The following is a 142752-nucleotide window of genomic DNA, read 5'->3' on the forward strand; positions in this document are numbered from 1 at the left end:
GCAACAGAACAAACAGCGAAATATAACAGGTTGGATCAAGCCAGCTTTTCAGCTCACCCTTTCCCTGCTCTCCTCCTTATTGCAACTCCCATCCCACATAGCTTTGGCCACGCAGGTTCCATGATCCCAACACAGGCTTTTGGTGGATTCTCTCTCTGCCCATTTTTACCTCCAGAAAAGCTGGTTGGATTAATTTTCCAAAACTTGTTGACAGGCCTTTAGCTGAACCACACCACTTCAGACCGCAGGTGGGGACTCACGTGATGGCATGTTCCTCCGTACGAAATCAAAATCCCAGTATGAGATATCAGAGAGAAGGCTCTAGCTTACCTTTCTCTCTATTGGGTTAATTTTTTATGAGAATGATTTTTCTAATTGTTTTATGGGCAAATATGCCCTCGTGCTGAGTTCTCACATGAAGTCTAAAGTGACGTTGGCTGCTTCCTCATAGGGATGATCCTCCATTGAGCATTCATTGCTCCTGCCCGTGTAAAGACATCCACAGTAGCAGCAGAGTGTGTGCTGAGTTTTCTCCTACTTCCTAGCATCTGCAAGCCTCCCCTGTACTGCCAGAGTAGTTTTTAAAAATGATAATCACCAGGGCGTTTTTCTGGGAAAAGAGGTGGTGGAACTCGGGACCACACAATGATGTCTCTTTGGGTCAGCTGGAACAAGCAGGGGAGTTTGTTAAAGTTTAATTTGCCCTCGGCAAAAATGGTCTTTCGATTCAACATTGCCTGACACATGAAATCTGTTAGGATAATGAATTCATCTCCTAGCCCAGCTATGATGCAAGAGTTGAATGATCTGCACTCAGCAGTGAGCCACTTTCCTCTCTGCACCTCTCCTGCCACCTGTCTTTGTGCCCTTCCCTACTTAGAGCCAAGCTACAAGTGACGCCTGACACAGGTTGGACACTTGTCAGCTTCCCTCAAATTTTGATGGGAAATGTAGGCATCCTGGTCTGGTCTTGCAGCTGTAATTAAGAGCCAAGCTGTAAAACCAGGACGCCTACATTTCCCATCAAAACTTGAAGTAAGCTGACAAGTGTCCAACCTGTGTAAGGCGTCACTTGTAGCTTGGCTCACAGTGGCAGCTACTTTCTCAGTGGCTGCCACCCTACTCCACTGTGAGCTTTCCCAATATTAGTGCAGTTCTGCTCCAGCAACTGTAACTTTTTTTATGAATAACCTTCTGGATCCAGGACACAGTACAACATAAGATTAACTTACATAACTTAGAAAGAACAAGTAACTTGCTATCACAACCAGATCTCCCTGCTCGTTTTGCAAAACCCTCTGGGATGTGTAGACCCTGGCAAGCACCACCCACTTAAAATCACAGTGTGCTCACAGCAACATCTAACATCTAACATGGCTTCAAGTGGAGGAGTGGGGAATCAAACCCGCCTTCCAGATTAGAGTCCCACGCTCTTAACCACTACATCAAACTGGCTCCAAACTCTGTGTTTCTGAGAGAAAATAGAGATTCTGTGCAAAACAGGCAACCTGTGTGGAAGGCTGAAAGGTGTCTCATTCTGCCACGTTCAGGGGATCCGTGTAGAGTTCTGAGAAATTCTGTCTGAGTCAGGCAAACTCTGTGTGAGCCTGGGCCAGTCTGTGTGAAACTCAGAGACAGCTTATTCTGTCCAGATCAGGCAAGCTGTGTGGAAAGGCCTGAGTGAATCAATGTCAGTGTAGATGAGAAAACCATTTAGTCTGCTAGAGAAGACCTGTGTGGAAAATTTCTTTGTGTGGTTGAGTCTGTGAATATACCTTCAAGAAGATGATTATTTTTGAAACCATCAAGCTTAAGAAGTATTCTGAAACCAATACATGTATCAAAAATGCAACCATCAAACTTAAGGACTTATAAATAAATTCTACTTTTGTTTAAGAAAAAAAAAGATTCTTTCCCCCCCCACAACCATCCTTATGTGCTGAGTGACCATTCTATCAAACTACCAACTATAACAAGCCTTCCTATATACCACTTACACCAAGGAGGTCTAGAGCAAAATGCTTTGATGGCAGCAAAAACCTTTCGAGGGAGTCAGGGAGGCAGCGCTATGAAGGTCACTCAAACCTCCAGGCGAAGGGTGTTCTTGAGGTAAAATCCTGGGTAAAGTAGCAAACACCTGAAGCTCTGTGTGTGGAAATAAAAAAACCATAAGTTGTGACCACAGCTCTCATGTGGTAGAAGTTTAAGGTAAAGTCAGGAGGAGCTGGACTAAAGGTTGAAAGAGAAAGGTTTTTAAAAGTTTTTAAAACAGGGCAAATTATTACAAGGAGGTTTAAAATTAAGGAAATCATTATAGGCTGTAAAGGCAGACTGTGGGATGGCTTTTTAGGAGGAGGAGGTACACAGTGGAGGGGGGAACATGCACTAGGATGGGTGGAGAGGGAGGAATAAGGGGGGGTGTATAGAGGGGAGCTCCTCCTGGGCACTGTCTGCCCAGCCCCCCCCCCCAAGCCAATAAGTGGCAGTGTCTAGCAATAACATGAGATTGAGAGCGGAATTATCGGGGGAGAGAAAGTGAATTCATGAAAAGAACTACATGATTCTGATCTGCTATTACCAGATGCCACTTATTTGTATGCAGAGCCTTAGCCACATAGGCCTAATCCCATCCCAAGGATATTTCAGGCCCCTCCCCTGAATTTTCATCTCCTTTTAAAAAAAGTGTAAAGATCCAATATAGCAAAACCTAACCACTTCTCAGGGGAGCAACTTAATTGTGCGCTTCACTTTCTCCCACTGAAATCAGTGGAATTCAATGGTGCTTACCTTGTGCTGGATTCCCCACTACCTCTCTAATCTCTTTGCTTACTAAGGTACAAGACAAAGCACACGCAAAAAAGTGCCTGGTAAGAAGCAGCTCTGCTCTTCTCTCCTATGCTTCTGGCCAATGAATGCAAAAATATTGAAACCATTGACAAGCACTTGGCATTATTTTTTAATTTATATTTAAATAAGGTGTGTCATTAACATTAATTAACAAATTAAATATTACTAAACACAATTAAACATACATACAATTATTAAACATACTTGTATTTACATTTTTTATATTACACATTGATTTATGATCCCATACACACTCCTGTGTCACAGAAAACAAGCCTACACTAGCTTATTATTATATCCACCTTTTTCCAACTTGGGACTCAAGGTCTGCTTACATAAATCCTTTTCACATGTTACAGTGAATGCATGTACAATCCATGCACAGTGTACACTTGATTTTTTTAAATACATATTTTATGTAATTCTCATGTTATTTTCAATGCACATACAGTTGAAAGTCTTATGCTTCCTATTTATCCAGGTACTGGTCCTTGGCTTCAATTGCAAAGTGAATTGAATGCAAATTGGCTTTTTCTTACAGATATACACACGTATTGTTCTGGATGACTGGTCAGGCCTGATTCAGATATAGGACTGCACTTAAAAAGCTCTAAGCATCTAGTTAGTTTCCTTTATCAAATCATGTAACTACTGGCAAGAGACACACTTCAATAAGGTTTTAAGTTAATTATCAGGTATAGTACACAAGTAATACTATTACAGAATCCCTGCTTCTATTTTAAGCCTTAATTAAAACATGATTATTCAATATTCTTAATATTAGCTCAAACAGAAAATCATACCTTCAATTATAACTACATAGATCATTAAAGGAGAGCAATTACATGAGTCTAAGAAAGTATACTACCCAAAATTAACCAGGTCACACAGGCAAGGAGCCCCTTCTAAGAATAAGTTCCCTATCAGTAACTTCTTATATTTATAGGATTTCAGAACCATTTCCTAACAATAATTCACTGTCCCATATCCAAAGGAGGGAACTTTGACTCTTGAAAGTTTATTCCCTGAAAAATCTTGTTGTTCTCTAAGGTGCCACTGGACTCAGATCCTACTGTCCCTCTTGAAGAGGGTTCACATTCTTGGCTAACTACGTAACTTTTTAACTTCAAACACCATAAAAGGTTATATATATACTTGAAATGTCTTCTCAAAGTTTATACAAATTAATTCATTCTTGCTATATTTCATCTTAACAAAGTTAATGTAAAATTAGTATCTGAAGAAGGGAACTCTGACTCTCAAAAGCTTACACTCTGAAAATCTTGTTGGAATCGATGGTGCCACTGAACTGAAATCCTTTCTTGGTTACAAGTTTCTCATACATAAAAATAACTTCTGGCCCTCAACCGATACACTCATCCTTGAATTAGATCTTCAGCTTCTGTGCAGTTGTATATTCCTGACATTCTCAGACACTCTCTGCACCTGAGCCTCAACACACAGTATCTACTGATATGAGTTAGATAGCAATTCTAAACTACACAAAGCTATACTACTGTGTTACTCATCTGTTTTATGCCCTTCTCCAAGGTTGTTCTATTCCAGACTCCCTTCTTGGCATGTCTAGCTGAAGGGCCAGGATAGCCCTGTTTCTCTGTGTAAAAACATCTTCTATGATCTTCTTAGTCAAATCCAGCAACAGTTCTCCTATATTTCTAGGTATATCCATGACAGTAACGCGTGAACAGGATTAGAGCAATCTCCAATACTGGCACCAACCAGACCCAGACTAGCTTCACTTCAACAAGACTGCTATATAATATACAATGCATCTTCAGCCATACCTTGAGATTACAAGGTGAGCTACCTGTCAAATGTCAAGTGCCGCATCCATTCCCAATCTATGATGCTACCTTGGAGGAACAGAAAGACTTTGGGGGTGCTCAAATGCAAAATAAGTTTACTATGATTGAAACTATTCCTTTCCTCATACCATTTCCTCAATAAGCTGTCTTGGAGCAGCCAATTTTCTTGTCCAAAATAACCATTCATGCCCCTTCCATTTCTTCTTCCTGCTACACTGAGAAAGTTGTGAGAAGAGAAAGTGACAGCATTGTGCTTAGTATCTTCTCACTCTTCCTCCTAATTGCTTGGCCCAGCCTTAAATAGCAGAAGGATGATGGTAGAGGTCACAGAGGCAGCACAGCTAGCAATGAAACAAAAAGTCAACCTAAACCATGCAAGCCTAAGAGTTGTCTATTTGTTCAGATTTCTGTTCCTATGTTGCTGGCCAGCTTAAACAAATTCATATGATTTTACATTTGAAAAAAGGGGGAAATGAACCAAGAAACAGACTCTCTCCCCCTGTCCCCACCCCATTAACTAAAGCCTTGACTGGCAATCATGATGAAGTGCTTGACAGGGTACAGATGGCAGCTTTTGGTGAATGGTCATCTTCCCTTGCTGGTGGAGTTCTTCCAGGAAGGGAAGTTTACCAAAGCGCTCAGCGATTCTAGCTGGTGATGGAGCCAATCTAAGCTTCTCACTAGTAGAAAGGGAGATGTCGGAATGCAGAAGAGGAGACATTGAGATATTGCTGAGGACAGGGGATGCATAGAGGTGCAGTAGATCATTGACAGGAAGCCATACAGACTGAAAAGACATTAGGTGGATGTAAGAATGTAGCTAACCTGACTGCATCTCTTGCTACTGAAGATTAATCTGGCTCCAGGCAAGCCTGTCCTAATTTATCTGAGCAACTATAACCGGCAATTATAGTGTTTGGGCAATACAAGCTTTTCTCCTCACAAAACTTCAGATTCCGGTCCTATAACCCAGAGCCCAACCAAGCCTTCCTTATTGTAAACTCTACAGCAACTTGAAATTACAAGTGTCTGCCTTCAGAGGCAGTGATGCAAACCAACTACACCAGGGGCATTCTGGACACAGTCATTATATGGAAGTTAAGGCCATTAAAACTTAATAGAACTAACTTCTGGACTTTCCAATGGCCTCTAACTGACCTCTGTTGAAAATGTGCTATTCCACTGAATAGATCCTTAGTCTGATGTGCATAGCAGTATGTGCATAATGATCAAGTAATGCGTTTAGGATCAGAATTATTATAGTTTGTAACAGTCAACCCTTGTTGTTGTTGCTCAAAGTTCATTTTCTTAATCTTTGGCTTCACTATATTTTCCCTTCCAGTAAATTCAGGAATGCTCCCCTTGCATTGCACTAAGGGCCCTCCACTGACACACCGGGGAGTGTTTAGTTCCCTTCCGTTGCTCAACAACACCAGTTGATCTTAGTGGAGCTGTAGCCCAAATAGGCTGGTGGTGGGTGAGAAAAGGCAGTTCCCCCTAGAGCAGGCCATCATTTTAATCAGGGTTGATTTGTAAATGGCGTCTCCCCCTCACCCCCCCTTTGCTTGACTCTCGCTTTTCGACTCAATGGCGCAGATGCTGCTTTGTGCTGTCTGAGACCAGGCAGCTATTAACAGCAAATCCAGCGAGGGAAATTAATGAAGGGGCCTGCTAATAAAAGACAGCTCAGGACAGGCAGACCAAGTTGCTCCAAGCAGTAATTAACTTTTTAAAAAAACCCATGAAGGTAAATATTCTAACGGCAATGGTCCATGCTCTCTTCTTTATTAAAGGTGGGGGCACCCGCTCTGATCTCAAAAAACTATACGACGATCAATTGTCCTTGCCAATAAGAGCGATTTTTAGCTCATTGCTATGATTTCCTTCTCATTCTAAGTCCCTGGCCCAGAAAATGTGGAGCTGTTCACAAGGAGCAAAATGGAGGAATGACCAAGTAAGATCCTCCTGCTGGTTAAAATAATCCAGGAGGGTTTAGTAAAAAAAAAAAACCTCTCTCAAAAGAAACGTATGGTACCAGACCACATTACAAATGGGTTGATCCCTGCCTCCCACCCCAAAATCATTCTCTTTCATTAGGAGTTCGGATTTTGAAACCCGATGTAAGACCTTTTCAAACATCACAGCCACACATTCTAGGTGCCTACCAACACTACAAAACAGTAGTGCTTGCGGTAATCCTCCTAATACGCGTGGTCACCCTGTTGTGTGAACAGGAACATCTTGTGTATTTATCCTGCATGTACAGCTTTGGTATGCACAAACTGACCACTGGATTTTTCAGGGTTTGTGGGCACACCTACTGAGGCTATCCACATATGGCTCTGTTCCCACAACACAGAAACTGCACATATCAGGAGGATACCACCTCCAACCCCACATCTGCAGTGTAGGCATAATAATATTGTCTTGCCTTGTAGGGTTGTTGTAAGAGAGATGATAGGTTGGATCCCATCAGCTTTTTTACTCAGTCTTGCCCAGTACCCAACCTTACTATAGCTCTCATCCCACATGTTTTTCATACATGTAGGTCCCATTTTGCCCAGCATAGCAAGTTTTAGTGGTCAAAGTAGACCACTCTGTCCTTTTTCATCATGGGAAAAGTTGACTGGATCCAACCCAATGTATATGAAGGGTGTTGAGCATTCAGTACACACTATATAAATGCTGAGTACATGAGCTATTTGTGTCAGCAGAGTATTGACTAGCATCTGGGAGACCTCGGTTCAAACCCCATTCCTCAGCGAAGCTCAGGGTCACTCTAAATGTTTCTTCCTTCCTGAGTTCATCACAAAGCCAACCCAGGCTCACATAGATGCACAGCAGCTCTGGGGAATGGCTCATATAAAAAAAGGAGAGCCATCTGCACGAGCCCAGGTTGCTCTGTGGAGAACTCAGGAAGAAAGTAATGTTTAGAGTGACCCTCAGTCATTGGGTTACACTGGGCCATTCACTCTCTCTCACCCAACCTACTTCACAGGGTTGTTGTGAGGATAAAACAGGGGAGGAAAGAATTATGTACACAGCCCTGAGCTTCTTGGAGGAAGGATGGCATTTAAAAATGTACTAAAATTCTCAGACAAAACATTCAGTCTAGGCAGCAGGGTGGATTCAACTATCCTCAAGTAGCGTTTCCTCCAGCCTCTTTCTCCAATGAGAGAGCCTCTTAAATTGGAGAAGGCACCTTAGGTTAGAGGAAAGCTTTGAACTTGATCCGAAAGGAAAGATGGGGGTATAAATATTTTAATTAATAAATAAACTTTGCTCAGTGGAGTGGTAGGATAGGGCTGGGATCCTCCCCAGTGAGATTATAGCCCATATTGGGCCCATGATAGAAGTTCCTCACAGAGCTGAGCTGCATTATGCCCACCTTTAAATAAAATATGACGCCAGGAAAAAAATCCAAGAGAAAACTCAGATTAATCTTTAAAAGATGTTGGGACTTTGGGATATATTTTCATTCAGACATTCCATTCTAATGGAATTTAGCCATACAAGCAAACATTTATTATTTGTGAACACTTTTTTGTATTACTTGTGAACCAGAAAAACTACAGCTTTGAGATTAGGAAAAGCATTTGGTTTTTGTGTGCGTGTGTGAATATATCTCTATATGTGAATACACAGAGAGAGGGGGACACATATATGTGCATGCATGACCATATAAACGTGTGTGTGTGTGAGAGAGAGAGAGAATACGTGCATACCCACTCACACAATTTCTAAAGTATGCCCTTGCTAGTGACTATGTATTATTTAGGTGTTTTGGTCAATGAAACAAGAACATTCAGTTCTCTACGATATTGTTCATACCTATGAAAATCAGATTAGGGGACCCAATTTCTTTCAGTTCTTCAACTGCCTGATTGTCATGTGGAGTGCAGCTGCACTTTGCAGCAGACTCGAAATAAGCCTTCTGCACTTGCCTGGAAAACACAGGCTTATCCTCCATTTAACTGTCAGCCTTGCTTCTGGCTCTGTTTTATTCCTTCACGCTGAGTTTATCTGATTACTTCAATCGAGTGAAACAGAAGGCCTGTTGACACCCTCAAGTGAAGGCCTCAGACTCATGTGTGGCAAAAGATCGTCAGTGATTTAATGAAAAGGCCAATATAAGCTGTAAAGAAACACTGGGACAATTTGAATGTAGCTGGAATTATGCACGTTTCTGTCACTCAAACAAATGGAGAGTGGGGATGTACAATGTGCATTCCCTTTCTAGAGATGCTCGTCTTATGTGCCATGTTCCAGTGGCTGGTGCTGAAAGTTTATATTATAACACAGGGTTTATCTACTGCAACTTTTGTAGTAACTCCCTTTTCCAGCAATAAAAATGCAGTTTTGTGAGGGATTACAAGAGGAAGCCTAGAAATTCCTAATTTGTAGCAAACTACAATTTGCAGCATTCTTTAAGGTAATCCATGACAATCTAAGAGGTATAAGCCAATATGTTTACAGCATTGCTAGGCTCAGAGATTACCAGGTTGCTGAGTTCAGGCCTAATCAAATTGCTCACCCACCAGCTGCAGTATTTGAACTGGGGCTTCACATTTTGTTGTGGCCGGATGAAATACTTGCCTCACTGTGGTCCTTTTCATTTTGAGCTGCTACTGATCACTTATTGATGCACATGCACTTTGGCATTGCCAAGGACGCCAAGCCACCTGATGGGGCCCTAGTCATTGCCCCCCGCTCTGGTCCCTGCCCAGCCATGCTCATGTGGGTGTGAGGGAATGACCTTCCCTGCCCCTGCCCCCATGCCACGCAGAGGATCTCCATATGCAGATGAGAGGGCCATTCTGGCGAGAACTGCTCTCGGTCATGCCCTGTCGGGGAGGTGCTCACAGGAACCTTGCTCTGAAAGCTGTTGTGCCTGCCCTGCCCACCCCCCCAGCTGCTGGCCGGCTTCCCCATGCCGGGGGCAGACAGGCTGCCCACTATGACCCTAAAGCCTCCTTGGAGATGGTTGGGCAGGGAGGTCGGAAGCAAGTGGCTCATCCAGCTCAGGTCGCCTTCCGGCTACCTGGGCCAGTCCGATTGGGACTGTTAACCCTGAGAGTACCACTAGGGAGCTGACACAGACCTGCAGCACCACATGTGTGCTCTCAACTTCCCAGACCCATGTTCCATGTGGAAACACTGATGTAGTGGGGGCCACAGCCATCCTGCCACCTTTTTCTTTTCTTTGGTACTCCTGGGTTAATGGTTCCAGTTGGAATGGCAGAATGATGGGCAGCTGCCTATTCAGACCCCCACTTTCACAAATGAAGGGAATAACACCCTTTTATTTGGTGGGGGAGGTGGGGAGCTCCCTACTCTGGGCGTGTGTGCGCAGCACCTGGACTGAGCCCCCCCCACACACACACACAGAGATCATCCCCACTCCCTAGTCTGCCACCGATATCTGCTGGTGTCTCAGGCCCCACACACACATGATTGAGACCCTGCGTCCCACCCTGTTTACCTCCTCGCCATGTGAGGGGGCTGGGTAAGATGGAGGCAGTGTGCAGCAGCAGCCCCACAGGATCATCAGCCCCCCCCACCCCCGCCCGCTCCATACATGGGCCAAGCCACCCAACGGGGTAGAGGTTCCTAGTGGAACCTCAGGATTGCTGCTTCCCTGGCAGCCCAGGGCCGGGAACCATTACTAGGGTGTGACATGGGAGGCTGGGGTGTGTGGGGGTACTGGTGTTAGCTGGAGGTGGGCAATGAGGTAGAGAGGCACTAGTTGGTTGACACAGACATTATTGAACTGCCAACAGTGAAAAGGATGTCCAACCACATGTTGCCAACTTTCCTTGGCTGGGACTAGAGCTGCTCCTGTTTGTGCGGTGGTCAGAAACACAAGGGCCATTCCTCATGCTGCCTTCTCAGGAGTGGGTTCGAGTCACAGGCTGCCTGGGGAATGGCTCTGTGGGCAGGGCTCAGATGGCAGCCAGGAAGGATCACCATGGGCTGAAACAGCCACACTCCTTGGCCTCCCTGACGGGTAGCAGCCAGCCTGAAAGGGAAACAGAGACACGTGTGGTGAGGGGCCAGGCCTTGGCCGGGTTTGCCACATCCTGGGAGGGAGTCTATAGCTGGGGGTAGCGGCGGCAGCTCCATTGTCACAGATGCTGCCAGTAGCCAGACGAGGAATGCCTCTCTGGCGGGAAAGTGTTCGTCATCTTCACCTGGCTGTTCAGCTCCCATGGCTGCTTGGGGTTCTGATCCTGGGAGGGAGACAGTCATGGGGTTGCATACACACCATTGCAGGGGAGTTATGAGAGCAAGCACCAAGTCACTCCGGCCCACAGCAGTGCTCTCTCCTCTGACCGAGGGGAGAGCCCTGCCAAGGGAATCTGAACAGAGCCCTGAAATGGGCTGCTGGAAACACTCCCTCCTGAAACAGCTGTATTGAGTATGGCTCCCAGGGCAACTGCCTCCATGGCAGGCATGGACCATGGTGGCTCATGGGCTGGGGTCATGCATGCCCCACCCAGTGAGCCTCAACCACAGAGGCTGGTGTTTGGGAGCGGGTAAGGGGAGAGGGGAAGCCCGTGTGAACAAATGAGCAGCTGCCTCCCCAGTTCCTTCTTTCCTGTTGGTGTGCCCTGGCCCCTCCCCAAGCTGAGACTCAGGAGACAAGTAACTTGCCAGTAAACTTGAGTGGTAGCTGTTAGACATTCTGGATGTGGCTCTCCCCCCACATGTGAGTGCAAGGCATGCCCTGGATTTCACAAAGTTCCCCTGAGCACTCTTTCCTCACCACCATAAGCATGTTCTCCCACCTCGCACTCTAAGTCTCCATAGCTGGGGGATCTCAGGCAGAGCCTCTGGCCACCTCCCTACATACCTGGGATCATGGGAGCACAAGCCGAAGGTTATGTAGGGTACCTGGGGAGCTGATTGGGCATGGAAAAGGGGCTCGGCCACCACAGGGGCACAAGAGATTGGTCCCTGTGGTAACAGACATCCTGTGCTCCACCAGGCTGCTTGGGCAGGGCTGGGCGTGGGGGGGAGAAATTGACTTTTCCCATACAAAGGGTGCATATGTGCAATGCTGTCATTTTTCATGGCATAACTTTCCAATGCTGCTGGGGGTGTTCCTATGCCTGAAACGGCTTAGAGAGCTAAGTCATGCCCCACTCCCCAGCCTACCGCCTGGCCTGCCAGTACAGGGACTTACGCTCCAATTATGCCCATGCCCAGCCATCGTGGCCTGGCGGTGGCGGAGGATCCGGGTGGAGTGGGGCCAGGCCGCTGTGCCATCATGGTGGGGGCTTGCACTGGCATAAGTTCAGAATACACCAGTGTAACTTTTGTTTGCTTACAGAATGCTTTCAGCACCCCCCCCCTCCCCCGGGCAAGGATTTCGCTGTTGGGACTGGAAACATTCTGCATTCAGATTTAATTGTTTTTAATCTTTGAGGTTAAAAGCCTCACTTCCCCCACTCCCCCCCCCGCTTTTTATTTTTCAGAGCTTTATAGTGTTTTCTTTGCTAAGGTCACAGAACTTCAACCGTCTGAGTTTCTATTTCTCTGAGGCTTTGGTGTCTGGCTTCTTACGTTCAACTTTGTATTGTGATCAGGGGCAGAAAATGAAGGGAGTCACAGCTGACCAACAACTACCATAGTAATCCATACAGCTTCAGGCTTTGTTATAAGACATTTGTCTAAAAGGGGAGTGGGGAAAATATCTTTGTTTAAGATTACACAGCCAAATTATGGTTGTGTGTCAGGAACACTCTTTTTAATTATGGTGATATGCTGTGAGATGTATGCATTACCAGAAAGAAAGCCTGTGCGGGCCCTTGGGGTTAGGCCTTTGTTACATTGGCACTAGGGTTGGCTTCTGGTTGCTATTCTTATGCCAAGGAGGGCCATAAACCCCCTTGAGAGACATAGAACTGCCAGTTGAGCTTTGACAGCCCGAGAAGCTTTTATACCCAAACCACAATACTCAAAGGGATCATAAAGATGTTTTCAAGGAAGATGACCCCTTTGTCAGGAGAAATTAAGCTTTTACGGCAAGAAGCTGCTATGGAAACAAGCAGCCCCTATTTTTCCTCACTTATTTGGAACTGACAGTTGTCTGTATATATTCCCCTTCACACACTCAAACCAAACCTCATGAACATTCTTGTGGGACAGCAGCCCCTCCCATCTGTAGGTACTTTTACACATGATACTAAGGAGCCCCCTTTGAGCCAATCTTATGGGACTTAGCCTAAGAGTGAGTATGATTAAAGTAGAATCAGAATACTGAAGCAGCATTAATCATATGCACACAACATTATATATATGCACAAGGTTATATATATATATATATGCACACTTATAATAATTGTTTTATATATTTTAACCTCTATGTATCTGTAATCCGCCCTGAGCCTGCTGGAAATGTGGGGAGGGCGGAATATAAACAGACAAACAAACAAACAAACAAACAAATAAATAAATTGTGGGTTGTTCTATCTATTGCCGATGCAGGAGCTCCGTGTGATGGTTTAGAAGGCAGGATGGTGTTACTATGCAATGCAAACCCGCTGAGTTTACATGCTGTAGGAGGACCTGGTGGGTGTCCTTCTGTCATATGTTGCTACATTGCCAGCAGTGGAGACATTTAAACTGAGCAGGTTGGGGGGAGGGGGATGGCCTTAGTCTGCTTTTCTGAAGCCAAAGTAATGAAAAGTTTGAGGGTACCTTAAATGACTTTTCAAAGTAATTCAAGACATAATATTTAGAAAGACTTACATTTCATAATTTGGATATTTCTCTTTAATGACAAATTATTAACCTGGAACAAACAGTCTGATGTAGTAAGTATGTAGGTCTCAGCTCTGTTCTGTTAACTGCATGAAGTCAAGGAGAAGCAGATTTTGTTTTGTTAATGGGAAAAGGCTGGCTGAGGAGCTGGAAACTGCCCTTTCTTACTGCCCTCAGCCCGCCTTTATACCCTGGCTTCATGCAGCACTCCTCCCTTCATCAAACATACAGAAGCCTCACTCAAGTCAATGCAGCAGAAGCACCCTCAGCTGTGCTGCATGCAGCCACTGTGTTTGCTTAGCGTTAGTCTCTTGCCATGAAAATCCCACCAAGGGTTGCCATAATTCAGCTATGACTTGATGGCTCTTTCCACCACCAGCAGCCCACATGGCGTAGTGGTTTCAGTGTGGAATTAATCTCAATGGTTTCATAGTTGTAGATATGCTTATATTTTCATTGTGTTGCATTCAAAACTTATAACTGATGAATTCATTAATGAATGGGTCTTCTTGGCATTATGCTGTATGCAGGCTGTCCCCCTTCCTTTTTTTAGGCCTGTTTTGGAATAAATCAGAGGGACACCCATCATATAAGCCAGCCAAGCCCCTAACTAAGAAAAGAGAACAACACAGACAGCCCCTTGCTTCCCTTTAGCATTCCCAGAGTTTAATCATTCAAAGGGTGTGTGTGTGTGTGTGTTTTAAACCTACAATGTGTAAAGCTGGTCCTGACACACAGCCCCACATGCTGTCACGGCAGTGAAAGATTGGCTCTTGTTTTGTCCCTTCTGGCCAATGGCAAGATTTGGGGGTCTCAGCCTCAGATTGCAGCCCACATCAAAGCAGTGATTATGCAAATACACACTTTAAAAGAGGGGGGAGAGAAAGAATTATTTATCACACAATAAACCCCCTGCTAGGGTGGGAAACAATCGATCTGGCCACAGAGCACTTCTCGCCCAAGGCTCAATAGGTGGGGGTTTACCGGCCTAACCTAATTTCACTAATTCTCTTTTCACACATCCTTTCCCCCACTACTGGCACTGAGTTTTAAGGACCTGTTTTCAGGGCTCCTGGGATCCAGTCCAGTAGATATGGATTCAAGCACAGCATGATTTAATTAATTAATAAGGGAAGTGGAGGATGGGTGCCTGGCTAATGGCTTCCAGGTGCCAATGCCCAAAAGTTAAAAAGCAAAAACACCCTGCTGTGTCATAGGCAAGTGAAAGAAAGAGGAGGGCAGGGAAGAGGCATGAAGATGGTGCTGGTGCTCCGTGGTCCAGATAGTGATCGGATGGGGGCATTCCAGTAAGGACTGTGTTAGTTTTCTGCATGACTATATCCAGAAGAGGAGCCTAAACAGGCAATCAAAAGCACTCCAGTTGCACTCTTTCACTTTAGGGTAGATTGGTTGTGTGCATCATGCTTCTCAAAAGCAAGGATCATTTGGCCATGCATAGGGTCCAAAGGTATCCCAGAATGTGGCAAGCGCATGTCAGCTGTTGCACAGTACTCCAGCAAGTGGCTGTTCAGTGAAATGTGTTGTCATTGCACAAATGAGAGGGTAAAGAGGAGGTGCCTCACTGGTTGGACCGTGTTGTAGCAGAAGAGGCATCCGTTCTTGGTCAGATGGGAAATTCCAAGTAGCAATCTGGTATTCTGATGCCCATTAGCAAATATGATTCAGCCAGAGTGGTGCAGTGGTTGGACTAGGATCTGGGAGCCCCAGGTTCAAATCTGCCATGGAAGCTTGCTGGGTGACCTTGGGCCAGTCCCAGACTCACAGCCCTAACCTGCCTCACTATTGTGAGGATAACATGAAGAAGAGAATGCTGGTACAAGCAGCTTTGGGTCCCCACTGGGGAGAAAGAGGGGAATAAATATCTAGATAGATAGCAGGCTAAGGTGCATTTTCATCAAGAATTCCTCTTCTGTTTTTTCCAGGCTACCAAGACTAAAGGGAAGAGGAGAGGCCCATGTGCGCCCTTTGGAGCTCCTTGCATGACGGTTTGAAAAGAGAAGTGGGAAGGGGAACAAACTGCAAAATAAATGAAAACAGAAAGCAGCAAAGCACTGGTCTGGATACAGGCTCTTGTCCCACGAAATGTGTGAGGATCAGTTAAAGAAACCTTTGAAATGGTGTAATGCGTGTGAATGAAAGCAGGGACAGATCTTAGCCGCAGCATCCCACATAACCTTTGCTCACGGGGGGGGGGTATGTGCAAACATCTGGAAAGAGAAAGGCCTGACATTCTCATCCATTGCTTTGCTTATGCAGGAGTAGAAGCAGAGCTCTGTGTAGTTAATCTTTAACCCCCAAACCAGCAGTGAAAGTACATTTCTTACTAATGTTTTCCAGGGGCTGGGCGGGGGAGGGGGAGCTCAAAGTAGAAGGTTGGAGTTGCCATCTGGACTGCTATTCCCTGCTAGCTCATACCAGTTTACTTTCACCCCGTCCATAACCTATTAGTCATGATGGTTTCTGCCTGTGTTGTAGCCATGAAGGGGGCGTTTTAAAGTCCCATCCTTGCATTTTCAGCCTTCAGGTACTTTCAAAAGGACCTTTCTAGCCCATCTTCCCAGAGAGGACGAGCAGGCTGGAGGTATTCTGCCCAAGTGCTTAGCCCACCACCTGTCCCGGTCTTCTAGAATTCTAGCAAAGGAAGAGAAGCATTTGAGCAGTTGGTGCCAACCTGTATTAATATTGTAATCTTATTAAAATTTCTTCCATAAATTAAACATTTTAAAATATCATACTCATTTATTTGTGATGTCAGAGCAAGTACATCCTTAGGATCCCTGTCCCCCCCATTCCTGGCATGGCTTTCTTAAATCGGTTTCATCTGTAACACAGTGTCAGGTGGCTAGTTGAGTTGGTCTTCAGCAGAACAGCAGGATTTGCATCCAGTAGCACCTTAGAGATCAACAAGATTTTCAGGGTATAATAAGCTTTAGATAGTCAAAGTTCTTGGCATCTGAAGAAAGGAGTTTTGACTCTCAAAAGTTTTTACCCTGAAAATCTTGTTGATTTTCGCTTTATTAGTGATCCCTTCCTTTCTAGTCTTCTAACATTTACATGTGCACTGCCATGGACAGAAAAAAGGGTTCAAGGGCTTGTATGAAAAGCCCCATGTGTGTGTTAAAGATAAACAGGAATCTTGCGGCACCTTAAGAACTAGCCCATTTTTTTATTTCTGCATTCTCTTGCCAGGATTACCGTTTCACCTGGAAAGAATGAGGCTATGAAGTACAGAGGACAATGTAACAGTGTTAAAAGTCATACGTAATCCAACCCCCCCCCCCCAAAAAACCCTACAGAAACCACCCCCGAGTGGTGGTCTTGACTGAGGAGTCCCAGGTTTCGCGAGGTTAACAGCTGGTTCAAACGAGACGCGGGAAGGTAACGTGAAACTTCGGAAGCGTTGGGTTCACGGGTGAATATCATCTTTTTGGATCGTGACCCCTTTGACTCCGTTTCTGCTCTTCTAGCCGTTTGTCCCTGGTGTCATTCCGTAGCCGTGTGAAGCCGGGCGCCGAAACGCCGCTGCGGCGACCTCCAGGAGAATCCGCGCCTGCTGCCAGGAGCTTCCGCACGCCCCTCGGCAGGACTCGCGTGCGGAGACAAGGGCCGGGCTCGGCGCCTACCGCTCGTCACTTGGCCCATTCAGGAGGCAGGCAGGACCCGCGGCTGCGTCCTGATTGGCTCCAGAGGGAAACCAGGGAACGAATCCGAGAGAAGCCGGGCTTCTGCGCCTTCGTCTGCAGCGCTCGCGTGGCTTCGGTTCCACCCGCCCCCCGAAGGCCGCTCTTCCGTTCTAATATTAATCATCCTCAAGTCTCTGCGTTCGGCTCACTCCGTCGTCAACGAGGTTCGTTCTGGAGCGCAGCCTTGCAAGAATGCAGAGACCGACAGCCAAGGACCCGAGGAAAGGCGCTTAGAAGGGATGTGACGAGCGTGTCTGTGGCCGACTTTCCTATTGCAGCCCTGACTTACGCCGAGAAGTAAATAGATCCGTGTCCAATGACTGTTTCATAGAGAATTACAGCCTTGTTGACTTTGATTATCCCATCTTACCTTCACATTGAGGGTGATTCCAGAACCACTTAAAATGTATGTTTGCCTCGGAGTTTTAGCCGTCTTCGAAATTGTATCAGTGGATTCTACTGGGTGAATGAATCTGGATTTTTAAAAATGGCATTTATTTAGACAACGTGTGCTGAAAGGTGAGAGAAATGTTCACACCTGCACCACTCTGCAGCTCCGCGGAGCATGAATGTCTGGCGCTGCAGCTGAAGGTGGGAATGCCGATTTCCCCTCCTACAGTTTCCATACCATAAACAGAGTCTCACGTGTGGCTCCCCCCCCCCCCCCGCCCGTGTGCAATCGCAGGGGGAAACGACAGTGTGAGCAGGTGTGGAGGCAGACCTAGGAGGCCGGGGCAACGGCGCCTCCCCTTCATAGACGGGGCTGAGATGGCCCAGACCTACACACCTCAGGCTCTGGGTGGCATTAACGTTTGCTAGACATCTTTGTGCAAAACTTTCTTCCGCTATGACGCTCGGTGTACTCCGGAATAGGCTCCCGGTTCCAGTGGAGCATGATCTGGGGATGCATCAAGTATGCGCCTGGCCGGGCTGTTTAAAGAGTCGTCCCGTTCAGAGCATCTTAGTTGCCTCTTCGTCACATGATGAAACACTGCGCATGTTCCTAGTCGCGCGCGAGAATGTTTAAAAGAGGGATGACCTGTCCCATATAGTAAAGAGTCCAGTAGCACCTTTAAGACTAACCAACTTTATTGTAGCATAAGCTTTCGAGAGCCACAGCTCTCTTCGTCAGATGCATCTGACGAAGAGAGCTGTGGCTCTCGAAAGCTTATGCTACAATAAAGTTGGTTAGCCTTAAAGGTGCTACTGGACTCTTTATTACTATTTTGCTACTACAGACTAACAGGGCTAACTCCTCTGGATCCTGTCCCATATAAACAGCACAAAGGTGAGCTACCCTCTTGCTGTGACCGCTGCCCAGCGATGTGAGAAAAGGGCATATAAAGTGCAGGGTCGTGGACGCGTAAAGGACTCGGATGTAGTTCAGCCTGGAGCGCAACCCTAAACAGGTCTACTCGGAATCCTACTCTGGTCTATTCAACGGGACTTGCTTCCGCGTGTATTCAACAGTGTATTCTGTAACATTTCTTGATTTTCTTTGTTTACAAGCCAACGCTATGTCTGGTCTACTAAACTGTGGGTTAATATTCGTCAATCACACCCCTGGCCATGTTGTATTCTGGTGGAACTCAGAGGCTGCATTTAAAATGACTTTTCTTTTTAATAGGACTACATCACCGTAGTTCAAGCTATGGTCCCCCTACAGGCTCAGTTTGGCAGGGATCTTACGATGTCCTCAAATCACTGGCAGAGAGGCCCCTGGTTCAAATGCTACTATCTGGAGGGCTGAGCCCGAGGAGGAGAGTTTGACTGAAAGTGCCTACGAATCGGGCACTTTAGTAGAAATTGGCTACAGTCCACAAACAATTCCAATAATTTGCTGTCGGCTGGAATTTACTTCCAGACTATTGTGGATCCGAGTGTAACTTTCACATCAGTTAACTTAAACAGCAGTAACATCGCGATCCATCAATGCTCAAAGTCCAGTGTGGGGAGTAGCCTGGTGTAATGGTTAGAGTATCTGAGCTTCAGCCAGCCCTTCTTTCTCAGCAGAATCTACTTTACTGCCGTGAAGATAAAATTAAAAGGAGGGAGGAAAGAGGGTAGCTCACCTTTGTGCTGTCTATATGGGACAGGATCCAGAGGAGTTAGCCCTGTTAGTCTGTAGTAGCAAAAGAAGTAAGCCGTTTTGGGGAGAAAAGCGGATATAAATAAAATCATAGCTAGTTAGTATAAGTCCTATGGAAGTTCCTAATCTTCTTAAATCAAGTTAAGCTTCTCAGAAGCTGAAATTAAGTGTCTTGTACTTCAGCCCTACCAATAAGTGTACTTAGGTCTGCAGCCTTATTTCAGTTTAATTTATTCTTAGAGGGTACTGAGGATTTTGTTGATTCCCCAATGGGCCAGAGTTTGTTTTTCATTGGACTAGACCGTGTGAAATCCAGCTGAACTGCTTTACTCTGCTCTCAAAGACAGCACTCCAGCCAAGACTTCATCCACCCCGTTTTAGCATTTTAAAGGGAAATCCTGACCCGCATCCTTCCTTCAGTCAGCCAGATAAACACGTGTAAAGCGCGACTCCTTTTACAGAGCCCCAGCTTTCCTTTTGGGCAACGGGACTGCTTTCGAAGCAGAGCAGAAGGAAGAGGGCCCCTTTGACGGCATGCCTGCCACATCTACCAGCCGAAGAATAAAGCCAGGACCGCCAGCGGCCAATCTTATGAAAATTAGATACTTTATTTATAAACTTTTGTTTGACTTCAAGAGCAACCCCTCTTGTTCCGCGGCTGTAAATACATACTAGAATAAACTCTGTGAAATGTACAAAAAATACATTATCCCTCCCCCAATGAAATCTTGTCCTTGGAAATAAATAGAAGCAGAACACGCGTGTGGCTGATTGCGGGTAACGCTCCGTGTCTGCCCAGCTTTCACAGTCTGGTGATAGTTTTCAATCTGGCCACAGAATGGAAGAGTTCCCGGCCCCCTGGAAGGGCCAGATAAATAATACATGAGCCAGTTTCTCCTCCGGGTTCATCCCCCCCGCCCCCCATCGCCACCCCTTCTTCTCCTCTACCTCCCCCGCTTATAATAAAAAAGTTCAGCCTAAATTTCCACGCTCGCATTCAGCTCCGACAAAGCCTACAAATTATACAATGACTTCTAACCTGATCTTCTAACAAACAAACAAACAAACAGGCGCCCCAATCATGTTTTTTTCTTCCCTCCTCTTTCCAAACACCCCCCTCTAGATCAAAGGAGGCAGATGGCAAAACGAGGGGCGGGGGGGGGGGAGAGGTGTGGGCTGAAACAAAAGTCATTGTGCCTGGCCAATGCGGGGGAAAGTGCACATCAGAAAGGGGGAAAGTTTGGCTTGACAGGTGAAATTCCCACAGCCTCCAGGCCGGCGGTGGGAAGGAAAGCAGATGCCGCCACACAGGGCGGGTGAGGCTGCCGAGGTCGCTGGGCGGAGGAGCGGAGGGGGCAGAGCGAGGCAGGAGCGTCTCAGGCAGGCGGCAGGGCGCGGGTGCCAGGGTCAGGGCGCTCCGGGTGCCCCCGGGCTTAGGAAGCGCTCCAGGCCGTCCACACACTACCAAGGTTGCCAACAACCGGGGGGAGGCGAAAAATGCCCTGCCCTGGGTGGAAGGGGCTGGTGACTTTTTTGATAAATAATATCCCCCAGTTCATAAGAGCCCCTGAAGCATCTATTAAGGGGCCGGTTTCAGTTGAGGAGCTGAGCTGGTCTGCAGGACAACAGCAAGATTCGAGGCGGCGGGTGGCGCCTTCGAGACCAACGAGATTTCCAAGGCCGGAGTCAGCTCCCTTCTTCGGAATCCAGCACCCTCCGGGCTTCAGTCGGAGGATCCGAAGAAAAGCGCTTTGGCCCTCGAAATGCGCTTGGTCTCGAAGGTGCCCCTGGGCCCCACCTCTGCTGTTCAGGGGCCAGGTTGTTGCCGGGCCCCGCGCCGCCCTCTCCGGCAGGTCTTCGTCCCCTTCGCCCCCAAATGCCCTGGGACCGGCTGGCAGGCGTCAGATCAAATCCCTGGAGAGCGCGAAGCGCGGCTGGTCCGGCGGCCAGTAGTCCAGCTCCGAGGCGGAGCTGCCGGGGCTGGAGGGCGACAAAGTGCAGCTGTAGGCGGAAGAGGCGGCCGAGGGGGCCGGGCTGGCGGAGCAGCTCCAGGAGGTGGCGGGCGAGGGGCTGCAGTCGGCCTCGGCGAAGACGCCGTGGTCGGCCAGGCGGAGCGTTTCGGTGAGCGCCCAGATGTAGTTGTGGGCGAAGCGCAGCGTCTCGATCTTGGTCAGCTTGGCGTCCTCGGGGAAGGTGGGCAGCACCTCGCGCAGGGCGTCCAGCGCCGCGTTCAGGTTGTGCATGCGGTTGCGCTCGCGGTTGTTGGCCTTCAGGCGCCGGCTCTTCTTCAGCCGCTGCACCGTCTCCGCCGTCTTGGCGGCCCGGGAGCCGCTCCGCGCCCTGCCGGGCCGCCGCTTGCAGCCGTGCCGGCCGAAGCCCAGAGGGGGCAGGGGCGGCTGGTGGCCGCCTCCTCCGGACGCCTCGCCCGCCGCAGGCGACAGGGGCCGGGACGCGGCTTCCTCCTCCTCGTCGTCCTCCCCCTCGGAGCCGGAGGAGAAGGGCGCGAGAGAGGAGGAGGACGACGACGAGGAGGGCGAGGGCCGGGCGGCCAGCAGGAGCGCCTCCGCCTCCTCCTTCAGCTCCAGGCTCTCCGGCTTCACGAACATCCTGAAACGAGAACCGGGAGGGGAGAAACGGGCGGTCAGCCCCAGGAACAGGATCGGGGCCCCACGCCAGGCCCCCTTCGCTGCGCAGAGGAGCCGAGCCAGGCCAGGCATCTCCCTCGGTCTGGGCGCCCGCGGCTGCCTTTCAAACGAATGGAAGCGGCCCCTTGTCAGTTCCGCCACGTGCTCGCTGCCGGCCAAAGCGGAGCCGCTGGTCCGGCGCTCCCGGCTACCCCGGCCCACCCCCTTGCCCTGCCCAGGCGCCCTTGGCCAGCCTTGCGGGCGCTTCCGCTGAGCGCACTTGCTGAAGCTCTTCGAGGAGCTACCCCCCTCGGTCACGTGGCTTGTGGGGGGCCTGCTGCGCGCGCTCTTGCCCCCCGCGCCGCTGCCAGCAGGAGTCCAGCAGCGCAACCCCCCCCCCCCAGGGCCGCTTTCATGGAGCTTTAGGCGAGAACTGCTCGGCGTAGGATCGCTCCGCAGGGCGCTTAGGCGATGCCACATTTGCCTCTAGTGTTTTAGGGGACGAGGACCTGCGGCGGCCCCACAAGAAGAGAAGCTGAGCCGCCCCGTCCACTTTGGGACAACGTGACGGAAACGACCCTCAGCGTCTCGATGAGCGAACGGCCTTTGCGCACTTTTTCCTGCGAGAGGAAGCCGCGGTGGTCACGCAACTAGCCGGAGCCTCCCGAGCAACCCTGGAAGGGGAGGCGAACACGTCCCCGCTTCCATCCAAGCGCCTGGCAGTGAGGCTCGGAGACTTACTTGGCTCTCCTTCCGAGGGCTCCGGGCTGGCTGCTCCCGCTGCTGCACCGCCCCCCGCTGCAAGCTCCCGAGCGCGCTTGGCCGCGCGCCGCTCCCTTCCGGGCTGCTGGAGAGGCTCCCAGCGCCGCTGCCCAGATCCCTCTGCCGAGGGAGGGGGAGCTGGCGGGAGGGCTCCCTGCCTGGACGGGACGGCCGTGCGCAAGAGACGGACAGGCAGGCAGGCGGGCGGGCGGGCGGCCCGGTGGGGCGAGCTGCCGGCACGCGCCCGGATCCTCCGGCTCAGGCGAAGCTGCTCGGGTTTCGAGGCTGTGCGTCTGGCACACGACTCGCCTTAACACCCCTTATATACCCCGCGGGAAACAATCAAATCTACCCCGGGGCGCCCCTCCCCGGGCCGGCTCTTTCTGCGCGATTCATTATCATCACTCATCCCTTTCTCTTTCGAGCCCCCCCCCCCGCGGCCGCTTGTCAGCCCCCCCCCCCGCTCTGATCCCCGGCGAGTGTGTGGCGGCGGCGGGGCGTGATTGGTGCCTCGCGCTCGGCTGGAGCGTGCCGCTAATTTATTAATGAATGGGGGTCGCGAGGCGCAGCTGGCCAATCAGAGGGTCCTGCTAGCCACGCGCGCTGGAACCGGCTCCCATTCAGCAGCTCATTAGGCCCGCGGGCGGCGGGTGGGGGGAAGGGGGTGCAGCAGCCCAGCCCAGCCCAGCCCAGGCCGACGCTGCCAGAAAGACCAGCCGACGGCCCGGCTTCCTCTAGCGGGAGGGAGACCCCGGAGCGCCAGGCCAGCGACTGAGTGGGTGCTGGGCAGACACCCTCCGGACAGAGGCCTGCTCCCGAACTCCTGCACCCCAAACTCCTCTGTCTGTAGTAGGACCGGCAACGACTGGACCCTCGTGGCTTTTCCAGCGGGGCGTCAGGATTGGAGTCCAGGGGCACCTTAGAGACCAACAAGATGTCCAGGATAGAAGCTTTCGAGAATCATGGCTCCCTTCTTCAGATACCTTGGTGGTGCAATAGCATTTAGCTTTGGCTCTGGCAAGCTTACACCCTGAAAACCTTGTTGGTCGCTAAGATGCCCCTGGATGCACTTCCACTGCAGACCAACCCTCTGCCTACCTGAAAGTATCATCGGGGCCTGCTGCTGTTAAAAATGCTGGATCCCTGAAGGGCGGCTGCTCAACGTGTGAAGCGGATGGAGTCATCACTGGGCCCACCAGGGTCAAAACTGTCCACGGGAAAGATCTCAGGGGGAGATTTTTTTACATCGCCTGCTTCCTGATTCTTGTAGCAGGAGATGCTTGAACCCAGGACCTTTTGCATGCAAAGCAGATGCTCTGCCGCTGAGCCATGACCCCTCCCATACAATCTTTTGTAAATATACCTGTGCGATTATAGCACCACTTGACCATGACACTGGGTAACCTACCTTGTAGGGCTGTAATGAGGATAAAACAGAGGAGGGAAGAGCCAGGTAGGCTGCCTTGAGCTCATCAGAGGAAAGGTGGGATCACAACTGCCTTATTTGTATTTGTTCAAAGCCATTGGCCATTATGGGGAAAGTGCCATATAGCCAGACAAGGACCAGCTACCCCAAGGTGGGCAACATCACTAGGGCAGATATTCAAATTAAACTGCCTCTGGAGATCAAATGATCAAGCAAGCAATCAGACAAGTTTGCCAAGGAATATATTTATCCAAATAATAGACTAAAAAAATGTATCTGCACCTATGTTCTTCTGAGCGGGTATTTGGTGACTACTGGACTCCAGTTGGAGTTAGGAAGCAGAGGGACCTTAGGGCCATGAATGTGGTGCCAAGTTTCAGTAGGAACTGCAGGCGCCAAGTGTCAATACGGATTTGTTTATTCCTTACACTATTGGACTATAAAGTCTCAAAGAGGCTTACAGTACTTGGAAAAGTACCGATTCTCTCTCCTCCCCATTCCCAATAGACCAGTCCTCATTGTCAGGAGAATCTTTTTAGCTCTTCCTCCCAGGATAAGAGCTCTTTATGTTCTGAGAGTCCAGGGTGGGAAAGCCAGGTGCTGCTCTGTGTCTGATGCTATAACAGGAACAATGTATTGAGAATTTAAGCCCTATCAGTGCTGCCCTAAGAAGAGGCCTTTGAAGTCGAACAGCTTAGAGGGCTGTAATTCTGTTTAGGACAGCACTGTATGATACCTGCTTTACATGAGAAAGGTGAAACTGGCCAGGTGGTGTGTGGTCTAGTGGTTCGAGTTTCAGGCTAGGATCTGTGAGACCCGGGTTCAAATCCCCACTCTGTCATGGAAGCTTGCTGGGTGACCTTGGGCCAGTCATACATGCTCAACCTAATTTACCTTCACAGGGTTGTTGTAAGGATAAAATGGAGGTGAGGAGATCAACATAAGCCATTTTGGGTCCCCACTAGGGATAAAAGTAGGGTATAAATGAAGTAAAGAAGTAATCAGACTTCTGCCTTAAAAAACCAACATAATCCAAATTCTTAAAGGAAGCCTACAAATCTTTCTTAATCAACACAATTTCAAATAAACTTCTCTTCCTTCTTCCTTCTTCCCCTTATCTTTCAACTTTCTTGAAACTGGATCCCAATAGTTTTTCTCTTTCTTATCTTCCAAGTAGGAAAAGCTGAAGTTTTAAAAAATGTTATAAGCCTTTAAAATATATTTTCTTCTCCCATTAAACTCTGGACCTAATGATGCTGGAAATGCAAGAGGCAGACTTTTGAGCGAATGCAATGAGTAAGAAATGGAGTGCCTTGGATGCCACTGAAAACACTACATGAATGTGTATTACTTGTATATCAGGTGGCTTTTTGCAAAGCAAATTAAAGGGTAGTTCCAACTATCATCATCCAGGTTGACTGAATGGAACCTCCATGTTCAGAGGCAGTTTACCTTTGAATACAGTTGCTAAGGACGAAGAGAAGAATAGAGGAGGGCTGTCGTCTTTGTGCCCTGCTTGTGAACTTCCTGGAGGCATCTGGATGGCCACAGCTGTGTAGCAGGAGGCTGGACTAGATCAACCTGACCAGCAGAGCCCTTCACATATCATTATCTTGCTGCAATCCTTACAGCAACCAAGTAAAGCCAGTCGACATTATCATCTCTAGACTGCAAGAATAGATTGCCTAAGGTCATCTAACACTGGAGACCAATTCAAAGAGATTGAATCAGTCTCCAATTCTCATCCATCTATTCATTATAAAGCAGTGAACAGTTTGCTTCCAGAAGCAGACAATTTTGAATACTATTTGGGTTTCACATCAATGCTTCTCTTTTGAAGAGCTTCCCCAAAGCATCTGCCTGGAAGTCTGCCTGGAACACATCTTAATCCTGATTTCAGGTGGGTATCCATGTTGGTGTTCAGTAGAACAGCAAAGACCTACAATGTTTTCCAGGGTATAAGGTTTCAAGAGTCAAAGCTCCCCTAGGAATAGAGATCCCGGAGCCCATATATAACCAGTCAGAAGGACACAATGACTCAAATAAGAGCTCAGGGATCTCCATTTCTACGAGTATCTGATGAAGGGAACTTTGACTCCGGAAAGCTTTTTCCATGAAAAATCTTTATGGTCTTTAAGGTGCTACTGGGCTCTAATCTTGCTACCCTAATCCTGGTTTCGCTATTTATTCCAAATAACTCTGCCTAATAGAAGAAATAACAAGTTTGTTTTTGTTGTCCCAGCCATTGTTCTATTGATTCACACTGTGTAATCCATCTTAAGTCTCAATGAGAAAGGTGGTCTGTAAGTAATGGAAATAAAATATATGGGAGGAGGTGGGCACGGGGTGCTATAGGTGTCATGAAGAGCTCCTGCACCTCAACATTTATATAGAATTACTCCACTGATTAAACAGTACCAAAAAAGTTACTCTTGGCAAAATATACTAATGTCACTAAATGTTTCCACAAATACTACATGCAAAATGAAACAAGAAACTCGTGGCTTTTGGACTGACTGTCTTGTCTCTCCTGCAGACTGTGTTAGGTCTCAATAGCCTGGCCCGTGACTAGTTTCTGAATAAGCTTGTAGACCTGTGTTGTCAGATGCTGCATGAATCCCTTCACCAAGCATAGCTGCCGCTGCTCTTCTGCATCTCTGCGGCCCTCAGAACCAACCCACAGACACACTAGCAAGCTGCCTCTTCAGTCAGGCAAGAAGTTATACCAATAATCAAAAGTATAGCATCACCTGACAGCCACAGCCCAATGGGAAGAACTCCCAGGGGCTCTGGGACCTCAGGCAACTGGCCCACCTTTCCTTACTGGCACTGAGCCATGGCTAAAGACTATTTCATTTACTGTAGCTTCTATAACACTTGGCTAAATATCTGCTACTTTTATAGATTTTAAACAGACTGTCAACTAACCTAAATTTATAAACAAGTGTTATAAAGGTACCTTTACCTTTATAACACTTGTTTATAAATTTAGGTTAGTTGTCAGTCTGTTTAAAATCTATAAAGGTAGCAGATATTTAGCCATTTTAAATATGATGAAAGCAGTGTGTGCTCGGCTGAGGTGTGCACAAGAGATGGACTTGCCTGTGAAGAAAGTAAGAGTGGGATTCATACCAGAGGTCTGTAGACTGGACCAAAATACCCAGGCGCATGCGCAAGCGCTGCTTCTTCCCTGCGTTGGTTTATAGGCCTGCCCCATTTGAAATATCAGCACTCCTTGTCCAGCTAGTGCAACACATGGAAGGTCCCCTCCCCTTACCTGGGATAATGTCCCATATTTTTCTGCAACCTCATACCTATCCTCCTAGTTTAGGACAGTTTCCTTTATCATTGTCCCTTCAGGCCTCCAGGTGGGAAAAAGCCCTGTGAGTTTAATCAACGTCTCCTCAGTCTTTATGTATTTAGCCTTCGACAATTTATTTATTTACATTTATTTATTACTAGTATTGATGCCATTTTGAAGGAACAAAAGCTCCCCATTCCCGCTTGGGAGTAGCAACGGGGGAAGGGGTGGACTGCTTTGTCAGGCGTTGGTGGAATTGACAGCTTTGTCCGATCTTGTCAGTTTCAGCAGAAAGATTAAAAAGCGAGAAGAAATCAGCAGGAGATGAAATTGACAAAATCCACCACCCTCTCATTTCCCAGTAAGTGGAAGAGGTTAACATGAGAAAAAGTCATCCTACAACAAATTCACCTAGCGGTGCACTAAAACTGCGCTACGGACTGAATGCTCACAGGCGGCACAAAACTGCAGGGCGGTTGAAATGTATGGTAAATCCTCCCTCCTGCCTGGTCATCAACCAAGCCATTTAAAAGTCTGAGGCGAGCGTATTTAAAAGGGCGTTTCTGCCTTTCACCCCAACTTTAGGAGAGAGTCTCAAAAGCGCTGAAAATGTGAAAAAGCTCCCCTTTTTAGGCTGTCCGCAGCACCGTCAGGATTTGTCCTTAAACTATTGTTCTCCTGTGTTTCCCAACATTGTTATCATCTCCATCTCCCAGCAAATGACGCTTCCCCAGCACTCCCTGGCCGGGAGGGGGAAAGCTGCGTCGGTGGCGTTTCTTTCTGCCCCGCAGCCGTTCAGGAGGACTCCAGGGGAGACTCTGTTCTTTAGGAGACAGAAAGGCCGGGGCGGGGAAAGCGGCGTCGGTTGAGGGGCTGCCCTTGCGGAGATTCCCGATTCCCAAAGGCGGAGCTTGTAGCCGTGCATCTGCTCCTACCTGCGGGCAGAGCCGTTTATGCCCGGGCCGTGTGGCTTTCTCTATGGCCGGGTTCGCCGGGAGCGGGAAAGAAAGACGGGAGTTGTCCGTACCTCGTTCTTCTCTGGCCCCCGGGGTCGCCCAGAAGCAGAGCGGATGGGCAGGAATCTTCGGCGATGGGGGCAGGAAAAGAGGGGGCGGCGGGAATGAGGGCCTGATCCCGAGAAGCTGTTTATGAGAGCGCCTCTGGATTGCACGTTGGAAGAGGGTTGCCAACAGGCCCAGAGGAAAATGTTCTGTCCCTCTAGCCGAGGTTAAGGGGGTGTTGCCAGATGAAGTTCCTCCAAGCCATGGAAAGCTCCACAGATTAAACCTCTTTTAAAGGGACAGAACATTTTTTTTCTCCAGGCCGGCTGGCAACCTACTAAGAAAGGAGGGGGGTGTATATTCTCCACCATGTGCTAAAGGGCAACAGTTCCCCACTAATGAAGTTATTTCCCACAGTGGGAACTCAAAGTTTCTCTCTCTCTCTCTCTCTCTCTCTCTCTCTCTCTCTCTCTCTCTCTCTCTCTGAAAGTCAGTGTTGCATACATACAGATAAACAAAGGATCAAAGAGCCTGCGTCCCTAGTAGGGTTGCCAACAGCCTTGAGAAAACAATGTGATGTTATTTACCTTCATTACATTTAAAGCCCCACTTTGCTCCACTGAAATCAGTAGGACCCAGTCGCCTTTTACTTTGGGGAGATCCAATATCCTTCCACACCGGGAAGCCTGATTCTGCACTTGCTTTCTCGGAAGTGGGGCTGGACAAACTTTTAGGAAAGTCCCACGAGGGATAGACTAGGATGGGTAGAAAAATCACAGGGCTCTAAAAGAGTGGTTAATAAAGAATATGTTGTATTGTCGAAGGCTTTCACGGCCGGAGAACGATGGTTGTTGTGGGTTTTCCGGGCTGTATGGCCGTGGTCTTGGCATTGTAGTTCCTGACGTTTCGCCAGCAGCTGTGGCTGGCATCTTCAGAGGTGTAGCACCAAAAGACAGAGATCTCTCAGTGTCACTGATCAGTGTCACTGATCTCTCGTGACACTGAGAGATCTCTGTCTTTTGGTGCTACACCTCTGAAGATGCCAGCCACAGCTGCTGGCGAAACGTCAGGAACTACAATGCCAAGACCACGGCAATACAGCCCGGAAAACCCACAACAACCAAAGAATATGTTCTTCCCGCGGATGTGCCTAGCTAAATATTACCTTGCAGCTCGCCCTAAAGGTAGGGTTGCCAACTGACCTGGAGAAACTTATCTTTTCTCTTAAATAGGTTTCATGGAATATCCATTCCTAGGTAATTAGTTACCTCCTCCTTACCAAAAGTTTCAGCTGCTCAGTTTCACACATTATACTTCTGTTCAAATGACGGGGAATTTGTCTCCAGGCCTGTTGAAAAGTTACCTAAAACGTTTCTAGTGCATTCTTAACTCCTGTTGAAGTAAATGACCTTATGCTCGCATTGTTACAGAAATTAAAGAGCATTACAGGGCAGTGGGACGTTCACAAGTGCTTCGGACTGCTGTTTGGTTGATTTATTTACTTTATATTTAAAATGATGCCAGAGAACAGCCGGGTTAGTCGGTTGAAGCCTGGCGGCACTGCCATTTTAGTCCCGTATCCCTTTCTTCACTCGGGCTCCCCACCCCTGGTCTCTAGCTTCGCGTCACCAGAGCGCGGTCTCTGCATTTCTGCCCGGTGAGACTGGAATTTCGCCTACAGAAACACAAGCCAGTAAGGTGTAGTGGTTAGAGCAACGGACTAAGATCGGGGAAATTCAGGTTCGAATCTCTCTTCTGCCATGGAAATTTGCTGGGTGACTTTGGGCCAGTCACACACACTCAGCTTGACCGACATCACAGGGTTCTTGCGAGGATGAAATGGAAGAGGGAGAATAATGCAAGCGCTTTGGGTCCCCATTGGGGAGAAATGAAACTAAAGGACCTGCTGCGTTTTATCGAGAATCCCTTGACCCTGCTGTTTGTCCCCCCCCCCCCCCGCCGTCCTAAAGCAAAGGGATGCGCGGTGGGGCTGCTGCACTCATTCCCCTTCAAAAGCGGGCCTTTCGCTTCCGTTGGCCTTGCGCCCCACAGCGGACCTTCCCCGGTCGCCCTGCGCTCTCCGCCTCCCGCTCTCTTGGGGCTGGCGGCGGGGCCTGCGTGCTGCGCCGGAGAGCCTGAAAGGGGCAGCCCCCGAGGGATGCACCTGGGAAGCCCGAAACGTGCCCCTCCGCGGGTGCTCCCGGCAGGCTGACCTGGCAAGCAGAGCAGCTGCCCAGCCCCACGCTGGAGGGCCACCGCCAGCTGCCCGCAGTGTCCGGGCGGGCGGGCGGGCTCCGCAAGCAGGCGCGCCGTTTCACAGCCCAGCAGCAGCAGCAGCAGCCGCCGCCGCCCTCCTGCGGGCGCTTCCCCGGGCCCTCCGGCTCCTGTTTGCGCGCCACTTTGCCCGGCCCTGGCGGGAGAGGAGCGCCGCCTTGGGGCCGGCCTCGGTCTGGGAGGCAACCAGAGGCGAGGCGGCCGGAGTGGCATTCCGGAGCCCTTGTGTGGTCTGGCAGGGTCAGGCCAAGCCAGGGCCGCGGCCCGCAGTGTCCGGCCGGGGTCAAGCTGTTCACCCGCAGCCCCTCCGGCTCCGGCCGGGCTCCGGGGGACACGCAGAGGCCGGCCGGGCGGGGCCAGGGGGTGGGCGCGCCGCGACTGGGGGCCGGCCTTGGGGGGCAGCCTTTGTCCGCCCGCGGGAGCCTGGACTGCGGGGCGACCTCCCAGCACGGGCCGCTGAGGGGCGGGCGGAGGGCGGCGGGACCGACAGACCGCGCAAGGGGCGGCGCGGGAGAGTCGCGTCTCGCCGGGCACCGGCCAGGGGGCGCTGCGGAGCACGAATGCAGGAGGCCTGGCCGGCCCGGTTGCTTTGGGGCCCTCCGGCGCCAGCAGTGGCGGCTGAAGGGATGACAAGCGCCGGGACTCAAGCCCAGCCTTTGTGGCACGCTGCAGGTCACCTTGCACGCCGCCCTGAGATCCACTGGTCTTTATTTTTTATTTTATTGACTTCATTTATCCCCCATCTTTCTCCCGAACGGGGACTCAAAGCAGCTCACATCATTCGCCTCTCCTTCATTTTATCCTCACAGCAACCCTGTGAGGTAGGTTAGGCTGAGAATGTGTGACTGGCCCAAAGTCATCCATTGAGCTTCCATGGCAGAGCCGGAATTCGAACCTGGGCCTCCCAGATCCTAGTCTGAAACTCTGCACTACAAGCACCTTCAGTATTGATTTGAACGGGTTACAAAATGGAGGTTGGTTAAACCCCAAATGCCAAACCCATTGGATCTCCCCTCCTGAAAACTGGAACATTTAGCTGGGTGAGGGAAACCTGCCTCAAATGTTTTCTCGGACTTCGAAAAGCATCGTGTGGGAGCATCTCTCTTCCTTCGTGGGCTTAATATACTCACCAAATTTTGAATGTTTAAAAACTAGGTAATGGGCTATATAAGCTCTAGCGGATATGATGGACGATAATTCATTTTTCTGTTTATCTGAAAGATGGCTAGGAGGGCTTCTTCTACTGAGAGGAATGGAGCACTGAAAGAAAGTGTCTGGGTGAAACTTGTAAACATTAGGAAATGATGGGTTGTGTTTCTTCCTCTTTGGCTTGTTATGCTGGCAGAATATTTTTTGTTTACTTCATTTATACACTGCCTTTTTCCCTAATGGGGCTGCTGGTGCCAAAGCAGCTTACATCCTCCTCCTCTCCTCCGTTTTATCCTCACAACAATCCTGTGAGGAAGGTTTGGCAGAGTGTGTAATATAGCCCAAGGTTCTCCAGCAAGCTCCATGGCAGAAGGGAGATTCAAACCTGAGTCTCCAAGATCCTTGTCCAATACGCTAACCACTGCACCACACTGGCTGTCTACACAGGGGTTCTTGTCTCACACTGCTGTGTGTATTCTTTTGAATTCTGTGTGCTAATCTCATAATGTTCAACGATTTTTAATAATAGTGATATCACAAACAATATAATTATTCTATATATAATATAGAACAATATAATAATAATAGAACAATATAATTATTTTTAATAATAGTGATATTACAAACAATGTAGTTATTCTCTTTCACACACACACTGCTGAAGGCAGCCCCACATAGAGTGCATTACAGTAATCTAACTTGCATGTGGTGAGAGCACAGATCTCTGTGGCTAGATGTGCTTTTTGAGGCAAACCTTGCCGAAGCTGATAAAAGGGGCTCCGTGCCATGAAAAAGACCTGAGCTTCCAGCCGTAGGCCAGGATCTAGTAGTATCCTCAAGCGATTACTTTGCTCTTTCAGGAGGAGTTCTGCTCCCCACAAGACAGGCTAACCCTGCACTCTCCTGAGATCAGCAGCACCTCTGTCTTGTCACTTTACACACACTCGTGAACTGCTTATGCTATTTGCTGTGGAGATCGAGGAGATAGCCCTTGAAGGGTTCTGCCTTGGCACCCAAGGTGTTCCTCCGCCCTTAAGCCAGCTCTGCAGGATGCTAGATTGGATAGACCATTGGTCCAATCTAGCAGAGCTGCTCTTATGTTCAGCGGTTTTTTTTTTAAGTCAAATTGTCTGTTTAAAATACAAGGGAATGTGGAGGTCTTGCATGGAAGTTGTATTGGACTTACGCAAAGCACCTGGGAAGCTCAAGCGATGATCTGTTATTACTGGCTGCTTTTGTTGTACCCACATGCAAAAATGTAGTGCTCTGAATTGTGCTGTATGTGTGGAGACCAGCCCCAGACTCCGTTTTCAGTGATGGGGCTCTGCTATTGGATCAAGCTGCCTCTCTTGCTAATCAAAGGAGGGCATCAATGCATGTACAGAGCGTTTTCCTCCATCGAGAAAGTGCTGCCACGACCTCCTCAGTTGAACAAGAACAAATATTATAGCCAGGAGGTTGGAACCGAGTGTCTGCAAACTGCCTTTGTTAAGTTTGGACCCCAAACATTTTTCTTTCTTTCTTTCTTTCTTTGGCATGTTTTGTACTTTAAAATCCCCTTTAAAGAAACACTCCTAAAGATACACAGAAACAGAGAAGATCGTTTCAGGCGAGTAGCCGTGTTGGTTTGCAGTAGAACAGCAGGATGAGAGTCCAGTGGTACCTCAGAGACCAGCAGGGGTTCCGGGGTGTTCGCTTTTGAGGGTCAAAACTCCCTTCTTCGGGTATCTGAAGGGATGCTGAAGAAGGAGGCTCCAGGGGGCGCTGCATTTTCCGGCAGTGTCCTTCGCCCAGCAACCAGCTCGACAGATGGGTGCCCTTCTGGGGTCTCACTGGGAGATGCCTATACCTACGTAGCTCGGAGGCATCTATTGATCGTTGCAACTCTCTCCCCCCGCCCCAATCCTGTGGTTTGGCGCCGCTTGTTTGCTCCGCGATTTGCATGGCAGGTGCAGGCCAGGCCAGGCCGGGCCCTCCCTGCCGGTCCCAGGCCCTTCTCTCCTCCCCTCTCCTTTCCCAGAAACTCGAGCGCTGCGTGACCAAGATGCAGTTTTGCTCCCCCCGCCATGGCTGCGCCCAAAAGAACAGCCGATTGTGAGCCAGCAGAAGCCCCCAAAGAAACGAGCCTGCAAAAAGGGACGTGGGGCGGGCAAGGCAGGCGGAGGGGCGAGCGGGAGCGAGCGAGCTGGAGCACTAATCGCTGAACCGGGAGACAAATACGATTACCAGCTCGGAGCCTTGAGTCAGAAAGTCTCATAGACTTTAAGATGTTAATCCCCAAGCTAATCCTTCCTTTGGCGTGTAGGAATAGTGCAGCCACAAGAGTTGTTTTGTTATTTATATTGGCGTTTAATAAAACTCAGGCAGCGGTGAATGGGCTGCCCACTCTCCAATGGTAATTAATTCCCTATTTCAGTGACCCAATTGTGCTGGGATAGAGCAGCGGGACAGTCCCAATGCCCCAACCCGCCTTTGTACAGCTTACACGGCTCTCGTGCTTCAACAGCCATTGGAAACCCCATTCTTTTGATGTCATTCAAGGAGTTTTCCTTGGGCATCTTCTAAACTTCAAGGACTCTTTTCTCCTCTCCCCCTACCCCACCCCCATGCATGAAAAGCAGGCCTGGCTTGACCACCTCTGTAGAATTTAATGATTTGTTGAAAGGGCCTTTCGGGAGAGGAGGAGGAGGGCGGGGGAGATAGGCAAACATCCCTGGAGAAAGGGGTGGGGTGTGGGGGAGAAAGCTGACAGGTTCATATCAAAATAATATCTATACTGGCCTTGGAGAAGAAACTGTCTGAAAAAGGAAGGGGGGAGGACCCAAATTTTATTATATTTCCTTCTTCACACCAAAAGCATCAGTATAAACAGATCAATGTTTATACTCAAGGAAGGGAAATGAAGACAGAGAAATGCTTTACAGCACAATCTTTAATAAAACAATTAAAAAGCATTGACTTCAGAGGGACTTGCTGCCACCGAATGCTTAGAACTGCCCCTGTTCAATACATACATCTCCACATAAAATGTTGGAAAGCGGTGGGATTTATAGGATATAGATGTAAACAGTTTTCAGCAGCAAAAACTAGTTGCAAGTAAACAGCCGCAGAGTGTAAAATGAACACACGAATATCATGCAGCGCCTTCTGTAAAGTTGTCTCAGCACTAGTGCTACTATGTCTTTATACACTTCCCACCAAAAATCTCTTTGCCAGTCACAGAAACAATTCAGAATTCAACTAAGAAAATACAGAGTGAACCATATGGCCAGGGTATCTCGAGTTGGCTGCATTTTCCCTCAGACAAAGAAGGGATTGAGAGTTGAAGGAAAGGAGGAAAAAAACCCCAACTTTCCGGCTGATGAAGCTGTTGTCTGGAGGCAATGATCCCAAATCTCAAGGCTTTATTCCAAGCTCCGACTGAGACGTGATATGTCATATGATTAGCATCTTTCATATTTACAAGAGAAGTGTAGGCTGCCAGGCTTTAGAGAAAGGCGAGAGAAAGAAGGGGGCATATGCTGAAATGGATTTAGCATTTGAAAGAGAGAAAAGAGATCGGATAAATACACTTAAACGAGGATTTAGTTTTACTCCTGTTGAGTTCTAATGGATTGTTGATTGAGATTTTAGGGAGCTGGGACAGGGGTGTCACCAGTAATTTAAAAGACGCTATTCAGGCCTCTGCTATTTCTTCTTCTTCCACACTTTGCTTATTAGCGTCTTCAGTGACAGCTTTTGCTAAAAGAAACTCTTTGGAGGAAAAAAAAATCAAAATATGATATTGAAGTTTCCCCTTCAGCTCTTATAATGTAGACAGCCTGCAAAGTCTGGAATGCCATGAAGTTTAGTTTCCTTCAACACAACTTCAGTGTCTGCTGGCAACAGACTTGCATTGTATCTGAATAATTATCTTAAATTCATGTGAGATTATGCAAATGTTTCTTTCTTTGCTTTTTTAAAAACTAAATGTAATCTCTAATTCTCTGCAGGCTGGTGCAGGGACAGTAGAGTACGCTGGCACCACCTAATGGACAAGATTTTGCGAGAAACACTTTAAAAAGTCAAAAAAGATCTGTTAAGTTAAATTGTTCTATGCATATGTTCTATAAATACTTCCATTAAATATTTTTACAAACCAGAGGCATGTGTTTAAAAGTCATCTGAAAGAAGATTGTGATGCTATTTAAGAAAGAAGTTTCCCTTTCTTGTAAGAATAATTTATTTTGTGGCATACGAGAAAATAAAAACATAGTAACAGCAACCTACTATAAGTAGGAGTAGAACATTACTGAAGCAGAAGTGTTTGGAGACCCACTGGAAAAAAACATTATCTATGGAGATAATCATGTATGTTATTGGATAAGGGAAGCACAATTACTGAGAAGGTTCATTGAACACTTTCAACACTTAAAATGGTAAGTACAAAGCCTTATTGCCTAAAGATTTTTTTCAGAAGAAACTTTATGGAATTGATTGTAAGGAGAGTGTTGTATAGTGGTTAAAAGTGTTAGACTAGGATCTGGGAGATCCAAGTTTGCATCCCAGCTCTGCCATCGAAGCTCGTTGGGTGAACTTAGGCCAGTCACACACTCTTAGCCTAATCTACCTCGTCAGATTGTTTTGAGGATAAAATGGAGGAGAGGAAAATGATGTAAGCAAGGTATAAATGTTTTAAACCCAACTTTTCTGAAGTTTAAACTGATCCCCTTTCCAAGTATGATTACCAAGGCACTGTAATTCTAAAACACTTTTACTGCATTTAGAAAATCATGTGCTATGTTGGAAAGACAGGCAGTATGATCGGGAAAAAAGTGTTGTTAAACTGCATGGAGGTTTGTGGAACAAGCGCCAGACAATCTGTTATTTGGACAGGAACATTCACGCTGATTCCACAGATCCTCAGGTTATCCATCTAGTGCTTTTTTCACTTGTCTTACAGATGTTGGAAAGGCAACACCCAATTTAAGCATCACTTGTTAAAACAGCTAACATCATTTGAATTGCACAACACTCTTCTAAATAATTATAAGCACGTAAGGTATTTTACAATTTTATATTCACAATCCCAAGCATCTCTGTCATGTCTGGTTTGGAGACAGGCTGCATACATCCCTATAAAGATAACCAAGTTGACAGTCAATATATTATAATTCATATCATATGTATCAATGCGATTAGAAATCTAAAATGGAATCCAGAATCCAGAACAAGGAATTGTGCTTATTGTACAACACTATTACATGCCATGTGACAAAGTAACTTCTTTTTTGAAAGTGAGGAAAATTCTGCAAGATTGTATAGTCCTTTTCAGGAAAGTAAGAAAACAAATGTTCTTAAAATAGAAAGCAAAGAGAAAGTTCAAAACTTTAACTGAAAATGTGTATCTGCACAAACAATATGAGACACAAATATAAGGATGCTGATGTGAAATATGAAAAGCCCCCCCATGATATCACATGATAATCCTATAGAAATTAGATATACTATTGTAGAATATTATATGAAAAGGATCAATAGTTACATAGTCAAAATATCCAATCCGCTCACAGTCTGCATAAAAATTAGCCAACTGCCCAGATACCATCCAGCATATAATTTTGGAATGCCATTTATTTGATAAGTTGCGAAGAATGCTGTTTGAGAGGTTGCCAAAATGTATTGAACACCAGAACAATTTATCCTTTTGTCGTTTTCTGTTAAAGGATAATGATACAGCGATTTCTAAAGTGGTTGCAGAGTTTTTAGTTGGTGTGCTTAAGATTCATACAAGTTTTGTATAAATATATTGACTTCTGATATTTTATGTAACTTTATAGTGATTTGTTTGCTGTCTTAGATCTTAGTATGCCATTAAAGGTATTTGAATTGAATTGCATAAAATTGCCAGTTTAGTCCCCCTATTTGGTTTAAGTAACCATAGAAGCAGTTTTAGATTTTTTATTTTAACAACTTATGAGCTAGAACAATGATAAACACCTACAAATCCTATTCTTTGTTGAAAGATTCACAATAGTTATTTTAAAATTCTTGCTTTATTCTGAGTACTTGGATACCAAGTAGAGTACTTGGATACCAATAGAACAATTAAAACAACCACATTTTAGGAAACAAATTGAATGGTAAATGCCAAATTACTATCTTATAGATATATAATTATTTTACTAACATTTTAATCCATATAACTAAAGTTAGATATACCAGTGAAACATAAAACACTATATGTTTATCAATAATGTTAAAAGATATTTAGCCCAATTTACACAGGAACATTTTTATACATTTGTTTTCTGTGAAAGTGATTTACTTTTAGATTTTTCCTTCTGTTTCTTTTCTTCCTCCTTTTTCATTTCCATATAAGATGTAAGAATGTCATTCAATTTCTGTTCGCATTGGCTAACATGCTGCAATCCATCTTTACATCCTAGAAGTAGCAGAACAATAGAATTATTTCTAAAATATTCAATGTTAAGAAAAATACAATTGCTAGGGTAACTAATTTTCCATCTCTCTACCTTTTGACTACAGTCCCCTGAAAACCTATTCCATATAGAAATGGTGTAAAATGCAGTATGTGTTGGGGGGGGGATTTCTAGTGGGAAGGAGGAAGTGGTGGAAAATTCTTTCCCCTTTTGCATCCATCCTTTGTTTTCTAAATACACTGACCTGAGCCAGTTCCACATACCCCAAAGGAGGAGGTATGGACTTGCCCTACTTGAGTGACATTCCCTCACACCACGTGGCAAACTCATTTGGGAACCAAACAAGTTTCATACGCAGTTGCAGCTGGGAAGAGGGGTCTGTGTAAAGAAAAATCCAATCAGGAGAGTGAAGAGTCATAATTTGTATGGCATTTTGGATAACTGAAAACTTGCAGAATTGAAGCAGTCAGAGAGGAAGGAGATTCTCCTACTCCTCCCACTTCGTTTTGTCAGTTTGCCTCTGTTGGGCCTCTCTGACAGCTATCTTAGAGGAAGTGGCTTGCAGTAGCAGAGAAACTCCTAGGAGGCAGCAGACAGAGGAAAATGGGGTACTGTAAACATCTGCCTTTTCATTCTCCAGTCAGGTTGGGTAGTACAGCTGTTCTCTATACTTCTTTCAAGCAGAAGACAGCCAAAACCAATAAGTATTTTTTGGTCTGGGGACAAATTAGTGCTTGGTGGTGAGTTGTTGGACAACTATTGTCAGCTGCATGGTTTGGCTTCCCCATTACTTTTGGGCAAGGCTATGGGGCCACTCCTCATAAAACACGAAGAGCTATTCACAAACATTGGAATAGTTGTCAAGAAATATGATACAAAGACAGCAAGAAATCATTTGTAGAGAGCAGTGCCTTTCCAAGCACCCACCCTAAAGGCCAAAATATACCACACCACAGGAACTTATTCACCCAAGGGCCTGATTCAGATTGATACAACAGTGCTGGGGGAGGAGGGGCTCCAGCCCCCCCCCCCTTTTTCTGAGCCCAAATGACCAGGGGAGGACACCTTTTGCCCAATAAGTGTTCATTTTGGCTTATGAAATTGGCACTGGGGGGTGCGGTGCTGGCCCCCCCTCCTCTAGCACCATAGTCTTGATCCGAATCTGGGCATGTAGCGCTTGGATAAGAAAGTTTGCCACAGCTCTTGTGTGGCTGCAGGGCAAGTGAGTTGGATCTGGGAAACCCCAGCTCCACTTGCAACCAGATATATTGTCTAGTTTGGCCCTAAGATAAGAAGCCCTGTTGCTGGATTCAGCTAAGGCTGCATTCCTAAAGCATATTTGCTTGGAAAAAGGTTCATTTGAAATCAGTAAGACTTACATCTATATAAACATGATTAGGATTAGCAGGAAAATTACAATATTGAGACGGACACAAAGCACTACAAAAGACACTCCACTACAATGCAGTGCAAGACACCAGAACACGAACTGCGCAACAGATACAAGTACTGACAAATACCAAAACATTAAGCTTTTTATTGCACCAATTCCTTGGGACAATTGTAACAACTCCTCACTATTTTTTTTAAAGTGCTGTTTTACCTGCACAGTGTTGAATCACATTTCCCCATAGCTTGTTCTTTCTCAGACAGTTTAGATTTCCCACTATCAATAAATGCCTCTTCCCTCTGGTCAGTGCCACATTCACTCTCGATTCTGAATCTATGAAGCCAACGTGTCTCGTCCTTACACAAGATAACACAATGATGTCCTTCTCCGCTCCTTGGAAAGCATCCACAGTGGACACCTGGACAGCTTTAACTTGGGAAGCATCTGAGTATACTGCAGCAAGTAAATTACAAATCTGTAGGCAGATCAAAGCAATGCCATTTTACAATTTTATTTATGGACTAATTTTTATCATCTTCCTCCAAGATGGCACACATGCTTCCTCTTCCCCTCCCCCACTGGCCCTATGAGGTAGGGTAGGATAAAGGTGAATGACTACTGAAGGTGGGTTTCAAAATCGTGAGCATTCACATATCTCACCGAAAACATACACCATTCTCTAATTGTTCACAACAGAGGGTACAAACACACACTGGGCTTCTGCCAAATGAGGAGCCCTGTGTAAGATGTTGATGGTCTTCTTAAGCAAACAAAGTAGAACTTTATTCAGAACAGGGAAGTAAAGAAATTTGCTTAGCCGTAAGTAAAAGCTGGTCTGGAACTCCTCCAGATTCTGGCACTCTGGAACTAAAATAAAACATGAAATTGACTTCCAAATAATACTCCCTGGCTCCATCAGAGGAAGGCTCCTCATTTAATCAAAATTAGTCACTGGATCCACCCTCATTAATCAAGAGAGTGTAAAAGCTAAGAGAATGAATTATAAACCAGGATGTCTCTGGTTCAAATTCTGCCTCTGCCATGAACCCTCTCTTTCCCTAGCCTCAGCTCCCATCTGCAGTGGGGGATAATAGAACTTACCATACCATATATGCGAAGCAATTTACCAAGTTCCCAGCTCCCCAGATGAACAACAATAACAGTGTCTTTGGGAGGGAAACAAGTAGGGGAATGGTAAAGTAAATGTAGCGGCTAAATGGGAAAGGCTAAATGTAGCAGCTTAGAGTAAAACATTCTGAACACTTGAAAGCAATATATAGATGCTGATAACAGTACTTAGGCCATTTAAATCATGATTGAATCCCAAAGAAATAAAAACCAATTTAAATTATTGATTTAAATCAACATTTCCATTTATTATTTAGATACTTAATGAAAGTGCATACTAATTAGTTACTATAACGATAAAGCATATTGACTTAACACCGAATAGAGCCCTTATACACCTGCAGAAGATACACTGTACATTTCTTAAACATTTAACTTAATATTTTTACTAAGCTCTTGATTTTACAACCTGCAACCATGGCATTCACTGGTTAGAATCAGCACTAGAAAGGGCTTCTATTTCTCCCTCCAGGCCCTTTTCTGTTTTTGTCTGCCCCTTCCCCTTGGTAGTATACCTGCTCTACTCTACCCCATCCCATAAAAAGCAAAAAATCTCAACCAGAAGCAAGGGCTGGTGGTAGTTACTGGTTGTAACAATTTTGGTTTCAAACTAGTTATATTCTTAAAGGTATATTCGCGGTCTCAGTCGCAAAGACTAATTTTCCACTCAGGTCTTCACTGACAATAAAAACTCCACTCATTCACACAGACATAGATTCCCTCAGGCTTTTCCACACAGCTTGCCTAGACCTAGATAGAATGAGACCCTTTCAGGCTTCCAAACAGAAATAAAACTTGCAAAACATTAGACAGGTCATGAGAGGGGAGATAAGCGTCCATGTCGTTTGGTAGGTAGAGTCATAAATATTTGTAATTAGAGTCCTGAGCCAACTGAAGAGATCTGGTTGTTCTTTGGCATAAAACGTCACCCAGGTGAATCACTGGATGATATCTGAAATGACCTACTGGTCCCTGGCCATCAGTATCAAGCCATGACATAAGTGTATGAACTATAGAGCTCTATGACAATGTTGATTTCCACTGCTCTTTCTTTACAAAGAAAAGCAATTGTTTGTAGGTTCCTAAGAGTGCCGTAGCCTCAATGATAAGTTTCAATTTCATTTTAAATGCTGTTTTTTTTAAAAAAAGAAACATAGTTGAAATGAGACATTTTAAAAAATTCGATTTCAATCAACCAAGTTCAATTAAAATAATTTATACACGCTGATTGTTACACATACTCATAAACTGGATTTTTTTCTATCGGGAAGTAACAACAAATTGAAAACCAAGTCAGACCATTGCCATAACAAAGTGTGACAACTTTTAGTAAAAAGTAGCAAGGTTAGTTTGTCTAAATAAGATTGATTTTTCGGAAATGGGTAGGGAAAAAGCGGGGAAAAGTACATTGAATACTGCACTGATAAATATTGTGTGGATTGTGTGTGTATATAAGAACTCACCTTGCTCATTTGTGATTTATACAGGGTTATTACTCCAATCATGGACCCCTCTATTCCACTGGCAATTAGAGACTGGATCAACTTGACAGTGAAAAAAGATTCTGCCATATTGTAGAAGCTGTTGTCTTTTTCCATCTGGAGAACAAGAAACAGACTTCAAACTACACAATGTATGACAAAGATTGACGTCAATGGACTTAGAAAGATGGAACTGTGTTTAGGATTGCTCCCTGGGACTCAAGAGGATACCATGTGTGTGAAGTAGTTTGTGCACAGGATTAGTTTTTTTTAAACATGTCAGTGCAACTGCTTCAAAGTCAGTGGTCTAGCTGTTCTGGCAAGCTTGACTATGCCCCAACGTGGAAGCCATTCACACACCCAGTTCCCTACATGGCTTGAATCCCATGCAATTTAGCCTCTCAGTGTATCTAAAAGGAACATAATTGGAGCAGGAAACATCACAGAACTCACAGGGAGAGGGGAATTCCTGGCTGCAGTGGTAAGATTTGAATCAAGCTCTAATAATATGCTTTGAGATCCAAAAGCAGGCATCTAGGCAAAGTGTTGCTTGTTTTCCCAATACACAACAAGATTCTAAAGTGGTTAAACTGGAAGGGAAACAAACTCCAGTTTACACAGGTGCCTGCACTTAAATGGAAAATTTGAACTGAGTTCTGTGCATGAGTCAACAAACAAGGGAAAGGACGAAAAATGAAGGAAGCACTGAACACGGTAGCAAGTTGTGCTCATGCTCATCATGGATGAAAACTTCTGTTTGCCGTGATACATGAATGCTGCCATTGCATTTCCCAAGCATTACATTCAGGTGAAGAGGTTTCAAGGTCAAAATACTGTTACATACTCTCCTGGGCAGCAAGATATTCTGAGCACGTTTAAAAAACAATAAAATGCATACCTGCTCTGAGCCATTAACACTGTAGAAACACAGTGTTGGCAACCAGTCCACGAGAGGGTTTCGATCCATGTCAGAAACGCCGTCCAGCAAATTTCCACCATAAAACAAGTTGTTGCTTATGGCACTAATAGCTGGGTGACAACGGTACTGCGTTCGGAGCAGCACCGGCTCATGTCCCTATAAATGTCCAAGGAGAAAAACAACGAATGGATGGAAAGGGTCATTGCTTGTTGTCAGCAATGCGCGCTACACCAACACTGCAAAATATTTAAATGATTATATCACATCATATATTTTGACATATTTCAGCCATTTAATTGAAATTGTTCACACTGGGTTAGACCATATAGCCAGAAACAGTGAGCTCAGGAGGACAGTAGGGTCAATCCCGTCACCCTTTTCACTCAGACTTGCTCAGTTCCTCTCATACTATAGCCCAATCCCACTCAGCATTTGTTCACAAAGATCCCATGATCCTCAGCAGAGACATTTTCAGTGGGCAAAGAGGACCGCTCCTCCTTTTTCACCTGGAGAAAAGCTGTTCCCCATAAGGGAACAGTTGGGTCGGTAGGGATCAAAACAGCAATAAAAATGCTAAAAATCCATATATAGCAAAAATGTCAAAAATCCAGGGCTCATTTTGAGGGGGAACGCACAGGAACGCAGTTCCGGCAGTTCTCCCAAGAGGTCACGTGTCAGGTGGCCCTGCCCACATGATTTTGGCCATTTTGGGCCCATTTTGGCCTGGATTGGGGCTGAAACAGCCCAGATTGCGTCTCTGATGGGTGGTGGATCACTCTCCTGCTCAGCAACATCCCAATCCTGACCATTTTGGGCCCCTTTTTGACCATTTTCAGCCCCTTTTTGCCATTTTGGGCTCAATTTCGGCCCAGAATGGCCAGGATTGGGTCCAAAACAGCCAGAATAGGTGATGTCAGGGGTGTGTGGCACATGCAAATGAGTTATGCTAATGAGTTCCTGCAGCTCTTTTTCTATGAAATGACCCCTGCAAAAATCCAAAGACTTTTGAAGTCTTCTCCATTACATGATGATGTCAGCTGGCAGGACTCCACCCAAGCCTCTCCTTTGTCCTCCATGATGGCAGCAAACAGCCAGGCTATGCTCTGTTGGGATGGCTCCAGCCTGTCCTTCCTTGCTCAGGAGTGAGACTGGCCTGGCACCAACCAATTGAGCCACAGCCCAACCAGGGCACGGCTCGGGTGGCTGGCAAGTTCGCCTCCTCTGATGAGGACTCATCCTCCCACTCTAAACTTGGGCGGTCCATGACAGGTATGATTTTTTACCTGGGGATGACTTCAATTAAATTCCTCCATGCTTAAAATCATCACCATCACCATCTCTTGGATTTATAGCCCCCTCTCCGAGCAAACAGGCTCAGAATGGGTAACATCAAAAACTAAAAGCCACATTAAAACACATTAAAAACATAAAATTCAGCACAAGAAAGTGGCAACTGTACACAGTGGCCCATATGCCAAACCCAACCCAATACATCCCGTGGGGTGGGAGATGGCATACACATTAAGTAAGCTGGCAGAAAAACGGGGGAGGGGGTTACAAAGAAACCAATATACTCCCCAGATGACACAAGTGGACATAGGAGTAAGTCTTCAGCCAAGACAGCATGGATCGTTTGCTCAAGTCCTCAACCCAGAAGCATACAGACCAAAACAAATACTAAAAATAATAAAATGGAGGCTATTTAAGACATTGGTTTGGACCCTCTCAGATTTTTCCACTCTATCTCATCTGATTCTCCTCCTCTCTTCAGTCCCTACCCCACATGACTTTAGCTTTTTTGGTGGGCAAGAAAGACTCTTCCTCCATCTTTTGCCAGTAGAAAAACTGACAGGATTCAGTTCAAAGAATGGAAACAGTTTCCGGTGCTAAAATAAAATGTCTGGGCAAACCAAGGCCTCTTTTCAAGATGACCCTCCTTTGATATATCATCCACTCTCCCTGTGGATTATCCTTGGCCCTGAGGTGCAAATAAGGTAGGAAAGTGCTGAGGTGGTAGAACAGACTGTGCTATGTCAGACTACAGGTGGAGGAGTACCGGAAAACCTAGCACAGCAAATGAAGAAGGGGGGCACAAGCTTTCTCTCTGAGATGTTAGTTTTCTATTTACATGAATTTTTAAAAAGCAAAACAGCATGTAGAACTGGAATCCATCTTCCGCAGAGTGACATTCTATCATCGTAGCCTTGTGCCACCTGATTTCCACCTCTTTTTGCTGCACTCTGTAAATCAAGTTTTAGAAATGTTCTTGAGGATGCATTTGTTCTTTTTTTAAAAAAAAATCACATTGGAACTGATAATACATATTTGATTTTTTTTCCGGGATGATCCTTTAGCAGATGGTGAGAGGAATCTAATGTGAGATTCTTGCTTAAAAACAAGTGACAAATTTAGATACCACATTTGTCAAGATTTATGTTTTTACAGAGTAAGTTTCTACACAGGAAGCATTCCCGCAAAGACAAACATTTGATGGGAACCAACTGTTAACAAAATTCTATTTCAGGGTTGTGTTAACTAGCAAATAATAAGAAACGTCAAGAGGCTGGGCAAAAATTCTTCTCTAAATCAATGTACTGCTCTCTAATAATGCTTGCATCACAGAAGAACATATTTTAAAGATGAACAGTAGTACGTACCATCAAGCAGAGTCGATCAAAAAGCGTTTGCTCCAAACCATTATCATGTGCACTTTCTGACCCTTGAATGGTGGGTGGTAGCTGCTTAGGATCACCAACCAGAATCAGCTTTTCACACCCAAACCTATGAACGTAACCCATAAAATATCACTAACAACACTGACTGCAGGTGCAACAGTATTTTAAAAAATCAGCAGGGTCTAGCCAAAGGCCCATTAACATCAACAGGAGAGAAACAAGCATATTTTAAAACTCCCACTGAAATCAATATGAATTAAATGAGCTGAAGGTTGATTAAAAGTGCCTTGTGCTGCTAGCTTTCAAGGTCTGTACAGTTAGTTTTTCCACTCTGCCCTCTAAAATAACTTTGTATGTTCTACTTCTGTAGTTTCCACTGTCCAGTTCCCAGTGTGAGGCAAAATATTGACAAGAACAGCAACAGCGCAAATTCTGCTTCTGCGAGCTTTCACTTATGGTCATTCACAAAAACTGTTGAAGACCTACACACATCATTCCGGTTACAGAACTTGAGGTTTTTATGTGGATTCCGGTCATTGCTAACCAAACCTTTACCAATTCTTTATCCAAACTTTTATTCAGCACTATCCTACCTCAAAACAACTGTATGAATGGCCACTGTCAATTCCTTCTTTAATGATACTGAAAGGTTAATTATGTTTATTAAATAATTACAGTCACAAACAAGTCTGTAAATAGTCTCTTGCCTGGTTACTGACAGGATGACCAGTTAGGAAAGACTATTTTTCTTGCCTAACTGTTGACTTGCTACAAAGGGCTAACACAGATATTATGACTAAAAGGTAAGTGACCTTTAACTCACAAAAGCTTATACCCTGGTCTTCAAGGTGCTTCTGGGCTCAAATTTTGTTCTGCAACTACAGACTAATACGGCTACCTATCTGAAACAATTAAGCTGCAGTGTCAGTGAGCTAGTTCCTTTTCTGAAGCTCTGAGTACAGTTGCACCGCTAACGTTAAAAGCACTAGGTTAACTGTGACACAAAAAGAGACTGTACCTTGCAATGGGAAGGAGAGATGCAGGTTCTGTCATCTGACTGCATTCATCCAGCACCACTACAGGAAACTTTAGATTTTTCATGCAAGGGAATGGGCAGGCAGCACAGGTAACTCCTACTACCTTCACCTATGTTATTAGTAGAAAAATAACCATAGATTAAATCCATTTGCATAGCCATTTCCATATAGCCATTAACTGTGCTGTAAAAATTCATAGTTCCAACACTTAAACGAGAGGTACAGCTCTCTAACAGGTTTTTTTATGCTGAACTTTCTAGATCAGGGGTCATCAATCTTTAAATAGAGCTACTTCGGAGTAATGAAAAAATCCTGAGCTACTCTCGCCCTCCCCAAGGCTTTGCTCCATGCTGAGGATCTTGACGAGCGCACATGACAGAGAATACTGCTGTTGCTATCGAGAGGGAATTTCTGGACTGGGTAATTGAGGGCAGAGTCACCATGGGGTACATGGTGACTGATGGTGAAGCAAACAAGAAGGCAGCTGCAGCACAAGTGGACCTCAAGCGCTTTTACTGTGCAGCCCACAAACTTCACTTCGTGGTGAAGGACGCATTTGGTCTGGGTTCCTATGAACCCACAGAGGACCCCAGAACTCATGAGTTCCATTGTCTCCTCAGGAAATGCCAATGACTCACAAGTCACTTCTTGCATGCGTGTAAGCAACTCACCAACTGCACTAGAAGCAGGCCAAGACAGGTATGTTGGAGCACCATCTGATCTCTGAAATTGTCACTCGCTGGAACTCCACCCACGCCATGCTTGAGCATTTGGTGGAGCAGCAGGCCGCGACACTTGGAGGGGGGAGGGTGAGTTCAGCCTAGAGGACTGGCTCACCATCTCGTAAACAGTGGAGGTCCTGAGGCCCTTCAAGGAATTCGCTGTTGCAGTCTCGTTTGACACTGCGACCCTGGGTTTGGTCATTCCTCTGGTGCATACGATTCAGAGTGCTATGCCCTCCTTCCTGGATCCTGATGCAGGATGTACAGACCTCACTCCAGGAGTGTGCGTGCTCATGAGAAGACTGCAACAGGGCATCACATCCTGGCTGCAGCCTCTCACCGAGAAGGAGTTGCCCATGTTGGTGACCAAGTGCAGCCCATGCATCAAGGGCACCTTTGCCGAGTGGGCTGGGAACCTCACCAGTGCAAGAAATGCCCTCTCTCTGCAAGTGTGGTGGAGACAGACCAAGAGGGTTTCCTGCCAGTAGAGGGGACAGGGCTCAGCTCTGCTCATTCCTCCCTTTCCCCTTCTCAGCAGGATCTCCCCCAGCACTGGGATGTCCATGGAGATGGCAATAGTCCAGCATGCCCTCAGCCCCTCTGGGAATGGGAAGCACACGAACCAGGATTCAGTGAAGGCAATAGTCAAGGACTACCTTTCAGAGCCCTGCGAGTTGCTTTCTACTGATCTGCTGAACTGGGCCAAGAAAGAGGCGGTCTGGCCGGACTTCTCTCGTGAGGCTCAGAAGCTCCTTTCATGCACTCTGACAAGTGTGGAGGGCATTTCGCAAGCACCACATACCTGCTGATTTTTCTCCATTTATATAACAGACATAGACATGTCCATAACATTAGTGGACAGTTGTGTAACCAGAATTATAAGTGGATAAGGCATTATTATGTGAATGACTTTTCTATAGGTACATTTTGATCCTTTATCAATGCACAATGATCATAGAACTCCTCATGCCTTCTAAACTATCCAATGTATAATTTCATTTTATTAGTACCTGCTGCAGAAGAGACTTGTTGGTGCCCAGCCTGTGGTGTTCAATCGTCTTCCTTACGTAATTTTTTTCTGCTGGGGTTAAATCCTCCTTCATCAGAGCAAGCAACTCTTTCAGTTGCTCACTTTCCGGGCCTGAGCCAGCATGCAAGCTTTCAACACATTGTAAAAGAGGAGAGATCAGTACTGAACATGAACAGTAGAGTTGTGTAGAGTAAACAGTAGAGTAAACAGAAGCCTCTCCTGCTTCTGTTTAAATTTGGTGTTAAATTTCTAAAATGTCCAAGCTTCTCAATCAAGTGGCACAGTACACCATGGATAGACTTTGTGAAATGATAAAATACGCAAAAGGAAGTGGATGTTTGAATGCTCCATGTATTAATCCCCACCCCTGCACATTCAAACCTAGCATATAAGAGGTCCCTGTGCAAGCACTGACCTATGGGGGGACATTGCATCACGACGTTTTCTTGGCAGACTTTGTTACGGGGTGGTTTGCCATTGCCTTCCCCAGTCATCTACACTTTATCCTCAGGAAACTGGGTACTCATTTTACCGACCTCGGAAGGATGGAAGGCTGAGTCAACCTTGAGCCGGCTACCTGAACCCGGCTTCCACCAGGATCGAACTCAGGTTGTGAGCAGGGCTTGGACTGCAGTACTGTAGCTTACCACTCTGCGCCACGGGGCTCCCTTAGCATATAAGAGAGCAGACTAAATTCAAACCTTCTTCCTGACACACTTCTTTTTTTATATGAAGGGACATTTTTATATGAATGAGGATGCAAACATTCTGAAGAATGTCTACCAAGACATACATCATGTAGAATAAATATTCTAATTTAAGCTATCGTGGAGAAATAGGCCTGGTTCTAGCTCAGGTTCTTGACAGCTCCTGTGTGACTCCTGTGGGAGTGTGTGGGGCTCCAGTGGGAACTGCATGGAGGCGCCAGTTGTGAGAATCACATGGGACCTATAAGATTTGTGCAGTTGGGGTGGCTTGCTGTGACTCCACAAACTGTGACCACCACCATCTGTTTAGGCCTCATGTGGAAAAGCTGGGTCATATAATCCATGCTGAACCTGCTGGCAGCCCCACACTTCAGCAAGGAATTCAACAGTGGTGGGGGTCCACAGTCAGGATAAGGTTGCATTACTACACATATTTGTTTGTAAATCCCACTACTCTCTATGGAATTTATTTTCAGATTAAAGATATTTCTATTCAGGTTAAAGTTTATTAGAATCAGACTGGAAGTCTCTTGGCTATGGCCAAGTAGACAAGCAACCATGAAAACCAAAATAAAACTGATGAGTTTTTAGAACTTTTATCCTACATAAAACATATTAATTAAGGGTCAGATCCCAATTTCTTCATGAACAGTTTTCACCCAAGAGGGTTTTATTGGCTTTCCCTTCCACCAGCAGCTTGCAGCACTTCCCTAAAAAGTGCTGCTGAAGACTGAGAGCAGCATGCCATGAGGCATAATTCTGCTCAAATTTCCCTCTCTTATTCTGGCATAATGTTGCTTCCCGGACCCTGACCCTCAGCTGCAGCTTTTCAGAGGAAGCAGGAAACTGTTGGAACAGGAGAAAATTATAACTTCGTTCAGTAAACTTACTCTGTTCATGTACAACCCCCACCCCCCTATACAGCTGGTGATGGCCTTTTAGTGTACATTGGATCTTTTAGTGTACATGGTATTAAATTAATTTTCTAATGACATACAACAAGACAACTATCCAATTAAATAAGGAGAACTATTGAGCTGTGTAAAGATTTTGGGCAAGTTACCTATAAGGAAGTACTGGCTTAGCAATTTTTCTAATACTTCCAACTCTAATAAATTCTTCAAATCCAAGATCCAGGAGGCTGGAAAAAAGCAACAAGGCATGAATTGGGATTTATTTAAAGGACTCAATATTTTCATTTTGATCTCATCTATCCACTGCTTCTTTCTTTTATACTTCTATTGTAATATTTAGGCAGTAGTCCTTGCCTGGTGGGTCAGGGAAACAACCACAGAAAGATGACCTTTTTTTTGGTCTTCAGAACGACTGTGAGAAGGGGGAGGAGGAGTCTCTCTCTCCTTGACTACTTCAAAGACAAAGGGAGCCTGAACCCCCACCCCCTTTGCTCCTAAACAACTGGGGTCTTGGTTGGGAGAACGAGAGAAAAGGAGTTGGACATTTTAAGTTTTCATGAGCTCAGTTCTCCCTCCCACATACACACTAATTTTTTCCAGAAACAAAACACAAAAAATTGATGATAGAAACGGTGGGGGGGTTTCTGTGACTTATTTTTGCCAAGTTATTTTTTAAGGCTACAAACTAATTAGGCACTTTGGACCACAAACAACTATCCCAGACTAATCAGAAACTTTGAAAATAGGGGAATACACCAATGCAAAATGAAAATCATTTGCATTCATTTCTATACATAGAAATCTTTGAAATTAAGTCAAGAAAGTAATTGTTAGATCTCCCTTACAGCCTTTTAGTTTTGTAATCAGAACTAGGAAAGGAGAAAACCAATTGCCTTAGGCTAGTTGATAGATGTGGGGTGTGTGTGTGTGAGAGAGAGAGATAGTAGAGATTTAATAGTGTAAGTACATTATTTTAACAAAGAGGAAAATGAATAATTTTCTAAGCAAAACAGTGAATGTTACTTACCACAGCAGTACTCTGTCCACAGCAACATTAGTGGAAGAAGAGATTAGTATTTTCCATGGTGCTAACCTTTTGCCATCACTTGCTTCAGTGGTTTCAAAGATTTGTACCAGGAATAAGATAACAATGGCTAACAAATAACTTTTTCCAGATCCAAACACACCTATAACAAATTAACAGAAACAAATAAGGATTCTGTGTACTGACTTTTCAGGTAGCTATTTCAGGTACCAGTTCCTGAAGCCTTAATGGATGTAGTGAAACCAGAGACTCAAATGAAAAATGGCACATCATGTGATCTAAACTGGCTGCAACCTATCAGGAAACAGATATCAAGATCACTATTAACTAACAATATTGGCTCTGTGTCCGCAACACTGGCTCAGTTCTGACAATTCCCTCCCCTCTATGTCTCTCTTATATGGGAACGGAAGGGGAATCAAGAGCACCTGTTTTCTCATAGCTCACATGTGGGTGTAATACTTGAGCAAGGTATATGCACATAATAATCCCAAGTGTGTAGACCCACACTGTGTAGTCAGTTCCTGGATTTTATCCAACTGTTATGCCATATTTCTTATTCACATATAGCTAGAGGAATATAGGCATCATTTGAACTGAGCCAATGAAAAAGACAATTCAGTTTAAGGCATTGGAAGTAAAATAAAGTATTAAGCTTTTTGATTATAACACAATATGCTAAGCAATGATTAATACTGGCTAATCGACAAAGTCTGATAAAGACCAAGCATGTAGGAAAACTGGAATCTGAGTTAATGTAATTCAGATTTCAGTTGAAGTGGATTTCAAGAATTTTTTCAGCACTATCTGCGCTAGTGGCATCGCCATCCAAAATATGCATGAAGTCTGCTTATGGGTTCTCAGTCACTGTGCTAGTGGCTGAGAACCCATCAGCAGACTTCATGCATATTTTGGGTGGCGATGCCATGCATCTTATCAAAGAACCAGAGTGGTCATGATCCATAAGTACCTCTGTTCTTTTATGTTATTCAAAGGGGAAGATGAAAAATGTGAACTTGAGTTTATTATAAAGTTAATGCATTAAGTCAGCATTAATGTAAAATTTAATAGGAGAAAGCACAATTCATCTACCCTTAAAGAGGGTAAATGAATTGTGCTCATGATCGGTAAGGCTTGACATTAATGCTAAGAAATCTGGCATCTTAGCAATGTATTTCACATTTCATGGAAGCAGAATTTGTGCAGGCTGCCTGTTTTCAAGCTCCAGTTAAAAGCAGAAGTCTATTTTATTCTGTTAATTTTTTTTTTAAAAAACCTTAAAATCTTTTACACAAAAATTATTCAAGGTGGGAGGTGGAGGGGTGGAGCTTTTCAGTAATAACCATTTCAATGGCCAACTGTAAAACATTTTGATTGGTAGGCATTTTGGTAGCTAAGAACAAATATAAGGTTATTTTAAGCGCAGTTTTGTTTACTGTATGTTTCTTCCTATACTTTTTGCCATAACATTTTTGAAAAGCTTTGCAACACAAATGGTCTCGTGTGTATAACATGAATCAGGAAAAATATTAATAAAGAAGTAATTTACCATGGATTACTGTTATAGGGAGAGGTTGCTGTTTCCCAGTTTCTTTACCCATTGGATGCAATGCCATCATGCTACCTATCTGTAACAGTGCCATGGCCTGATCCTTATTCAACTGAAACGTCTGAATCAACTTGTTTGCCAGACTTATTGTCATTTCAGGACTTAGAAGTCCATAATTTATTGTATTTGTGTTTAACACTGGTGGTTTAAATTTTCGTTTGTTGCCTCTGTTACTACAAGGTACCTCTTTGAAGGGCCTAAAAATACAAAAGAAAGGATTAAGTACATTTCGGAGATACGTTGCTAAATAATTAAGTTATATTTACATTAATGGATTCCAATGAAGAAGGTATCAATGGATTTCCATTCCAATACTTCCTGTACTGTTCCAGCAGCAAGCTGACTATATTAATCAATATCTACCAGACTAGAATGTATGCCTATAGTTTTAAGAGAAGTGCATCTTGGGAGTTGTAGTTCCTGGGGCATTCAAAGCCCGCCAAAACTTGTTAAGGCCATTTCCTCTTTTGTTCATTCACACCTCAGCAGGGAGAGGAGCAAGTCATCTCTCTTTTTTCACCACATTCGCTGGGTCTACAAAGCTCCATCAAGTGCCTTTATGCATAAAAGAGGCACTCTCTCCTTTCATTATTTAGAAGAATTGTGAGTGGAGATTCCTTACGTGTATGAAGAAGTTAAATAAAACTATTTAAGTTTGTAACCCATGCGTGTGCGTTGACACTTGACGACAAAGGGTTGGGATTCCCTCCTCACGTCGGAATACTTCCCATCCATCCATTTACTCTTGTGCTTCTTTTCTAAAAACACACTAATGAGTTCTGTGCTAGCATCCCTCTTTCCAAACATCTCCACAATGCTCGTGATTGTTAAGGCTTGAAATTAACTCTAATAAATCTAGCACCTGTAGATATTTTTTCAGGGTTTTCACCTTTTTCCTCAAATCAATTCAGAAAGCTGGCCAAAAAGTGGGAGAAGAGAATTAGATTTTTTAATTAAAAACATCACCATGAATTAAACATCATGATCAATTTGGAAGATAAAAATGACAACGCATAATTCTCAGAATTGTAGCTATGCAATTTCCTTTGTTTTCCACTTATACGTGCTTAAATATATTTTATAAAATTAAGCACATTTCAATTCAATTTTTCCATATCTTCTTAGGTTTAGGTAGGTGTTCTGTATTCAAAAGTAGGAAATTACAGTAAGTACAAGTTACACTTTTAATAGTATTTCATTTTTCATGTTCACTTTTGCTTGCATATGCATCTGAAAAATTCATTTTAGAATGTTAAAGTTTTCCTTTTCTATTCCAAAACTCTAAAAAATGATGTAATTGAGCCTGTCTGACGGGGAGGGCGGTCTAGAAATGTGATTAAATAAATAAATAATAATTGTTTCAACATGTACAAAAGCTGACATTAATCAAGGAAAAGAAAAAAAATCACACCGTAAGCATTTAAATAACCAAACTCAACATGATGACACATGGTTGATTACCTCATATTCTTTTTATGTTTCAGGTCAATTAGCTCTACCAATGTTGTTTACTATTTCAATAGTTTAGTATAGTTTGCTAATGAGTTAGTGGGGATGGCATCTGTGAGGCATGGCATACTGACTCAAGAAAGAGGTGTCAAGTCATGAAGGAAGGATTCTAGTTTCAGCTGACCCTTGGCCAATTCTAATTGGTGGGTTAGTTTATGGTTCCCAGAATCTTTGTACTGTTCCTGCCAAGTCCTTTCCACAAAACTATAACTATCATCGTGGTAGCTGTCACCATGTGCAACGTTAAATCCTTGAGGAGATTTGAGATTTTTTTTTCCCACCTTTTTCAAACCGTGTTACAATTTAGATAAAAATGCACTGATATAGAAATCAAGACTACATACTTCGTAAGCAGATGTTGCATAATTGGTAGCGTGGCTGAATTGAAGTGTTCCTCTATGTTTCTCAAGGTTGTGAGTTCTGTGCTAGCATTACAAACTAGCAAGGCATGAACAATCACTGGGGGAGGGAAGGAAGAGCAGTTAACAAATTAATTCAGCTACAGGAAAGTCTAGATTGCAAATTATACTGACACAAAGAACAACGGATAGATCCAAAGGGCTACAAATGGATCTCTGACTGTGGAAACAGATCTCTTTCCTGCCTTTCCCTTCTCCACTGCACATAGCGAAATGCTGTTGCTGGGAGCTGGAGAACTGGAATGTGGTGTGTGAGAGTCCAGCAGCTGGAGGAGGGAACTGGAGAAGATTTTCAACTTCATGAATCTTATGGCACCTTATGGATGAATGGACTTTCATCTTACGGCCACAATAAATCTTTCATCTTTTAAAGTGCCATAAGACTCTACTTAATGAGCAAAAACAACAAACATGGAATACAGCTCTGCATATTTGCAGATGTTCTAAACCTCAGAACTATCAACACATGACTGGAAAAGTGGGATCACAAAAACAGACCATGGCCCCATTCTTTATATGTGAATGAGACTTTTGTACAGTTTACATGAACGCACCCAAGTATCTGTTGTTACATGAACGCACCCAAGTATCTGTTGTTGTGACCCCTCTCCCTTCCCCCTGCACAGTTTTACAGGGTCTCAGATTGTGCATTTCAATGTCCCAATGCAGGGTCTGCAGGGAGAATCACGTAATCCTGTTCCTGTCATACCTAGATTCAGGGCTTTTTTCCTGGGAAAAGAGGTGGTGGAACTCAGTGACTTGCCCTCGGAGAAAATGGTCACATGGCTGGTGGCCCCGCCCCCTGATCTCCAGACAGAGGGGAGTTGAGATTGCCCTCCATGCCACTGAGCGGCACCAAGGGCAATCTAAACTCCCCTGTCTGGAGATGAGGGGGCGGGGCCACCAGCCATGTGACCATTTTCAAGAGGTTCCGGAACTCCGTTCCACCGCGTTCCTGCTGAAAAAAAGCCCTGCCTAGATTTAAAATGTCTGTACATAGACAATTGTGCTATATGCAACTATAGCCTTCTATGAAAAAAATTCTATTTCTACTCACTAATTGGAAAAAGTGCAAAGCTATGGATTTTACAAAGATTTTAGATGTTATAAAGTGTTCAGTGCTTTTAAAAATCAATGCTGTCCATACCACTAAAAAAAAAATAACACTGCACCTAGAAAATACTAGCAATGTAAATATGAATAGTAATTGTAGGTTATTTTAGTATCTTCCATCCTGGTTTTTGTGTGTCATGATGGCACTTCCAGAATTACCTGTTATATTAACTACCCAATTTTATTACCTTCCTTATTCTCTTTATTCTTGCATTGCCTTCTGCTAATGCTTAAGTAATGAATATTACAACACTACTATCTTTTCCGCCCATAAGTCCATATGTTGATAACGCAGTAATTGGCATATTAAAGAATTAGAGACTGTGCTGAAATGTTCATTGACTACCACAATACTTAAAAAAAAATTCTCAGGAGAAACTTACTATTTGAGCGCCAATTTGAGGGGCTGTAGCCTTTGAGAGGTTCCAACTCTATTTCATTGCTAGAGGATGGGCCAAAGAAAACACTGCATGCAATGAAAGTATCCAAGGGTTCAAACATTAACGTCTTGGAAACAACCCAAAGATCATCTGTCAAGAAGAAAAACGGTTACTTTATTTAGCTGAATCGGTTGCTAACTTCTGCAATGAGAGAATGAAACCTGGAATAGCTATCTGAAAGAAACTGGGGTGGATCCAACCATCCTCCAGCTCAAGTAGCACTTCTTTTTGCTGGTTTCAAACAGATTTTGTATGCTTTATTCCTGTTTATCCATTGTATTGGGTAGATTTACCTGTTTTTGTGCTAAGTGTGTATTCTTAAAGTTGCTATTTAAGTTGAAGAGTTTTTCCTCCAGTTTATAATATATTTAATTCTTATTTATAATATATTTAATTCTTACATATTTTAGTAACAAATAGGGCCATAAACTATTCTACCACATAAGTGGTAGAATACCATACCATAAACAGAGGATAAATGAATCAGCTGGAAAAAAGTTACTTATGTACAATAATTTTGGAAAAGGGATTTCAAATAATTTGTAATGAAATCATGTATGAAGGACAAAAAAACCCTGTAACAACAGGAACAGATTTTAACATGGTGTCAGCCTTATTCATTCATATGACAAATCTAGGATATCCAGTCCAGTATGCATTTATAGTGATGTAAATGCCTGAAGATTGCTAGACCAATCAGGAAGTTAAAGACTGCTAATTTTGGGTGGTCTGCATTTGCCCCATCAGTTTAGGTAGAAAATGAAAACAGTACCCTTGAGTGCTTGGCTCCTCAAAAGATTGATTAAAGAGCATTTGATGAAAACTATAAAGCCTGGGTTCCTTTGTTACAATTTCTAGCAGAAAAGCCTTGAGGCAGAACCAGGTCAGACAAGTATCTCAGAGGTAAAGTTCAAATTTCCTCCTTTTGTAGCAGAGTGCTAAGGGTCCAGTTTCAAATATTCAGAGGCATCATCTAGAAAACAGGATGCAACTGAAGATGTGCTTCATCAAATGTGGGTTAAAGCTACAAATCCCAGAGTCCTGAAGGCACTACAACTAACAATGCCAACTGCACCAAGGCATAACTAAGTAAAGAGGTTCTTAGCATAGAAGCTTAAATATGTAATTTCTTGCTTTTTCACTGTGAAAGTCACATCTCCTGAAAATGAAGATGTGCGTGCACACACACACACAATATTCATACTTTGAAATAGCACGTTTAATTTATAACAGATACTTCAGATTACTCTTGCATAGTTTCATAGAGGCTCAAGTTCACCAACCTTTGCTGTACATAGAAGAATGCTCCTTTTTGTTCAGCTTCAGATATAATTTGTTTCTAGAATCACAGTCAAACTCGGCATTTACAACATTAAATCTCTTCAGCTTACTAAATTGTTTTCTTTGAATATCATAGGCTTTCCTGGGGGTGGGGTGGGGGAATGAAGAAATGGCAGAACTAAATGCTTATGTTTTTTATAGTTGCTTAGATAAATAACTTTTTTTGTATGTGGTATGTACGTTCCTGCTTTTGCAGCTGTTTTTATTCTTCTCTAGTGCCATTATAAAACCATTACTAACCTGTTCATTAACATCAAGACATTTTGATAAACATCAATTTAACTAATTTCATATATTTGGATACGTTGTCAGACCTTAATCTGTAAGAATTAACCGTGGACTTTGCCAAAGAGGATTGTACTGATAGGTTTGCCTTTTCTCAGTACTGTTTGCAATGATCATGTTGACTCAATGGCTTGGGAAGTGGGGTTCTGATTTTACATTATTATTGTTGTTGTTGTTGTTTATATATAGTCCACCTTTGTCACCGAGATCCAAGGTGGATTACAATGCTCTAAGTAAATACAGTATATTCAATCGCTAGGACATTCACAGAGCAAAATACAACATGATCATCAGTTGAACATTCAATAAAAACAGATATGGGTAGGAAGCTGCAAAAATGAACTAGCAGATAGCAGAAAGCTGAACACATAGAAGAAACCTTTCTGAATTTAAGCATAAGTAACTAACACGACATCTTTAGCAACATTGAACTACTCAGTAGGAGTTTATCTACATCAGCAGATAGTACCCAATAGCCTAGTCTACAGCGCCTGTCCCTAATCAAGGTATCTCTCTGAGCTGTTACTAATGACCCAGCCCTATAATCTGAGTGGAAATCTCTCCTGAATAATTCAGTCTTGCATTGTTTACAGAAAGCCATGAGAGTGGGAGCCTTTCTGACCTCTTCAGGCAGGCCATTCCACAAGGTGGGGGCCACCACAGAGAAAACATAGTGGAGCCCTGTTTCTGGCTATTCTGTTGTTTCTTGAGTAGTGCCCTCTAGGCAGAGGGATATTTTGCTTGCACACACTGATATGTACAGACAGCACTGTATTTCTAGAGGAGGTGGAAGCAAATGTCATACCTCCTCTTCCTTCCTGGCAGAAGACTGCCACTGCCACTACTCGAAAAGAGGCATTTTTTTTTGGCATAGTTCCCCAGTACTACCTTTAGTGGTTTGCTCTCACTACAAGAACCACCAAAGCATGGCGTTCTCCACTCCCAGCCCAGCCAGCCTCTCCAGAAGGATACTACTGTTGATGGTATCATAAGAGGTTCAGGGGAATTCACAGGGATGCCCTCCCCCCGTCATTCTCCTGGCAAAGATCACTCAGGGTGACCAAGGCTGTTTCGGTCCCAAACACAGGCTGGACTGAAATTAGTCTAGATAATCCGTCTCGTCTAAGCAGACTAGAAGCTGTGCAGCCAAGACTGAAGCTGTGCAGCCATTACCTGCTCAAGTACCTTAAGCAAGAATGAAATTTTGGCCATGAGATGGTAGTTATTTATTTATTATTTATAGCTGGGCATGGTGGCGCATGCCTATAATTCCAGCTCTTGGGGGAGGCTGAGGTTGGCAGATCACATGAGCTCAGGAGTTTGGGCCTGCAGTGGCAACAACAGCCGGACGTCGGCATCGGTTTAGTGAGCTGCAGGAAGCCAGGAGAGAGAACCCAGTTCATCTGTGGGGCATGTTGAAGCTCCAATGACCAGCAACAGGATCGTGCTTGTATATTCATTATTTATTGTTCAGTTCCAGGGACTCCTCCTTGAGAAGGGGTTTCATGACCTCCTCTTTCAAAGTGGTCAGAACTACATTTTTCCGATGAGAAGTATTTATCATCATTTGGGCCCAGTCAACTAACCTGCCGTAGCTTGACACTATCAGTCAGGAGGGACAAGGGGCAAATCTAGACATGGAGGGCAGCACACTTATAAGCAGCTTGTTCACAGCTGGGGATAAGTATCAATAGCTATCTATGCCATCTTCATGTAATACAGTAACACAGAAAGATAGGTCAGACAGATTGAACCAGAGGTTACATGAAAGATCCATGATGTGATTGATAGATTTATACATCTTTAATGATTCTTTAAAATGGGTGCAGAAAGGGACTGGATTCCTTCTCCCTCATACCATTTTCTTGTTCAAATGAAACCCACCCACACCTAGCTCCAGATTAGAAAGACAGGAACTCTCCCTTTCATACATGCTGTTTTAAAGCAAATACATAGGTGAAGGTAGATATATTGTACTCCCACCCATACTTTCATTGTTCTGATCTGGTGCTTATATCAATTCCGCCTCCAGCTAGGCTCATTTCCATTCCTATCTGTTTAAAAATAGACCCACGCTTCTGTCTGTATCTTGCTTCACTGAGTGAAGCTTTAGAAATGAATGGGTGGGCTCATAGGGAGGGACTGTTCCCTATTTGCACCCAACAGCTGCTTTCTTTGGTTGCCAAATTTTTGCCTTTTCCCACTGTGCAAGTAAAAATTATAATTGGCAATAAAATGAAGACCCTCTTATTTGTCTAAAATTTGAAGGCAGGATCCCTTGGGTGAAGAATACAGTCCATTCCACTTGAACAAGGAAACAAAGTTACCGCTTCAAATACATTCCTCATTGGAATGAATAGAAATGAACAAAGAACAGAATAAAGGAAACGAACATATGCAATAACTACAATAATCTAATTAAAAATTCATCTGAAAATGAAGGGGGAAAATCCCTAGCTCCAAAAGCCCAAGGGGCTCTAGCCTTATATTTCTTGAACATAAGCTTCCAATGCTTAATGGCTAAGGATTTTGAAAAACAGCTCTTTGAATCTTACCCATTGCCCTGATAGTCTGACTACTTGGACCAAAACCACCCTTCTGATCATGGGAGGAATGTTCTGTCTACAAAAGATCCTTCCATAAGAGGAGGGGTACACTCGGATAACACCATATGGGCAGGGTCTTATGACATGCAAGTGCAACTGAACTCATGGAAGAGAACTTGCTGGTCCCAGCCTGAAGCTGTAGCCTGTCCCCCTCAAATTCTGGATGAATCAATGGACCCCCAGGAGGACCAATAAATGGGTGTCATAAAGACAGAAGTGAATTGGTAACCCCCCTGTCCCCCACTATCTGCTAGCAGACACGTCTTCCATCTGAAAAAAACAAAAAATTCAATCCTGCTGTAATGGATGCTACAATATGATATGAAAAGAAATCAAATTTGTGATTGCACACAACCTTTTAAAATTAAAACGGTAAAAGTACAAGCACCCCTGTGCAAGCACCATTACTGACCCATGGGGGGACGTTGCATCACATTTTCTTGGCAGACTTTTTACGGGTGGTTTTCCATTGCCTTTCCCAGTCATCTACACTTTGCCACCAGGAAACTGGGTACTCATTTTACTGACCTCAGAAGGATGGAAGGCTTGAGCCGGCTATTTGAACCCAGCTTCTGCCAGGATCAAACTCAGGTCATGAGCAGAGCTTGGGCTGCAGTACTGCAGCTTACCAGTCTATGCCACGGTGCTCCATCCTTTTACCCTTTAAAATTACTTCTTATAAATACCCTTGAAACATTTCTCTAAACAAGAAGTCCAAGTATTGTAATACCAACAAGCTCATTTCCAGTCATACATGCATGAACACTTTACTTAATGTTCCAACATACCTTACCAAAAGTTGGCATTCTTCATGGAGAAAAATGTGTTGACTCCTTAAATAGGTTCCAATACTCTTTATATCATGAAATATAACCTTCGGACTAACTTTGATCTGTCCTGGGTTTACATCGTCAAGCCACTTGAAAAAATCACAACGTTCAGCTTTTGGAGCATCACAGGTATAGAAAAGGCGACCCTAAGACAGAACATATACCATTTCAACTACATTTTAAAACACAAAGTTAAGATATGTAGAACATTGTCCATATCCCTGTAACTAGTTAAAACATCAATTTTCACTTTATCCTAGTGATGTAGAATGAAGCAGTTCTTCAAGCACAAGAAAGGTACTATTCCTAGAATGTAGAACTGATCTGCCAGGAAGGTGCAGAATTTGCTTTTACCTTTATGGGTAAGCCTGTAAAATCAGTAAGAATGGGGCAGCCTGGCTAGAATGAAGAGGCCATTCCAGTCACTGCAGTCCAAAAGGTTCATCAGTGAAGCAATCTACCACTTTATCTTATATATAATTCTGAACTGGGCCATACAGTGTGGATCAATAAATAGACCCGGGGGGAGGGTTTCTACAAGCATGGGGAAGTCTCAGATTTGTAGAAAAATATGAAATAAAAATATTTTGGGGGTTAGAAAGTCTGAAATCATCGAAGCAATCTCTGCTTCTTAAAAAAAAGCATTTAACTGAGATTTTGTAAGACTATGTTGTGAGATCACAGAGGCCATGGGGGGGTTGTTGTTACATAACTTGCAACCAACATTACTGAAGATTTCAAACCTCAGTGTCAGAATAGAGAAGGGAGAGGAAGGCCGACTAAAAAAGGTAAAATATAGGAGGTAGGAGCAAAATATGTAAAAAGAGAAAGCTGAAGATGAGGAAGGGGAACAGAAAAAGGTGATTAAGGGGAGGGATGGGGCAGAGGCTGCCAGGGGGAGAAATAGAAGATGGTAGGTAGTTAGCTGGGAGAGAAAGAAAGGGGAGAAGCTCCAGACACTGCCAGTGGAGGGCAGATGAAAAGACCTGATTTAAGCCCACTTGTGTAAACTGTCCCAAATAAATATGAACAGTATTACTGGGTATAGCTATTATGATATAATAGAAACCCCAAAAGACAGTAGTTAAAATTTAATATTTTTGCAGACTGGAATATGTGACAACTGACAAATAAGCAAATGAAAATGTAGCAAATAATCAATGTCAGTTCTCTATCAAACATAAAATATGCTCACATTTATTAAAATGACAGCTATTAATTTGAAGTACAAACCCCCGGAAATTTAAAAAAGCAAGTGTCCAGTAGCACCTATAAGGCTAACATAATTTGTGGTAGGGTATGAGCTTTCGTGAGCCACAGCTCACTTCTTCAGATACAACAGAAATTTAAGTAACTGTGAAGGGTACCTTATTTCGGCCTTGTTTTTTAACCATAACAAGTTTGGCTGCAATCTTGTGGTTGCAGAGTGGTGCAGAATTCTCTTGTGTTTGCTCCTGCCCTTCTTTTGCTGAAGTGTAGAATGATATATCCACTTTTCCAAGAGCTTTATGCAGCCTTTGTGACAGCTCAAAGAGCAATATGTTCAAATGTTCTTTACGAAAAAGAAACAATTAAATTGCAAACAGATAAGCTTGATTTTCAAAAACACCACTTTTAAATGAAGAACCACCAACAGTGAATTCATTACATCAATTGTGAGATACAAAGTATTAGCCATACCTGTCAAAGCTGCAGTGAAAACCTGCTTATAGAGTGCAGAAGATTTAAACTCAGCTGGGATACACATTTGCCTTTTAGGAAGATCGGTGCAGTTGATCATTTCTGCACTGGGAAAGGACAGCTCAGAGACACCCTGAAAAATAAAAGAGTAAAAGAGATTCACGTAAAACCCTGCTTCTTTTTCCTGCAGGCATGCATAATTCATATGTTTTACTGGAACACTGCCTCAAGCAGCAGCATTGATCCTCCTGTGGCTCCAGAACCTGATCAGGGCATTCATGGAAATGGATCTCGGTGCTGAAATAACTGCTTATAAAAATACAGCAGAATGCTCCTGTGGACCCGATTTAATCTCTGAGCATGTATCAATGACTGATGCTGACATCTATCTATCTCACTATCCCACATTTGCAAGTGGGCCTTGCCTGTTTACAGAGATTACTCCCAATAATTTAATACACCGAAATAAATTTCAAACATGTACACAATTTGTTTTAAATGTATAATACTAAATTTGCAGGAACCTCTTCAAAGCCTTACAATAAGTTTCCAAACGCCATTGATAGGGAAGACAACAATGTATCATTTTTATAAATATATCACTAGTCTAACGAACAAGTAGATGAGGACTACTGAATATTCACGGCTATTTTGCTTGCTTTGCCAAGATCTATTTCCCAATACTTTTGAACAGTTACTTACCTTGGCATGTCTCGTAATATCGGGGTGGTTCAGCTGACCTAACACCTTTGGTGCTTCCTCACTGGAAAAAATTGGATTTAAGTGCACCGAAAGTTGCCTTTTTTCTGAAACAGAATCTTGGCTGCTAAAGTTTCTTTGTTGTTTACAAAGCATGCTTTTTATCGTCTGCAGATGCGTAAAGTCTGGAGGGCTTTTACTGAGGGCATCACTCTGATGCTTTCCTGTATCATCAAGTGGCATTCCCAAGACATTCTGAGCTTGGAAGTCATCAGTCATGACCACTTCACTACTGTTTTGAGTTCTCAAGGCACAATGAGACGTGTTTTGGTATTTCTGCCACTTGCTTTGTCTCTTTTGTTCAAGCACATTAGGGAATGCAGACTGTGTAAGCACCCCTTGTCTTTCTTCTAAAAAAAATTCATTCACAAATGATTCACACATCCTGTCCTCAGGCTGTGACATTTTTGACTTGTTGTACATGTGGACTACTGGGAAACCAAGAGGCGGCATTTGCTCACAAGCCATTAGACTGGAATAAACTTCTGAGTCAGGAAGCCCTTCATCAACTGGTGAAGTTACAACTGGAGTTTGTGTTCTAGGAGTAGGGAAGACTGTATGCATGCTATCATCCTCTGAGCAGAGAGAGCTCTCCATTCCTATAAAGCAGAAAGTTTTAGAAAGTTGCAACAAAAGTCCTTATTCAATTCAATGCAAGACTCTATGGGTAGCCTCAGGGGTCATGTCTTAGACAAAGAGATGGAGGAACTCATTAGCATATGCCATGCCCCTGGCCATCACTGGGAGTGTGTCATTAGTGTAACTGATTTGCATATGCCACACCACCTGACATCACCTATCCTGGCTGTTTTGGACCCAATCCTGGCCATTCAGGGCCAAAATTGGGCCCAAAATGGCAAAAAGGGGCCCAAAATGGCTGAAAGTGGCCATTTTGGGCCCTCTTGGGCCCAGATCAGCCCAGATCGGGTTGGTGCTGGGCAGGGAAGGGTTCCAGGCCAAAACGGGGCCAAAATGGCTGGAAGTTAGGTGGGTCGGGCCACCTGATATGTGACCTCTTTGGAGAACTGCTGGAACTGCGTTCCTGCACGTTCCCCCTCAAAATGAGCCCTGGGTAGCATAAATAAAATATATATTTGGCTCTCAGTCATTCCTTAGCCATGAACTTTTAGGAGGTAAAGACTTTATTTATACTTTCATTCCCTTCTAGAACATGTGTTACTCAAAGGTTAAAGCAATGTTAGCATAACAAATTATCTGGAAAAAGTACATGGATCCAGATGGGAATGCAAATGCTAATAATACTATCTAGGGCCACTGAGCACTCTTGCATTACTAGCTGTGCACAATTCTTTTTAAGTGAAGTTCATTCTTTTGCCTTTCTTCTTTACCTTTTGGGGATAACTGCACTTTCGAGAGGAGGATGCAGTGTTATTGGAAAAATAGCACATAGGGAAAGAACTTAACATCCCCTTGCCCAGCCTCTTGGCCCCAATCTGAATACCTCTTTCTCACAGCTACTTTTAAAGATCAAAATCATGTTCCATTTAATGAGTGGTTTAGCCTGTGTTTTTGATTTTCCTGGACAAGTCATATAAAAGGTTGAACATTCAGTATCACTAATATTAAATAGCAACAAAACCACTGAATTCATAGTAAGATCAACAACTTCTTGAGTTAAGAATGCTGAAACGATACATGTTTAACTGTAGGACCATCAAAAGTTTGAATCTTTTGCATCCAGTACTTGTCCTGACTTTTGAGTTTGCTACACTGAAATAATTTGCTGATGCTATTTTTCATAAACAAACTATTATGTACAAAAATTACGAAGAAAACAATCTTACTGAAAAAGCTTTTTGTGTTCAGGGATTCCTGTTTTTCCATGTCTACAGCTGTGTCTATACTGTTTGGACTTGGGAAAAAATGACATTCAGAAGGGTAGGAAGGACTCTGTTGTGTTGATAAAATCTGTACATAAAATAATTTATGAAGTTAAAAAAAGGAGGCAAAAATATGTATGCATCTGTATAACACCCCCCCCCCCCCACTTGCCCATTTTGTATGACAACGGGAGTAAACATAGTAAGAAGAGCATGTTATGTTTTAAAATTAGAGGAATAAATTAACTCTGCTTCTGGTAAAAAAAATATTTCGTTTCCTTAAAAACAGAAGGTTGGACCCAAACAGTGGGATTTGACCACAGAATAGATCTTTCCAGACACTTCTTTCCCATTGCGGTGTTCTCTAAGCCTCTCAAAATGCCATCTTTGGGAGCAACCTGGGATGCAGCACAGGGGCTCGTGTAAGCAGGGAACACCCTGGAAGTGTTGCTCAGGCTCCTGCACTCTGCATCTGTTAAACAAACTAAGGACACTAAGGAGACTTCAATGGACTTAGAAGTCTGTAATTCTGCTCAGGATTGCGTAAGTGTAACAATTAATTTAGTTTTATAGTTTAATTTATTTATAGGTTATACATTTATGTATAGTTTACTTTTATAGTTCAATTTATTTATAGGGTGCTATCAGTGTGCACTTTAGAGAATTCAATAAGCAAAAAATTGACATACATCTTTTAAAGAACGTGCAAATTCACACTTGTTATTTCGATGTGATGTTTTTAGTCTTACAGCATTTAATTATTTTGCATTCCATATTCTTTGGGGCTTGAAGAAATAAGCATTCATTTTCATCATGCAGTCATTGATTTTTTAAAAAATCTCTAAAATAAACCTACATTTACCTTAAGGAAACCTGGGAGCACAGGGCTACTCATCTCCTGAGCTGAGAAAAAGCAATTGTCCCCTGCATTGCTTTCAGACTCTGCCACATCAGCGCATGGATCCCACCTAAGATGTGAACAGGGTTCTCTCATCATGACTTCACTAGCTGCTGATCCTTTCAACTGGTACCCTTGAAATGCTACTGGCTATATAATATTTAATTAAACAAATATTATAAAGGGATAAAGAAATGGATTACTGAGAGAAAACAAACAAAAGAACCAGTTTACCCCTCGTATAAATAAAAAAAAGGAAACTAGAAGCCACCAAGCTAATGAGAACGCTACACAGGCTCCCTTTAATTGCAGTCAACAAATTTAACCAAAGTCTCAAGGATGTTTATTCCCTCCATCCAAGCCCTGCCTCCTTATAACAAATTTTGGTTAAAGTTAAACAGGGCTTCCTTAACACAGAATCAATATCACACTTTGGTTACAGAAACTGTGATTAACCTTGATGTTAGTGCCGATGAACTGCTTCAACTGCAGTTAATGGGAAAAAAGGTTATTTGTTCCAGACAGGAGGGGGCCCGTGGCAAAGGAGTGCATATTCCTAAAGTTGACCCACAATTTTTTAACCATCATTTAACAAAAGCCAGCATTGTGTTTGCACTAGTGTAGTTCCTTCTACTTCTTACATGGTTGCAGAGACTTTAGACTAGAGCGGAGGTTCCCTCCTGTCGAACCTGTGGACAATTTTGGAATTTTGAGAAAAGGGAGTAGGTACCACCATAAAATGGCTGGCACAATAGATGGGGCAAGACACAAAATGGTTGCCATGAGGGAGTTGGGGACCATCACAACATGTTGGGATCCAAGCATTCTCCTACAACAGAGGTAGTTGTTTCTGAATGGGTGTCTCCTAGAATCATAAAGGTGATGATATCTTCTGGGCACTATTGAAACTCTTCTGGTTTCAGTGAGATGGAAGAAAGCCAGAACTCACCTTTTGCTTGGGGAAGGAGCAAATGGGTGCCAGGAAATTGACTGGCTGGTACCTCAGAGTCTACTGATTTGATAATACAATCTGTTTTATTGGTGGCTTTTGAAGGAAAGATCTGCAACTGTCGTTCTGAATTGGTCTTCAGGCTATGACTCTCTCCATTACTTCACTTAGCACAGATCTTTGTGGGCAGGGGTGATAGTAGCAAGTAACAGTGTTGAGCTACTGATATTAACACAAAGCTTTCCTAATTTTTTGCTGTTCCTTTACAGTGCACAGACCAACCACTGTCACCCATTTTTATTTGACTTTTGGGCAGTCTATTATTTGAGCTTTCCTTTCATTGTTAAATATCCCACACTAAAAACTAGCTGATGGAATCAGGCTCATTAAAATGCACTGAAAACAAAATGCAAGTCTTCAACTTTGGAATCTGACGGTTTTGAATTCAAACTTTTACAATGCAAATTTACATTTCCTAATACATTTAAAAATGAGATCTCATTCTGTGTTGCTACTCTACAACTCTATGACCACCTCTGGTTCTATACACAGTTATAAGATTCTTCCAATTATATGTTTCTGTGAATTTGCAATCCCTAAAGAAGAGAGTCAGAAAAAGATTAAATCTTATGAGATGTAGAAAAAAGGGCTTCTGCTGGAGGTTAGGGGGCCCTCAGGAACAACATGCCAGAGAGGATCCAAAGACTGCTGGGTGGGGAGGGGAGATTAGTGCTTGCTGCTGGATCCTAGTGATTGCAGTAGAGTATCTATGAATTAGCATGCCATATCACACATCCCTTTTGAAAATACCCTGAGTTTTAATAGCAGCTTGCACTGGAGGATAGGGCACTGCTATTTTAGAGACAGACACATAGAGCTAGTTACAGCAATATCCCAGGCATTTGATTTATTAAAATCAGCTCTTTATACCTTTGATTGACTTTGAGCCACTGATTGACTTTCAGCCATTCTGATGGGACTTTGGCCATGTAGCACCTTGACTATAGGTGCTGTGTGTTTCTCTTCATCATTGCTTAAAGAAGGAGGCTAGAAATAAATAACCACAAGGTGAACAGAAACATGAGCTGTTCTGTATTTAGCACACATTTACTTTTACATATAGTGAATGAATAAAATCAGGCCATCAAAAATCCCTTCAACAAGATTGCATGGCAATACAATTTGCAAATGAAAAACGTTTGCAAATAACTGTATCTGAACTAAAAACTTTTAACATTTGCGTAGGAAAGATGAATGTAGGAGTTCAGGAGGTCCATGACGTCTTGGCCCTCCCTGTTTGTCTCTGTGGTTTCACCTGAGACCCCCAAGGCCAGCAAAGGTCTCAGATGCAGAAAGGCCTGGTCTCTCCTCTTCAGCATGGAAAAGACCTAGAGCCTCCTCCTTAGTTTGCCATTTAGCACCTTATATAGGCCAAGCACGCTCAACAGCCTTCCCTGACTTCCCACACCTGTTCCCTATTTGCTTGAAAGCCTGGCTGGTCTACCTCAGCTTCAGCTGGCAGATCCTAAAGGAGAGCGCTCAGTGATGTATGTATTGCCTGGTCCAGCAATGCTGGCCCTCTTGCCATCAGGGCAGCAACAGGAACAGTTGGCAGCCTGAAGATCGGGGCCAGGCACATGGCTGCCTGCTATGGCCCAGATAAGTCTGACAGACGGTCCAGTCCCAGACAATGAATTTCAGTATTTCTGTGCAAAAGCTTTACTGATCCTTCAGAACTTTACCTTTTGCATGAAGTTGCTCTTGTGTGTCCACTGACCCACAAGAGCCAAATTTAGAGGGCTGCAGATTGGATGGGGGGAGAGGTCAGAGATACAAACACATGTGCATACACATGAAAGAAAGGGCCTTCAGCTTCTACAGCATTATTATTACTGTTCATTAGTAATCAATATAAAAGTCTTCCCCAAAGTTACCATTTTAGGTGCACCAGAGCATGAAGACGACATCAAGACATCTTCAGAATAAGACACTTCAGCAAACCATTGTTTAGCTACAAAACAGGGGAAAGCACAAAAAACCTCAGTCACAACCTAATTAAATGAGAAAAATGTATAATGGAGTTATCTTGCATTCATGCTGTAACGTAACTCTACTCATAGCAATTAGGCAGGTACAAAAATTGAAAAAGTACCCCATGTTAATTTTATGTCCCAATGTACTTAGAATAGGGTAACTATGCTTAAAACCACAATATAATTTTAGCATACTCAAAGAACCACACATGATATTGCATGGATGTGGTTGTCCGCTCATCTATTATGGCAGAATTTAACTCTTATCCACAACAGCCACCAGGGCAGCTCATTGGTTGCCTTACTTGTTAGTTCCCGATCAGATTGGTGAGAGGAGACATATAAATAAGAATCTTAGCTTTGGTTTGATCTGACCTAAATAACCAATCAGATTAATTTACAACTTGCTTTTTATCTGGATTATTGTACGCATTTGTGATTTTATTCTTCTCTCTCCATTTACAAATCAATAAAACATACATGTTCTCTCGCATACAACTCATAGGGATAATCATCTGAACAACTTTAATTACAACATTAATTACAACTGCTACACTTGCCTAATATTGTACTGACAATGGTATCCATTCATGATCATTAAATTTATGAAGCAACAAATCTTCAGAAATGGAAAATTTCTGTGGAAAAAAAAAGTACTGGAAAATGTTCAGCCCCACATCTTTTGATTCCAGAAACGAATAAAAGAATACAGGTTAAGATTTGGTTTTGACAGTGTAAAGATCCCCAAGACTATAACTGATAAATTGACTATTATTGAAAGATCCCCCTCATGAATCTCCCATACTGACATACCCTGGCCCCATTTTTCAAAACCACAACTCTAGTTAGAAGAGCTTATAATGCCCCAGCTCATACTTCAAATGGTAGCCTCCTTAAGCCAGATGGTAAACTGTTTACCTGAGAGGTTGAAAGCCAGTTACTGTATTTGTGTGGCAAGCTCAGAAGGAATATATACTTGTGAATATCTGTCACAACTGTAGCCACACACAATGATCATTTCAAACCAAGGGATTTGTAAGGTTTTTGAATGAAAGTACATTAAAGTTAACATTCTTATTTTTCACTAATTAATAACAACAGGGCAAGGGTGAGAGAAAATCATAAGACTTTCTGGTGGGTGGGGTGAAACTAAGTTGCCAACAGGCCTGGAGAAAAAGTTCCAATCTTTTAACAGTGGCTTTCTGAGTAGAAATGAGCAGCTGAAACTCTTCATGACATGCAGGTAAATTGAATCACAATAATTTTTGTTTAATATTCAGCGACTTCATTTAGATTTTTACACGTCTTTTTGTTTGATGTTTGAACTGAGACTGGAGGAATTGGCTTACATAATAAATTGTAGATGGACACCTGTCTTTCAGCTGTTTTATCATTAGCTCTTTATAAAGGCCAAGCCTTATAAAGCTGTTAGCTTTAGACTATATGCATTTATATACCTTACAACAGTGATTTTTACAACTCCACTGTTAACCCGACACTGTGAATGGGACGGCTGAGAGCCACTGGATTATCTAAAGCTACCTTGGGAGGCCATGACTGAAGTGATAGTTGAACCCTCCAGCTTCACATCTCAATCATTTAATCCAGTTGTTATACGTTTAAACTACCTTTTGGGACCCAACACTATAACACTGCAGGCTAGGGCATGGCCTGGAGCTGCTGACACTGGTCCAGAAGGCAACAGGCATCACCTGCACCCAGCCACCAGCAATACTGGTTTGGGAGGCAATGGACATGCTGCACCCATTACTGTCTGTACCTTGAATAGTGGGAAGTTAGTTGAGCCCATGACCGCGAGGATAAACAAGAATGCAGAACAAGCACAGCAAGACAACACAAGAGTATGTGCCTGTTCAGTTTCCCATTACATCCCACTCCCGTACATAGAGGCAGTAAAAGCTTCCAACAGCTTGAAGCAGACCGAAGGGGAGGAGGCACCCAAGGATGACATCAGTTGACAGTGCTGGCTGTCAGAAGCCAACAGTTAGAAGCATCAAACTCTCCAACTGGAGAGACATGAGTGGGACACACACATATGCCTGAAGATGCAAGGGTATCAGGGCTGAGGGGGAAGAGCTTACCTTCTGGGTAATGCTGATTAACTGAGATTTCTAAATAATTAATTGCTGAGTAACAAAGCCCTACCCCTATCCTACCACTCCACTGAGCAACGTTTATGTAATTAGCATTTTTAAAAAAAAAATATACCCCCACCTTTCCTTCTGGCTCAAGTTTGAAGCCTTCCTCCAATCTAAGGGGCCTCTTCCCAAATTAAGTGATTCTTCCATTGGAGGAAAAGCCTCTTAAGATAGAAGAAGGTTCCTTTGGTTGGAAGAACACTACATAGAAAATGCCTGGATTCATGCCACTAGGTAGTGCAAATATTTAGAGGAATATTTCAACAAGCTATTTTTGTTATTTTCTGAATACTTCTGCTTAGAGCAATTTATTCATCTGGAGTTGTGAAATGATCGCAGGCCTGCTTTCACAGGCTTCCATGATAATCCTTCTTATAGTTTAATTTAATACACATGCGCACACAGAAAAACTCTTTAAAGATGCTTACTTTACTGCATACTTACTTTAAACCACAAGTACATTTAGCTTAACATTTTATGTATAGTGTTTTGACTGCATTTATTGTAACGATTGCATCTATTTGCAAACATAGTTCCAGCATTTCTGTAACTGGATACATTTTGGTTGATACAAACTATGCAAGGCCCAGTGAGGATGTACCTGACTTCTTGATAATGATTAAATGTGGATGTCAGGCACATCACTGTCAGCTCCGTCACGACGGGCATGTTAATATATACTGAAACAATTGCCTTCAGTTTCAGTGCAAAATATGGTGATTATATTTAAAGCTTCTCATAAGCTTCACATACTTCAAAGATTGCCTTTCTTGCTGTGTACCCATGTGTACTCTTAGACTTGCCCCCAAACTCTTAGATCTGTTGATTATCCTTCTTTGCTACTAGTCTGATTGAAAAGACCCAATTTCCTATACAGGCCATTTGTTGTACAATCACTCTAGAATAGGCAGGAGGCTGTATGCCAAACCCCTTCCCTGCAAACTTTCAAAGGGCCTATAAAACTTTGTTTCAGAGGGCATTTGCTGAAAATTTGCAGTATTCACTATCTGTGAAAATAGCTATTTGAGATATATGTGATGGAATTTTTTTCTATTTGACATGTTTTTATTCAGACTATTGTATATTTTTGTCTTTGTTGTTAGCCAGCTTGTGTTTTTTTCAGAAAGTCTTCACACGCATTTAAATAAAGCAAAGAAAATACATTTGCTCATGTACACTTCTTCCCCCTGTAAGGATTCTATAACTTGCTTTAAAAATACAATCAAGACTATAACAATATTAACACTGGAGGGAGATTACCTAGACTAAAATTATGTACAGGCCACCTAGCAACATTTGCCAGATTTCTCCTTTCACTAGTTTGAAGGCAGCATTTTAAATGGGAAGGAAGAAGTATCTAAGCACCATTTACCTGTTCTCCTACAGCTAGGATACAACCAGTGTAATTGTGTGCAGAGTTACTTCAGTCTAAGCCTGCTCCCCCCCACCCACCCCAATAAACTGGAGTAACTGTGCATAGGAATCCACCATGGACTGTTAAGTCTGCAGCAGGTCAATGTAACACTTACAGCCCTGCCATGACAATACAATACAGAAGAGGTCTAAATGTTACTTTTTTTCTCCAGAACAAACAAGCTTTAGATGTAAACAAGCAAAGGTATACCCAAAGCTACAGAGAGAAAAGCTCTCTATGATTTTTTGATACAACAAATAGATACATGAGTTACTCATAGCTGAACACAGTCTATACATAAGGCACAGTCAACAAAATCTTATGTCATACATGGAAGTTTATCTCCCCAAGAGTATTAAACCTCCACATGGAGAAAAGCAACTAGGTAAAGCAGTAAGAAGTAATATTTCAAAATCTAATAGAATCTAAAAATAAAAGCTAACAACCTTTGGGTCCTCCTCTGGACACATGTTCCTCTGTTACAGCCCCTCTCTGGCATGACATGCCAGTACTTTCCTCAATCATTTGCAAGCTTTCCAAGGCTGTGCTATGTTCCGTAAGTGATCTCAACAGGCTAAAACCATTTATCAACTTGGGAAGGCTGGAAGAATCAGCAGATGAAGATTGCTTTTCATTTTCTTCAGTGGATTTATAAAAAGCATCAGAGGCACTGACTGTATCTCCCAGTTCATCTTTATGTACGTATGTCTCATCTGAAAAAGTCTCACAATCCAAGGGGCGAGTCCTTGGCCTGTAACCCAAGTCATAACTATTCCCTGAAGCAACATACTGCTTATCTGTAATGTACTGAGGAAAGTCACTGGAAGTGTTATTCTTCGCCAGCAATGGACTAGCTAATGTCATGTCATCAGAAATATGTATAGAAGGAAGCTGTGAATTATTCCCTCCAGCCTCTATACCTTTATTATTTTTGTCCATGAAATAAGTATTTGAATGAGGATGAACATATGAAATGACGTTCATTGGAAGCGGAGATGACCGAATAGGATACTTCTCATTCACACCACAGTCTACATCATTCACCTTTAACAAGTCACTGCCAATGCAGTCCAGATCTTTGTGAGCATCTACTTTTAGGGCACCAATTTTCTTTGCCCCTAACATTTCATCTACAACTGTAGCCTCTGAATGTTCACTTGGAAAATTACACTTAGTCATATCCTTCTTAGCATTTTCAGACATTTTGTCACAAGATTGTAAGGCACAATTCACATTATCATCTTGTAGAAAGGCAGACTGAAGGTTATCTTTCCCCTCACTCATGCATGTCTTCTTTTCAACACTGATCTCCCTTACTGCTTTCAAACACACTGAATGTTGTGAAAGTGTGCTATTCACATTACACTCTCCATCCTCTGTGTCACTAAAGTCCTGTACATCCAGAACATCGAAGTTAACTTGTATAAACTGCTTGGCTGGATCATCAAGTTCTCCATAGGTACAGCAACCTGAGAAATTTTCAGAACTTACCACTTGACAAGGTTCATTTTGTGACTGACAACAAAATGTTTCTAAATTATCAGCAGTTGAGTGTTTATTAGATTTAGAAAGATTAGCATCACATGCTTCCAATGCATTTATACAATCTGAATTCTGAATGCTATCAAATGATCCTTCCGTGTCATTCCTTACATTCATGCTGGATTTAATTATAGTAGAGCTGTGTGGCTGTTTTGTGAAAGAACTTTCACTAAAGGGAGAAACACTGATTTCCAAGGAAGCAGGAATTTGAGCAAATTTTTTATTGTCCTTGCTGTACTGGTCCCTATTCGCACTACCACCCTCCTTCAAGTCCTTTATAACTGGCTGCAAGTCACTAACATTATCATTGTGTTCTATAGCATCTTGATCAGGATATTCCTCTGGTACATGTGATGGTAAGTATGCATCCCATCGACTATGTGTCTGCAAATTTTTGGCTGTAGATTGCAGTGCCTGTATGTCTTTAATCGATTTGTTGATAGTGCTGTTTACAGATCCCAATACAGGAGACAACTTCTGTTGAAACAAAACATCTGCGCTTCTTGATGGCTCAGACAGAGGGAGAACTTCTGGATGAAATTCAAACTTCGTCAATGGTTGATTGCTCATGGAAGTAGTATATTCACACTGTGGGGTTCTGGGATGTCTTTGCTCCCTGTTAAGTAGTGCTGTTTTAGTCCTGAGCAGGGCAATAATCTGTCCTGTACTCCTGATGTTCTGCGAAACTGCCACATTATTGTTTGTATGGTGGTTTAAATTAACTGGCCCAGTATCCAGATGAGATTCTGGCGTCAAATGTTCAGTATCTGCACTACTAGCAATACAGCTAACATTCTTTATCACTTTGTGATTGTCGCTATAATGTGTGCAAGCCAAAGAAGTAACCAGCTCAGTGTCTCTACTACTCATGACAGCATCTCCTTTAATGCCTGGAAGTAAGTTGGTCTCTTCCTTCTTCTGATAAGCCACAGAAAATAATGGCGAAGAGGCAAATAACTGAGAAGGAAAGGATGATTCAAGATGTCTGGGTGAAACCACTGCTACAGGTTCTTCCACTGTTGCCATCTTCTTTTCCACATGGCGTGGCCCTTGGAAACCCTAGAAAGAATATTTTCAGTCAAAATTTGTGGCCAATTTAGTGACTGAAATTTTAAATGCAAAGAAGCGGAGTTACAGTGCTTGCTGTCCGTATTTATTGAACAAGATTTCATTGGATCACAAAACAAGATTTTAAATGGTAGGTTTGTTTGGTAGTTAAAAAATTCTGATTGTAAATAACACTTACAGTATCCTCAACACCATACAAGGAGCCCAACAAAATGTTTGACTCAAAACACTGCTGTCAGTCCTATTCCATTAGTTCAGCATATTTCAGCCCCATAGAAAGACGTCATTAGGCATCTGGTCCAGTGAGTTATCTAGCCAACTCAAGGATCTTTATTCCACTCATCTGTCTAAGAATTATTCAGAGAACAATTCCCTAATAGTAATTTCAGCATTCTGAATCAAACACCATATAGATATGCTTCTTTGAGAACAGAATGGTAATTAACTAGATATCAGAGTACCTCCCACATCAGAACTATGGATCCTATGGACAACTCAGAGTTCTGCTGCCCCCAAAATAAGTACTATATTTAGGGACTGGGATGGACTGCATTTGAAAGCAGGTTTCCTAGGTGCAGCAGTCAGAGAGCTGGAAGGGAAAAATTAACTCTTGCTTAGAATGGACAGCTTGAGTGACAGGCTGCTCCCTTCTCTTTGATTGATCAGTTAGAACTTGGCTGAAGGGCTGACAGTTTGTTTCTGACAGGATTGTTTGTGAGTGAGTCTGACACTGTAGGTCAGATAGGTTCCCCTCTGGAGTGAAGGAAGAAGAAACTTTGCCTTAACTGTAACAACACTGTCGTGAAGAATTCTATTTAAGAATTCCTAGTATAAGTGTCAGCAGAAGCTGAAGCCTGCTTGATGCAGACACCATAGAACTGGGGGGGGGGTGTATTTTGGCAAGAGTGATTGGGTAGTAGGTTGGACTTACTTTCAAGCCAAAAGAAGAAGGGTTATATCTCCTTAGGAGAAGAAGATTAATTTGTGCCCAGTTTCTAAAAGGAGTTTGGCTCTGAGGAGGACCCCAGGTCTGTTGTGAAGGGAAACAGTTTAAACTAACTCCAGGAAACCTGAGCAGTATTAGGAAACGCTGTGAAGAAATATTGTTGCTGTAACTAAAGTATTAAGTAAAACACCTCTCACTGCTATGAACCAAGAAATAAGAAAATAAGCTTCAAGGAAACTATTTTGTCTGCTACTCAAAGTGTATTCTGTACTACCTGTCCGGGGTCAGCAGCCCAGCCCCCGGACTTGCTGACAGACAGCGGCAGGGGGCAGCCAGGAGACAGCAGTTCAGCCGCTCTGTCTGGCAAACAGAGCCAGACCCTGCCTACTCCAGGGGGAAGGGGCAAAAGGCCAAAGCCTCAGAAGGCTGGAGGGAGCAGGGAGAAGCCAGCTAGTCCCACCCACCATGGGGGAGAGAGGGGGCTAAGCAGGCTAGAGGAAAAGGGCCAAGGCAAGGGGAATAGGGACACAGCAACAGCCCAGACAGAGCCCTTACCTTCCAAGGAAGAGAAGCAGCCACTACAGCCCAGAGCCACACCCTGGCTAGAGGACAGCAGCCTGGCTCAGGAGGTGCTAGGAGCCAAGCCCCTCCAGGTGGAGCTGCCACAGGCATTCTGGGGGAGGAGATGGGTAGCCCCTCCCGGCATCAATGAACAGGCAGCACAGAAGCTGGCCAGGGCAGCTCCTCGCGAGCAAGGCCAGACAGGCTCAGCAGCACAGAAGCTGGTCAGGGCAGCTCCTCGCGAGCAAGGCCAGGCAGGCTCAGCAGCACAGAAGCCGGCTGGGGCAGCTCCTCGTGAGCAAGGCCAAGGAGACCTCAGCTGGGGATGGCTCGCATTCAACCCCACCCTGCCAGCAAGGCAAGGAAGCCAAGAAGGGATTAGTGGTAGGAGGGAAACACCTGAGGGAAGGCACAGCTGGGCCAAGTCAGGAGAGGGAACAAGCCTAGAAGGAGGGTGGGGCGGGGAAAGGAAGCCCTATATAAGGTGGCTAGGAAGAGCTCTGAGGTGGTGGGTGTGAGTGAGGAGTGATGATGTGGAGTGAGAGCAGTAGGATGCAAGGGTGGTGGCTTGGAGGAGAGTTCTGGAAGGAGGAGATGAAGGAGGATGCAGAGGGTAAGCAGGCCAGGTTGAGCAGGCCAGCGAGTGGACTGAGAGGGAGTCTGGGTGAGGTATACCGCCCCTCCTTCCACAGAGCAGGGTCCTGCAGAGTCCCTGGCCCCCCTGTGATGTCAGGAGCAGACCGCCCAGTGCCACGCCCAGTGGCAGCCGCGGCAAGCCCTGACACTACCAACAAAATTTTACCTCAACACTTGCATTCCCTGACTACACTTATTCAATCCCTGCCTGTTAAATAAAGGTATTTCCTTTTGATCATTATAGTGTCCAGTGCCATTTCCAACAAAAAGGAAGAGGGCTCCTGCTTCTCCACATCAAGTTCCTGGACTGGGCTAAAAAGCCAAAACTATATCTGACTGTCAGGGTGGGGCAGACTTACAAACCACAAAGATTAATAGGCCACTTGGGGCTGACAACAAAAACAGGAAACTGAATTTTGGCAGGAAAATCTGTCTTACAGTGAGGGAGCAGTCTGTTATAGGGACACTATCACTGAATTTGGTGTGTAACATTTGGGAACTCTGTACTGAAGAGGCTGAAAACATAAATCAAATAAGAAACTTGTGTACATTTCAAATAATTTAAGACCAAAGAGTGCATGCTTGCTAACAAAAAATCTTGATAGATTTTTCTACGTTAACCTCAGATGGTAAAATGCAGGCTTTTGAACTTGAGCTGAAGATGAAAAGGGAAAAAAATAATGACCTACAGTAAATTTCCTTTTGAGGCCAATTGGCAAATGCACAGATGAGGCAGACGACTTCAGATTCTTTGTGGTTAACAAGGACACGTCTGTGTTCTTTGGCTGACCAGTACCACCACCAATTCTAGGATTTTTTTCAGTTTCAACTGTTATTAAGTATCGCTCACTTTCTAAGTCATCTCCCGATTTTACCTAAAAAAAAGAGGCAGGGAGGAAATGCAGTAGAAAGGTTATAGGAATTGAAACTATATATATGGTATGCAAGTTGTACAAATTTCATCATTTGTAAGCAAGATCTATCCTGATCTGGATAGCCCAGGTGAGTCTAATCTCGTCAGATCTCAGAAGCTAAGCAGAGTTGGTCTTGGTTAGTACTTGGATGGGAGACCTCCAATGAAGACCAGGATTGCAGGCAGGCAATGGCAAACCACCTCTGATAGTCTCTTGCCATGAAACCTCCACCAGGGGTCACCATACGTCAGCTATGACTTGAGGGCACTCTCCACCACCAAGCAAGCTCTACCTTCACTAAATATCCACAAGGTAAAATGGTTGTGTAAGTATTTATTGCTAGTATTTATATTCTACATTCATGGATTTCTTTTATGCAGTAATCCCTTTTTGCTTTTAAATTATCTTCCAAACACATGGAAATATTACACTATATTCTTCAAAATCTGCCATCTGTGAGAACAATTCTACTTCTTAGTGGCTAACAGTGCAAGTTACAAAGAGAGAGAGGCTTATTTAGCAAGACTGTACCACTATCATAAGCACTCAACAAGTGGACAATGCTATATAGTCCAACTGTATGTCACACTGTTAGGAAACATCAGATTGAATCCATTGAGCTTTTTTGCTCCAGCTCACATAATTTTGCTGCTTATTACAAGCCCTGTCCTACATAGCTTTTGTACATGCAGATCCCATGATCTCCAGCAGGAGACCCCTTCCTCCCATTTTCACCAACAGAAAAGCTGGTTGGATCTAACCCATCAGCTGGAACCATATTAATCATACAAATCCTTCCAAAATGCACTGTGAAGGTCCATACAGGTTTGTTTCCTTTCTCTAATTGTGTAAGATTTCTGTGTGTTTGGAAGTAATTTGAGGACATTTAGAGTATCTAAATATGTCTCATCTAATTTTAGAAGTTGTTTTAGAATTTATAGCAGATGCTTGCTTCATATTTCTAAGCTTAGTTCCACACTGAAGTTTGGTTGGGAAAGTGTTTTAATGCATGAAATGTAGAGTTTTCAAGTACTAAAGGAAGTGCTATAAGTTGTACTGAAAGCACATTTCTATGAATCACAGCACTGTTCTGCAGTTAACTATCATTCCTGATTAGTGTGTTGAATTAGAATCTGGGAGACCAGGGTACAACCCCCTATTCTGACATGAAGCTAGCTGGATGACCTCATACCAGACTCTCTCTCTAAACCTCACCTACCTCAGAGGATTTTCTGAGGAAAAAAATAGGGAATGGAGAACAAAATATAATCCACCAGGTCTTTGGAGGAAGGGTAAAAGACCTGGTGGATTATATTTTGTTCTCCATTCCCTAATGAACAAGATTTTAATTCACAGATTGTATCCCATTTGTAATGAATTCACATAACTCTCACCAACATACCGCTTTTGTCAAATTCTTGTGTCTGACAGTCTCAGTCTTGACACAACTCACAATGTAAATGTTTTTTGCATGATTTTGTCATTGGTCAACTCTTTTCTGATTTGAGGAATCAAATTATTATTTTTGGAAACAAAACACTCATCTGTGCATTTCAGCTGACTGTTACTGTATCTTACACAATGTCTGATATAGGAAAACAGAATTATGTGTAACTTAAGATGAACTACTAAGTAGCAAAAGCATAGACAAACAAAGACCTAGATAAATCAGCATTGCAGATTTTAAGCCACGAGGCCAAGCTAGTTGTTGCAGGAAAAGAAATAGCATATACCTGAAGCTTTACAAAAATACTGTCCAAGACCTGTCCTTTATCATCATATAAGAATGCCTGCATTAAAACAGAAAATGTAATTTGATCAATGGTATTTCATCTAGTAACAAAATAGTAAAACCCTCAGATATTGTCTATTGACACTGCATATGTCACCTTATTTCCACCAACAGTGAACTTCAAAATCCCATCTTGCCATACTTTGGATTTTTTCATCTTCTGGTGTGTGTATAAAACCTATTTAAAAAAAATACATACAATTGACTATGATCGTACTGATGTCTCTGAAATACTGTGGATTTAAATGTAAAAAATATCGTGGAAATATCAAAGACTCACAGTAAACTCCTGGCAAGCCATTTTCAAACTATCTGAAAAAAACATAATATCCTGTTTAGTCAACGGGAATTAAAGGCTGAGATCCAAAGAGATAAATGCATGTTTTTCCTACATTCTACTCCTAAAGTTCAAAAAGCAGTTTAGTGATTTGGCAGGACAGTTGCTCAGGAGAAGCAACAGTCTCTTTTCCTGAAAGAACTTTAGAACCAGGAAAGAATGCTTTCGCGGTTCTAAAAATTCCAGATTAAAGGCATTTTTACATTCAATACCTTCAGTACTATATAACTACCACCAGGTGGCTCACTTACATTTCAAGAAGGTTTTCCAATTGAAAAAGAAAACTTAGTCTGAAACCATTGAATGAGATTAGTGCATTAATTGCAATTCTAAAAGTTGAATAATTGTAGTTTTTTTATTTGAATCAATTTTTAAACAGAAATATTCTCTGAAAAAACATTTAGTGTTAATAGCATTGTTACAGGTAATCCATAAGAACTGGATTCAGGCAATTCATTTTCTCTCTCTCCACTTTTGCTTATATATACACACACAAAAAGCATTTTAAACTATTAAAACATAGCACCTGGAGAGTGACTGTTACCATGGGGCAGAGCTCTTACCATCAGTTCAGCTCCTCTTCTCCAGCCTTAGAAGTCTAAAGGGATCTGCCTCCTGGAAGGAAAGATGCCCTGGAGAGAAACTATGACCATCAGGAGTGGAGCTTTTACCTCCTGCTCTGTTCCCTTTCCCTTCCTTATGGCTCAATTTATTGTTGTCAAATTTGTTGTATTCATAGTCTGTTGTTTTTTCATATTGTAAGCTGCTTTGAACCCACAGTCAGTGAAGAAAATGTAAAGTATCCAAACAAATAAGTATGTATGTGACTATTTTTAGGTGTTTGTTTTTGTTAAGGAGGAGCTCTAACTTAAATTATAAGGGTATTGATTGAGGACCATAGCTTGCCATACATTACATCTGTACTTATGTGCTCTCTCTCTCTATACACATATATAAATGCGTGCACACACTCACACACACATGTATACACACATTAATGTCACTTTTCTTGCTTCCTTAAAACGTTCGGAGGGTATTTCTTCCTACCTTTCAAAATACGTTCCCTATTCGTAGAACCCACCAGATCTACTAATTGCTATCCTCTCTAAATTTCTCATCCCTCCTTTAAAACTAGATAGTCCCATGATGACAGCAGAAGCAATGTCAATAGAAAAAATACATTTTAATTTTAGTTTGCCTTACCTGGTGCTTGCCACTCAGTGTGGTATAAAGTCTAGAGACTAGAGTTTATCTTTCGTACCAGGAAAAAATTCGCTGTTAGCTTCAAGATTCGTGAAGAAGCCAGCCTTTGCAGCAGACAGAAGGCCTGGTCCTCCTCTCTTACTCAAGAAAACAAACTTGTTCCCCCCCACCTCAGCCAACCCTTCTTGGCCATCACTTCAAATCTTTCCCGCTCAACCAGCTGTGGATGACGCCATCTTTATGCGACACAAGAACGTCTTCGGCGAGCTCTGGACAGCACTTCCGCCTTCAAATTGAACCACTTTTCCTTTTCCATTGCAAAGAACTGTCTTCACTATAGAGATGTCGGAGGAAGGAGCGACACCGCTCAGCGACCGTCACAGTAGCCTTTCCATTTTTACCGGAAGTTTAAAATGTGCGTCACTCTAGGGTTCCCCTCCCCATAGTAGAGATCGGGGAAATTACACTCTATGGCTTTCCGGTTACTGTGTGCGCCTGCGCGGAAGCGAGCGCCGCTCTCCAACAACCAATAGGGCTGGTGAAGACCCAAGTCCCTGTGGCCTCGCGCGAGAATTCAATACTAGAAAGACGGAGAGGGGGCCTAGGGAGAGACGCTGGAATGTCGTCGAAGGCTCCTTTCGGCGTGACAGCAATTTAACATTTAAGGCTGGCTCGTAGCGTCAGGTCAGTCACGAAAGAAGAAGCGGGGCGGGGGCGCGAGCGAGACGGGTTTTGATTTTTTTTTTAAAAAAAGTATTGTTTAACCCTTTCTGTTCCTTGGGGGAGGCACAGCCTTAAAGTGGTGCCTACGCTGCGCATGCGTTAACCGTTGTCTAGGAGCCGAAAATGTTGGGGAGCGGCGAAGTAAGAGGGAGTTTGGGTCCGCGGGCATCACTTCACGCCCCCTCAGCTTAGAATGGAGTTTTCAGCTGGCGGTAGGTTCGAAGGCAAGGGTGTTGTGAGGCCTGCCTCGGCTGCTGTCTTTCGACGAGTGCCCAGAAAGGGAGGGCATGTAGACTAATGATAGTCGCCAGCGCATTGGAACTGGTGCCAGGGAGACGGGAAATAATAATAATAATAATAATATATTATTTATTTTAAAAAACTTATTTATTTGTTTCAAAATCAAAAAGAGTGCAGTATCAGGCATCTGACGAAGAGAACTTGATTCTCGAAAGCTTATGCTAAAATAAAATTGGTTAGTCTTAAAGGTGCTACTGGACTCTTTTTGATTTTGCTACCACAGACTAACACGGCTAACTTCTCTGCATCTATTTATTTGTTTGTTTGTCTTATACCCTGCACTACCTGCAAGCTTCCAACAATATTTCAATAAATACAATAAAAACATTAAAACCACTTAATCCAGATAAAGATTACTATTCTCATTATTATTATAAGACTAAAATTATTATTATTAATAATAGTGTACTTATATATCACCCTTCTAGACAGATTAGTGCCCTACTCTGCACTGGTGAGCAAAGTCAGTGTTGTTGTTATTCCCTCAATACAGCTGAGGCACTGGGACTGAAAGGAGTGGCTTGCTCAAGGCCACCTGCAGAGTTTGTGACAGTAATGGGAGTTGAACCAGCCCAACCACAAATATTGAAAACAAGAAGGTATACAGTAGCTAACTTCCTAAAAAAGCTGTGCCTGTAGGCTTCCAGCTCTTTTTAAATAAAAGATTTTGCACAATCCTAGCACAATTAATTGTTGGACCAACACCTGTTGTGTGTGTGTGTGTGTGTGTGACAACACCTGTTGTGCGTGTGCGCGCGCGTGTGTGTATGTGTGTGCGTGCGCGCGCGCGTGTGTGTGTGTATTCAGGTGGACCAACATGACTGGTCTGATCAGGTTTTAAAAGCTGCAATCTCTTCCCCCCCCCTCCAATAGTGTAATGCTTTTGTATTGGGGATAACCAAAATGAGACCAACAACTGTGTAAGTTTTTTAGCTACTCTTCATCAGGCTAGATGTGAATTAGGTTGATGAAGAATTCTGTGGCTCACAAACTTGTTACTTTGGGAGGGAAGGGAGCTTTGACTCTCTTACAACTTACATGATAAAAATCTTAGTCTCTAAGGTGCCACTGGACTCAGATCCTGCTGTTCTACTGCAGATCAGCACTGCTACCTACCTCAAATGTTCATTGCTCTGTGATCATGTGGTTGGTCCTAACAGAAGAAAATGGTGGTTTTACTATTTTGTTGTTTTTGAAGGAAAATGGCCATAAAGAATTGTTGAAATAAGAGAGGAAGGAAAGGCAGGGATGAGTCGTGTTCCAAACAAGACATTAGGGGTGAGACTGAATGAAATAACTATTCCCATAACCAGGATCAGTCAATACAGACTCCACTTACTTGAGACCATTAAGGTATGGACTATATTGTGAAAAGGAGAGGGCCTGAAAAAGGATGTGGGCTTGAAAAAGGGTGTGTCAGGAGCAGCTGTATTCTAGCTGCTAACTAGGCAAGAGGATTGTTAGTGGCAAGATCTTGGAACTTGTTTGGACACAAAGCCAACCACGTGACAGTGCACCAGCAAACCAAGCAGCAGTCCTAAGATTGGACCATGTATGTTTCACTGGACTGTGATGCAAAGGGACCGCTTGCCACCTATTTTCCTATGCCTTTAACAGCAATGTGATGTTCAGATATTAAGCAAACAATGATTTTCCAGATATGATGGGGAAAGCTTTAGCTGCTTACTTGCAGGCTGCTATTAAAAGTTTAGGAACAGAGGCAAAAAGTATCAGCTGTTTCCCAGAGAGCTGAAGAATTCTATGGCTTCATGTTATTGTTGCTTACAAAGCTGCTGTAGAGCTGCTGTAGCATAGTGGTTAAGTGGCTGGGCTGCAAATCAGCACTCTGCTGTTTCAACTCCCAATACTGCTGTGACCTTGCATAAGCCATTCATCTCAGCTCCAGCTCTGTTGTGGGAATAATAACATTGACTTTGTTCACTGCTCTGAGTGGGAACTTACCTGTCCTGAAGGGTGGTATTTAAGCACGTTGTTAAAATGCTGTCGGCATACTTGTGGTCTTGCAGAGTTATTTATTTAAGTACACATTTTCATCTTGCTTTTGCATCCAAGTGCAAAATACTAAAAACACATCACAATATAAACAGGTGAGTTAAAGGGTTAGTTTAGAGCAACACTTTAATAAACAGAAGACTAAATTCTCACAATTCTTAGTAAAATAACTAAGTTAATGTAGAACCTTTATCGGAATTTTTACTGTCCTCTTAATGCTCCCAAGGCAGGGTGCCAGCTGTAAAAATCTCAGGAGCAACATTCAGTGCTGCTACCAAGAAGGTGCTGCTGTATGTTGGCAACTGTCAAGACTCTCTGTGGGTACATGTAGGAGAAGATGATCCTTTGGGTGCATTGGAAGATCAAATCCAACATTTTGAATTGTGCCCAGAAACAAATTGGCTAATTAAGTTGAGTCAAGATTGATGTAACATGATCTTTTCAGGTAGCCCCAGATAAAAGTCAAGCAGTTGCATTTGGGATAAAGCCCCCAGAACATGATGAAATTGAACCACAGGGGAAGCAGATCCCAGTTTCTTTTGCTAAGTGTAACTCATCTCAAAGGTAGTGACTATCACTTTATTATTTGATAATGAACTCCGTAAGTTAATTATGTGATAACCACAAAGTTGACAAAATTCTTTGTGGGTGACTTGAATCTATGTTGCAGTTACATCCTAGAAGACAGACTGTTATCTTGTTTATCCGTGAACTATAATTAGAAGCTTGTTAACCTTAATTATCTTAAATGGTTACTCAGCTTAAAAGCAGGAATAGATACTCTTATGAGGGAGACTTTGTTTTCAGAACAAGCATCACTCTGTTTCCATTTCCATTTACTTCTTTTGCACACTTTTATTCCAAGAGGCTTCTTACTAGAAGGGCAGTGCCAGAGTAATTAAAATTGACTATAGTACTCTCCTACTTTGTGGAGTACAATGTCGTTTGTACAAATGTTTTTAAGTTCATGTAATTTTATCCAATCTTTTTGTTACACTTTTTTCAGTTTTAACAATCTGGATCTATGAAATCTTCAGAGCCTTCATCTTCGTTTAAGTGGATAGATTAATTCAAAAAGGATATAAGTGCTATAGGCTTTATTTTATTTAATATTCTGATGTCATATATGAAGCTGCTTTGTACTGATAGACCATTGGTTGTTCTGGCCTTGCTCTGTTTACTCTGGCTTTCCATGGCCTCAGGCAGAGAAAGATCTTTCCTGACTCTGAACATCTACACAGTTGTTGCTCCTTCACTTATTGGTGTCATGCCTTTCAGTCAACTTGGTCTCCCCAGGTGGCTTAATAAAACTTCCTTCCCTAACATACAGCATTATTTTGGAGTTGCAACTGCAACGCCCTATCTCTTGTTAGATCATTGTGGATTTTCTCAAGCTCTTTCATCCCATCTCACTTCCGTAGCTGCTGCAGGTGACGGTCCATTGCTTGGCTCTGCAGTGCTTACACACTTATTACAAGGTTGCAGACTTTTCACTCTAACATAATGATGCTGTCAAATCAGATTTTCAAGGCAAGAGATGTTCAGAGGTGGCTTGCTATTTCCTGCCATTGTATAGTGACCCTGGACCTTCTTGGTGGTCTTTCATCCAGTTACTAACCAGGGTAAGAAATGAACTTCCTTAATGGATAGATGTAGCAGTTTACACAAGACAATGCAGTGTTCCTCTGCTTCAGCTCTTCATAAGTAAAAAGAGATGTATACTTGCCTACTTCACACAGTCAAGAGGAAAGCAAGATCAGGATTCTGGAATAGTTTGTCAATTAACTGTGCTTTAAAATGTTAATGTTATGAAGGTTTAGAGGATCAGTTATGATTTCTTGGGGCACATTAATTTTCAGATGACAGTTACAGGAATGGAGGCTGATGCTGTAAGAAGCAAAGCTGTAGAGAAAGAAGCCGCTGAACAGCAAAAGGAACGTGACAAAAAGAAAAGGTCAAGAGTTAAACAGGTGCTTTCAGACATAGCAAAGCAAGTGGACTTCTGGTTTGGTGATGTCAATCTCCACAAGGACAAGTTTCTCCGAGAACAAATAGAAAAGTCTAGAGATGGGTGTAAGTTTTTGCTTTACTAAGGCTTCAATCATATGCTATTTACTAGGGAGTAAGCTCCCTTAAACTCAGTGGGACATAGTTCTGATTAAACATGCTTAGGATTGCACTGTAAGCTAGCAAAGAAACTACTGCTGTTCAAATACAATACTCAGGAATAGAGATGGGCTCGAACTGGGGGAAAAACGAACCATGTGGTTCACGGTTCGTCAAATTTCACGAATCACGAACTTTCTCAAACCTGCCCCTGGTTCACAAACCAGTTCGTTTGGTTCGTAAAAACGTCACATCTAGGTCAGAAAACCGTCACTTCCAGGCCAGCAGAAGGCCACTTCCAGGTCAGCAGAAGGTCTGCAGCAAGTCCGTCCCCTGTTGCCTAGGAAACTGATCGGCACCAGGCAACGAAAACAAAACAAATGAACCAGCCTAAAGTTCGTGGCGGTTTCTTGTTTATTTCTGCATGTATTGGGTACATATGTGTGGAATTTTGGCTATTTAACTTGGTGTTAGTGATTTTGTTATGAGTTTTTGGTTTAATTTTTGCTTTTTAAAAAGTAAATTGTTTTCCTTGTTAATAATAAAATGCAGTTTTTAAAAGAACAGTATCCAGAAAAGTATGTTCAAGAATGTTTTTGTTTAATATGCTGTCAGTTGTAAGGCTGTTCTTTAAATCCAACTATTGTTTTATTTGTAGATGTTGACATATCACTTCTACTTTCTTTTAACAAAATGAAAAAATTAACCACTGACAGGAAATTGATAGCACGAGCAGTTAAAAACTCATCTGTTGTAGAGGTGAGTATAAATCCTGTATATTTTTTCTGTACGTGGAAGGGAAGTTGTTTTATTTACAACATTTATATGCCATTTCCTTGGAAACCTATTTGAAATGGCTCACAGATTAAAAATATTTATTTATTTATTTTGTACCCCACATTTCACCCCAATGGTGACCTGAGATGGAAGAGAGGAGAATTATGTGTAAACCAATTTATCCCCACAACAACCCTGTGAGGTGGGTTAGGCTGAGAGTGTGTGACTGACTGAAGGACACCCAGCAAGTTTCCATGGCAGAGTGGGGGTTTGAACCCGGATCTCCCAGATCCCAAGCTGACACTCTAACCACTACACATCACTGTCTCTCAATATAACAAAACTGAAAAAACAAGTTAGAGGCATAAAAACAGCACAGCACACCATTCAGCAGCCTATAAGGAAATTCACAAACAGTCCTGAGGCCCAGAAGCAGACTATTAAAACAGGTTAAAATATGGAACCCTTCAAGGAAAAGCTTTCATAAAAATATATGTTTTGGTTGACCCCTAAAGGATAGTAAAATTGATGCCACATGAGCTTCAAAGGGGAGGTATCGCCACTCAAAAGCCCTGTCTTTAGTCTTTGTCCACCTCACCTGTGTAAGTAGGGGCACAGAGAACAGAGTTTGGGAAGAGGATCTCAACTTGCAATCTGATAAGTACTGAATATTGTAGAAGATGGTTTTCTAACTTAGCTCTATCTTACAGTTGGATTTAGAAGGAACTAGGATCAGACGAAGGCAGCCACTGGGTGAGCAACCTAAAGATGTGGATAGTCGTACGGTATATGTGGTAAGGCATCCATAAATAATTCTAGAAGCCTAATTACTACTGAAATTTTTTCTTAAGTCATTGTTAACATTGGAGTTTTGGATGTTGTGAGTATTGCAACTTTGAAGTTCAGTCATCTTATGAAAAGATTGTAGCGTATCCCAATTGTTTATAGAGTGTGCATATTCATTTCTGTGGAGGCAGAACATTTATATGCTTCTTGCATGAGGAAGTACTTGCAAATGGGGAAGCTCCCTCATTTGCAGTAGCTTGCCAGAAAATATATAGTTTCCTTTTGATGCAGAGTGTATATACATGTAAAACTTTTCAAAATCAATCACGTTAAATGAAATACTTTGATATGCAGCTGTTGTCTCTCTCAAATACTTAGAGAAGCCTTAAGTAATGCTGTATGGTAATTATATGATATAAAATGAAGAAGATAAAAGAATGTTTGTGTTTGATTCATAAATAATGGTTATGGCCTGGTCTAATGTATCAGAATGTATTCACCTCTTGAGAGATACAGTTGTGACGTGTAAATAAATTCAGTAATCCTGTGTTTCCATTTGTCCTTGTATGTTTGTGTGGTGGAATTTCTACAAGAGTATTTTAATTTTTAATACTTGTTTTAGGAATTGCTTCCTAAAAATGTCAATCACAGCTGGATTGAAAGAGTTTTTGGGAAATGTGGCAATGTAGTCTATATCAGCATCCCTCGTTACAAGACTACAGGCGACCCAAAGGGATTTGCATTTGTTGAATTTGAAACAAAAGAGCAAGCAGAAAAGGCAATTGAGGTAAGCGATAGATATTTCAAAAAGCCAGATTCTATACAGTATTTAGCTGTATTTACTTTTTTATATCCCATGGTTGCTTCTAGCTGGGACCTAAAGTGGCTTAGAATATTGTTTGTTCTCTCTTCCATCATCTTTTCACAAAAACAACCCTGTGAAGCAAGCTTGGTTGCGAGAATGTGACTGGCCTAAGGTCACCCAGTGATTTTGCATGGCAGAGTGAGGATTCAGACTCTTAGGATCCTAATCTGACTCTTTTTCTGCACTGCCACTCTTGTTCTCTTGGCAATTCTGTTTCAGACTATTTGTAATTCAGTGTGACTGTAGTATGGTTTAAGTTACAGAACTACAATTTGAACACTGACGAAATCTGTCTGCTGAAACTTTAAACAAATTTTTAACTCTTGTAGTGGTGGATTGAAAATATGCAGGCAGTGTCTACTGAAAACTTAACATGGAGTTATGGTTAATGAGGGTGGATTTTATTGCACTGTTAATATACCCTGCCCTCTTTCCACTTACTCCAAGCCTTGTGCTATAATCATTGCAAAATGAAACTTGCAGCCTGAACCTTCACATGTTCACTAATTAAAAAGTCCCAGGAATGTACTTTTACATTTTATTTTATCTGTTCTCTGCTTTTCTCTCCAATGAGGAAACAAAATCAGCTAGCATTGTTCTCCTCTCATCCATTTTATCCTCACAACAGAGCAAGGCTTCTATCACAGAGTATTGTGGAATCTCTTTTGAAAACCTGCATCTTACCAGAAAATGAAATCTTCAAAATAATGCTTAGATAGTTCATTTTCGTGATTTGTTCTAAGTGAAGAACTTGAACTTCTTGAGTACAAAATGTGAATATTGAGTCTGCACATAGCAAGCACATAGTTCAGTTTATATCTTGTTCAAATAAGATAGTTTCATCAGTGCCAAAGGTTGCATATTTAAATAAAAAAGCAGCTCAAATCTCCTTGGAGATGGCTCTACACCTCATTGTGATCTACTGGTCAGCAAAAAGAATGTATCTGGTAGTGTTCTCTATCACATTCTAGATATGAAGTCAAGTGGAGAGTTTTGTTCAAGGTATGCTTTCCAGAATGCTAATTGAATTTTTGTGGTATTAACTAGTGGATCATTCAAATTGTTTGTTCTCTCCATTTAAGTTTTTGAATAACCCACCTGAAGATGCACCAAGAAAACCTGGGATCTTCCCCAAAACAGTTAAAAACAAGACTGTTCCTGCTCTGACTACAAATAATTCTAGTGCAGTTGGTAAGTAAGCTGGTAGCTTCCATCTTCAGATTGTTCTCACACATTCAGTTTAATCAGTACTAGAAGTAGCAATTTGTTCTATATCCCAGCTCTGTGAAATTTCTGTAGATAATTCCTATATGTAATGTGACAGGCATGTACTTTTTAAATACCAGACATGATAGATTATATGCAGGACCTTATAAGAGCTTGGGGATTGCTCTGTAGACAAATGTTACGAAGTGATAAGCAAACCACTGATGATCATTTCCCTCTGAAGCCAAAGAGTTTAAATATATACTAATTTGAAATATTTGTGGGCCATGGCAATCTTTAGGGCAACTAGGATTGCAAGTAGGCATGTAGTCTGTTGCCTCATAAGTATCAAAATCTTACGGCATCTTAAAATACATGTATTGTGATGTGTTTCCAAGAACCAAACCTCATTTCAGATGCATGAAGTAGTCAGCGTCTTTATAGCACTACAGGTCTCTTTGAAGGATTACAATGTCAGTTTTTCACGAGGCATAGCTATTTTCTGCACTTTTGGGGGGAATTCCTGTTAAATTCACAAGAACTGTTCCAGGAAAGAGAAGTCAGTGAAAAGTATTGCTGTGATTTTTACTAATACAGATATGTGCTGCCTTCTGGAGTTAACCCAGTTTAATTAATTCAGTTTTGGATTATAAGTGTAAATGAGACACATTCTTTAATTTATACAGAAGAAAAGAAAAAGAAAAAAAAGAAGAAATCCAAATCAAAGAAGGAAAACAGCCAGCAAGCTACAGCAGATACAAAAGACTCAAATATGGACACTACTGCGGAACACACAAGCAGATCGAAGAGACACCGAACAACATCAGAGAGCTCTGAGATGGAAGCATCAGAGGCCCAGTGGCAGTCTTCAAAAAGAGAGAAAAAGAGGACAGATAAAACAGAGAGCTCAGGGTCTGGAGAAAGCAGATCAGGGAAGAGGAAGCGCAGCCACTCGGGTGATGTAGAACTGTCCTTTGTAAAGGTAAAGAAAACTAGTCAGAAAGATAATGTTCATTCTGCACGAGAGGAATCTACAGAAGGACCAGAGGATTCCAAGGGTAAGATTCGGTTATTCCTTTTCACATGCTTCTGAATTTCTGATATAGAAGAAATTCATTACTGAAATAATGAGTTACTCAGTTACTGAGTTAGCTGGGGGAGTGTTGGATTCAGGCAAAAGCAATAATTTTTTACAGAATTTTTTTCTTCTTTGAAAAATGTTTCAAGAACTCAGATAATATACAAATAAAGGATTGTAAAGTTCTGTTGTAAAGGGGCATATTTATAACAAGTAAGATCACAGGATGGCAAAACAGTACAATCATTTGACAGTACAATCCTATGCAGCGTTGCCCCGGTCCATTGAAATCAATAGGCATAGACTGGAATAACTTTGCAGTTGGTGGGGTATGTGTGTCTATCTAGTTCCCATTCCGCCAGCAAATCTGTATCCCCAAATCTAAAATGAACCAGCAAGTATTAAATGTACGTTCCACAATTTCCAACTTAGAATTAAGCACTCCATAGCCTAATTCAAAATACTGAATACTTAGTACAGATTTATGTCTTCCGTTATTTTTTCAATTTTTTTTTCAATTTAGAACTTTCCACTGAAGAAGAGAGAGAGTGTGGAGATAAGAAAGACACATCTCTTTCAAAATCCAAAAGGAAGCATAAGAAAAAACATAAAGAGAGACACAAGATGGGAGAAGAGGTCATTCCGCTGAGAGTGCTCTCGAAGTATGTTGAGTTTTAAAACATGTGATATGTATGTAATAGTAAAACATACTGTATAAATCTGTCCTTGTTTGTGGCTAAGTTTGATTGAGCAGGTAACTACTATTTTGAGATCAGCAGACCTGTACTACTTCCTCAGACTTGAGTTTGTTTTCTATGAGAGGAGATATCTGCAGAGTTCTGAATGACAACTTTGTAGTCGTATGATTAAAATATATCACTCTTTATAGTAGCAAGCTTGATGGTTGAGTGCTTATCAGTAGATAGAAATCAGAGAAAACTCCATCCAAGATCTCTAAAATGCTGTTGATTAAGACCAACCAAAATGACACAAAACGGTGTGCTTTTGCATTCTCCAGATTTCTTACATCAGGCTGGATGTTGGGGAGGCAGGCAGATGTTTCAAGCAATGTGCAGGCCTGATCATTAGGGTAGCAAATTGGGATCACCACTTTCCACCCCTGCTCTTAGTTGGATAAGACCTTGGGCGTGCATCAAATTACCTTTTTTTTTTTTTTTACCAAACAAAGAGACGCACACGCGCGTGCGCACGCACACACACTGTTCACAAGTACTAAAGCCCAAATGTCTCTTGAAAAATAAAAGAGAACAATAGGCACTTTTTAAAAAAGGGTAAAGGTAGTCCCCTCTGCAAGCACTGAGTCATTACAGACTCATAGGGGATGTCGCATCCTGACATTTTCTTGGCAGACTTTTGTTTTGTTTGTTTGTTAGTCATCTACACTTTACCCCCAGGAAACTGGGTACTCATTTTGCCGACCTCAGAAGGATGGAAGGCTGAGTCAACCTTGAGCCGGCTATTTGAACTCGGCTTCCGCCAGGATCGAACTCAGGTTGTGAGCAGAGCTTGGACTGCAGTACTGTGCCATGGGGCTCTTGATAGGCACTTAACAAGTTGAAATATCCTGGAGGACATGAGATGGGCCTTTCCCTCTCTGAGCAGCAGAGACCCATTCCTATACTGAATGGCTGGAAGCTCAGAGCAGTCAGCTTTATGGGACAATTGTACTAGTGCTCGATTGCTGCAGTTTAGGATTAGGTGAACAGGTGAGCTTTTAATATACCGGTGAACTTCAGAGTCTCCTGCACTGCAGCCAGGGGAGTTCCCATTGTATGTGTTTTTGGAAGGGGAAAAGGTTCCTCATGAGATCCCCAAAGTACAATATCTAAACCTGACATGTTAGAAGTACAGCATATATCACCTCTGTCTCCTTGACTTCGATAAGTTTATTTATGTCATTTATAGTCTGCCTTTCTCACTGGGACTCAAGGCGGATTACATAGTGTGAGATCAGTACAATCAGTAGCAAGGACAAAGGTAGGCATTTTCACACAGTGTCAAGGACATTTCCATAAACAATGTCATACAGTAGATGAATACAGGTTTACAGAGACGTAGCATTAGCAAGGATCCAATACAGAGTTGAAGGATTGCTGAAACAGAACATAATCTATTCTAGGATTGACATTAGGCAACATGAAGCACAAGCAGTATATACGAGTACATATTCAAAGCAACAGATAATATGTAAAGCAACATAATGGTGGAGCCCATGGTTCCCAATTCATTGGCGAGACATCTGAGACCCCCTCCCTATAATACCACCCTCCTATGTGAGTAAAAAGCTTTTTTGAATAATTCAGTTTTGCATTGTTTGCAGAAAGCCAAGAGCGTGGGAGCTCTCCTGACCTCCTCAGGCAGGCTATTCCATAGGGTGGGGGCCACCACAGAAAGAGCCTGTGTACGGGCTGCAGTAGATTTTGCCCATGGGCAGGCTGGTACCTGCAAGAGACCCTGTTCAGATGAGCGAAGCTGCCATGGAGGGACATAGGGAGGGAGGCGGTCCCATAGGTATGTCGGGCCAAGGCTATGAAGAGCTTTGTGTGTAATAACCAGTACCTTGAATTGATCACGGTGGCTGATAGGTAGCCAGTGGAGTGACTGCAGGATGGGAGTGATGTTCATGCTCCTGCTTGCACCTGCTAACAGTCGAGCTGCAGCATTTTGCACCAATTGGAGCCTCCTAGTTAACTTAGACAGAAGACGGTTACTGCAGGTTGAAATTGATCAACCCATTTGACTGCAACACAAATAATTTACTTGCAGCACAAATCAAATTAGTTAAAAGCATTTCTGTTGGTCTTATTTATTTAATCATTGTTTTTTTTTCCTTTATGGGGACCCAAAGGGCCTTGCAATACCATTTTTTCTTTCATTTTAGCCTTGTAACAACCTGGCAAGGTAAATTAGGCTGAGAACCCAAGGTCATCCAGTGAGCTTCGTGGCAGAGTAGAGATTAGGATCCTTGTCTGACTCCTACACTGACTCTGTTCCCTACAGAATTTTTTTTAACTGATTGCACTGTGATGAGGAGAGAGGAAATGTTTACCTGAAACCTTTTGAACTTTTGAAACAAGCTTACTGAGTTGTGTTACAGTAGCATATTCACTTTTGCCTTAACCTTTTATGGAAGGATAAAAGCAGAATGAAACCCAGTTTGATAGTTCAGGATTTGTATCCTTAAGGAGCATCATTCCCAACCCCTACTCCCCCCCCCCCACCGTAGGTTGCACAAAATATCAGATCTGTTCTTTGTTAAGCAATAAGAATACATCTGCAAACAGTGGCATGGTGATAGTTGTTGCTTATACAGCACCATCAGTGTATATAGCTTTTAGTACAATCTTTAGATGTGGAGGTAAGACAAAGGAAAAGAGGGATGAATTTGAGGAACCAGGAAAATGCAGACTAAAGGATAACTGACAAGCTTTGAACTGTCATGCCCAATATGCAAGCATTTTAAAGCATATGTATGTGAGACAATCATTAAGTGTTTATGGAGAGTTGGTCCTTTAATGTTGTATCCCAGTGGTTTCCACTGTTTCATTTTTGTCTTTACTGGGGAACATGGAACAGTAATAGATAAATGCTTTGTGGAATCTTGAGTTTTGTTCACTGTAGCTAATGCTTTCCCATGGCAGTCACTGCAATGTCAGGGTGCTAAGCTTTGACTTTATTGCGAACCTTTTATTATAGACTTTATGCCAGTTTTATTAATCATTTAATTTGTCATTTATTTTCTACATACTTGGTACATTATTATTTCTATAGAGTAATTTCAAAAATGATCAAAGAGGAAAATAATCAAGCTTCTAACAGAATTAAACACTTCTTGATTGTCATACTTTATTAAATCTTGATACTCATACAAAAAACTTTGAGAGTAAAGATCAGATACAAATGTATAATACTGAGAAGAGAGGAGGTAAACATGTTTTTGTTGCATATCAAACGTTACAGCTTATAATCCATCACCATTGCTAAAGTGCAATTCCAGATTTTATGCCACAGAGTTGCATATTAGCAACAGTAAAGGATAATAGCAGAAGTGGATATCTGATGCATCCAGTGCTTTTCTTGGGAGTTGAAAAACTGATGTTGCATAGACTTAACAGAGTAAAATAAAACATTTGTAGTTTGGCTAACTAGTTCATCTTAAAAAAATCTTTTCACTTCAGCGTCCATCCATAACAAACAAACCAACCCTGGAAACTTTTACCAGTATGTACTTCCATGTTAAAATGTGGAAGACCCCTTCAGATTGATGTCAAACATTAAATCATGTTTAAGGAATTTTGCATGCAAGAAATATAGTTTGTTTGCTGAATCTTCCATCTGTAAATCTTCTAATGTTTCATGGATTTAAATAGGATGTACCATCACTAAAACATGAAAGCACTTTTTTTAAAAGCACAAAACAAGTACTTCCATATTAAAGTGGTGGGTTGTCGTTTATTATGAGATGAAAAATTCTGGCTTTTGCTGTGAATGACAGAATTTAATGTGAGATGCCACTGTTCAATAACTCACATAGCATTTTACATAAATATTTGGTATAGAATTATTGCCTTGTCTTTTGAAATTTTGAGTATGCAAATACTTAACAGCACAAAAATAGAAAAGCTTACCTAAATGTTGTACAGTTGATTAATTGCTTAGTTACAATCCTAAGCACACTTGCAAACTAGCCCCATTAAAATAAGATTTACTTTCAAATAAATATGCATGATTTTGAGATATTATTTGCTGACAAATGTGAATGCATTGCATTCAGAAAAATAGCTTATCACCACTGAACAAATAGCTTATCACTCACATCACTTTCACAGTAGCTTTAATGTGTAAATAAACATGCCTTTGACAATAACAGCATAATTAAAATAGGTTCTAGAGAGACAACTTGTCTCATAATATAACAAGTATTGCAATAAAGTAAGCATTCTTTTTAGTGGTTATTTCTGTGATGCTGAACTGAGTCATACTGAAGTGTCTACGTTATAGACAAAGCTTTAGTTTTTTATGCGGAAATCAGGATTGAGTTTGAGTCATCTCTGCTGACACATGGAAACATTTACTTATTTTGGTACCTACAGAAAGCACTTCTATGTTAAAGCAGAAGAGTTCCATACAAAACAGATATTTTTCACTCTCCGATACTAGTGTATTTAGCATATCCATATACAGGGCAAAAAATTTAGCAAAAGACACTTTTCATAGAAACAGAAACATAGTTGAGAGAAAAGATTTCTATTTTACCTACTTGCCTTGCTCATTCCCCATGTTTTCAGCTTCCTTTAAGGAACTGCTACTTCAGACTTCTATTTATATCATATGTTACCAAAGAGTAACATTGCTTTTTAGCTTAGAGTCATTAGGTAGCCCTTTTGTTATTTAAAGGTCTTTATTCTGAAAATGCAGGTTCCTGGGTGGAACTGAATCTTTCTTTCTGAAGTATACTGTTGTTGATATCAGCAGTTAAAACTACTACCCATGAGGTGGTCTTTTTAAATCCTGTATCAGGGTATTTGATAGAGGAGATAAGGTGAATAACAACTCATTCTCACAATTAAACGATCTCTATTGTTTTTTTTGTCTGGTAAAGCTCTAGCTGTTTGCAGAACCATCTCCATGTTAGATTAATGTAAATCAGATAATTTGCTTCATGCTGTGTTTTTACCTCTGGTTCATTTGAACAGTAACGAATGTTCTTGTCTTTGTAGATTTTGGGGGATTTAACTAATTTTCCGACTTTTTTAACCAAATACAGTACTTACTGTCTGCATTTTTTTAAAAAAAAAATTAAAAGTAGAATGCGTATCTAACCAGATAATATTAAATGTATAAGAATGTATATTCAAGATCATTTAACCGTTTGGTTTATGCTTGATTTTTATGCAGTGGTTCTGAAACCGTCCTCTTATTGAATGGTGTAATAAATATGTTGCTATATCAGATCAAGGGCTATCTGTTCCAGTATTTTTTGCAAGAATTCTAGCAAACAGCTGGTGCTCAGGGGTCCACTGGTAGACCACATAGGTCCTAAACTAACCCTGTCCTAGTTTATAGTAACAGTACTTGAATGTTAACAAGCAATTCCATTTTTACTTGTTTATACATATTCTAGAGTATAGTAATACTCTAACCTAACTAACTGCAATTGATTTGAGAGTGTTTCTCTTCAGTGTTATGAGCTATGAAATAAGTTATATAAAATAGTTTATTTCTTTTATTTCTTTTTTTTATAAAAAAAATTTATTGGATGGGTCAGTATACACAAATCATAATATTCAATATCAATATCCATCACATTATATCACACCCACCCATTCCCCCCCTTTTCAGTTGACTTCCAACAGTTTTCCATTCCCTTCATCTACATTACATCACTATCTCCTATAATATTAATTTCTACATTATAATATATAATATAACATATCTATATCTACCATGTTTAAAATAAGTCTCTAATATTACTTTCAAGACTATAATATAAAATATACTATATCATTCTTACTTATACACTATCCATATTTTCACCTCTAACTAATATAGAGTAAAGATCTATTCTCCCCTCTTAACAATTATCCAAAGACCACATTTTGTCTTTCATGTCCCACTTTTTTTCCACATAATTCTTAAGTTTCTCCCAACTCATAACATATTCCACAGTATCTTGTTCTTTCAACTGCCTTGTTAGCTTGTCCATTTCTGCCATATTTAGTAATTTCAGAATCCAATCTTCCACTGATGGTATCTCTTGAGTCTTCCACAACTGTGCATAAGACATCCTAGCCGCAGTTATCATATAAAACACCATTGTTCTGTCCATTCTATCAAATTCTTCTAGGTTCATGCTTAATAACAACAATTCTGGGTTCTTAATCACATTTTTCTGTAAAATATCTGACATAACCTCTACAATTTCCCCCCAGAATTGTTTAGCTTTTTCACAAGTCCACCACATATGATAAAAAGAACCTTCATGTTTCTTACACTTCCAACACTTATCTGACATTTGACTATTACCATTTGTTAACTTTTTTGGCGTTAAATACCATCTATACATCATTTTATACACATTTTCTCTTATAGTGGTACATGTTGAAATTTTTATAGTATTTTTCCACAACCTTTCCCAAGCTTCCATCGGTATATCTTTATTACAATTTATTGCCCACCTCACCATCTGTACTTTACCTATCTCATCTTCTGTTTAATAATAACAATAAATAATTTTATTTCTTATGCCGGTATTACAGATACAAGAGCTCTGAATGAATTGATGAAGAGTTCTGTAGAATCTTAAAATATACATACTTATACACCAGAACAGCTTGATCTGATGAAAGAGGTTTCTTATTTTGAATCTCATTCTAACGAGGAACAGCATGGCAACAGCCATCCCATACTAACAATGACTAAAACTAAGGTCACTTTGAATGGACTCAGACACAGAAGGGAAGATGTGGTGCTCTTTACCTCTTGTGCCCTTTTTTATAGATTGATTTGTCTTGTATTATTTTAATTCAATATATTTGTAGTGTTGATATGCTTTGCATATGCTGATGGACCTAATCCCTGTTCTGTACAGAAGCGAATGGATGCAACTGAAGCAAGAGTATTTGGCCCTACAGAAAGCCAGCATGTCATCTTTGAAAAAAGCTATGGCTCAGATAGAAACAATGACTGTTGAGGAAGTGGAAGCCGATGCCTGTAAACCAATGCAGACTGAAACAAGAAATGGAAAATGTAAAGATTATCGTGAGGTTCTTCATATCTTGTGTTTGGCTCTAAGAACATGCAGGTGAACATAGGGAGAGTTAGGAACTTGAATAAAATTTGAAAATCGAGAATTTTTTTCACTGGAGTTTTTGCATAAAGCAAAATTTGCTTTAATAAACCCCTACACAATCATGTATTTTATATATAGGGGAATTCCTAAGATATAAAAACTGAGTAAGTTTATAATCAGTATCACTCAGTACACACCTAAACCTGCGGAAATGTTTGTTCTTGCCTTATACCCATGAAGTGATTAGTTCATCTGAAAAATCTATAGGTGCTAGTTACAAGAGTTAATACTGAAAATAAAAGAGCACAGTAATAACTGGTTATACTCGTAGTATTATTCCCATCCCATTATGGAATGCAAGTGCTTTTGTTCATAAAAATGTTCTTATGTCACCTCTGTAGTTGATGGAGCTGCTGCTTCTAACTGCTTTGTTGTTTGAATATTCATTACTAGCCAGGAACTAAGGCTGTTGTTGGTATCACTTATAATTAAAAAGTCTTAACTGTGTTCAGAAATATTTAAGTGCCACCCCTGCAGGTTCTGGTGTCATGTTGGGGGTGGTGGTGTCTGTTTCTGCTACTGTAGTGATCTACTTCAAGCAGGGCAAGGGCAAACATGTCTGATAACCATTAATATCGATAAAAATTAAGAAATACTAAGTGAAGCAGTAATTTATCAAGCCCTTTCTTGTTCCATGATACATTTTCATTAATGCTTCTCTATTTTGAAATAAGCAGCCTCTGCTGAGAAGACTCACTCAGTGGGCCCCCAATTTGAGGGTGGAGTAATTGTGAAGATCGTTAGTCCTGAGCCTCTCCCTGGCAGGAAGCACATCAAGGTAATGTCTTTGTAACCTCAGGGGAAGTATTGTCCTTTCCTTGGAAATCTTTTGTGTTTGAATACCAATTTAAAAAGTTAGTTCTTGTTGCCAGGAATGTGCAAACATTCCTTGAATAGTTCCTGCTAATGGAGAATATCATTGACAAATCAAGCTGAGGAAACAGACAAGAATGGGCTTCCCGTGTTTGGTCATAGAAGAGGGCTGTGACAGAACCTTTCACAGTTTTCATATTAGCATAAATCCCCCCACTGATCTTGCTTCCTCGCCCTGCTGGAAAATGGTTTTACCCTTTTCTATGACACTGTAATAGAGAGAGGAACAGAAAAGCTATTTTGACTTTCACATTGTCCACCAGCATACAGAACAATATGAGTGATCAGTATTTAACATTAAGACTAACATAATTATGTAAAGACTAGCAAGTTTTCAGAGTATAAGCTTTTAAGAGTTAAAGCTTCCTTCGTCAGATAGAAAATCTGATCAAGGGACCTTTGACTCTTGAAAGCTTATACCCTGAAAAGTTTGTTGGGTTCTAAGGTGCTACTGGACTTCAGTCTTGCTATTTAACTGCAGGCCAACATGGCTACCCACCTGAAATTATTAAATAAGAACCTGCTAAGATGCCCATTTGAAGAACTGACAGTCTTCCTGACCATGTCTTTTGTAATGCACATCCGCAACTCTCTTGCAGGCTGGTTGCATTGTGAACTTTAGTGAAATTCCTTCCATTTGCATTGAGACCTTTGATCCGAACACCTTGCTAGAACTAGTCAAATAATTTGCTGCAAATTTTTGTACAGTCCTGGCAATATATTAGAGACTCCTGAAGAAATACAGAATAGTCTTCTGGAATGGGTTGAACAGCTTCTTCATTTTCAAAACACTATATGAATACACTTAATACAGTACAATAAAAGTTAGAGCTATACTGTTTTGTGCCTTGCATTCTTTTAGACCGATTAAGTAATAGCCAACTGGACCAAATTATCTTTGTTCCAATTCTGCCATTATTATATTAGTCTTAGATTAGATTTTACTTCAATGACTTTAGAAATATGTAACTGTTTAAGATTGCACTGTAAATCTTGTAATTTACAATCCTGGGAGAAATTCTTTTAAATTCTAATGTAGAGAGCTAGTTGCTAAGAGACTGAGCTATGAATCTTGTTTCCTCTGTAAACTAGCTGGCTAGATAGTTCATGTCTGCCCTTCCCTCTGTCCCCCCTCTCTCCAATTTGATGATTAAACTGATCTACCTTAAAGAACTGTAATGAATTTTATGAGTGGTATCCCACATTACGGTTTAGAAGGCTTTCTGCAATCCAAGCAGCTCTTAAGCCATGTGGAAAAAAGCTTCAGATTTTACTTACTGGAGTGATAGGATCAGACCAGTGTATGTGATGCTTTAGCCATGTGCTGGCCTGTCCGCATGTTGACTCATCATGTAGGGATCAAGAGTGGGCAGGAGCATACTTGGCCCTGCTTCCGTGTGATTGCTGCGCCATCTGTATGTTGAGTGTGGAGGAAGTGCCTGTGAGGACACCCTTTCCCCATGATCAGCAATGCTGGTGTGCAAACATTGCTGATCATGGAGAATAAGCGTGTGTGCAGACACTATCACATTGTGCAGACAACCTGGCAATCGTGAGGAGGTGGGGGTGTGGGGCCAGTACACCTGTGCCTACTCTCCTCCACAAGTAAGTCCACACACAGATGTGCTTTTGGTACAGAGCTAATGTGAACACTAAACGGTAACACACATTTACATTTGTATCAGTTTTTTTGCTTGATTTCTGTCATGCTAACCAAAAAACAAAAAGCCTGTAAAATAATTTGTGGCATGGAAGGAAGAATGAAGCATATTAAAATTACAGTGGGTCCATATAGTCGCATGTGCCTTACTTCTACATTGTACATGCATTCCTTTCTTTTGCAAAATTACGAATCTGCAATTACCACTTTGCTGAGGTAATATCAGGGAACAACCATTTCACCTAGAGATGTTTTTACAAAAATAATGTTTATATTATGATAAAAAAGGTAAAGGTAGTCCCCTGTGCAAGCACCGAGTCATTACTGACCCATGGGGGGACATCGCATCACGAGGTTTTCTTGGCAGACTTTTTACGGGGTGGTTTGCCATTGCCTTCCTCGGTCATCTACACTTTACCCCCAGGAAACTGGGTGGTCATTTTACTGACCTCGGAAGGATGGAAGGTTGAGTCAACCTTGAGCTGGCTCCCTGAACCTGGCTTCTGCCAGGATCGAACTCAGGTCATGAACAAAGCTTGGGCTGCAGTACTGCAGCTTACCACTCTGCACCATGGGGCTCTCAGTTCTCCTACTTATCACTGTAGATATACTCACTGTTAATGGTTATTTTGGTGTCTTCATCGCAGGACATATTAGTAACATTGGCCGATGTTGCTTATGTTGACATGTTGGAAGGAGATAATGAGTGTCATGTGCGTCTTAAAACTCCAGAAGATGCACAGACTGTGATAAAGTCACATAAAGAACTGCAGGCTAAAAACAACTGGAAACTTGAGATCCTATCAGGTAAGTTTTACTAAACTAAGATCACAATCAGGCATGGTGTAGCTGTTCAAGTGTCGGGCTAGGACCAGAGCTCAAATCCCCATTCTGCCACAAAGTTCTCTGAGTGATCTTGAGCCACTGTGAGCTACCTCACCAGGTGGGGTTGTAAGGATAAAATGAGGAGGGGGAAGCCACACGCACTGGCAAGGGAAACACAGCACTCAATGCCTTGAGCTCATTGGAGACAGGGTGGGATTAACTTGGAATAGATACGTTACAGAAACTTGGAAATAGAACTCTTGTGTTTCCCTTGGTTGAAAAGCCTGATTTAGGAGTTGGGGCTGTTCCTCAGGTTGCTGGAATGATCACCTATCATCTGTTCAGAGAACAGAAGCAGCAGGAGGCAGTTTTCCTTTCTCCTTGCCTTGTAGCCAGCTCCTAGAGGGGGCTTTTCATTCCAGGAAACTGTGCTGCTCTCTGTAGCTCTGCACAAAACTGCTAGATTGAGGTCATTGTGTTTTAAATGGCATAGTAAGTCACAGTCAGTACATATATACCAGTTCTGTATCTTTATCTCATTCAAATTATGACACTCAGGTAGGTCTTGGTTTTACAAGGTTCCCATAGCTGTCCCTTCACTTTACTGTCCCTTCACTTTCACGTACAAGGTAACTCCTAGTCTACGATTTGCATTTGTCTGAGTGCATATGCCCACTGATCCTGCAATATATAACCCACTAGAAAGCACAGACAGGAAATGGCACATCTTGATATCTTCAGAATAAGTAACTGTCTATACGTGTACCTTCTTGCTTGTACTAAGGTGATCATGAACAGCGATACTGGCAGAAAATTTTGGTAGATCGACAAGCTAAACTTAATCAGCCACGAGAAAAGAAGCGGGGCACACAGAAGGTAAGCTCCTTACATTTATATTTTCCAGAAAGGGGGCTGTAGTTTAGTAGTAAAAATATATGCTTTGCATTTATACAATCTCTTAGCTAAGAAGATCTCTTATAGCAAGTGCTAGGAAAAACAACTGCCAGTTGAAATAGATAGCACTAGGCTTTCTTTGTTTATTTCACTTGCCTTGCTTTCATAATGGAACTCAAAGTAGTGCTCCATGTGTAATTTCAGCAAGCTGCTGTATCATTTACCTTCCAACCATACTGTGGGACCCATGGACTAGATTAATCTTTGTTCTGATATAAAGAAGTTTCATATGTGTTTTTGTTCACTTTGAAAATATTTGTACATCTGTTACTGAGACCTCCACGCTTCAGAAAAATCTCCGTGTCAATTCAAGGTATCCTGACCTGGTTGCAGCGTTTTCTTATTCCTAGAGCCACAAGACAGTTAGATCTTCTGTTTCAAGTGCTATTTTAGAGTTTGTTATTGGCTTCATCAGTAGTGGCCATTAGATCATCCCAGATGTCAGCTTGAAGAAGCTTTCTGGAAACATTGCCATGACTATGGAAGCATTGTGAATAAGTGAGGGAAGTTTTATACATAGAGCAGAGAAATGACCTGGGCCAAGGAAGCAAATCTTTACAAGAGAACATTCATTGATGACTTTCCTCATGCATTTTGGAAGCCACGTTGCATTTTAATACGTTGACTTAAATTCTATCTTAACTAATGTGCTTTGACTTTTGATTTCTGTTAATATTTGCTCTTGAGAGATGAACTCAGTGATTTTCAAAATGATTTTCACTGGGTTATAAAGTTCAGATCTGTTTTGCATCCTATTGTTTCCTTTTATTTACCTATTTGAATTTATGCAACTGTTTGGAGCCTCCCTGTGGCTTTCCTTATGGTGTTAATTCACTGGGGGTGATATTTGCATAAACCACTTCATTGCTAACAGTTGGCTCAAAGTCATGTAAATAGCGTTCTGGAATTCTGTCCTTGGGGACACCAATGCTGAATGCCCCCCCCCCCCCCCAAGTAAATGTAGACTTTGTCTTTGGGTTGAATCCGGCAATGCATGGGAGCTGGTGCGGTTCGAATCCCCATTGTGCCATAGAAGCTTGCTGGCTGACCTTAGGGCAGTCACACACTTTCAGCCTAACCAACCTCAAAGGGTTGTTGTAAAGATAAAATGGAGTAGAAAAGAATGACTTTGGGTCCCCATGGGGGAGAAAGGGGATTTAAGTGAAGTAAATAAATAAAATGAGTAGAAAGGAAATCTGTACTTGGCACATTTTCAGGTGGGTAACTCTGTTGATCCACAGTAGAAGAGCAAGATTTGGGTCCAATAGCACCTTAAAGAACGACTAGATTTCCAAAGTATTAGCTTTTGAGAGTCAGAGCTCCATTCGTCCCAGTCTCTCTGGTGCAAGCAGTAGCACAAGGGCAATAGCACCACCACACAGCATTTCAATATAATTTTTAATGAAATGAAATAACAGTGTGTATATGGGGCAATGGAGTGTACAATACAACATTTGCATGATTTTATTTTACAAGAATTAAGAAATAACTTGTGTCTTACCTACATGGAAGATTGTGGGGGCACAGGCTTGTGCTAAATGAAAGTGCTTGTGTCCCCTTGTAAGTGGAGACAACAACTCACACTCCTGTGCAATGCATAGGCAGCATAGCAAGTGTGCTCGAGTCCATAGCAACCCTGGCAGCACCCACGAATCAGACAATGACAGCCAATGTTGCCCCTGACAGTGGTGAAGACAGAGCCAATCAATGCCTGGCAGCCCAGCCATTGCCCCTTGATGCCATCCTCCCTTCCACATGGAAAGCCAGTGGATAGGGAGGAAAGAATCAGCACCAGTACCCCAGCAGAGGCATTTGACACAAGTGGGGCTCCCCAGCCCACAGCCCCTGTTCCCAAGATCAGCATCTTAACCATCTGGCTAAGAGGGTAGGGTCAAAAAAGGCATGTCAGCAGGCATTAAGCATCCCACTGCAGCCCTGACATCACTGGCAGCTGCAAGGGGCCAGGCAAAGATTATTTCACTGACAGGCATGGCTGGGTAGAAAGGCACTGGGATAATACAGCCAGGGCACCTAATTCAATACCTGCACTGGGAGAGGCTGACAAAATCTCCAGAGCTGACATCTTGCCTCCTTAAGTGGGGAAGACCAGCTGATGGGACATCTTGGAAGCCCATCAGTTTGGGACGGATGCCACTCCACACATACCCCTTTGCTGTACCTGTGGCAGCAGCTCCTTTCTTCCTTGCTGAGTCCCACTCATCTGTCCCACATGGCTTATCAGATACCAGCAGTGCAGTGGGATAGTGTGGGCCCCAAAACTACCCCTTCCCAAGCCAGAGCATCCACACACTTCCTGAGACCGCCTGTCTGCTCATTCCCCATGTAAGCTGTACACAGCAGCCCGCAGTGTGTGTGTGTATGGGAAGGGAGTGAGGACCAGAATGTGCAGTCAGTCTTCGAGGTAACCGTGGACACCTGCTGTGTTTTGCAGCTGAACAAAACAGACATCCAGTGACACCAGAAAAACAAAAACATCCATCCCAGCATGGCCATCCCTGAGTCAGAGCCCACCCTCTTGGACCTGTGATAGAGCAATCCTAATGGCAAATCACAGATAGAGGAGATAGATGAGGCAGGGAGGCGAGGAACTAATCTTATCAGTTCAGTAAAAAACACGGTTAACACCCCAGACTTTATTGAACTGCAGTTGTCCGATGTCAACTCCCTCTGTTCAGCATGGCACTTGTGCCTTTGTGAGCTGCTCCCAAGGGCCGTGGGGAAGCAGGCTGAGCAATCCCTAGCCATAGTATGCATCTGAGTGAGGTGGACTTGCAGGTTGGAAAGCTGCCACAGACAAGGTGCTCCAGGAGTTTTGTTGTACCTTTTTATATTAAATTTTCATATGAACATGTTCCCGTTTTCAGCTGGCAGTAACTCCCAGATGAGCATCACCAGCCAATGGCAAAGCCTCTTTGTCTTAGCTACTGGAAATATCAATAGAATTGCATTGCATTACACTTCTCATCTGAATGGCAGGTCACTTTGTGATTCTAAAAAGTTGGATTCTTAAAGTAGTTTTCTTGCATCTCATCTTGTCCATCACTTGGCTGCAATCCAGGACTTTTAAAAGGCATGCTGCACTATCGAGCTTTGTGTTCAAGGGCTTTGAAAATGCAAAAGTTGAACATCTTCCAGTTTTTTAAAAAGCAAATACATTGATGAGAAGGAATGAATGTTTGATTAATCATTTATGGATTAGAGAAATTCCTTCTTAATTAGATATTAGATTTTATTATTGGGAATGGTCATGTCAGTGTTGAGTACTTAAGTACTACTCACTTTCAGCCATTTAAATCCAATTGAAATAAGTGGTAATTAATGTTAACTTAACTAGATCTTCCCCAATATCAGCAGGGTCCCCACCTCCTGCCGTTGTTTTAAAAAGTATTTAGTTGTAAATGTTGGATTGATTTGTTAATCGTTCTCTTCTCTAACACTTGACGAATTAAAATGACAATATACTATAATTAGGTCTTTTTCATGTCTTTTTTTTATCTTGCATAGCTAATTGCAAAAGCTGAAAAAATGAGACTGGCCAAGACACAGGAGATAAGCAAGCACATCCGTTTTTCTGAAGATGAATAAATATGAATATTTACCTGAATGGAAAACTCTTTTAAAAAGTTACTACTATGCAGAATCTGTTCATTGGTAATATCATAGGATACAAGATTGTACCCAGTTCTAATACAGTAGGCTGATTTAATTAGTACCTCTGCTTGGGTCTGTTTGTGGAAGAATGTATTCAGTGAGCTATTGTGTATCTTTTTCATCCTTTTTTTGTATATTGCATTTTTATAAACTATTAGAAAAGAACTAAATAAAAATTAGAAATCTTCTATAAACGAGTTTGATATTTGTTCCTAAAATAATTGGTATGTTGGTGGTACACTCTTTCTAAGGCTTGGGAAGCAGAGGTACCCAGATGCTGCTAATTTACAAAGTAATAATTGTGGACTGGAAATATAAAATATATTCTGAAAGTTAGATCTGTACTTTTTAATAAGCACCAAAGATATTTCTTGTTTGTACACTGTTAGAACAATATCTTATTCCTGTAAGGCACTGTTTGGTTTGCTGATTCTTGTAATTCTACCTTAAGGGTTGTTTTGTTAGGATGACAAGTCCTCAGTACGCTCAGTGGTGCCATGACCAATCTCATCAGATCTCAAAAGGTAAGCAGTATTTGCCCTGATCAGTAGTTGAGTGGGAAATCACCAACGAAGTCTAGGATCACTATGCAGATTCAGGTTTTATGTTGCTTTGGGGGGATATGTTTGTTTCTAATTGTAGTAATAACTGCATGAACTAATACACCAGTGAACTAACACATGTTACTGCATTAATGCATCCCAAGGTGCAGTTGATTGGAATAGGAAAAACTTTCCTGTATGTCACGTAGTACACAATCCTGTAATTACCCCAATAGGATTTAATGCTGCTGTGTTGAACCATTAAAACCATTAAAAGCATTAAAAACAGAGAGATATATGGAACCTCAGAAAAGAATGATGGAAGATCAATAGCTCTAACAGAATTGTGTTGGTCCCAGAAAAAAAATTAAATATAAAACGTTAGGCACAATTTTTTTTTCATTTGAACAAAATTCTGTTAATGAAATAAGTTGTTGACAACTTGCTTGACTGATTTTTCTATCAATTATTTATATGTTCACTTACACTCTGCTACTGCCAGTTACAGTAGCAGCTCATGCGTACAGGCTGCTGGTACTGGCTGTCATTCCCTTGAGTATTCATCTGTCATAAATGTACACATCCCACAATGCATGTGGCTACTGTATACATTCACTAATTTTTGAAAAACAAGGTGGAAGAGATGGTGAGAGAACAAGGAATGGTGGTACCAAGTCCTTAGAAACCCTGCCTAAGGAGTTCTGCTTGTGTTCATCTTTTTTTACATTGAAGAGGCAAGTTAATGGCATTGCTACTTCACTTAGCAAATATACAGAATAATAATGGAGCTGGTTTTCTGCTGATTCTGTTTTTATTACCTTTGCTTTTTTTAAAAAAATTATTTTTTTATTTTATCAAGGGTTGTATATTTTTACTGTGTTAAACCCGTCATTCTAAATATTTTTACATAAATCAAAGATCTAGAAAACATACTTTCTCATCAGCTTTCCTTTTTTAAAAGAACTGAAGAGTGTCTCTTTTTTAGCTTTAATGAGAGTGATCAAATACTATGTTTGATCTGCTTGACTGTGTGTACATTTGAAAAGAGCACAAACAAAAAAGTTAGGTCTTCAGGTAGCTTCACCTTTTTTGTGTCAAATACCATTGCTATATATACATTGGTGTTACCCAGGAAACATGTAACGTGTTGGTGACAGTGTATAAAATATCTGTGTTCGTGGTTCCCAGTTGCGGATAATGAGCATTTCATGACTTATATGTTGTTCACATTTTGTTGCAAGCAGTACAATCTAGCAATATACAGACTTGCAGTATGAAGTTTGGAGTTAGAAAAACAGAACTGCTAATAGAACTGTGAATGCCAACATTTCATTTCTTGTAGAAAAATGTCCTGAATAATTTTCTTTTGAGAATCATGGAATTATCATTATGTGCTTGTTTAATAATATATTCATTATTTTGGTAACAATCTTAAGAATATTTGTTTAAGCTATTTTATATATTGAGATTGCTTTAAAGATAGTTTAGATAACTTGCTGAATCCTCTGCGTTAAAGAATGAGTTATTATTGTGTATTGGCCCTTGTTGATCAACTCTTCCTCTTACCTCTTCCCCCGGGTACCCTGACTCTAGGCAAGTGAGGACAATTTTTGCAGTATTGTACTGAAAATGAAAGTATTTTTATTTGTCCCTTGCTGTTTTTCCAAGTACTAACATTTCATTAAATGCTTTTCTGGGGCTTTAGGTATACATAACATTCATTACTCTTCTTTAACTGAGAATGTTAGAAACACAGCAAGGGAGAGGCTTTCTCTCTGGTTTTGTTAATCAGTGTTCATTATAGATTGGTATTGACACTGTGGTAATGCTAATCCTCAGAAAATTACCATTATATGATTGAACTGGAGAAGAACATTTCAAATAGTAAAATAAGGGTGTCCCCCCCCCCCGGTCATTTAGAGTCTTGTGCTGTACAAGAAACTAACACAGAACAAATACGGAGGAGCTATACGTTTCAAATGGCTGTATGTTCAAACAAATGCTTGAGCTCACCTAGATGGTATCACTAGGAATGTGATCATATTTGTATCACATTTGTACAGTGAAGACACAAATGAAAACATTGTTAACTGTCACTATATACTGCATTGCTGATCTGTGTTTGTTTGAGACTTGTCAGAATTCACACATCTTGCAGAACCATTGCAAATCTTTGTAGTGGTTGGTTTCCTGGGCCCTTGGACAAGTTTTTATTACTCCTACTGTAATCTTTATTGGTTTTAAATAGATTTATATTTTTGGTTTTATGGATGTCTTCTTTTTTGGTTTTAAGGATGTCTTAGCTTCATGCTAAGGTGACATAAAGGACAAAATGGATGGGCCAAGTACTTGTGTCAACATAAACTTATGTGGATTATTTATTCACAGAGTGTCTAAACTGCTTTTAAGCTGCCATTCCCCAAACGGCTGCCTGTTATCACTGACTTTATTTTGGGTATTATTTATTTATTTATGTCATTTACACTCCGCCTTTCTCACTGAGACTCAAGGTGGATTACATAGTGTGAGATTAATACAATCGGTGTCAAGGATATTTCCATACAGTGTCAAGAACATTTCCATAGACAATGCCATAGGATAAATAAATACAAGTTTACAAAGACATAGCATTAACAAGGAACCAATACAGAGCTGAAGAATTGCTGAAATGGAACATAATCCGTTCTAGGACTGACATTAGACAACATGAAGCACAGGTAGTATATAGGAGTACAAATTTAAATCAACAGATAATATGTAAGGCAATATAGTGGTGGAGTCTATAGTCTATTTGTGCTCGTGCAAAGAAGCATCAGTCTTTAAATTTAATCCTGGTGGGCATTGTCATTTTTACATTACCCTAGTACCTAACTTCTGGGATGTTGACTATACTTTTACATACAGAGTCACTCTGCAGGCAGTGGAGTGACCAAGAATCTGCTATAGCTGCTGATTCATCTAGTTTCTGGGATATGCCAGAATGATGTATTGTAGGGCCAGTCTCTCAAGTGAATGCAGCAGAGCAGTCTTGTTAAAAAGAAAAATGAATCCCTGAAGGTTAGTTAAAATTTACTGTTTAGGCTGAATTCTCCCATAGCTTAGACATTTGGAATTGACAGCAGAAAGTAAACTTAGTGTCAATCATTTTTGTGTTCATCCACATTTGTCATAGCATGAAAACACAATGGGTTGGATCTTGCCAACTTTTTCAGTCAATGCCACTCATTTCCTTGCCTTACTACAGCCCCCTGGCCCCATAGCCTTTGTATATGTGGCTTTTAAGACAAAGTCATGCACTGAAGCATATGAACACATCACTCCCTAGTTTGTTTATAACATTGGCTTTAAAATGTTGTACTACATAGCAGAGCATATTATGTCAGTATATCAGTTTACGGTGAGGGACATCCATATGTAAGGCTCAGTCGTATTTATGTGTGTTTGTTTAGTTTGGCCATTTTTTCCCCTGAAATGTATGGCTGGATAAAGTTACTTGGCTAAAATCTCTTGCTTACTCAGTTAAACTTTTCTTTCATTGAATGACTGAGCCATAAACGAGCTGTGACATCAGGAGATTTGTGAATGTACCTGTACTTCTTTCATTATTTTTCAGCATGGGGCAGTCTAGATTGAGATCAATAAGAGGGAGGGGCTTTAATTTTCCCTTTGTACTATTTTTCTGATCAGTTGCTCTTTTACGCAGAGACTGTTGTGCTTTGTGGGATAAAATGTACAGGAATCTGAGAGGAGGGATTGAGGGCAGGAAAACTGCACTTTATCTCAGCCCCTCATTTTTAAACATACACATCCCTGCTGTTTCTGTTGGGCTTTTAGGGGCCCACAGGAGACCTGTTCACAGATTCCTTATATCGACTTTGTCCCTGGGAGTTAAATCCAGTTACCTTAACTAGATGGGTGAAATGAGACAAATCATTTCATTGATTCCATGCCACAGTAAAGGTATAAGTTTAAATAAATGGGAGTTTCTAACTTCAGTGAACAAACAGGTATATATGTGTATATATTTTTAAGTAGTAGTAATATTCTCAAATGTTTACACTGCTACACATTTGTTACTAGTATCATTCTAACAGCCATGTCATCATTATCCCCATAATGGGGCTGGAGAAAAGTAACGTGCATGTAGTCCAGTACAATTTAGAATTAGGGACATCCCTTTTCTTGGTTCAGTTTCATAGCCAGTATAAAAGTGCAAGTAGAAAGGGAGTTAATGCATCTTGTGCTACTTCTGATGGTTTATCCACAAATTCTTGTGTATTCTTTGCAGTGTGAGTAAGTACAGCTAGATTCAGGATTATAGATCCCGCAGCCTTGAGGAATCTGTGTAGTGTTCTGGCTGTCAGGCCCACCGTTCACAACAGTCAAGGTGCCGGACCTGCATTTTTCTCTACAGCAGGAGCAGGATTCTAGGGCAACAACATAATAGATCGTGTTGATTTTGGAATCCGATTGTAACTTTCCTATAGATTTCAGCTTATTGAAGGTAGATCCTGGGTGGGCAGAAGGGAATCTTTAACAGTGCATTGTTATGGAATTACTTACCACCAAATGTGATGGCCCTTAACCTACTTAATGATTTGTAAAGACTAGACAATTGCATGGTAAATAGCCATGAAACAAAAATGAAGCTTGCGTTCCAAGACAGCATATCCCTATTAACAGATTTCAGGGAGAAAGGTTAGATGGACCCTTCCTTGCTTATTCCCAGGTGTTACTGCCTGTCCAGTTAGAGAAAGATCATTGCTCTGATCCAGCAAAGTGAATTGTTTAAACTTGTGCTTGCTTGGTTTATTATTACAGCAAAAGCCAGTAAAACAAGGCAGTTCTGAGATGGGGATAAATTGTCACATGAAAACATAGCGATAGAAGTGAAACATTAATAGGAATTAATGAGATAAGAACAGTGGGAATAGAAAAAAACAATTAAACCACAATATTATTACATCTTTTGCTGTAATAATAAACCAAGCAAGCAAATGGTTTAAACTTGTGTAGTGTCAGTGTAGTGTAGTAGTGTGTAGCATGGGAAACAAATCGCAAAACTGTTACTTCTCTCTCTCTCTCTCCCCCCCTCTAGTGGTTGATTCTACTATTACCACTGGTGGTGGTAGAAAGGGGCTTTTCAAGGCAAGAGACATTCAGAGGTGGTTTACCATTAACTGCCTCTGTGAAGCCACCCTGGCTTTTCTTGGTTGTCTCCCATCTAAATACTAACTAGGACCAGCCCTGCTTAGCAGCCAAAAGCTGACGAGAATGGGTTAGCTTGGGCCATCCAGGTCAGGGCTGCTATTACCACTACCACTTCATATATACGAAGCATGTTATATACACAGAATGCATTGCCATGTTTATTAGATTTGCCCTGTTTTTCCCATTGTACAGATTAGAAAATGGAGGTAGAGAGAGACTTTTCTGAGGACTACACAATGAATATATTGCAGAGACAGATGAGACTTGAACTTGTCCCAGAACCAAGAGAAAATACATCCTTTGGTGTTCAAATGCTAAAAAATTTAGAGCTCTTATACCTCACACAGTAGTAGAAAAGAGGAAGGTGTGTGCCTCATCTATATAACATACAGAAATATGTTTATTTGTATCCCATTTCCCTCCTGAGGGGGGACTCAGTGGTTTACAATTTAAAAGAGAAAATACAATAGGTGCCATAAGTCTCTTTTTTCACATAAAAACACTAGTTTTGTGTAATTATTGAGAAAATAAATTTTGAAAACCTACATCCAAACTCTTATTTGAAAAGTATTGGTTCCATTGCTAGAATGAGAAATAATGTAAAAACATAAAGCTAGTGGTATTGAAACCTGAAAATGTGAGACATTAAAACACTGACATAATTTCAAAACCATAGATTAAAAGGAGGTGTCCAAAACTGACCATGCCACTGAAATACCTGATTTAAAATGCAGCTCAGAATGTGTAAATTTTTAAAGTGAAGATGGATATTTGCAAGCATTCAAAGTAGCTCGATAGGAGTGTAGTTCTTAAGGTGTACAGACATTTCTTTTGGACCACCCTTCTTTTGATCTAGCTAAATCGGTACCACAGTTTTTAAATGCTGCAAAACTCTTTTAGCAGAAGTAAAAGTGGGATTAGTATTATATACCTTAAACTTACTGGAAAAGCTGTAATCCATTTCTTAAAATGGCAGCCTCAATTGATAATATATAATTCAATCAAAAACGAAACAGAAAATGACATTATATGAAGGATGATTGTCTAAGACATCAGAGACTCCCTTACATGGTTCTTGTTTCATCTTTGAATATGGTTTTTGAAGTTATTTATTTATTTATTTATTTATTTATTTATATGCTGCCATTCTTGCCTAATAGGGACTCATTTTATACATCAGGCTCCCAAACTTTGATATCTGAAAATGTATAATGGATAGGGAAGTGCTAATCTGGGCCTCTTCTGTTATGTTCAGATACTGAAGCCCTGTCTTACTGGGCTCTGCACACAAAAGGATCCTGACAGACTGAAAGAGTTGGCCCGTCACTGTGACGCGAAAGGGAAGGCCCTGTGCCTTGCTATTGCAGTAATGCTCCGTTAACTGAGATCCCGACATCTGTCAACCTTTTGGAAATGTAGTAGGGGCATGGATTCATTATTGCAGATTACCCAAATTGGTATTTGTAAACTCAGTGTTGGAGAGATGTGTACAGCATAACAAGTTCATAGAAACTGGTTGAAGTTTGCTGAATATGAGTAGTTTTAGTAGCTTTGTCCAATACCTGGGACTTTTTGCATCCTTATATGTTGTCTTTTAGTTTGGTAGAGTGGTCAGAATCTTGTTATACTTTTTATTTATGTAAATATATTTAAAAGATTCATATAGGAGGAAAACAGAATAGTAAACGAATGTTTCAGAATATTTCTGTATTCCTGATCTTTAATGTTGGTCCTCTGTGGATAAACAACTTAGTTTATGCCATTAGATCTTTAGTCTAGCTGTATCCACATGAAAGCTGGGAATTCTGTAAAACTAAGAAATCACGGTAGTAGATCATTATACCTCTTATTATGCAATAGTGATTTCACCCTCTCTTTTTTTAATAGACAGCTCTCCAATAGCACAGTGGAAGGAAGATGCCAGGGAAATGGTGGCTGGCAGAGGAAAGTGTGTGTCAAACTCCCAAGTTGGTGTTCCACTGCCAGCGTGAGTGTTTCTGTAAAGAGTACTATTTCTGTAAGAGGGCTGGCCTCGTAATAAAAACAAAGAAACATGGTAGAATGGCAATGAATAAGTTACTACATGTTAAACAGAGTCTTTTGGTGTCCTATATCCCTTGAGTAATGTCCCACATCTATAGAGGAAGGGTTATTTGGAGCTTGTTCTTTTTGGAAAGATAGGACTAATGTAGACTGAACTATTGCAATGGACCTATAATGAACAATTATTTGCCTGTGAGGTAGTGATACCATGTAAAAACGCAGATTCCCAGATTCAGAAGGCTGATTCATGCATACAATGACAGTAACAGGCAAAACCTTTTTTCTAGGAAGCAAGAGAACAACTAATCTGTCATTCCTTCAAAATAAGGATATGCAGTTGACAGTAAGAGCTGATTGAATATTCAAGTTGGTTTCAGAAACAACAATGGGCTATCATGTACAATGCTTTGGGAGGTGATCAAAGTACCCAGTTAGTAGAAGAATTTGGTATTTACAATAAAACAGAATTTTAATTATTTTATCATATTTATACCCTGTCCTCCCCGTGAATGGGCTCAGGGTGGCTAACAACAAAAGAAAACATTATACATTAAAACCATAAACAAATATTTTAAAACAATACTTAAAAGCTAACATAAATCATTTATGGTAGCAGGAACATAGCACTTCATCTAGTTTATCCTGCCACACAACCTAGTATTTGAGGAGCAGAATGTCCAGTACCTCTGACAACTGAATGTCCTTTTGATAACCTTCAAGGAAAAAAGATTCAATTGTCGTCTTTGCCACCTTTTGAACATATATTCTAAACCAGTTGATTATTAGAAGGAACTATTCCAACTCGTGTAACTATGTTCCAGAAAGGTTGCAGATAGCAAGAAGCAGAGATTCCTGTAGCACTAAAGACTATGGGTATAATCTAGTCAAGCTAAGCACTGGATATCAATGGGAGAGACTGAAGCTTGTGTTGATGTGGTGAACTTGCCTTAGAAAGTTCATGTGATAAATTCCAAAAGAAGAAATGCCTTGGTGTCCTCCTTCCAGTATCTTCCATGAGCAGTCCGACTCCTCACCACAGAGAAATTGTTGGTGCTGTTGTCTTCAATATCCTGAACAGCCAAAGAAATGCCTGCTCAGAAAGAAGACTTACAGGTTCTGTAAGAGCTCACTTGTGGTTGAGGTTAGAATAAAGGAATTGGCTGTTTGAGTTTATTTATGGAAGGGAACTTGCACTGGAACTGACATTTGCCTTAGTTACAGTAATATTAACGGACAAGAAGGTGTACCTGAGTTACAACTGGCCAGTTCAGTAACCATATTATCCTTGTAATCATTAATTCATTAATATTATCCTTGTAATCATTAATAAAAATGACCTTTTGGTTATCTTTTGGTGTTGGTGTCTAATTCCTAATAACTCACCTAGTGATCAGGGTATTAGAAATTCTGTTTTAATATTAAGGATGGGACAGAATATAAGGCTAAAATTTTAAAAGGTTTAATATATTAAAAATCATAAATCCCCTTTGACTTCATAACCTTCAATGGCAGCTAAGATTATTTTTAATACTCCATAGGCATTCATCAGTAAAGAGTCAGTGCTGAGCTCATTTATTAGTAAGTGTCTATTGTTGCTTCTCTGGAAGAAATCTTGGGGCCATACTGCACATCTGTGTACAGATTTTTATGAGACTACTTTCCCTGTTAGGGGTTCCATTTCTCACACCATTGTTTGTATGTCTGCGTGTCCATGTGTGTGCATGCTCGCTGTACAGATGTGTTGAGAGAGCAATTATTAAATGGTTGGGCTGAGGGAAAGATTTGCCACAAGGAGAAGCAGCAAAGCAGAGGAACTAACAGTGCAATCCCTAAAAGCACTTTTCTGGGAGTAAGCAGATGAGTGGACTTGCTCAGAATTGCTTTCTCAGCATGTCTTTAAAAAATACATGTGTGTGAGCACACATAGAGTATCAGTGCTATAGAACAAAACTGTTCCATACCAAGTATAAATAATGACTTTTTCTATGAAATTTATGAAAAGGGGAAGCTCTGAAAGAATACAAGAATAAGCATCTTCCACGCAAGCAATTATTTGATAACTGTGTATGAGTTTTTATGTACTGATAACTTGTTTGCTCTGAAACATTACAGTTGCAGACAATTCATTCAAAAAGAACAACTCTCTGCTGTGATTAAAAATGTAAGCAAAGGGCCAGTTATTGTTAAAAAAGACTCCCAGGCATAAAATCAACAGAGAATGTGTGCATTAAAGAAACGGGGGTGGGGGATTGATCAGGGCAATTGGATACCTTACCATACTGCAGAAGAACAGATTGGTTCCAAGTGGATAAAAAAGAAATCCAGGTCTTCCAAGATATTTTAAACAAGGTGGAAGTCTAATGTATCAGTTGCTCAAATCAAGTTATACCAAAGAGAGTGAAACCTGGATTTTGAGGACAGAGATTACTGCTGTCCTCAATACCAATTAACAGAGAAGAGTACCTGGGATAGCTTGAAAGCCAAGTTGGTTGGAGCATTTTCTGGCTTATTTCTGCTGAGACCACTTTCAGTGGTTTTGATTCCTCCTCTGCCCCTTTGTGAAAAGCATAAAAGAATGAGACTATGGCGCATGGGAGACAGGAGAAGGGCAAGGGAAGCGATAAAGAGCTCAGTAACACAAATGAGTTGCAGGTTGATGGAAGTTAATTAAAATTTAAATTCCTCTGAATAACATATTTCCAATGCTAAATGTTAGCTTCAGCTCTGTTAAGTGTATCCAATTTCCTTGGGAAAACATCCAAACACAGGTTTGCAAATAAGCAACGTTTGCCAAAGCAGCTACATGCTTACTGTACAGCAATACGTAGTTCGCAAACTGTTTTGTCTGAAGGGATCTCGTTGCACTCGGAGAATAACTGTTCTTTAAAGCTGGGGCAAGTAAGAAATACCCATTTCTTGTTCTCTTTTCCCCAGTCTATAGAGTTCACCAGGTAGGAGTCCTAGCGTCCCATTGTGCTTTCAGCTGCGAAAAGGGATGTGCAGATTATTTTTTGACCAGACACTGAAGTGCATAGTTGTGAAAAGCAAGTATTTGCTGGCATGTCAACAAGTGACAAATAGAATATAAATTTATTTGCTTTCTGCTAGTGTTCAAATGTGTGATGGTAAGAGGACTACAGTTGTCTCCCAGGGAAAGCTGTATTCAGCCACAGAGATGATTTGCCCCTAATTTAGATCTTCTGTTATGGTTACGTTATTGGTACCAACTGGCTAAAAAAAGCTAAGGGAAATGTTGAGATGGCAAGACAGTCCCATCTACATCTGCATGCAGGGCCTGGGACCTTGCCTGTCAGTCTCCAACAGCAGATTTAGATTACCAAGGATCTGGCAGAATGCTAATAGTTCCAGCAAGAAGAATAAGCAACCTAATGTTTGACATTCTCTCAGCAGTCCAGTTGCTAGAAAAGGCCGCTATGGATGTGTCCTTGCTGCCTTCTCTTATGCAGAACTACGAAAGAGAGCTCTGTGTCCAGGTTGGATGAGGCAATCCTGCCCTTCGAGGAGCCTCTCCTGGAAGTTGGAGCCCCTTTCAGAAGGGAGGTGACAGTGCCACTCAGTGGAGGTTTGTTGAACTGAAAATATGTTTGTGCCTCTTCAGAGCATCATTCTTAAAATGACATAAAATATCAAGATACAATCAAATTCACAAACAATAAACAAAACAAGGTAAGAGGGGAGATTTTATTTTCATATCTGCTTTTTAGCAAAGGTTTGGAAAATAAATGTGTGTTCAGCTGGAATCTACAACTCAGTAGAGAAGGAACAAGTAGAGCAGGAACAAGTCAAAGGGATGCAGAGACAGCTTTTCCAAAAATGAAGCCCCCCCCCCACAGATATAGCCACCCACCTCTCATCAGAAAACACATGCACAGGGCTTCAGAAGGTTGGGTGTGTTCCTGTGGAAGCATATGATACTCATGCCACCAGGCGTAAGTATCCTTGATACTTTGCCACTAGGCACTTAGGGCTTTAAGAACTAGCACTTTGAGTTGCACCCAGAAAGGATCCGGAAGTCAATGAAGATCTTTCAGAACTAGCAAGGTATATCCCCAGTTGTGTCTACTGTGCTGGGTGGCAGAAAACAAAGAATTCCAACAGTAGTTTCTGACTCTTATGTTTGGCAGGAAAAGGAATTTAGGTTCTGAAGGGTTTCTTTTCTGGATTCTCTGTATTCTGAAGGAGGAAGTCAGATTCTGGTAGACTGGGCCTCCTTAAGTATGTGGCTGCTGGTTAGAAAGCCACACTAGGATCTGCAAAATCTGGGTTCAAATCCATGCTCATCTATCATGTTCGCTGAGAGATCTTGGGGCAGTTGCTATCTTTCACCTGAGCATAATTCACAGGGTGGTTCTGAGGATAAATTGAGGAATGGGAGAATATTGTATGCTCTCCTAGCTACTTGGAGGAAAAGAGGCTAAAAAAGGGGTAGATTAGAATCCTCCTGGGATCTTTCATATGTGCCAATCAAGCCAGAAAAGTTACTTTCTTAAAGCAAACTTCTACTTGAAGAAATGAGCATACAATGCTCATTTCAATGAGCAACTAAGAACTTTTGGAGAAACTGAACTGAAATATTACCAAAAACAAAATGTCAATGTTGATTATTGCACAGGCAATTTGGGAAAGTACTGGGACTCTCATCATGGGGGCTTTTGCAATCTGTTGACATTTGCTGCAGCGATTCAGTTCAGAACTAATCCTCTCTTTACTTTCTTCAAGTCAATTTTTAGCTTAAGAAATGTAAGAATGAAGTTGCTTGTTGCAGGATGAAGGAAACAGATACACATAAAGCTTACTGAATCGTGTTTTTATAAAAGCAGCAGGAGAAAAAAAAGTAGAAAAACAGCAGTTGTCTGTAAAGTGGAAGACGTTTATATACCTACGTACCCAACACTACTATAATGACTATTGATTTTTAGAAATAGGATAATGCCATCTTTAAAAATACCTTGATCCAAGTGTTTCTGGGAAACCTTTTTGCTGAGCAAAGCAGAGGCTGCCAACAGATCTGTCTTTACAGTTTCTTACATTCTGCTGAAATCAATGAATCTCTATTCCTGCTACGTATATTTAGGAGTGCAGAGACTGTCTGCTTTATTCTACAGACCTCATGTTTTTCACCAATGCATATCTTTCCTTTTTGACTCTTTCCCATCTATTTTCTATGGTATCTTTTCAAATCTGTGGTTTATTCTTCCAGTAGCTGAATCTTTCACCAAAAATGTTAATCTGTATCTATTCTGGAGGCAGAGCCATAGAACTGCCTTGGACCCGGAGAGGTGGTCAAATGCTGCTGCCCATTAGAAGCAGGAGTGACGGGGAGGCATGACACGCATTAGCCTCTTGTGCAATCGGATTTCTGATGTGATATTTTCATAGAACCCCAATATATATTTCTGTATTCCATGCTGTATACCTATTTTTGTCAACATATATTCAAGTTTGAAAAAACAGAGCTATATTCTTATTACTTCCACTGTCACAGGTATATTTAATTTTACTTTCACCAGTTTAAGCAGCCAGAATATTGGCTTCCTTTGTACAATCAATTGAACAATCCTTAGAGACTATGTCTATAAATGTGACATATTCCATAAACATACACACTGGTAGAGTGATTCTCCTTCCCTTCCTCTCCAGGGTTTTTGTTGTAGTTTTCTTTAAACTTCAGTTGCTCATAGGTGTCTAAGAAAAATTATTTACCCATTCCATATCCACTTGGTCAATAAGCGCAATGAATAAATATGTATACGGCGCATCTGTTTCCCTCTCTGCAAGCACACTTTACTTGGTTCAATGAAAACTACAGCCAAAACAGCAGCAATTTAAAGTCCTGTGGAGGATCCCATATGCAAACTGCAATTACCTCACCACACTTTAGCATCTTCCTTCAAAGCAAGATTAAGAATGCTTTTATAGTTTTAGTACATAAATTGGGGGGAAGAGAAGAAGCAGGCATGAAAATACCTAAGAAAGATATGGCTAAATCCACTCTGGAAACGGAAAGACCAGGGATCAGATAAAGAGAAAACTCAAGGTTACCAGTAAACAAAGAATCATATATTTAACACGAATCCTAGTTTACATCTGGCATGCAAACATATCCTTTTCCAAATATATTTTCCAAAGGAGGCATTTTCCAACTACAGATAGTGGCATGGCATGGTGTACAACTGAAGAGGAATGAGATGATGGAGTCCTAAGGCGGCTGTACTGCTTCAGGTTGCTGCTGAGAAGGATCATATTAGTGCAGATGTCCCCCAATGTGAAAAAGGCATGCTGCCGTAGTTAAGTGTGTCAGACTTGGGCTGCTTCCCCACCTGGAATGCAGGCTTCTTACTTAAATGGGAGTGTTCATAAGATGTCCTGCTCAATCTTAACATGATTTATGAGCCCCCTTTAAAAACTTTTTTGATCTGCTTCAAAGAAGGATCTACCAGGTGGCAGCAGACAATATGGGAAGGGGGCAGAACAGCCAGACTGGGGAGCCTAACCCACCTTACCAAGGTCATTACAAAGACATAAATGGAGAAAGGGACAAGGGAGAACTGGGGGCACTGCAAGGAGCTACATGAGGGGGAGAATATGATACAGAGATGGGGGTGGACCTCACTGCAAGTGGAAAAATAATCCAAGCATACTAGGAAGAAATATTGTGTACTGTACCAATTTCCTACATGCTTTCTTAATATAGAGAGGAACATTAAAAATCTAATTCCCATTTTGCAATCTGATGTAGTTCAGTCAACCCCATCATGAAACAGCATGTGCTGGTTTGAAAGTGTAGGGTGTGGGGGGGGGGGGACTGGATTTCAAAGCAGCCATATTGAGTAGAACCATTGCCTCCTGTCCTGTTTGCCAATTAAGATCTGCCTCCTGTCCTTTTGAGTTCCTGTCTGTAAATATGAGGCAGGTGGCAACTAGAGACAGGGCATTTTTAGTGGTTGCACCATGCCTTTGGAATGCCCTCACCTTCAAGGTTCACCTATCACCTACCATACTGCCTTTTAAAGATTTCTTTTTAGCCTGGCTTTTAACTAAGGGTTAAAAAAAATTTTTCTAGCTGTTTCATGGTCTCATTCTAGTTTGAGATAAGTTCTATGGGTATTGTTTAGGGTGTTCAGTGGTTATTTTATGCTGTTTTATACCCCTGGCTTATTTTGCTTTTATATTGGTAATGTATGATGATGTTACAATTTTGTAAACCACCTCAAGTAATATTCTAATGAGGTGGCATATAAATTCCCTAGATAGCCTTACAACGTATTTCTCATTCCAGCCATGTTTTTTCCTACAGATTGTAGAATATGTGATGAAAAAAATTGTTCCTTAAATTAAGGTTGGGGTAGGGGTTGTTCCTGATTTAGTGCCAAGTTTCAGATTCCGAAACTGCAGCTCCTCCGTTACAATTCCAGATTAGAACGGAAGGATGCCACCCCACGCCAATATTCCATTTAACTTCAATGGAACATTTCTCCTTATGGGAAGTCACCTACTTCTGGAAATTAAACACCCAGTTTTCTTCTGATTGTCAGCTTAGAGCATTGCAGCCTAGCCAGGCACACACTGTTGATTTCCGTGGGTGATCCAGAGGAGTTAGCCGTGTTAGTCTGTAGTAGCACAACAGTAAAGAGTAAAGATGCATCTGAGGAAGAGAACTGTGGTTCTCGAAAGCTTATGCTACAGTATAGTTGGTTAGTCTTAAAGATGCTACTGGACTCTTTACTCCCAGGAAAGTATCCTTAGGACTGCAGGCACTGTTGAGCATTTTTAGAATAGATTTGGCTTTATTGTGTTGGCTTTCAAGAGGGAACAACAAGAGATCTGACTTTTAGTTAATTCTCACCAGCTGGTTGCCTTTGGGGAGCTGCGGCTGTGTACACCAAGGTCATCTCCTGTCGTACTGGATGCTTAGAGATACACTGCTCCTGAACAGAGAAGTTCCCTGCTCAGGAGTAGTCTACCTCTAACAATGCAATCCTATGCAGTTACTCGAGTAACTCTGCATTGGACTGCACTCTTAAGTTTCCTATTCTAGCTGGTGCTAAATTAGCATCCATGAAGGGGGCTTTAATACTTCCCCTCGTGTAGCGCGCAGGGAAATCGCCTCCCGGCCTCCACTTTACATATCGGGAAACGCCCAACCAGCAGTTAATCAACGATGATCATAAAGCTTCGGAAGCAAAGTGAAATCAGAGACGCGGGCACCTCTGATGGGCGTTAGAAGAACAAGGAGTGGAGACGCGAAGGCGTGATCCCCGCCCTTTGACATACTGCTTCCCAAGCCCCCTTCTTTTTTCGCCAGCCATGAAGCAGCCGGCCGCTGTCCATGACCTCATCCAGCGCTCGGCTGGCCTGGCCCCCGGTCTTCCCCCCGCTCCCTTGCTGAGAGAGCCGCTTGAATAATCCCAGCCCTGTTGCGCGCGACCCACCCACCTACCCAGCCCCCCCCCCGGCGCCCGCGAGCCGCACACAAGCGCGCGCCTTTACGCACACCGCCTGGAAGCTGCCGCCGCCGCCGCCGCCGCACCAAGCAGAACTGGAACGAGCAGCGGCCGCGAAGAAACGCCAGCGCCGGAGCAGGCGGCGCCGCTGCGACTTTCCCGCGGAAGGTCATTCCTCGGCAAGCCGCGTGCCCTGCCCGCCCCCATTGCAGCGCCCAGCCCACTGCAGGTTGGCCGGGGGCGGGCGGCTCGGCGTCGGGGCGTGCTTCGAGCAGGCTCTGAGAGGAGCGGCTGCAAACGGGACTGAGGACGGAAAGGGGGTGTCGGGCGGGAGCCCAGCGCCTGCCCCCGCTCGAGGCTGCGGCGCTAGACGGCTTCCAGACGCGGCGCGGCGGGGCTGGAGGGACGCCGAGTGACAGCGGAGCGGCAGAACGGAAGATGGCTTCCCCCGGCTCTCCCGGGACCCCCGGAGGCGGGACCTCGCCCCAAGCCAGCCAGGCACGCCTTCGGCAGGTGGGTGCGCGCTCCGACCCTCCGGCTGGGCCGGGAACGCCTCTGCAGGGCACCTTTCCCTCCGGCTGCGGCGCCAGGCAGGCGCGCGCCCCTGCACGCGCCCCGGGGCTTCTTTACACCTGCTTGGTGATCGGTGGGGCTGGGTGGCCGAGCAGGCTCGGGCGTATTTCTCGGGCCGTACGGAGACGAACTCGGCACGTCCTCCAGGGCTTTAGATTTATTGCCTCGCTGTCTGGGACAGAGAGCGATCAATGTGGCTGCGTCGCGTCCCATAGATTCGGTGCTCAGAAGGCTAGACGATCTTCTGTGCGCAGCTGCCTGTGGGCAGACATCCTTGCAAAAACACTGACACCTGATCGACTAGGCAGCTTAAACAAACATGTTGCCTGCTGAAGGAGAACAGATCCTTAACAGAGGGACAAATCAGTATTGTTGCTGGGCTTGGCACGACCAGCGGCCCACACAGACAGAGCCCAAAAGTCCACCTGTCACAGCCTCCCCTAATTGAGAAAAGGCTACATATTGCTAAAGCGAGGGACACATGTTCGGTCACAACCACACAATGCAGAGCAGTAGTCAAATCCTTCAGAAATTGCCCTTGACGTGTCCACACTTAACAGATTTCTGCACAGACACACAGCTGCATGCAGCGTCAACGCATGAAACATAACAGTTCTGTCTCTACAAATAACTCCTTATTCTATATAAAGTGTGTACTGCAAGGGCTAAGGAGCACACCAACTACAAAAGAAGGCCCATGCTGACACTCATAGACTTTGGCACTACCTGACACGCACGTAGAAACATAGAGATGGAAGGATCATTTAGTCCGATCCCCTGTATAATGCAGGAAATTCACAGCTTACTCCACCACTCCCTCCCCTCCCCTCCACACTACTGCTCTGTGCCCAGAAGAAGACAGAAAACCTCCAGAATCCCTGGCAAATCTAGCCTGGAAGAAGATTCCTTCCTGACCCCAAAGTGGTGAATGGCGTTACCCTGGGCATATAAGAAAGGGTCCCAGAGCCTAGCGCTGGCCCATCCCTTTCTGCCCCCCCCTCACAGTCTACCTAAGTTCATACTAAGTCATAGAATCAGCATTGGTGACAGATGGCCATCTAGCCTCTGCTTAAAAATTTCCAGAGAAGGAAAAATGCTGATGTGAACAATTTGCTTTCCACCTGCAGAATACAACTCACACTTCCTATAAAATGCATACTTCTTTCTGACATTGTGTGTAATTACCTCCTTTCCAGCAAACAGATAATTAATCCATATACATCTAGCACCAAACCAAACACTGAAACAAATTAACGTATCTCATAGATGAAAAGACCGCAAGGATAACTGAGGCACAAAATGCATATCTTGGAGATTCCAAGCATCTTGGATAAGTGCATGGTTCATACAGACAGCATGCTGCAGGCATAAAGATGCCTGCAGACATAAGCACCACCTGGCATACACAGACACACTTTGTGGGCATTGTGTTAACTGAGGAATGCAGGTTGTGGTTTGTGCTGTGTACCTTGGAGACTGATGCCACCTGCTGCAATTTGTGTATCCAAGGGCTATATTTTGTTGTGTGTGCATGTGAAAATGGAAGAATGCCACAGAAACAGTAGTGCATTACTGATAGTTGTCTGGGTAGTGCAGTGGTGCTATTTGGCTGTGCTATTTCCATACACTTCTGTGGCATGAAGATAATGAGGAGTGATTCTGGTGTAGAAAACAGGCTCAAGTGCACTTTCCTTGGTTACCAGCTCAGCACATGTTTGGTCTTTAGTAAACAAAGTAGGAACTGAAGATGGAAGGGAAATGTCATTTCTGTTCTCTGCAAGCAGTCTGAGCTGCAGTGTCACCAAAGGGAGATTTAACTGACGGTGAAAAAGGTTGCATTGATAATACAAAGGCTATTGTTGTTACGTTACCATTTTAGCCATCTTAAACTGGACCTGTAATGCACTGTCATTTTGCTGCTGATATTTTCCATGGGATGAATTATGTCCAAATTTATATTGGATTTTATTCTATTCTAAAATGAAATCCTCCAGCTGAGTCTCCCTTTCTATTACCTTACTACTTTTGGAATTTTCAGGGCTGTGTCATGGCTGGGCAAAGACAATGTCCAGTTACGTGATTTGAGATCTAATGAATGTGGTTTCCAGTGACATCCATTAATGTTGTCTAAAACAAATTTGTCTGCTGCGGACAGCAGAGTCCTGAAAATTCTGTTAGGATTCTGACATGGATTTGTCAAATGTGAGTGTATATGTAATAAACTGTGGGTATCAGAAGTGATGCCTGTCTGCTTTTGAAACCAATCACACCACAATTTTCTTTGTCCAAGTCAGGATTTGAGACTGAGAACTTCTATTAAAATATATTTGCTCATTAATAAAAAAAATCAGTAGTTGGCTGTTTTTATGGCTGGGCTACAACTATTTAACACGGCACTTTCCCCAATATCTTCTTTCTTGGCATTCTTCTGTATATATTTACTGTCCACAAAAAGTCATACCTTGCTCTGTTTGGTGCATCAATTTACATATATATTTAAATGTTTGCAAGAGTTGTTTGTCCACAGGGCCTGATCTTTATCCAGTCTAGTAAAACAGACATGGTGCCAACTTCAGGCTGTTAAAGTGTATATGCCTGTGTATGTACACATACTTTGAATGCTTTGGAAGCCTAGGAAAAGAACAGAGGAATGATCATGGCCTGTTGAGTTCTCGAAGGGCTTCAATTTCCATTCAGTTCAGAGGTGTCATGTTAAGTTTATATAAGAATTTTTGAAAAGCATTGGCACAAGATTGTGTATTATCTATAAACGTATTATTTCATAACATCCAAATCACAGAATGTCAGTGTCCTGCTACATACTGCGTTGGTCAGGCCCCATGTAGTTCTGGAGGCCTTATTTCAAAAAGGACGCGGGCAAACTGGAAGGGGTGCAGAAGAGAGCAACCAGGATGATCAGGGGCCTGACCAAAACCTACAAGGAAAGACTGAGGGACTTGGGGATGCTCATTTTGGAGAAGAGGAGGTAGAGGGAGGACACATTGCTCTCTTTAAGTATTTTTTTAAAAGCTGTCACTTAGGGGAGGGAAGGGAGCTGCCCCTTAGGAGAGGATTTGCATTCTATCCTCTGTTTTGAACTCAAAAGAATGTGTTTAAACTACAGGAAGGAAGGTACCTGCTGGACATTAAGAAAAATTTCTTCACCTTAATAATTCAGCAGTGTATTCGAGGGGATGTGGTGGGTTCCCCTTCATTGGTAGTCTTCAAGTAGCAGCTGGACAAATAGTTGTCAGAGATGCTTTAGGCTGTTCCTGCATTGGGCAGGGAGTTGGACTAGATGGCCTGAAGGCCCCTTCTAGTTATGTGACCCTGTGATTTCTTATATATAAAATATATTGCTCATGGACATATTACAGAGGGCTTGCAGATAAAAATGCCATTAAATAGTCCAGGAAATTAGATATAGTCAAAATCCCTGTGCACTGAAAGGGATTTCTAGGCATTTTTTCTTGGCTCTAGTCAGAAACATAACAAGAACAGCTCCTTTTTGGCAGTCCTTGCCTGACTATCAGCTGGTAACTGAACAATGAAGAAAAAGACAAACTTCAAACAGTTTATCCCAAATGTAATTATAAAAACTGAGGAAAATGAATGAGACATTCTTCTGAATGAATTTTCTAATTTCAGGGCTATAGAGAGAACACAAGTATTAACTTAAAATTCACAAAAGCATGCTGCTTGGTCCCTGTTTCTGTCTGATGAGGATGAGAGCCAGTCTGCAGTCTATAAGGGTATACGAAGAGTCCAGCTGTTCCCTTCTAATCCAGGACGCTGTTCCCACAGTGGACAACAAGATCCACCCTCCACCCCAAGCTGGAAGCAGAGCAAGAATATAATAGCCCTCTCCTGTTATTATCCTGGGAAGTGGTATTAGTGGTATACTATCTTTGAACATGGAGGTTTCATTTCAGTGACTAAAAAGAGGCTTTGATAGGCCTCTTGTCTTTGAGTCTGTCTAAGCCTTTTAAAAGCCATGTGTGGTAGTGGTCTTCACTATAAATATGAATTATATGAAGTACATTCTTATGATTATCTTGAATTCATTGCCTGTTCATTTCATTGAGTGATTCCCAAGTTCTACTATTATAAAGGAGTCTCTCTACACAAGACATCTTACACAGGGACGCTCAAGTGACTTCCTTTCTGTGTATTCAAGTGTACCCTGTCTGCAGGTTGTATGCTTAATTTTTTCTCCTATGGAACTTGAATCTAACCCTCCTGCATTGGGGGTGGGGGGAAGAGCTGTCTTTTCTCTGGTATACTTATGCTGCAGAGAGTGAGAGAGAAAGAACATTATCCCACTGTCTGTGAGAAGTTTTTTCCCCCCTATTGATTTTGCTGATTGTATAAAACACATAATGGTTTGTCATTATAGGGATGAGCCTGGAAAACCTTTTGTTTCCATGTTCCCTCCACCTGTAATACACAGCTCAGAATTTAATAGTTAAATGTGAATCACAAAATCTGACTTTTTTTCTTCCCTACAATAGTTTATTTACTTCATTTATATCCCGCCTTTCTCCTCAGTGGGGACCAAAGAAGTTACATTGTTCTCCTGTCCTCCATTTTATCCTCACAGCAACCCTTTTGTGGTAGATTAGGCTGAGGTCACAACAACTGTGTGAGGAAGATTAGGCTCAAGGTCATACAGTGAGTTTCCATGGCAGAGTGCGGATTTAAATCTGCGTATTCCAGATTCTAGATCATCTGTGTAACCACTATAGCATGTGGGAAATAAACCATGGTTTGGAACTGTGATTTGTAGAGAGAAGAAAATAAACCACTTTGGATGGTTTAAATTGGAAGTATGTCTTTAAGGATGTGAACCAGAGGCACAATGGGCTGGTAAAGAGGAAATATTTTCCTGGGTATTGGGCCAGCCCAGCCCTTCAGTTGGCTTGGAGTCCTCTGTAAACATTTTTGGATCCTACTATCCCCCGGTCCTAGATAGTGTACTGGTGACCTTATACTGGCAAGTCTTTTAACTCAAACTTATTTTACCATGCTGTATTTCTCTTTGACAGCTTTCTGTTTCTGATTCCCTCTGCTCTCGATCACTTCTGCAGATACTGAATCCAGCGCACAGTGACTCATCAATTATAGTACTCTGTATTATTATTATTATTATTTATTACGTTTATAGTCCGCCCTCCCCATGGACGGGCTCAGGGTGGATTACAACATACAGATAAAAAACACATTGATAAAATGGTACATTAAATAATGATAAAAGCCAGATTTAACAGCTGATGAACAGCTGTAAACTGATGAACATCCCAAACTTAATCAGCTGCCAAAGCCACTTCGGTACCCTAGGTGAACAACTGGCTGTATTTGAATGTTTAATGCCATCTCACAGGTTTAATAGCTAACTCACAGGTTTGGTTGCTAAAAACAGAGACTTTAAAAATGCAGTTTAGGACATGAACTTTAAAATTGCAAAATGATATCCCCAAGGATAAATTGCTTAATGATGAATCCCAAGGATAAAATGTTTAATGAAACTGAAATCTATGAGAAAAAGTTTGATTCCCTCCTTCTGGTTCATTTTTATTTGTTTGTTTTACTTTGTTTATATCCCACCTTTCTCCCCAGTGGGGGACACACAATTCTCTTCACCTCCATTTTGACTTTGGGATGAGCATATTCTGTTGGGGTGAAGGGGATGAAGAGGGAAAGAAGTGTGTGATTCTTCAGAAGCTGGTCCCAGAAGCAACAGTTGCTGTTGAATAAGAATAATAACAACAACAGTGTGTTTATTTACCGCTCTTCTAGACAGTTTAGCAGTTAACGCTCAGAGCAGTTAACAAAGTCAGTGTCTTATTATCCCCACAACACAGCTGGGGAGCTGGGGCTGAGAGGAGTGGCTTGTGCAAGACCACCTGCTGAGCTTATGGCAATAGAAGGATTTGAAGCAGTAGAGTGCTTACTTGTAACTAGAGATGGGCATGAACCAAAATACGAACCAAAGTCTTTACGAACTGGGCCGGTTTTTGATTCGCAAACCAGCGGTTCGTTGGAGCTTATTTATGATGAACCGCGATGAACCGCTATGATTTTTAGAAGAGTTTGTTTGGTTCATTTTTTGGTTCGTTACTGCAGAAAGCCTGGCACCAATCAAACTGTTACCTAGGCAATGGAGGGGATGGGCTTTCTGCCAACCTTCTACAGCCGTAGAACTGATGTACATATGAACTAAACAAACCAGCTTGCAAACCGGGCAAGTTCATGGCAGTTCGTGGTTCGAGATTCATAAAATGTGACGAACTGCAACGAACCGCCATTTTCTCAGTTTGCGCCCATCTCTACTCGCAACCTAACCAGTTAATCACTATGCTGCAGCAGCTCTGTAGGGTGGATGAAAAAAGGTGATCTTACTATTTCCTGTGAATTTGCCCTGTAGAAAGTCCCTGGATTTAGTTCCATCTGTAGAACTTTGGGTAAGGGAAGGAAATTTATGATTGTGTACATGAGATAGAATACTCTGATGGCACTAGGGCATGAATCCTGGTACTGTGGCACAATAGACAAGAATGAATTTGTCCCTCCACCATAAACCTTCTTGTCAAACTCTCCACAGTACAGAACTACTTTGCCCTGTCATCTTTGAAGCCCTGCTGTGGTGGCACTGGTGGTTTGTGCTACTTCCAGAGACCAGGGCCGATTCCAGACGACTAACCTTAAATCGCTCCATGCCGCCCTCTTCCGGATCGCGACGGGGAAAATGCGAAATATCGCGTTTCCTCGCGCGAGTTTTGCGCGACGACGCGCAAAACTCGCGCGAGGAAACGCGATATTTCGCATTTTCCCCGTCGCGATCCGGAAGAGGGCGGCATGGAGCGATTTAAGGTTAGTCGTCTGGAATCGGCCCTAGCCTTTACCTCAGGGTCCTCATCTTTATTAAGTCCTCAGACACTGTTGAAATTTTCAGGAAGAGTAGAGCTTGTGAGCCCAAAATGGCTGCCCCAGGAGCATGGCCAATCACAAACCACTGAGTAATCCTGCAAAATGTTGGGATGTTCCAAGCATCCTTATCCAGTAAAGGCGGCTGCTGCTCCCTGAAGATGCAAATATGGTGTCTTTTGAGCTGTTTGAAATACATCCTGTCCTGAAGGGGTCGAGGAAAGCCAGGATCAGTTTTTGCTTTGGAGAGAAGATGCTGTTTGGTTTCAGCTTCGAAAGAAAGGGGAGAGTTTGCCTCTTGAACAGGGAGACATTTCCAAGCCCAAAGATGTAAGAAAGCCAGTACTTATGACCAAGATAAGCATGCATGGCTGTGACGTGGCTCCCTGCAATGAACTCAGGACTTGGCTAGCCAGTCAGTTGGTAGGGAGTGACAAAGCACCCTGTGTGTTTTTTTTCCAAGCCAGAAAAGAAAAAAAGGTAGGAAGGAAGTGAAGTCATTAGCGTGGCTTCTACACAGAAACAGGCTTGTGTGGTTCTCTATTGCTCAGTGTAGGAACAATGGGGCTTCCACATGGCCAGTTTCCCCACCCCAGGTCCCCAGCAGTAGCCATCCCCTCCCCTTAGGGGGCCATAGGCACCTTTTTAACTTAAAAACTCCAGCAGTTTCATTTATTTATATTGATACACTGGTATAACTAGAAGTGCAACAGGTTTTCTCAATTCCCAGCCTTCATTTTTTAAAAAGTAAGTCTCTAGCTCTTTTGGCTGTGGAGATAATGCCTTTCCCCAATCGAAGAGACATACTTTAAAAAAAATGAATGCTGGGAATTCACAGAACCTCTTAAACATTATTTGAATGGAACATATTTATAATAATTTGAAATTTCCAATTAAAAAAACCCAAAGAAGCTCCCTGTAGTGAGAAAAGAAAATGGCTTCTATTTCAGGAAAATGTCTGCCGTGTGGGAAGGAAACCCCAAACTTTCCCTTCTACATGGAAGCCGTCCAGGCTTTACCATGATCTTTCAAAAAATTTTGCAGGAAAGCAGATTTGAGAAAAATTGGAGGAAAGCTGGGGAAGCTCCAGAAGGTGCACAAATGCACCCTGACGCTGTGGAGAAGCAAGAAAAACACCTGCTTCCCAACAGCATTGATAACCTGTGTTGAAATGGCCTAGGACACACCAGATTGGGAATTGGGAACACCTGTTGCTGACTGGAATCTTGCGATATCAAAAACAGCAAGACATCTGAAGGGAAAACATACTGAAGACTATGTTCTTTAGACAGGTTGCAGAGAGTGTTTTCTATTAGGCATTCTCTAAATCATATTCTTGCAGACTGCCTAATTCACTAGTAGTACAAGAGCTATCATTCATAGGGCAATTGAAAGTTAAAGAAGAGCAGTGTGATGCTGAGATTTGAGCTTGCTGTGTAGTTTAAAAGAGACACTAGCTAACAAGTACACAGAGATAAAAATAGTCACTCATCCTGTTAAGTAGTGCTGCCTTTGGATTAGTTATTAGATATTAGGGCTAATTTAGATAAGATGTGTAGTTCCGTATCTTGCTTCCCTGGTGTGTTTTTTAAAAAACGAAAAGCAACCTTAGAAGGATGTAAATGAGAATAGGATGTGGCAGGGACAGAGGTTACTGACCTCTTACGTCCTGCTCTTTGTTCTCAAAAAATCAAGGCCCCAGGCTCCTTTCCCACCTGGGCGGAGGGGAGATAGGTCTTTAAAACTTGGAGTAGTAACAACAATAAGAACAGCAACAATAATAACATTTGATTTACATACTGCCCTTCAGGACAATTTAACGCCCACTGAGAGTGGTTTACAAACCATGAAATCCTAAGCAGAGTTACTCCAGTCTAAGACTATTGAAGTCAGTGGGCTTAGATCGGAGTAACTCTGTTTAGGATTTCACTGAAAATGTGTTATCTTCACAACAATCACCCCATGTGGTGGGTGGGAATGAGAGCGCTCTGAAAAGCTGTGACTGACCCAAGGTCACCCAGCTGGCTTCAAGTGGAGGAATGGGGAATCAAATCCGGTTCTCCAGATTAGAGTCCTGATACTCCACCAAACTGGCTCTCAGACTGGTATGTGTAGCAGTTATTAGCAGGGTTTTTTTTCAGCTGGAACGTGGTGGAACGGAGTTCCAGCACCTCTTGAAAATGGTCACAGAGGGCAATCTAAACTCCCCCCTGTCTGGAGATCAGGGGGCAGGGCCACCAGCCATGTGACCATTTTTGCCAAGGGCGATTAAAACCCCCCCCCCTTGTTCCAGCTGACCCAAAGTGACGTCATTGTGGGGTCCTGAGTTCCACCACCTCTTTTCCCAGAAAAAAAGCCTTGGTTATTAGTATAAAAAGAGTTAAACAGCTTCTTCCTTTCTCCTCTCAGACAAGGAGCCTGTTGCTTTTGGACAAAAAAAATCATAGAAGAAAGTGACGCGGACTCTGTGTCATGTTTCATTTGGTCACGAGCAGTCTGATATAGCGGACTGAACGCCCTCTTACCAAGATTGAAGAGCCCTGGGACACTACATTTAGTTGGTGACTTCGTTCTTTTACGGAGGTGGAAGTGAAACTGAAAACTGTGAAAAATGAAGTAATGGTGTCGGAATTTGCCACCAAGTCAGCATTGTGGGTGAGACAAAAATAACATGAGCAGTGATATTAATGTGATGTGGTCTCTATCTGTTCAGTGAAAATATATCATCCAATTTTTTGACCTAAAAAAAAACACATTTCCTACTCAATTTAAAAAAAAAAACCTTTTAATTTCCTATTTTGTTCTTTTAAAAACAGTATACCCTTTTTGTTCTGATGTCATGCTGGCAGAACACCCACCCCAATTATCCATTGTGATGCGGCATCCCCCCATGGGTCAGTAATGACTCGGTGCTTGCACAGGGGACTACCTTTACCTTTACCTAATATTTTCAGAGCAAGTGTGGGCCATTGGACTGAGTGATAAATTTGCATATGGGAGATCTGGCTTCAAATTCCTTGCTCAGGTTTGGCCTTCAAGCAGATCTGGTACTAAATAGAAAGCGGGTTGATCTAATAATACACGAAAATTAAGTCTTTTACTTTAATGCAATATCCATATAACATAGTTGTAATAGATATTAGTATATTGGGCAAGATTGAAAAATGTTTTTTTTTAAAAAAGCACACACAAGTGGTTCTAGAAGAAACATAATGCGCAACAAAACTTAAATATATGCAACTTAATTGAGGATTACTAATGCATTTTTATTTTATTTATTTGTTATTTATAGTCCACCTTTCTCACTGAGACTTACAGTGCAATCCTAAGCAAAGTTACACCAGTCTAAGCCCATTGATTTCAATGGGCTTAGACTTGTATAACTCTGCTTAGGATTGCTCTGTTAAGGTGGATTACACAGTGTAAATCAGTATGATCAAGAACTGTGACATTAAAAAAAATTACAATAATGTATGTATTGCAGAAATCTGAAAAGAAGGCTTGCTACTAAGTCGTATAGTTTAATATAGGTTGTTGACTTCCTCTTGATCCATTGAGAAATTTGAAACAATTACTATCAAAAGATCTAAGATAAAGTTAATGGCATTTTCAGGAATGCTTGATACAGCTCAACTCTTTTCTTCCTCAAAAGTAATTTGATAATATACTGGTCTGCAGTTTTATATATGTAGTATATCTTCTTCCACTGTGAGAGAAGATGTTTGTATTGCATTTAAGCCATTGTGGTGTAGTCATTAGAGTGTCGAACTAGGATTGGGAGATTTGGGTTGGTTTGAGGTGGTTTGAGGTCAGTGTCTCTTTCAGCATAATCTATCTCACAGTGTTGTTGAGAAGGTAACACAGAGGCGAAGAGAGCCAGGTGTACTGGTGACCTGCTTAGAGGAACGGCGGGATAAATGCATAGTAGACAAAGCTATAACTGCCTGATTCTCTGTACTGTCTTCTGAATGATGTTTTGCTATCTTTATGGTGCTGCAAGAATCTTGGTTTTTTTACAGGACATTTATGCTGTGGTGGTACAGTTAAGCATCTGGACTTTGTAGTCTTTTGGAGATTTCCCCCTTTAGCTGGAACCGTGTATTATTTCATGTAATTCAAATGCAAAGCACAGAATAAGCATTCTACAATAATCTCTTCCAATACATCAAAGACTTGCAAGAGCTGTAAGGAGTAGGGTATAGCTGTGACCACTGAAATGCTTGCAACTCTCGAAAGTTGACTCATACTGTAATTTGCATGATGAAAATGTGTGACAAACTGCAGAATATTGCATGAACAACTACCAGGAGTTAATGGTGGGATGCTCCCTAGCCTTTGTACAGTTATGTGCTTGCTGTGAAGAACACACTCATGAGAAAACTGATATGAGTACCATCAAATATCTTACTACTCCAAGAGTGATGAAGCAGATGCAGCAATAGTTTCAAATCTCTCTTAAGAGTCGAGCTGCATCTCTCTTTCCTCCTCTATTTTCATTTAAAGCTAGAATTATTTTCTTTTTCAAACACAACTGGCAAGGAGGAGATGAGTTATTGAATTCTTCTCCCCCCCCCTTTCGTTTATAAACCAAGTATCGCTTTTTCAGAGAGAAAACAGTGGGTGAAAAGAGGGTTAAATAGCTACCCTTCCCCACTTTCTCCTCTGTGAATGGCAATATTTTCTCTTTAAAAAAGGTAGATAGAGAAAAGTGAAAGGGAGAAAGGAGGTATTTAGACTAGAGTCTTGAACAATAAAGGAGGAAGTGGATGCCCCTCCCATCACCTTTCTTATATCAGCTATTAGTCCTGGTTGGGAAGGGAGCCTGTAGTAACCCCCGCCCCCCATCAGAGTTAACATCAGCACTAAGAGGAATAGGTTAATAATTAAGTGCTGGGTGAGGAGAGTTCGACACCCATTTTTTTTATTCAGTCAAATCTGGGAGAGGAGAAGAGACAGATGTGGTTGAGGGGCAGTGGCAGCAGACTAAGGAGAGGGAAAGAGCAGCTCTAGAGAGGAATGCCTGAAAAGCTGCAGCTGTACTGGCTGCTGGTTTTGAAAAAAAGCTAGAGCACATCTTTTGTGGAAAGCTCTTTTCAAAGCAGGCAGTGTTAGGGCTTGCTTTTGGGAGTCCTGCTGATCTTCTGGGACCAAGGCCGTGGCCTTCCAGTTCCCAGGTCCTGCCATGACTGTGCCTCTGGTTGAGACATACTCTGACCTACACAGTATTATATGTTCTGACTGGCAGTAGCTCTCCAAGGTAGAGGAAGGTTTTTCACTGTCTGCCACATGCGAGATGCTGAAATCTTCTGCATGCAAAGACCTTCTATTTGACTCCCCCACCCTGTGCTTATCTTGAAGATACGATCTGCCATACAGTGTAGCCTTCAGTGAGTTCTTGTTTTAAAATATATTGTTTAAAAAATAGGAATCTCTTGACTTTTTGGACACCATGGTGATGAAGAAGATTCATTAGATTGGGGTTAACCAAGAGACACAGATAGTAGTGTAGAGGGGGGGCGGGAAGCCTTGATGACTAGAGGTAGAACTAGGAGGGAGAAGAGTGTTGAGGGCTACCTGGGATGAAGGCCTCAGGTCACTTTGCTGGGGAAGGGAACTTGGAGGGAGACATGGGAACAATCAAGCTAGGCAAATTTGAAGTTGCCCGACTTACAGTTTAGCTTTTGGTGCTAAACTACCGGTTCATTCCTGATTACAAGAGTTAAGTAGGATGCTTACCCTTAATGTTCTCCAAGTAGTTATTTCAGCAGGAGATGGCATCAGCCTGAAGAACTTTCTCTGGAGTTTTTATTGGTACCAAACTGTAGCTTTTCCCTGTTATTTCTGTGTTTGCATTCCTGTCTACACCTCAGTTCTAAATATGTTTATTTGAAAGCCTGCCGTGTGTGATCCTATGTACTCCCAAACAAGCATGCAGAGGATTGCAGTCTTCTCCATAAACTTTAATGGGTATGGATTTTATTCCTTTGTGTTCACCATCTAATAAGTGACTGGCCTCCACTAGACCTCCTAAACTCTGTGTGGAATCCATCCCTGCCAAATCCTAAGGGGTATTCAGTAGCTGTGCTGCAGTGACTTGATAGGATTGTTGGCAACAGCACCACATTCATCAGCTTTGGATCACAAGAATTGTTTCTTGAGGTATGAACTATTTGGAAGATCCAGTCTTGTTTGAAAATGGACTTGCAGTAAATTGTCTGGTAACACTTTGAAATAATAGTTGTGTTTGTTTTTCCTTCCAGCTGCTGAGACTGAATATGTGTGACTGTTCTGCATTTTGTTGTTGTTGGTAACAAAATCAAAGTTTCGGTTGAGTCATACAGTACAACTGAGATTCTGACAATGGCAAAAAAAAAATCTGACCATAGTGGCCCTGCGTAGTCACAGAAGGTTTTATAAAATATCCTTTATTGCATCTACTTGTACCGTTTTTTAAAAAAGTTTGCGTGGTTGTAAAGTATTTTGGTTTATCTGGATGTCTTAATTGCTCCCATAGAGAATTAGGAGTACAATGGGGCAATGACTTGAGACTTGGATACTAAAGGAATCTTTGTTTAGGCAACAAAAGATTCATTCATCAAAAATGCCTGCAAAACATTTGAGATGAGTGTGTGCTGTATTAACCCTTTGAATCCAGTTATGCATCTAGAGCCCAGTGTATAATAGACTGGCGTCTTGTCTTTTGTGCTGTTTCATGTGTGTGTTTTGTGTGGATTTCCTTGGCTGCTGCCGATAAACAGAGCATTTGCTCTGGACCTGTGGAAAGGCATCTGGCCTCTTAGCTTTTATTTTGGCCTATTAAGTATTATTAAATACAAATGCCAACAGTCCAATTGAGTGCTTTGAAGAACAGGCTGCTTGTCCTAATGTATTTTTTTTCCTTTGATGCCATGGTGTTTGGCTCACTTGCCTCAGCCATCTTGACTGATTTACTAGTTTTGATCTCCTTTGCTAGCAGCTCTGCTTTGATGGACTCTGTTAGCTTCTGTGTCTGTTTCTGTCCCATTAGTAATCTGAAGGAAGTAAGTTAATCCATAGGAAGGTTACTATGTGGAGGATAAAGTATAGAGCCAGACTAGGTAACCTTAAGGATCCTTTCAGCCCTATGATTATGCTTGTGTATGGATTAATTCAAAAGTGGGACCTCATTGTTTTTATTTATTTAATAAGGGCCAGCCCTCCCCCCATAGGAGGGTAAGGAGACAGACCTGGTAGCCCTACTTTAAAAAAAATGTTATTAAATGGTGACATCATTATCCACCTTTCAGTTGTATGAATGAATACAACTTTGCTGAGAATCAGCCACTACTTTGGATGTTATTTATAGATCTGTAGCTACATCTTATACACTAATAGCCAAGTGGCCTTAACCAGTGAATACTTAAATCCAGAGACTGGAGCCATGAACTGATATTTCTACACACCTGAAAAAATGCCCTGGGTTTGCAGAAAAATATGAAATCTAAAAGAGAGAGAGAGAGAGAGAGAGAGAGAGAGAGAGAGAGGTTAAAACCCCACCATGATAAAAGAAGTTCCTGTAGCTTTAACCAGATGCTCTCAGTGGCTGTTGCTAGGCCTGCCTCTCCCTGTATGTGCCTAGGAGAATGCTCTGATCAGCTGTAAAACATCTGCTAGTGGTCCCTGGCCCCAGGGAGGCTTGGTTGGCCTCAACCAGGGCCAGAGCCTTTTCGGTCCTGTCCCCAACCTGGTGGATCTCTTTTTCTGAGGACACCCGGGCCCGTCAGGATCTTCTATCATTTCGGCGGGCCTGTAAGACGGGGATGTTCCACCAGGCGTATGGTTGAGGCCAGCATGAGATCCTCACTGAGCCTCCCACCAGCCTCCCACTAAGTGTGGGGTTATACAATGTCTACCGGCCGGCTGCCCAACATATGGGTACAGCATGGGGCTGTGTAATGCCCATTCATTGCTGACCCACATATGGGTTGCAGTACATTATCTGTCCGCTTCCCTCCTCCTGTATGTTGATGGGCAGGAATCTGGAATTAACCCCATCTTGAGACAGTTATTATCTATTTGTTGATTTTATGATGAACTGTTGTTTTATGGTTTTAATATTTGTATTATATTTTTATAATCTGTTGTACCTCACCCTGAGCCCGCTTGCGGAAAGGGTGAGTTAGAAATGTAATAAATAACAACAACAACAACAACAACAACAACAACAATAGGCAACTATAAAAGTTAAGCCAGTATTCCAGGCTTGGCTTCTGTCAGGAAAAGGCAGGGGGAAGGGGAAGGGCCATTTTCCAGGGCTATTTTTTGCCTTTGTGGGAGGACTCATTGATGGCCAGGCCCAGAAGCAAGCACCTCACTCCTTGATACCACATGATTTGCATGACTCACTGAGGCCTGGCTGCTTGCTATTGTTCAACAGCAGACCCCTTGCAAAAACCAGTGTAGTGTAGTGGTTAGAGTTTCAGAGAAGGATGTGAGACCCAGGTGGAACCTCACTGGGTAACTTTGATGTATTCTCAGTCTAACATACCTCTCAGGGTTGTTGTGAGGATAATATAGAGGCAAGGAGAATGATGTAAGCTGGTTTGGATCCCCATTGTGGAGAAAGACTGCATTATAAATGAAGTAAATTAAAAATGTATAGGTGAAAATGGGGGCAGATAGTGGGTTTGAAGGACATAGGGAAAGTTTAATTTATGGAGGCTGCCAAGATGGGGAAGAAGAAATAGTGTGGGGAAGAAGATACAGGGAAAAGGGAAGTGCCTCCTGTAAGTCTTTGCACGTTCCCTGCCATGCAACTGGGCCTGTCTCAGCCGGCACCACGGAACTGGACCATAGGGAGAGGCTGCTGGGAGATAGGAAGGTGAAGATGGGGAGCAGACAAAGGTGAGTGAGAAGGAGAGAAGGAAGCAGGGAAAGGGGGATAGGCTGTGGGGGGCAGGGAAGGGAAGGAGGATGTGGTGGGGGAGGGGGAAATGAGATATTCGCCTCAAGTCCTGTTCCCTCAAGTGTGTTCCTCAAGTGTGTTCCCTCCTGTCAATATTTCTAAGTTTCAACTTGGTCAAGTATCTATGGATACTTAAATTCAGAGACTGGAGCCATGAACAGACAAGACAGATCTTTCTACAAACCTGAATAAAGCTTCCGGTTTGCAGAAAAACCTCGAATCTAAAAAATAATAATACATTGGAGTGGGGTTAACCCCTCCCAAATAATAGAAGCAGCGCTTGTAGCTATAAGAAATAAGTGCCCTCAGTTGCTGCCCTAGCAACCACAGCTGTATTGCTAGTCTTTAAACACTGGTAAAGGGCAGCAACAGAGGGCAGGGCTATTTCTAGAGCTGTGTTGGCCTTTGAGGGAGGACTCATTGGGCTCAGGCCTGGCAACAACCACTGGGCAACTTGATACCACTCTGCTTGAATGACTTGCCCAGGTCCAGCTGCTTGCTACTGTTCAACAGCAGGCACTCCACAAAATCTGCTGTAGTGTAGTGATTAGAATTTCAGACTAGGATCTGGGAAACCCAAGTTCAAATCCCTACTCTGCCATAGAAGCTCCCTGGGTGATCTTCAGCCTGTCACACAGTCTCAGCCTAGCCTACCTCAAAAGGTTGTTGTGGGAATAAAATGGAGGCAAAGTGTATGATGTAAACTGCTTTGGGTCCCCATTGTGGAGAAAGGTTCAAAAAGTTCGTCAGTTGGTGAGTGGGAAGGAGAGAAGGAAGCAGGGAAAGGTGAGGATATGGGGGTTGCCAGTTAGAGGAAAAGAGGAAATAATGTGTGGAAGAAAAATAGCAAAGAGTCCGTTAGCACCTTTAAGGCTAACCAGCTTTATTGTAGCATAAGCTTTCGAGAGCTACAGCTCTCTTCGACAGATGCACGTCTTGCATCTGACCTAGAGAGCTGAGACTCTCGAAAGCTTATGCTACAATAAAGCTGGTTAGTCTTAAAGGTGCTAATGGACTCTGCTATTTTGCTACTGCGGACTAACACGGCTAACTCCTCTGGATCAATGTGTGGAAGGGGATACAGAGAAAAATTAGGTGCCCCTTGCAAGTCCTTGCGAGTTCTCTACTTTGCAGTTGGCCCTGCACTGTGCAACTGGGCCATAGTTTTTCTGGGTAAAGTCATACTAGGGGGAAGGAAGGAGGGAAAGCTGAAGACAGATAAAGGTAGGTTGTCTGGTGGATAGGAAGGAAGGAAAAAGGCTATGGGGATTTCATGGAAGGGAAAAATAAAATTGAGGGGAAGGTAAAAATGAAATGCACCCCTGCAAGTCTTTGCGGGTTCCTCCCTTGTATTCTTCAAAAAGAAACATTTTATTTTTGTTTGTCTCTTCGGTATTTAATACCCATGTTGTTTGTTATGCTAAGCAAAAAGAAAGCCATAGTGGAATCTGAGTGACCCCTTCATGCTGCATTTGCTCAGAAATTCCTGGTTAGTTCCAGGATTAGGCACCAAGTAAGAAGGCTTCTGTGTGAGTATCTATTGTGAAAGAGTACACAGCAGGGAGAGAAATGGAGATAATGTAATTACTGGGGAACAACACCATTTCTTCCCAAAAGTTAATGCCAATGCAAACAAATGGGAGAAATGTGATGTATGCATATGCATATGAACACTGAGGCTTTTCCTAGCAAAAAATATTTTCCTTCAGCCTTTACTTTTTCATGATTTAAAAAGACACACATGAAAAGTTTGGGGAACAGTCCTAATGAATGTTCAGATAATCTTGAAGCATAATCCCAAAATGCCAGATAAGCGGCTAGTTCATAGGTGGTTATGTGTTTTTTAAACATTCTTCAGTTGTTCTCATTACAGCCCTCTACCCTTGACATGGTCATGTACAGGCAGTGCTATTGTGGGAGAAAAGAGGGAAATCGTGTCTGTCCCAAGCTGTCTGCCAGTGGGCATTCCGTTTAATGGCACACACGCAACCCAAATGCACAGGCAAGCAGGCATTGCTGGTGAAGGACTGCTGGGCCTTCAGAGACCTAAGTTCAAATCCCCATGAACCATGAAATTTAACTGAATGATGTGAGCCAGTCATTATTTGTCAGCCTAACCTAACTTCACAGGGTTATTGTGCAGATGAAATAGAGGGGAACGGGAAACATATATACCACCCTGAAGTTCTTGTAGGAGAGGAGTTTGTAAACACTTT

The 142752-nt window shown here is 42.4% G+C and overlaps 3 protein-coding genes across 5 annotated transcripts; 1 reads left to right on the forward strand and 2 right to left on the reverse strand.

Moving 5' to 3' along the window:
* Window positions 1-21133: 21133 nt before the first annotated feature.
* Window positions 21134-21838, reverse strand: NEUROG2 (neurogenin 2). The gene has a single exon (XM_054990588.1). It carries the CDS (start codon window positions 21836-21838, stop codon window positions 21134-21136), a length of 705 nt encoding a protein of 234 aa, XP_054846563.1.
* A 16040-nt stretch (window positions 21839-37878) lies between these two features.
* ZGRF1 (zinc finger GRF-type containing 1) lies at window positions 37879-80909 on the reverse strand. Its single transcript, XM_054990221.1, has 24 exons — window positions 80864-80909; window positions 80681-80761; window positions 80525-80581; window positions 78567-78752; window positions 74177-75725; window positions 73571-74110; window positions 69453-69529; window positions 68467-68565; window positions 63072-63204; window positions 62759-62943; window positions 61350-61537; window positions 57613-57752; window positions 56273-56419; window positions 54702-54816; window positions 52789-53045; window positions 51222-51381; window positions 50344-50421; window positions 48554-48701; window positions 46803-46930; window positions 45767-45890; window positions 43089-43265; window positions 42173-42307; window positions 39795-40056; window positions 37879-38193 (listed from the first exon to the last, which is right to left on the reverse strand). The coding sequence occupies exons 1-24, from the start codon at window positions 80906-80908 to the stop codon at window positions 38045-38047; spliced, it is 5160 nt and encodes a 1719-aa protein (XP_054846196.1). The 5' UTR covers window position 80909; the 3' UTR covers window positions 37879-38044.
* Window positions 80910-82650: 1741 nt separating this feature from the next.
* LARP7 (La ribonucleoprotein 7, transcriptional regulator) lies at window positions 82651-116901 on the forward strand. Of its 3 annotated transcripts, XM_054990689.1 has the most exons (15): window positions 82651-82807; window positions 87019-87232; window positions 87924-88024; window positions 88753-88836; window positions 89451-89615; window positions 90776-90884; window positions 91586-91957; window positions 92501-92639; window positions 99590-99747; window positions 100528-100628; window positions 103031-103190; window positions 103993-104084; window positions 107688-108358; window positions 115475-115574; window positions 116636-116901. In XM_054990689.1, exons 2-13 carry the CDS (start codon window positions 87019-87021, stop codon window positions 107766-107768), a joined length of 1776 nt encoding a protein of 591 aa, XP_054846664.1. In that variant the 5' UTR covers window positions 82651-82807; the 3' UTR covers window positions 107769-108358; window positions 115475-115574; window positions 116636-116901. The 3 variants fall into 3 exon arrangements, with proteins under 3 accessions (XP_054846664.1, XP_054846663.1, XP_054846665.1); XM_054990688.1 differs by having other exon boundaries at window positions 115475-116901; XM_054990690.1 differs by lacking the exon at window positions 82651-82807 and adding an exon at window positions 82970-83058 and having other exon boundaries at window positions 115475-116901.
* The last annotated feature ends 25851 nt before the right edge of the window (window positions 116902-142752 follow it).

The sequence above is a fragment of the Eublepharis macularius genome, chromosome 10 (assembly GCF_028583425.1).
Source record: "Eublepharis macularius isolate TG4126 chromosome 10, MPM_Emac_v1.0, whole genome shotgun sequence".
Classification (NCBI taxonomy): Eukaryota; Metazoa; Chordata; class Lepidosauria; order Squamata; family Eublepharidae; genus Eublepharis; species Eublepharis macularius.

Excerpts from the sequence above, each read along its gene's own strand:
- LARP7 (XM_054990688.1), top strand. The coding sequence starts at position 87,019 with ATGACAGTTACAGGAATGGAGGCTGATGCTGTAAGAAGCAAAGCTGTA. Across the intron at positions 90,885-91,585 it reads AAATAATTCTAGTGCAGTTG|AAGAAAAGAAAAAGAAAAAA; the intron begins GTAAGTAAGCTG and ends TAATTTATACAG. Across the intron at positions 103,191-103,992 it reads GAAACTTGAGATCCTATCAG|GTGATCATGAACAGCGATAC; the intron begins GTAAGTTTTACT and ends GCTTGTACTAAG.
- ZGRF1 (XM_054990221.1), bottom strand. The coding sequence starts at position 80,908 with ATGTTTTTTTCAGATAGTTTGAAAATGGCTTGCCAGGAGTTTACT. Across the intron at positions 80,582-80,680 it reads TCACTGTTGGTGGAAATAAG|GCATTCTTATATGATGATAA; the intron begins GTGACATATGCA and ends GTTTTAATGCAG. Across the intron at positions 78,753-80,524 it reads GTATTTTTGTAAAGCTTCAG|GTAAAATCGGGAGATGACTT; the intron begins GTATATGCTATT and ends TCTTTTTTTTAG.
- NEUROG2 (XM_054990588.1), bottom strand. The coding sequence starts at position 21,838 with ATGTTCGTGAAGCCGGAGAGCCTGGAGCTGAAGGAGGAGGCGGAGGCG.